The sequence below is a fragment of the Lampetra planeri genome, chromosome 36, assembly GCF_965212315.1.
Source record: "Lampetra planeri chromosome 36, kcLamPlan1.2.h2, whole genome shotgun sequence".
NCBI lineage: Eukaryota > Metazoa > Chordata > Hyperoartia > Petromyzontiformes > Petromyzontidae > Lampetra > Lampetra planeri.
In genome coordinates this window covers 6,595,280-6,717,175 of record NC_136142.1, presented here as the reverse complement: position 1 = coordinate 6,717,175, position 121,896 = coordinate 6,595,280, and the positions used below count along the sequence as shown (strand labels likewise).

General features: G+C 48.1%; 1 protein-coding gene across 2 annotated transcripts; it reads left to right on the top strand.

The window, feature by feature from the left end:
• The first annotated feature begins 1,739 nt into the window (after nucleotides 1–1,739).
• Nucleotides 1,740–62,975, top strand: LOC144730743 (tyrosine-protein phosphatase non-receptor type 11-like). Of its 2 annotated transcripts, none has more exons than XM_078611465.1 (16): nucleotides 1,740–1,995; nucleotides 23,186–23,308; nucleotides 29,838–30,032; nucleotides 38,501–38,693; nucleotides 39,449–39,565; nucleotides 40,706–40,819; nucleotides 45,128–45,224; nucleotides 49,242–49,321; nucleotides 50,285–50,443; nucleotides 52,687–52,818; nucleotides 54,122–54,276; nucleotides 55,671–55,738; nucleotides 57,425–57,576; nucleotides 58,579–58,688; nucleotides 61,121–61,220; nucleotides 62,803–62,975. In XM_078611465.1, the coding sequence occupies exons 1-15, from the start codon at nucleotides 1,982–1,984 to the stop codon at nucleotides 61,197–61,199; spliced, it is 1,788 nt and encodes a 595-aa protein (XP_078467591.1). In that variant the 5' UTR covers nucleotides 1,740–1,981; the 3' UTR covers nucleotides 61,200–61,220; nucleotides 62,803–62,975. The 2 variants fall into 2 exon arrangements, with proteins under 2 accessions (XP_078467591.1, XP_078467589.1); XM_078611463.1 differs by having other exon boundaries at nucleotides 50,282–50,443.
• Nucleotides 62,976–121,896: the final 58,921 nt, after the last annotated feature.

Sequence of the window (121,896 nt, the reverse complement as noted above, 5' to 3'; positions counted from 1 at the left end):
AACCTCTGTCTTGGAGAAGTCAATGTCATGTGAGCCCACTGAATTATAACAGTGATCTGCCACGGCTGAGGTGTTCATCCTACCGTGTTTCAGGTCTGCTTTATGTTCACGGATGCGGTCTGAGACATGTCGTTTGGTTTCTCCAATGTAACTGCTACCACAGAGGCAACTTAGTTTGTAGACGCCAGGGTACTGTATGTCTGGAACCACGTCTTTTATAGACGGGACCAGATCACGGATTTTATGTACTGTGTTGAATCGGACCTGGATCTTGTGTTTATTCAGGATTTTGGAGATCTTTTTTGTGACCTCCGCAATGTAGGGTAAGGTGATGGTTTTGAATGGCTCCTCGTGAGGATCCTTCTTGATGGTTGGAGTGATGGCTTTGCGAATTGTGTAGTCGGAGTAACCATTAGCCTTGAGAGCTTGGCGTACGTGCTTGAGTTCACTGGCAATGTGTTCCTGGTTGGAGATGCATTGGGCTCTATGGTGTAGAGTCTTGATGAGGGAATTCTTCTGGAATGGATGGTGGTGGGAATCTGGTTTTAGGTAAGCATCCGTATGGGTAGCTTTCCTGTAGACAGAGTGGCTCATTGAACCATCAGGTCTTCTTTTAATTAGGACATCCAAAAAGGGTTGCTTGCCATCTTTTTCGACTTCCTTGGTGAATCTGATGGCTGGGTGTATGGAATTGATGTGGTCGAGGAATTGGTCTAGAGCAGGCCGGCCATGTGGCCAAATGACAAAAGTGTCATCCACGTACCTCTTCCATAAGGTCGGGCGTAGAGTGGCAGTCTGGATGGCGTTAGTCTAAAATTTATCCATGAAAACATTGGCTACAACCGGAGATAGGAGGGAGCCCATTGGGGTGCCCTGAATTAGTTTGTAGAAAGTTCCATTCCAGGTGAAGCATGTATTGGTTAACTAGTGTATCACCAGGGAGGGTACCTCAGTATTCAGTCCTTGATGAACCAAGTCTTCAATGATTGCGATGGTGTCAGGTACAGAAACTTTGGTGAATAAGGAAACCACATCAAAACTGACAAGCAGGTCGTCTTGGGACAGGGAAATACCCTTGATTGTCGATACCAGGTGAGTAGAGTTTAGTACCGCAGATGTAGTATATATATTTTTTGTTTTTTTTACGTGGTGGTTTGGCTGCTGCAGCTCCTTACAATAAAAAAAAATTCCCTCCCTTTATTACTGATAATCCTACTTCCTCCCTTTATGACTGCTAATCCTACATAATAAACGAGCATAATATGACTTTGAGACCCCCCCCCCCACTACCTACACATTCTACAAGTAGTGACTAATCCCATATCTGCATTTTACATAAATATGCTAAATTCCTCTGTTGATATGTACCGAAAGAACCAAAGAATAATTCCTGCAGTCACGAAAGCTCCAAATTAAGTTTGAAAAAAAAACACAACCAAAAAAACCCCCCATCTGATCTGGCAACAACCTCGCAGTAGCTCTCAGCGTGCAGGTCCCCAAAAAAACTCTCTAACATGGTAAGCGTCGGGTGGTGGTGTTCACCGCGGTCATTATTCAAGCTTGGTGGTGGTGGGGGGTGGTTGGTGTTGGTGGGGGGTGGGGGTGGTGGTGGGGGGTGGTTGGTGTTGGTGGGGGGTGGTTGTGGGGGGTGGTTGTGGGGGGTGGGGGTGGTGGTGGTGGGTGAGGGGTGGGGGGTGGTGGAGGGGGTTGGGGGGGTGCGAGTCGAGAGAGAAGTAGAGCAGCGGTGCAAGTGGCAGTGACCACAACCAGCACCAACCACCGCCACCACTTTCCCACCACTCCTCGCGCCTCGCCACCCAACGGCGGCCACGCACATTTATCAGCAGCGGCAGAAGCGGCAAGCCGGTGGTGGTGGCGGCGGTGAAGGGGCCACGGCAGAACGAGCTGAGGGGACGTTAATAAAACAAATACACGGACGGAGAGAGAGAGAGGAGAGAAGGAGACATCTCTGCCCCGAGACATGACTTCGAGAAGGTGAGGAGGAGGAGGAGAGGGATGGAGTTGAAACTCTTAACATCCATCCAAGCCTAGTGCGTGCTCCGTCATCATCGTCATTATCATCATCAGCCATCGCCAATCCACTGCTGGATGAAGCCTTGTCCCCACGCCCGTGTCTCATCGAAATGTTCCCTCATCGGGGTCGTGGTGGTTCAAGTCCACTGCTGTAAGGGGCGGCCGAACCAATCGGTCTTTCTCAAAGCCATCATTTTCATCGTCGGTCATGTTCGATCCACTGCTGGATGAAGGCCTCTTTCCCCCATTCTCGTGTCTCACGGTAACATCGCTGTAACACTACGCTTTTTATTGCATATGCAACGTAAACGATCGAGATGGAATGGGCTGTGTGATGTTATATATTACAACAACAAAAAACTCCGTTGGCGTCGTTAATGAATGCCCGAGGTTGGGCCTAGTTGCTGTTGGGGCGCCTCGGTCTTGCCTAGATTTTGGCACGGGGCTGAGGGCTTCCTCGCCCCGTTGAGGCGGGCGGCGAAGGGTGGTCGCGCTATGCGAACAACTTTAGTCTCTTACAAACAAAAAAACATGCCATTTATACATCTTGTGTTTGTTGCAACAATATGCTGCAGTGTTTAAACCTTTAATATCTCTTACAATAGACATACCGTTAGGTGTCCGAAGTTATGCGACAGAGTGTGCCCTTTGGTTGGGATTAAAGTCACTTAAAATGTGTCGTCAAGTTTTGGGTTTTAAACAACATTTTATATTTTAGAGCGGTTAGCAAATTAACACAAGATACAATTTCACTAAATGTTAGCCCGTTGGGTCCCGTTATAGACAGCAGATGTGTTCTGTGGTGGAATTAGTCGTGTTTTTTTCAGCTGATGTACTTGTTTAAAAGTGTAGTGTGATTTGGTAAAAGATAACTGGACTTAGCACCATTTACAATTACGCAATCTATGCAACAAGGACCATTTTCAAATCCAAATGCTGCTTTTTACTATTATTATAATTAACGTCATCCTCCGTTTCCCTGGACAGCGTATACAACACGACATTAGAGAAAAAAAAATTGGTTTTCATTTGTATACGTGTGTTTTGGGTTTTGTTTTAAATATATCACACCATAATGGCATTTGCCTTCACAAATGGAAAGCATGCATGGGATATTCACAAGCAATGTTTTTTGAAAATGGTAAGATGGGCAACCTTTGCACTTCCTCTCTACATACATACTCGAGCTTAGTTAAGTTGAATTGCATGTACTAAAACATGCTTTAACCCCGATGTTGCGTGGCTGGGTGACCAACATGCACAGCTGCTCGTGATAGAATGCGTGGCAACGCGGTTAACATCAAAGGCCCGTGCCACAAAATACATTGTTGTAACGTACTTGTTAGCTCTCACGTCATTACCTTGACAAACCCGCGCCAACTAGCGTGGTGAAGTATGGTATAATAAGCTCCGCGAACCGCACGGTGGTAGTAAGGCCCTCATCCAGAAGTGGGTTTGACAGCACACATTTACATGCTTCAGAACTCCATTCATCTGCCTGGATATAGGGGGAGAGTGGCATTTCTCGGATGCTGTCATCTGCGACACCGTGTACTGTAGGTCTGTCCGCTATATATGTTTAATGTATATTCGACGCCGTATTTCGCGGTAAACAGGAGGAATTAGCTGAGCTCCGGAGGATGAGCGAACCGAGGGTAATCCGCGAATTTCAGGAATGCGCGGATTTATGGAGTTGTGCTTTACACTGCATTGAAACGCGCAATTTTTTGCACGCGTAATGTTTTATCTGGGAACGTTAGAATGCTTAATGCTGTTTTGGTCAGTTATGTTGCACTTACAACAAAATGATGACATTTAAATAAAATAGTATTACACTTTATTTCCAATGCGGTGTACTATTTTGCATGAATGCCAGTTGTATTTGTAGCGATTATACGAAGTACTCCGACCTCTGCATTCATCTCGGATCCCTTTTGCGAGCAAGATGTCACTGGACCCTCGCTTGGTTTTACTCAAGGAAAATAATGAAGCCGTTAAAATGGATCAATTCAAATGACTCTGTCTATTTGACAGACCTGTTCTCCACCTGAAGACGGCTGCTTGCGTTGTGGCCGAAACGTCGTGAGAATTATTTTATTATGTTTTATTTTTATTATTTTCCTTCTACGTGACTTTACCGAAAGAACCAAGAAGGTGGTGCAGTGGTTAGTGCGTTTCTTAGTGAACCCCTTGGGACCTGAATTTGGTTCCCCTTTTACTGACATCGCTGGTGACTAATATCCGAACTAGTCCTGGTGCCACACATCTTCACAAACTCACACTGACCAGTGTGGTCAACTGTGGTCAAACAGTCGACGTGACAAACGCAGCATGGGGAGGCCTTCATCCAGCAAAGGGCATGATTGACAAAGTGTTCACAATATGCGGAAAAGGGCTTTCAGAAATTCCTGTGCATTCTAAGTTTTCCTGTAGGGCGTGGTATAAAGGCTACACAGTAATGCACTGTAATTGTATATTTAAGTGTAAATGACTTCAAATTTCTATCTTTACTCTTTTTTCTAATTTAAGTTAATTTAAAACAGAGTAATGGGACAGGTTTCGACATTTATAAAACATGAGATGAGATTAGAATGGTGAACATTTTTGTTCAGTTTTTTTTAAAGTTAAGGTTATACGTGAGATGATCGACACCTTTTTGTAGTAGACTACAAACTAAGTGCTTTGTCTTACACTAACTCTGCTTAGATTTTGCAATCTGATGACATTGGGCGCATTAGAACATGGTGGTTATCAATTGACTAAAAATGTAGATAACTTTTGTCATATGTCGTTATGGTTCACGCAAAACAAAAAGCTGTAAAGGTATGAGCCCGAATGATGCTTGGATGGGCCACCCCCAGGTAGAACGGATTGTCATAGGCTGCTGCGAGGCTACGTGGTGAGCAGCAGAGGGCATTGCAGCAATTTCCATTGTTGCACTATACTTCTATGTTCCCACATTTTATTCTCCCCGCTTTCAGCAACCCACACATATAATCAAATAACCCCCATGACCAGAAAGGCACGCTACATGTACATTGTTTTTCCAGGTCTACTGTAGTTGTGTACGAAAGGCAAATCTCGGTATCCACCATTAGAAAAATGTGGTTCGAAATGGCACGCAATGACATCTCGCGGTGCCTCCCAAAAATGTTGATCACTGGTGCTCACAGCTCGTGAAGAAAATCGTCATTTGGAGTTGTCCATTACTTCACTTTGAAAACAGCGTGAAACAATGTGGTGGTTAAGACCGTGATTTCACGCTGCCGTCGTGGTCACACACTTAACATGCTACGCACGAGAGTATAGATCACGTGCGGTGTTTCGGTACTGAGCTATACAAATTATACAGTCGATAAAGTGTGGTACAATATTGCTAATTGGCGATGTACATACAACATTTAATATGGAGAGCAAATATCCTTCATTGCATTTTTGTGTTAAGTTTAGGTATTGTAATACCTAAACTAAGATGGCCACTGCATCTCACGATTTCAGATGCGCTTCTGCGGCCGTCTGGAATTCTCCTCCTTCCGATATTAGGAAGCCACTGGAGCTATGCACTTTTAAATTTAGATTGAAAACTCTATTCTTTAGTACTGCTTTTTTGTGTTAATTTATTGTCCTTCCCCCACACCTGTGATTAGCACGGTTGGCTACATACGGTGCGAAAGAAGTTCAACATACATACAAACAAAAGTGTCCAATTTTTTATTAGGGGTATGTATTTTACTACAGTTTTACTTGTCTAATAGAGTAGTAACACCACAGTATCGTATTTAGAGCAGTTCACTGAATCTCAAGGTTCATTGCCAGGAGGGTCCTCCTTGGGATGTTTGGCCGGAAGCATTTGTCTACATTCAAGAGTATGATTAATGCTATACTGATATCCAACATAGGAATGTGGTCTGTACAGCACTGGCTCGGAAAGATCCAGATGTGCAATGTTTGACCTTAAAAGCCACGATTGAGTTGGGACAATTATTACAATGCAGTATTTTGCAATTCATCATTGACCTCATAGCACTTCTGAAGCACGTTGCATCGGTTGAAGAGTTAGTCCCTCGTTCGAAAGATAACTTACTTGTTTACGGTATTGTTACACAGTATTTTATTAATTCTCATGATTCAGGGTGGTGTTAAATGGCCATTTATGGATTTTTTTTAAAGCAGACATTAAAGAGATCCTATGACGTATTTCCCAACCAACAGTATGCAATTGTGTACGGATGTTGTATCCACAATTATAAGTCTTAAAATGAAAACTTGTGATTTACGACACACTTGGACATGGTACAAGTGGCAATCCGCACTTTCAATCGCTTAATTTGGGTGGTTACATTGCCTCATCGCAGCGCGTTCACTACTTTTTGTATAGGTTCATGCGTCGGATTCCCATTGGCCGTCCTGGTTCATACCATGGGTGTTATTAACCACAAAATACACGCTGTCTGCTTCACATTGGACCGTTAAAGATCCCGTGACGTGATTTGCAAGGGTAGGCCATTGTGTGCCGCCGTCATTGTGCAAAGTTGTCAAATTGTAAAAATTACACCGCAAATTGTTGAATTTGAATTTATAATCCCACCATCGCTCCGTACTGGCAGGGGGTTACTATTGGCAGGAGCCTGCCGAAAAAGTCACGAGGCTTGGTGAAACTCTCACGGGTAAGAAAGCCATAAGAGTATAAAATAGGAAAACATCGGAAGGGTCAGGATGAATGGACCACACGGTGATGCGAGTCCTGTTCTTAATATGAGATGCTTAACGCTTGAAATGCAGTGAATGTGCGCCTTTGAGAGGCAGTACAGAAAGTAGATTCTAACAGACTTTCTGTACAGTGGAGATGAAGTTGTTTCCCCATGTATGGGTTTTATCAGGGCGCTCTAGTTTCCTCCCACATGCGAAAAACTAAAATTATTTAATAGTATTTGGCCAAACATAACTACAAACCAGACCCTTTAAAATATATTCTTTAAATTCAGTCAGGCTTTTCTGGGTAAATATTTGAAAGTACTGTATTGTAAGAATAATTGTCCTTTATGTAGCTTGTATTACAAACCTCCTGAGTTACACAGCAAATTGGTTTTAAAGGGGAATGGGGTCCATACAGATCGGAAACATGGACTGATACGGAACATGGAACAAAAGCTGAGACGTACACAAAGATGCGTGAAGTATGCATTTTGGAAATTACCCTGAGAGAGAAAGAGGAATACATTCGTCAGAAAACAAATGCAATTTCGAGACATCGTTTTTGACTGTTAAAAAAAAAGTGAAGTGGTGGGCATGTCTAGGACGATAACGAATGGACGAGACTGGTCATGGAATGGGAGGGGAAACGCAAAGATGGAGCAGCTGTATCAGCTCGCACGCAGGAGCGGAGATGGATTTTGGCAACGCAGGACCACGAGGGATGACTACAATGTTTGGTGAGGGGGTGGCTTAATACAGCAGTTGATAGATAATGTACACTGATGACCTAAACCAAAGCATTTAAATCGTACATAGGACAATATGTATGTGTGGGTACATAATTGACACCTGCGGCTATGTCAACCATTTATTTATAATCAAACTTTCAACATGAATTCTTCACACGCCTCAGTAACTTTGCCGGAGCAGTCAACACCTGATGACGGTTGCTTGTGTTGCTTCTGAAACGTCGTGATTTAATTTATTTTCTTTACCTACGGGACTTTACCGAAAAAACCAAAGAGTATGAATTCGTGTAGCAATGAAAATGTGTTGCATCATCAACTTGCCCTTGTGTTTTCTGTATCTATTAAGATAGATCAATTCCGATTGTGTTGTCATCAACATTAGACAGTCCCAATTCTCACTTTGAATTGCCACAGCTAATAGTGCACCACCCTGTGTCAAGAGAATGGCCCCTGAAGAGATGATATCACTTCAATAGCCCTCTCTGGACACACTCGTGGCGTATCGTTTAAATGCCCCGCAAATAGTGTTTTGCTGCATGTCAATGAAAGTTAAAACATTTGCGAGAAAAAATCTTTTGCTCAAAAATCCAGATTAAGTAGGGGGGGGGGGGGAAACCAAATTTTTTTTAGTTCAATCAATTGTCACCGGACCGAGACCATAGACTTACTGCTCTTGGAAACCCGGTTTATTCATGGGTGGCTGCCTGGTTTTGAATTCAACGAGCTCGGTGGTGATGACAGCTCGGTGCTCTGACCTGGTATTACCCCCACAGACCCACGTGTTCATTTACGTAGATTTTATTTCCCCCCCTTCTCACCACGCGTTGTAAAAGACAACACTGACGGAATTGGCCGCGTGACTGCGCAATATAAACTCGCAAACATGTCCACAGTTTGAGCACGTGATCACACGCTGTTTTGGCTCTTGCAATACCGTACATCCGTTATCAAGACCATTGTAGTGACCTTTGTTGAGTTGTAAATATAATTGCATACTTGAGTTGTAAATATAATTGCATACCATATTTTTTTTATCTTTAAGTAGACTTTTTCGCTGCGCCAGGTTGCCGTCGATGTGAGCTACCCAAGCTTGCAGTCCAGCAATGCATTTATGAATCCATCTGTGTGGAGGTGTGTGTGCATCCCCCTTTTATGCTTGGTGGGTTTTGTCCAGGTATTCAGGTTTACTCCCACAAACCCAACGGGGTTTCCCTCCAGATTTAGAGACACGCATTTAGATGATTATTTATCTGCTATCAATTTCCACGTGATAAGCCACTTGGTTGAGTTGTCATTTGTGGCCAGCTCGCGTCTGTATATTAAGTTAATGCCTCAGTGGGATTTTCCTGGTAGGATGGGAAAGGTTTAGTTTTATGTTTTTTGGGTGAGTTGTTTACCTTTCTTGTACTTTGCACTGCTGTCGTGTTTTGTTGTTATAACGTTATTACTCCGTGCCCCTACTGGACATCTGTGGCAAAAGAGCTTTATAGCTGATCGGATTCCTCCAGTATAAATATTTAGATTTTGATTCTGTTCAATGGTATTGGCCAAACACCCGATGCAGGAGGACCCTCCTGAAAAAGGATTGAGACAAAGGTCAGGCTTTCCTTGGTAATAAAGGCCATTTATGTATTGACGACGACTACGATGATGAGAACCCTGGAATTGAGCTGAGATTTTAGCTCTGCAAGTAGCTTGACTGCTGTGAGCTTTACCTGTCTTTAAGTAAAGCTTCGGCATTGCACACATTCTGTGGGCTGATCTACTTGCGCAGCCACATGCTTCTGTATATTTTTGAGCCAGAGGACTCTTCAGAAATGAGTTCCTGGGAGAGATGGCGGTTATGTAAACGTTGTGATGAAAATACATTGCACTGCGCAGTCGTAATACCTCGATATGCATATAATCGATAATCGAAAGATTTGGTATATAACGAACTTTGGATTTGTCATCATTATTTTACGCAGAAAACTAAAAATTAAGTAAAATAATGAATAAATGCACCGCCATTTATAAACAAATTAATTGCTCTACAGTGCTATATACATAAGAATAAAATAACGTTTCTTTACCGTTTCTTTTATTCGTCAGTTTTTTTATTCTAATACTGTACAGTAGAAAATATCATATTTTCAACATGAATTGTGTTTGTTTACAATATGAATAGCAAGTTATGAAGTGTTTATAGCGTGAGTTACGAAGGCTGGGAACACATCCTCCGAGTACTAATGTTATAAGTTATTCAATATACGAAGTCTCAACATACTGACGAAGCTCCAGGAACACATCTACTTCGTATATTGAGGTATCACTATTTATAAACGGTTGTGCTGCTTTTTCCAAGGTATTGGTACTAGTTTCAAGGAAACATACAACCACTAATCTTAATCGCATAGTTCTGTTTTTTTTTTATAGCAGTAAACATGCAGCGTTCGACTTGCTTTGGCATGTGGTTTGAACGTTTTGATCAAAGTTGGCCCAATGTTCCATGTTTGCTGGTAGTCGTTGTTGGCAGGAGTGGTGTAAACATTAGTCTGCTTGACATTTGAGCAATTGTAATGATCTCGGTTATCGATTTGATTCAAATAGCGATTCATTGACTTTTTACAATTGTCGTGGATGTAGTGGCCTATTGCTGCTGGAAGGAGTCGCAAAAACCCATTAAGTACAACATATACTAATGTAAAAACTTCAATAATGTGATGCAAATATTGTCAGTGAATTTTAACCGATGATGACTATTACCCGTAGTTTGTAGTCGTGTAGAAAAATGTTTGAATTCACTCTGATGGACATTGTTCCCTGTACGCTTCATGAGCGGCAACCAATCCCTCAAGCAGTCAAAGGTGGATAAGCTCAACATGTTGTGATTGCCATCAGTTACGCGTTCAACGACTCGAGCCAGCCCCCTTCGGCTGCCTAGGTTTTTTTTCAATGCGCAGTGTTTTGCTCTCAAGAATATGACAATTTTTAAGTAAGAACTTAATTTGGCGGAGTGCCGGGCGCATTGCTGCGTGCATTGTGCTCCGAATGCGATGACCCGAGTCCAGTTCCCGGCTATGACTAATGTCGGTGACTTGAATGATGTTCTGAATTTGCCTTGAGCTCTCCATCAACCCGCTGTGGCCAGTCTGCTTGGGTTAGGTCAAACAAACCCTATGGCCAAGTGGGGTATTATTTAGGGCAATAGGTTTCCATGTCTGCTGAAGAATACATTACATTATTGTACAACATGGTAATCTAGGATTTAATGTAAATCTAACTACTGTGATTGAATACCTATCCCTCTATTTAAGGAATTAAATAGGAAGGTTTATCCACAAATCTGGCTGTCCGCTGATGATGCTAGTTGTAATTACTGGCGAAACGTCATACTCGGATTGCAAATGTTGTGGATTTGCTCTCCAACACACAACCCGTGTGCTGTACTAGTAACGAATGGCATGTTCTGTTTACGTGACAAACCTTACTAGTTGGCTGTGTTGGGTGGTGGCAGGTTTAACGACATATTTATATTAACGCAATGTAACCCAAAAAACTATATTACTTTGATGTAGTTTGGAGACAAAAGTACATCTGATGAGTCTGAATTAACTTGACGAAGAATTATATTATTTGGCAGGTATTAATTAGCAAAGTGGCCACATAAAAAGTGTTGCTGGCTCCACAAACATAGAATGGTGGAGTCCAAAACCCAGTTGGATAAATATTCTCTATATATCCTGTATTAGTGATAGGATAGTGGGTTTTGCACCATTCTTAGTGACAGGCTTGTAGGTTCGATACCTTAATAGGATAATGGATTTTGCAGCCAATTTTGAGTGTTCTGTTAATGGGCTATTACACTCGGATCAAAAGTTAAAATGGTGTGTTTGACAAACATAGGGTTTGATGGTCGTTTCAGTCATGGAGATGTAACAATCTCACCTGCTCCTGTAATTCAATGAATTGTCATTGGTATGAATGTCAGGGATGGGGTTGTGAAGTAAAGTAGTCTGTGCTGGAAAAAAAACCCCAAAAAGCTCTAAGTCAGCTTCAATGCCAAGTAACAGAAACATTCAAGACATGCATACACAGGATGTTACCAAACACCTGCGCGGCTGTTAAATATTGATATGGTGTGTGTGTGCGTCACCAATGCCATCGCAGGCATCTAAAGCTTTAGAAGGATGATCCTAATACGAAAAAAAACTTCCCTCGACCATGTTTGCAAGTGTGTTAGTGTGTATAGTTTTATCGATCAAGCTCTAAACTGGTTTTTATTTTATAATTATTTAATGATGGATGATACGTTTTTATGGATACCCTGCACAATCGATTCTTGCACGCACACTTCATTTACCAGATATGTAAGAAAGATTTTAATGAATGTCTCATTTAATCGCTACGTTCCTCTTTGGCAACCGGCCCCTCTGTTGACGTCTTTGTCATCGCTCGGGCATGCCATGATAAAGTTGACAGAATACCCCATTTCCACCAAAGCACTGCAGCATTGGCAGGCAGCCTTGAAGATAGAGTAGTGCTGTAAAGTATTAGCACACTGCCCTTTCTGCCAACTGACGAAATGAGTCCCTTAAACTCCAATCATCACCAAAAAAGAAAATTCCCTTTTTTTTAAGTTGACCATTACAGTAATTGACCAAAATTATTCGCTCGAGCCTTTAGCGATGGGCGTAGTTGAAGCTGTTTGTATACAAAATTGATTAAACTCTTAACAATCCTTGCTTTTTTTTTAAGCGTGTATTTTCTTGTGACATGAAACGGCCCAAACCTTGTCATGATCGGTATTGTATGGGTCGTGGTGATTCCGCAAGACCTCTTTCTGCGTGAAAAATCCCAATTCTGCTCTTGGGCTGCCGTCGCATGTTTAGCGAAATGTTTAGCGGAAAAAAGACCCTGTCGATCGCGTGAGAGGCATGTTTATGCATAGAACACGCCATATACAATTTAATTGATTCGTGGATCTTGCAAATTGCATTCAAACATTTTTCGGCAACTTTTTTATATCAGTGGGGAATTTAATAATGATGAGAAAGAATATAAAGCTGGGAGAAATTGTTAAGATCTCGATTGGTTATTAATTGAATGCTAAGTTGCAGCCCTTCATCAATCGACTGCTGAAGCCCCCCCCCCCACACCGCTGCAGTCATGGGGTTTTGACCATACTTCACCACACCGGTCGGTGCCGAGTTAAGGTTGCGGTGGCACAGTTGTTTACGCACTGCGCTTTATGGACCTGGCGACATAATTTCAATTACTGGCCATGGCCAACAGTGACGAGTGATATCTGAACTGGTGCAGGGCCACTTCGATCGTGATAGCAATCAAGTGAAGTCCTCTGAAAATGTCTTTCTTTCTTTCTTATTTTTCTAGTCAAGGATACAGTTGGTGGTTAGAATCTTTTCGGAAACCATCGGCCACATCATACGTAGTTACGTTATTCAGTGAAGTCATTCCTGTCTCTTTAGAAAGCATTGGGATCATAGAAAGTCGGCCAACTCCATACTATCTAGAACTCTTGGCTCATTAGAGGGTGCGTGACGATCACAGAGGGTCTGGCACCTCCTTCCGATATGGAAACCTCGTCTCGTTAGGATCCTTAAGTTTGTCTTTTGTGTTACTCAATGTATCTGTTGTAGAACCCTCATGTCGTAAAAGTATTTGTGGCTCATTGAATGCTGGCTATAATGCCTGCAACAAGACATGTTTAATACCTTTAATATTTTGCTTGCGATTGTTAGCCACTGAGTTTCTGTCAACTACTTTTTAGCCTTAAAAAAAATCGACCCCTAAAATTGTTTCAATATGAATAATTCCTGTAATCTATCATCATCCAGCTTTGCCTTGGATTAAAGTTGGACTTAACTATGTTTTTTTCAGAATTTTTAGATGGGAAAGTTTTTTTTCATTCACACAGGCAGACACAGTATAGCTAAAACAATTTTGCGGGTGAAAAGGTTAATAACGGATCGCCGGGCGAGAGTTGCATTCGTATCTCCCCTGATCTCTGAAGCTTTTGCGCAACCCTCCGGAAAATACTAATTCGGGGACTATGATACCTCGATGGAACAACTTCCCACCAGCCGCTGACGTCACGAGCTATGTTTAGTTGCTTGCCATTTATTTTATTCCGCGTCTGAATTAGGCGATCGCAAGCTGTACTTAATGTGCACACGCTGTACTTAAAATAATAATGTTTAGAAGAGAAACGGCTTAAAAAGTGTATTTTTGGGCGAGGGGGGCTGGGAAATTCCAACACATTTCTGAACTAGCGCTGCCTTTTAACCAGAGGTCGCAAACGGGTTTTGATTCCTTACCCGTACCCGGCCGGGTACGGGTACCCGTTCCCTACCCGTTACTCACCAGTGACTCACGGCCTACGCGTACCCGGCCGCACCAGGGTCGCAAACGGGTACCCGTACCCATACCTGGCCGGGTACGGGAAGCCGGGTATCGGGTAGGGGTACGGGTATCAGGTACCCGGTTGCGACCTCTGCTTTTAACGGAAAAGGTAGCATTTTAATGCGTTGGGTTTGTAATTTTCTGCAGGAGTGTCGTGTGAATGCTAGTCCCATATTCTTTGACGCGAATGAGGAAGCAAGTGCTCTACACTGATCGGGTTTTCCAATTCACCTTTTTTTATTTTAATAAGTGCCCATCATAATTAAAGAGCTTCGGGTAAATCGATACGACGGTTAAAAGTGTTCTTGCAACAAAAATATTCTCATTCGCGAACATGGTCAAAATAATATACGTCCCTTATATTTATTAGCATTAATGCATTATGGAGACGTTGAATAGGTTTTGAGTCAAATCGGCTACACGTGACGGATTCCATCCCATCACAAAGTTATAATTGGGAACGCTCCTGTAAAAATAACGTGTAATTTTCAGCACGTGACGTGAGCAATAGCCATTCAAGAGAAAGTATTTAATGCTGTAAAGCGGTAAGTTACTCAACCCGTACATTTACATTCTGTTTCGAATAAAGCCGAGTTGTTTCCCAAACATCGGAGTGTGGAAACCCCACGGTGACTGGTGCTGCAGTTGATCACGTATTGTCAAGTCTCTTAATTTGACATTACGTATAACTCTTACTTTTCAGTCAACAGGAACGTACGTTAAGCATGTTGAAATTATTCGCACCGTACATAGCCAAGCGTGTTAAACTTGCGGTGTGGGGAAGAAGTAAGGACGAAACACCAAAAGCAGTTCTAAATAAATTTGTTTTCAATCCAACATTTCTGATTCGTCATGACCAATGACACACGCTTTCATTGTTTTTTTTTACTGGAGTGTGCTTCAGTGAGAATTGTTGCATTATCGTGCATCCTGTGATTCACTGGAAAATACCGACAATATGTTGGCCCAAGCTGAGACATCTATCGGAAAAAGCGGAGGGATTCTGTGTGGCGTGCATGGGGTCCATGTGGTGGATGCTACTTTTGATGCTGCTTTCACTGTGAGCTTCGCTCACGACAACTCAACATTCGGAGTCGTCGGCCCATTTTTGCCAAGTCGATCTCGGCCGTTCGGTACTCGACGGGCCGCGCCACTTATGTCGCAGCATTTGCAGTTTCGCCCTCGCTTCTGTCGGTGATCTGTTATTGATGTCCGCAACGTACTCCGCTGCATCAAGAGATTGTTCTGAGCCTTTTCGAAGCTGAATTGTGCCTTTAAAAATAGCTCCCGTTTAACATACCGCATGCGTTACTAGCCGCAGCGCTTTGCAGTGATCTTACGTGTGTAGAAAACTCGACACACACCGGTCTGTAACACTGCTGTGGCCTTAAACTGCAATATACTTGTAGGAACTTCCTGGTTACACCAGCCCACAGGGGATTATTGTGTTCGTCGTGCAGGGAGGGGCTGGGTGGGGAGGGAGGGGCTAGGTGAGGAGGGGCTGGGTGGGGAGGGTGGGGCTGGGTGGGGAGGGGAGGGTGGGGAGGGGAGGGTGGGGTGGGGAGTGGAGGGGCTGGGTGGGGAGTGGAGGGGCTGGGTGGGGAGGGGAGGGTGGAGCTGGGTGGGGCTGGGTGGGGAGGGTGGGGCTGGGTGGGGAGGGTGGGGCTGGGTGGGGAGGGTGGGGCTGGGTGGGGAGGGTGGGGCTGGGTGGGGAGGGTGGGGCTGGGTGGGGAGGGTGGGGCTGGGTGGGGAGGGTGGGGCTGGGTGGGGCTGGGTGGGGCTGGGTGGGGCTGGGTGGAGAGGGTGGGGCTGGGTGGGGCTGGGTGGGGAGGGTGGGGCTGGGTGGGGAGGGTGGGGAGGATGGGGCTGGGTGGGGAGGATGGGGCTGGGTGGGAGGGGTGGGGCTGGGTGGGGCTGGGTGGGGCTGGGTGGGGCTGGGTGGGGCTGGGTGGGAGGGGTGGGGCTGGGTGGGGAGGGGCTGGTCACCCCGTGGTGCCTTGTGCCCCCCCCCACAGTCGGGCATATTTGCGGAATACACCACGCCGCCGTTGACCCTGGCCATTGACCGAGCAACCCAACTTTCCTACCAGCTCCCTCCGCAGGAATGTGTTAGAGTGGTTGACGTTTCAGGCAACGACCCTCTTTCAGAGCACATAAATTATTCGTGTGATATGAAGTTATTATGTGCTATGGAGAAGGGTGCCTGCCCGAAACGTCGCCTATTATTTCTTTTTAATTTTAATGCGGTGTTGTTATTGACAAATGCAAGGTTTTTTGTTGTTGTTATCTGCGCACCACTGCCAACACCGCAGTATCACCAAACAATGTTTTTAAATAATTTTCGTTTCTGGAGTAAAAAAAAGTATTTGCACTTGATGTTTTTTAAATAATATTTTATTTGTTTATTTTCTTTACGAAGGGTGGAAGGGTTCACCACACAGAATTTTGACAAATTGTCACAAACCAGGATGAAGATTACACTGATTCTTCACTTAACATTGTAAGTGAACGGTAATGCTAAAACAAATACGAATTCAGAATCTTTATTTATATTGGAGGAATCTGATGAGCTATGAAGCTCTTTTTCTCACATGTCCAGGGCCGTGGTGTTATAAAGGAATGTTTAGTTTTTTTTATGACGAGATGAATTAATGTATTTACTGAATGTATGTCGAACTTTTTTGGCACTTTACAAAGCCAACCGTGCTTATTGGATGTGTGGGGGAAAGTACAATAAACTAAACACAAAACAGCTCTAAAGAAATTAGTTTTCAATTTAGATTTAAAAGTGCACAGGTCCAGAATGGCTTCCTATTAATGTGTGGCATTATCAGTAACTTAACCATAAAAAAACATGACATTAACATTCAGAAACATTGAGAAAATTACTGCAACTTAAGTGAGAACAACTCGCGTACACGAGTAAAAACGTTTAAAAAACAAGTCATCGCAGGAAAGGGGAACTTAGGAGACCTGAAAACCATGTCCTCCTTTCAATTTGCTCCACGGAGGCATCATCCATCATCTTATAGCTGCGCCTTCCTGTCTTTTCCAAAAGCTTACGGGGTCGTTTCAGCGATCTGTCCACATGGCCTTTGGTGTAAGCTTCATTTAAACCAGCTGGAACCATAATGAGAAAAGCAGTGTCTCTCTTACTTATCAATAATAATAATTTACTTATCTTGGAAAACCACACTGCGTCAAAAGGACTCTTTTTTTCAGGAGGGTCCTGCTTTCGGTTTTAATTTGAATATGTTTTCAGCCAATTAAATGACGGGTGTTTATTAAACCGGAGCCCACGGAGAAAGTCCACACATGTGCAAGTGGGGGGGAGGGGAGGGCACCACCATCCCTGTACAGATGGAAACAGATGGCAACAATGAGTCCACTTGCTGCTCTGCCTTCTCGTGGGCGAGCCGGTGCTCGACGCCCGCGGGAAAGGAGTATCGCAACATTTTTGCGTGATCCGCGAGCCCTTGGCCCCTCCACACCCGGTGGATTACAAGCAAATGTGCAAATAGCCACCAAACCAGAGGTCGCAAACGGGTTTTGATTCCTTACCCGTACCTTACCCGGCCGCACCAGGGTCGCAAATGGGTACCCGTACCCGGCCAGGTACGGGTACCCGTTCCCTACCCGTACCTGTACCCTACCCGAAATGAGTGACAAACGGTTACTCGCCAGTGACTCACGGCCTACCCGTACCCGATACCCGGCTACCCGTACCCGGCTGGGTACGGGTAGCCGGGTATCGGGTAGGGTACGGGTATCGGGTACCCGGTTGCGACCTCTGATTACAAGCAAATGTGCAAATAGCCACCAAACCCGCCTTGGCTTACGAAGAAGGAGACCCTTGTGTAGGGATGGCTAGGTGTAGAGTCATCATCATCATTATGATCAGATCTGATTAATCCACCACTAAAGGAGTTTGAAACTTCATTGATGGAAAAATAAAGCAATTATGACATCTAGATTTGTATTATTAAATTATTAAATGTCACTTTTTCTAGCACATTGCCTCTGATAATACGAAAAATGCAAGAGTACTGATAGTAAAATTAGAATAAATTTCTTAGCGTGCATGGGCATTGGAAAACACGCTTAATTTAAACACAGATGAGAGTGGTTGTGTACAGTTAAAGCTGGCAATAAGCACAGTTCTTGGATTAGCACTGTTCTTATATAAGCAACACACGTTTACACTACACTGGGAGGGGGAAGACGAAGGGCAACTTCTGATAGAAGCACACTCCAAATATAAGCACAGCTGGACTTTCTCCCAAAGGGGTTGTGCTTGTACCTGGTCTCTACTGTATATATGTGGTAGTTCAAGCAATGTGCGTATGGTCATTGCATCACGAATGTACAGTCACAAATGACTGGGTGGAGACCTTCAAAAACCAGCTGTGCACGAGAACCTGTCCAGACCAGGGAAGCGCCAGTCAGATTTCACTCTTTGCCCCGAGGGCTCTCAACCAGGATCCCAAAAAGCACTGGCTCATCAAGCTTGCAGAGGTGCATTCACGTCTGTTGGAGCAATCGGCAAGCGAAAACATGCCGGCTTCCAAAGATTCTTGGCCCAGCTGTAGCATGCGAGCACTTGGCATTGCTTGGACTCGACATCGGGAGAAGGAGGGGAGGGGGGGGAATGTCAGAACCCACCGAGTGGCCGGAGACGTCTTCACTCGCGTGGCTATCGCTTATCGAGCGAAACTGCGTTGCGTATGTTTGCTCCGAACGGCGTCAGTTGGTGCCCCCTTGGTGTCAAAGTGCGAGGATAAGAAGTGAGGCTCCTGCTGTCCTTGCGGCGTGAAGTCACCGTGCCCGTGAACAGCCCTGTAAAATGACACCGCAACCACTACCTCCCATGTCGGCTGAATAGCACCTCGCTAACCCAATGCCAGCCGGTGCTCCCCATCGTGCATGGCAGAGCGACGTGTGGACCATGTCCAGAATCCTTGTGTGTTTCAAGGAACTGTGAACTTTAGATTCGCAATAGGCAAATTAAGTTATAAACCACCATTCGCTGCACATGGTGGTTGGGTGTTTTTTGTAGTCAACAGTATCCCTGTAATTAATTCCCCTTCCCCCCGTTTAGGTGTCACATATTAATTAAATAACAGAACGGATTATTTCGTGTTGTGATGAACGTAGTGGCAGTGTAGGTTACACAAACCTATTGTATACAAGATGTTCAAATTGGAAATGATCAATTCTCACACCGCTGATTTAAATGCATATGAATCGATTTATAACTCATGCATCGTTCCACCCTGAGCCACTGCTGATCACACGCAAATTATTATCGTGCCCTTGCGAATCTTAAGAGGCCTGTTTGCATTTGAACTTTACATTCTTTGTCGATGATAGTGACCACTGGCTGGAGCGGGGGGGGGCCTGAGAGAGACCCAGCCATCTCCAACAGGATGCACGTACCAACGCAACACGCACATTCACAGCAGCGTGGGCTCCACAAAAGCATCCGTCGTCACCTTCCTAGCATCTCCGCTCGTCGGACCACAGCGGACGCAGATGCATTCCACGCCCAACCCTGCTTTTCCAGATAATGTAAAAAAAAACATGAACAAAATATAAATTTTTTTAAACTTTCTTTAATATGAAAGGGGCATCGCGTAGAAGCTGCCAGATTTTGTTTTGTAATAGGAAGCCAAGTTGTTGAGTACTGAGCTGTGTAGACTGGTGAATCGCGGTTCAGTCAACTGTCTGCACGCAATTTACTGCACGCAAGTGATAGCTAATTGAGCTTCGTTTCTAGGTCCAAGGTTAACGCGCATTTTTGTAAAGCCACCCCTACACTTGCCATCTCGCCATTCCTTGTCCTTGGTGGCTGATCTTATTCATGAACAATCGCAAGCTTTCTGCCCAGTGGCAGGGTCATCACTTAATCTCCCTCCATCCCGTCCGATCCCACTTCTCATTCTTCACCTCCCTTACTTGGGAAGGACAGTCAAGGTTGGTGTTCTTTTGGCATCCTTGACACTGTTTATGGGATACCCTTACTGACTGGGTTGGTTTGAAAATCTCCCTTGAATAATTAGCATCATAAATTCTCTCCAAATGCTGTATACATTTTTAAAAATACATTTTCTACAAGAAATATTATTCTGATGAATTCTTAGTATATGCAGTGTAAAGTCATACCCAGGATAAATTATAATAAAAAATGTAAAGCAATATCCATTTAACCGCTACAGGGGGTCCTCTGTTAATCGAGAATCGCGCTTCATTTTTTGTATAATATATTTTCTCGCTCGGGTATTCAGCGCCCAGTGGCATCCGCGACGGCGGCAACAAGCTCGCCGAACAATAACCGTGACGCGTCGGATAGGGGGCCCCCCCCCGTGCCAGGATAAGGTGAGGCTCCTTTGTGAGCGAGGCGAGTGTGAGCGCGCGCACACAGCTCGCCGCTCAGCGGGGGCCTGCCGTTTGGGTGGGTGGGGGCAGGAGGGGCCGACAATGTCGAGGAAGGAAGCACGTTGCACAACACAAAGCGGGCCGGGTTGAGCGCCCGGTTATGTCTCCGACACAAACACCGCCATTGAGTTTGGGGTTTTTTTTGTCCAACGCACATCGGCTTAATCATATCCTGCCCTCGGCGGGACAAAGCCAAGCCTTATTTTTTTTCTCTTCGGCCCCTACAATTTATCACACGTTTGTTCTGCGCGGGCGTCGGGTGCCGCGTTGTGCAATGAGCTGAATCGTAAACCCCCCATAAACGGCGAGCAAGCGGGCTGGCGGGCGAGCGAACGTGTAATTTTAACCTCTCGGTAGGGCGAGTAGAACGGAGTGAGTTGAGGATACACTTGTCAAAACATTTATCCGGAGTTCAATGAAGAGGGGAAAAAAAGAAATATCAGGCTCTGTTTGTGTTACGAGTTGAATTGCTGCAATCGCAGCATTGTTCGATAACAATTTGTAAAAGAAAAAATGTGTTCGATATTTTTCAGGCAGGGCTGCTCCGTCATGTTGAATGCATTGTTTATAAAGAAATGCCTTGTTTTTTTGGGCAGATTTGGCAATTAAACCTGTTTGTAAGTGCGAAAGCATGTTTGTTTATGGCCTTCAATTGTACGGACTTGTCCATAAAGGTAATATCCATAATGAATTATAATTGAACAGCAATTTGAATGGCAAGGTTCACATTTTGCTAACAAGTTCCTTAAATACTTGTGTTTTTAAAACCAAAAAACTTGAGTGATCTTCAACAACGCATTCATGAGAGAAACATTCTTAACGATCACAGCCTCCATGTTGGTGAACACTTAGTACTCCCAAGTCCTGGGATTCCAAAATCCCATACCTGTCGACCAAACACGGTTTGCCCACATTCTTGCACAGGGAAATTGAGTTTTCAGGTCCATACTGCGTACAGCTGCTTAAATTTGTGCACCAAAGAAAATGCGTCTATTTGTGATGGGACTTTGTGGGATGAACGTTGAGATTTATAAGGGCACGGGATGACCAAGAAGGTCTGGTGTGAAATCCCAATGTTGCGTGCGCCCCCCATGACTATGGCGCACATTCGGAGGTTTAAAGGGATGATGACACTTGTATAATACATTCTTGACATAGCCGAAGCTGCTGTACTTTTATCATCTGTAGTAATTAGATAGCTTTTGTGGTCACATTTACAATGTGCTCGTAGTTTGGTTTAGTTTCAGGAAAGTTTCCCAAACTCGACTGCCTGTGTGGCCCTCCATGGTCCACCTTTCCATGTTTTACCTGTCTTCTGATTTCAGATATTGATGCTCTCCAATGCATACTGCACACACCAGATGATTGGTAATGCAGAAAGTGCTAATGCAAAAGAAGGTACATCTTTTGTGTACGTGTGTGATCCACATGATTTCAAGACTGCTCTTTATTTGAGTGTGTGCCCTCTCGGTATCTTTATATCCAAGCGCCCTTTTATATCCCTTGCCACGATTGGTTATCGCACGTCATTCTAAAATATATATAACATGTATGTATCTACTTGGAACTTCTTTTTGCTGTGGTTGTCCCACCTGATGACGGAAGCTTGTGTTGCCTCCGAAACGTCGTGATTTAATTTAGTTGTTTTCATTTTTATTTTATTTTCACCTACGTGACTTTACCGAAAGAACCAAAGAGTATGGATTCCTGCAGTCACGAAAACTTCAAATCTAGAATTACTTTGAACTTCTTTCGCACTGCACGTAGCCAACCATGCTAATTAGAGGTGCAGGAGAAGAACAACAAACTAAATCCTCGGAGCTGTTCTATGACAAATTGATTTTGATTGTTTTACGCAGTCATTAGAAACTGGATCGTGACCATACTCTTTGGTTCTTTCGGTAAAGTCACATCAGGTGGGAAAGGTGGGAAAGCTTTCCCACCTGATGTTGCGCCCGAAACGTCGTGATTTATTTTATTTTATACCCACGTGACTTTACCTAAAGAACCAAAGAGTATGGACTCCTGCAGTCACAAAAGCTTCAAATCAAGATTGGGTCGTGACCATCATCATCACCCCGCTTCACTTGAGAACCCAGTTGAATTACCGGTGGCTAAAACCCGGATTTGAAAACCAGGATCTCAACCCAAGATCTGAATGTTGCCAGCTCGGTGTGCTCTGGACAGCCCCCCCCCCCCCCGGGCCATCTCGGCAAACTCGCTGCAACACATTTTGAGCATAAAACTACAAACGTGCATGTCGCAAGAAACCTACCCCGCATAAGCGCCAGCTCACCTGAGTCAGAACGTCGTTGGCAAGTTGTAGGAGAGATGGTCGTCCCGTACGGAGTGTTTCACCACATGTCAATTTCCTGGTATTTGTAAACTTAAACGCTCGCAGCTTGGCGAGCCTGATTTAAGTGAAAAGCCATATTTATATCCTGCAGTGGCTTTTTTTTTTCATCGCCCACTGATACTTCAACTTTGCCAGTCGGGTTCGTGGTCGAGACTAAATGACAGAGTGGCAGCCCCAAGGGAGTGGATACTCCCGAGAGGTATTTTTACTCCACGAAGGTGGATTCAGCCACGTCCAGATGCACTATGCAGTTTGGTTATTGCATCGGGTTATCAGGAGAGAATAGTGATGGCTTGGGGGGGGGAGGCATTGATCCAGCAGTGGCGAGATCAACCCCGCTGGGGTGACTTGGTTAGAGGTTCCACAGGTACCTCGATCGTAATAAACATGTGGAGAGAGTTCAGTTAGATATTTTCGTTCTTGTATTTTTTTCCCCCGCTCCAAATGCGCTGCCTGCAGAGTACTGACCTGTTCCACTTTCTTCCTCCCCGTGTGCTCTGTGCTGCCACCACAGATGGTTCCACCCCAACATTTCAGGGATCGAGGCGGAACATCTGCTAATGACGCGTGGCGTGGACGGCAGCTTCCTTGCCCGACCCAGCAAGAGCAACCCCGGGGATTTCACACTCTCCGTGAGGTGGGTTCGGGTGGTGAAGCATGCTCGATTATTCCCCCCGGCCCCATTGGACGGAGTGGGGGAGGCCTTAATCCAGCAGCGGATTGACAAGGGTTTGACATGTGTATATCACGTGGGTTCCTCCCCTCCCGCACCTCTCTGCCCTTCCCCCTCTCTTCTCGCCTCTCTCCTCTCCCTCCTGCCACCTCTCCCGTTCCCTCTCTCCGTCCCTCTATCCCACCCGCTCCTCCCCTCCCTTCGCACACTCGCACTCATTTCCTCTCCTTTCCTGAAATCTCTCCGTCCTTATTATGCTCAACACTCCACTTGTATCTCATCTCTTAATCTGCTTCCTCTCCGATCTTTCCATCTCTCCATCCTGCCTGTAGTTCTCTCTGACCTCTCACGCTCTCGTTCTCTCACTCCCTTCTCCGAGACTCTCCTCCATCTTGCCTCTGTTTTTGTTTATATCCCCACTGCTCCCTCCCTCCCTCCCCACCTTCATCCTTCTTTTGCCATCGTCCCAAACACATGGTGCTTCCCCCTCCCGCTCACGGTGGAAAAAAAAGTCCTGGATCCACACATGCCCCACGGTCCTAAAATTTAACACTCTATCCATTACACAGTCCGACTGTCAACTTTGTCTATTGACGCACGCGCGCTGTCATGACGTCCCCAAGCCCTCTTGCGCCAGAGTAATTCGGGTCGACTCCCGCTAATCTGTGACAAACCGGAGCAGCGCTCGCGCAAGCCGGGTATTTGAATGGGTGACTTTAATCCATGGATTGGCAGCGCCGTGAATTCACAAGCACGCTGGGGAAGTGGGGGGGGGGGGGGCGCGCGGCTCTGCGCCGATATTGATCTCGGCGTCTCTTAATATCAGGTTCGTAAAATCCCGCACGTGGATTTTTACGCACGGTGTCGGCATGTGACGGTTTGCGTTACGCGCGAGGCCACCGTAAAGAAGGCATATGGCGGCGAACGTTGGCTCTGTTCGTGGCGTTAATCAGAACCTATACCATTCATCGTACAGGCTATGTTGCGCTATTTCTATCTCTCCCATTTAAATCTCTCCCATTTAAATTGCGTGTAAGGATGATCCTGTGTGTATGTGTGTGCGCATTTGTTTGCATGGTGTGGAGCAGAGTGTTACGGTTACCGATCCACACTCGAACTCATTAACACTAGTTCAATTCCTGCTCATGACCGATACCAGTAACGATTATGTCAACCGGTCTTGGGCCTCACCTAGGTCAGCTTGGTCTCAAATGAGTACCTGCTGTCATGTGTAAGCATCGCCATTGGGGAGACAAATGCGGTCGGGCGTGGTGCTGGCTACCCACCCCCTCGTGTGCTGTGCCGGCCTTCATAGGTGCTGCTCACTAACAGCACTTGCCCCAACAGTCTGTTAAGGCTATACGGGGGATCTTTTCTTTGCTTGCATAAAACTGTGAACAGTGGTGGAACTGGTTTCACGCACCTCACTATGATTTGAGTGACATGTTAAATTTTTGGGTATCCGGTATCATGTATTATGTGGTAACAATATTAGTGGCATGTGATATCTAAACCTCACCTGGGTCTCTCCTCCTAGGTTCTTACCGAGCTTCATAAAGAGTGACTGGCATGTTCAAGCAAATGTTGGTGCGAGTGAAACATTGTATGTTGGACTTGACCCATGCCATACCAACCCTTCATGTCCTTTGCTGGCCATATGTACTTGCTAAAACAGCTTTCCTCTATGGTCTCTTGAGACTGCAAGTGGGCATTTGAGTTTTTACATATTTTATATTCACCAGAACTCTCAAGGCAAATGTTGTTCTCAAGAAATAATTAGTGGTGTTGCACGACCAAGTAGATGGCATGGCAACTACTATGCATATTCCCTGTGTCTTTCGGTAAAGCCACGTAGATAGAAAAATAATCATACAAAATAATAAAATATCACGAGGTTTCGATCGCAACACAAGCAATCGTCATCGGGTGAGAAAATATAGCGGGAGAGCTGCTGAGGCAGGATGTTCTAAAGGTTTGAGATGGGTGTAGCCCAAGGGTCAAAAGCGAAGTGGGCAGGGCTAGAGATGAAATTTGCATGTCAATGTAAGATCGGACGACGAAGCTGTGGAGGTGGTCATTGTATTGTGAGAGAATAGCATGTTTTCAGTTTTCCTACATTGACATGCTAATCTCTCACAATACAATGGCCACCTCCACAGGTTTGTCGTCGTGGTGGAGCTCAGCTCTCCGATCTTACATTGACATGCCTCAGTAGCTATCCCGCTCTATTTTTCACCTGATGACGATTGCTTGTGTTGCGATGGAAACGTCGTGATATTTTTTTTTTATTTTCTATCTACGTGGCTTTACCGAAAGACCCAGGGAATATGAATTCCTGCAGTCACGAAAGCTTTAAGTCAAGATTTAACTACGATGCATGTCTCACCATCTCTGTGTTCTCATTGTTCACCCATCGCTGATAATATTTATCACACAGCACCAGGTACTCTGTTTAGGCTGAATCAAGTAAACTTGAGCGAGTCGCATGCATGTACAGTACAGTGTACGGGTGGGAATCAAACCCAGGCTCCTCGGGTTCATGACGGAATATAGTAAATTCCGACCACCACTCGTATAAATGATCGGCGTTGGCTGAGTAAGTGAGCACTTGGCTCCACGATTCCAGTGATTTGCGATCACTTCCTCCCCGTGGTGTGCAACGTCGGTGGCGATTTTTTATTTGTTCTTGGCCCAGATTCTCTCGGTCAGCTCGGCGTACGGTCGTAGACTATTTAAAAGTATTTGTATTTTACCAGCTAAGGCCCACTGAGCTCTATACTGTAGCTCTTTTCCAGAAGTGACCTGGCTATCACAAATGGTAGCCCAAAGAAGTGGCTTATCATCACGAGTAAATTTATAGCAGCCAAATACTCTAAACGATAAGTTGATTCTAAATGTGGAGGGGAAAACCGGAGGACCCAGAGAAAAATCCATCTAGGCACGGGGAGAATATACAAACTCCAAATACACAGGTGTCGGGATTGAACCCACTACCTCTTGTATATTAGGCGAGGTAGTTAACATCTCGCCACCGTGGTTGCTGGTGTGGTTTTTAACGCCAGCGTTGGGGAGACGAAGGTGGCAAGGCATGCGTGGTGCTGACTGCACCACCCCCTCGTGTACACTTTTAGCCTAGTGTTCAATGCAGGCTTTCCGCGGGCTAAATTGTGATCTTTGTCTCAGTGTGGGGGTGTGAGTGTGTGTGTATTTGGTCGTGTACAGTTCCTGGAAAGCACTCATGAATTCGCTTCAAGCTTTTAATCTGCTTACAGTGGATATTGTGTAGTGTTTTTGGAAAATGAGAATTTGGGATTGCCAAGTGCTGTGTTTGCCAGCTGTCCATGGCAAGCACACAGAATTTCTTGGAAGCCGTCATTAACCTGTTTCATATGTCTCGCACCGTATAAATCACTTTCACGATATTGGCAAGTGGAGTTTTTGTGCAAGGGTCAATGTTGCACACATGGCCTGAAAATGAATTTGCTGCTTCGCTTTCAAATACAAGCGGTCTCCAGTTTACGTGGGACAGTCTGATATACACGATCCACATTTACGTTGTTTATATAACGCCACCACGAATCGATTTGCGACGCGGAAACTTGTTTGACAGTGCATCTTCCAACACAACACATTTGAACAGAGTCAATCTGGTTTCTGCTGTGACTTGGCGTGGCGAAATAGGGTCCGATTTCCGACGATCCAATTTATGACGGGGATTTACAGGAAGGCGTTGTGTCACAAAAGTGGGGGGGGGACCGCCTGTACTGTGTCTATTGGGGTGGCGGCTGGGTGGCTCAGTGGGTCAGAGGACTGAGCTGGCACGGCTGAAATTTTGGGTTCAAATCTGGGTTTCGGCCTCCTGCAATTAAACTGGGTTCTCAAGTGGAGTGGGGTGATGCTCTCAGCCCAGTCACCAATGAATGCTTGCCTCGTGAGGGAAAAAAAGCATGAACTCTTTGGTTTTAACGAAATTTAGCTGATCTCCTAGATCGCCCTGCGATGAACATTTCTGTGTTGAAGGGCATGTGTGGGAAAGTGATCTCCTCCATAGTGTGTCGATAAGAAAAGGTCGCTTGAAGGAATTTCAGAATGGTTCGGTGACATCACCTTCCGTTGGCCAAAATCAACCATGCTCGGGGAACACAGTGCCCTGCAAGAGTTCTGAATGGATTGGTCTCGTAAGATGGTGCCAAGAGCTCAATTGCGATACAATTGGTTAAATAGCAGCGTCGATCAAGTTGGTAGCTCAGAGTATATAACATTTGTTTTTTATTGTCAATAAGCCATTTTCCGTGTATTTTTATTTCTATGTTTAAGTAGCACTGTCAATGCTCTAGCTTTGCAAACGTTCCAGTTGGCCTGATTGTGATTCCCAAACTGTTCATAATAAACACACAACAACAGCAACACTTTTCATGTCTCTACTCCATGTGGTGTGGTTTTACCTTGTAGGGTTTTGTTCTTATGACCCTGAAGAGCTTTTCTTTTTCTCCACAGTTACTGAGCACAGGCCCAAAGGGCCCAAAACATCAAGCAGCCAATGACAATAATGAGCGATCGATTTAAATGATGATGATGATGATGATTATTATAAGTATCCTGGCTCTCTTGTAAATTGTGAATTGCTCATTAATTGTCTTTGTATTATTGCAGTGTAATACAGCTGTGCTTTTATGTAATTTACGAAAACATTGAGGTCGCCTTAGCCCAATCGCTAAACACTACAATCCCAAGGAACCATCATCGAATTAAAAAATAAATGTTGTTCTTAAAGGTAGATTCAAGATAACGATTGATGAGCTCCCATCGTCCCGATAACTACTTAACCCTTTCCCATTTCGATGATGTACATATACGTCGTAGGTTTTTCTTCCGATTCAGAACCGGAAGAAAAATTAAAATAACTTTATCGGTGCCGAGGCTCCCACAAGGCCACCTGGCAGGGCATGTGGCACAGTTTGGCGCCAGCTAACATGGAGTACGGTCTTGTCGCTACAGTTCTCTACCGTGAGTACAGTGTCTTTAAAAGCAATGGCATTCCGCCTCTAAATAAAATTAACGCTCAGCCTCTTGCACATTCCGAGAATCGGCAGCGAATGCGGCCTATCCTGCAACTTGCAGACGTCTCGGAACGGAAAGGGTTAAGGTGCGTATCCCAGGCTGTCCAACTACTTAACTTTGAATCATTGTTGGTGAGAAAGAACAAGACTGTAAGGGTTACTGTAAGAACCCCGGTACTTCTCTGCAATATTGATGGTTTTAGTCTTTGTTTTCTTGTTGTTGCTGATGTGCCCACGAAGCACCACGGATCTCCCTTGTTAAATGGCCGGGAAACTGCCTAAACGAGACCATGCATGTAACAAACAAGATAAACTCAAACCGTCAAATGCACTTATGGCACTCTCAATGTTGCTGCGACGTCATCCTCGTATGTTTTAATACAGCGTCAATGCATTTACGTCGTTTCTAAAGTTTGGTTTCTTTTTAACTAAAGTTAAAAATGCGCCTGACAGCCTACGATTTTTTTTGCATTGCGTATTCTTTCTCTAACTTGGTGTCACTTGGCCCGGCACTGAAGCACAAACTAAATAATTGGTCACTCATCTCGAAGCAGGGCACTCCATGTTTGAGATGTTGGGACACGTTTCGGTGTTCTAGTACACTTGTAATTTTTATTAAATAAATATGAACATTTCTAAACTTTACTTTTTATTTTACCAGGTAAGTCACCACTGAGCCCATATCGCTCTTTTTCAGAAGCAGCATGGCCACAAATGATAGTTCAACACGGTGGTTTATCACGTGGAAATAAATAAATAAATGTAGAGGGAAAATCCGGAGAACCCGGAGAAAAATGCATGCAAACACGGGGAGAACTCCAGACATAAAGCAGGCGTCAAGGTTGTGATCGAACCGACGACCTCCTGTATACCAGGTGAGGCAGTTAACATCTCGCCACCGCAGCATCCCTATGCTTTCTACTTCTGCAGTGCAGCTGTGTGAGGTTGCGGTTGCGAGTGCTGGGTGATAATATGTCGGGGGAGGTTTTGGGATGGCGGGCGGGTGGTTTGTGGTTGGTGGCGGTGGGTAGTAGTGGTGATGGGATGGTAGCGGTGATTGGGTGGTTGGCGATGGTAGGCAGTGGTCATTTGGTGGGTTTTGGCTGGTGGTAGTGGGTGATGGTACTGGTAGGGGTGAGGTATTTAGATAATGGCGGTGGGTTGTAGTTGGTGGTGGCTCTCTTACCCTACTGTTTGTGCACAAGTCCGCTGTTTGTCTCTGTATTGCTCGTCTCTTATCTACCATTGCTGTATTTGTCGTCTTTCCTTTTTTTTCTTTCCCCTCTCCTTCCCCCCCCCGGTATTTTCCTCGATGTGATTCGTATTTTCGCGCATTCGTAAAGCGTCTCGGGGCCGCTACTGCCGCCGCATTCGGGCACCAAGTAAGCGTAAACTGAAAAAAAATCCTCATCTCTTTGACGGACGGATTGCAGGCGGAACGGCGAGGTGACACACATCAAGATCCAGAACACGGGCGACTACTACGACCTGTACGGCGGTGAGAAGTTCGCAACACTCGCCGAGCTCGTGCAGTACTACACGGATTACCAGGGCCAGCTGCGCGAGAAGAACGGAGACATCATCGAGCTGCGATTCCCGCTCAACTGCGCCGACCCCACGTCCGAGCGGTACGGCAGAGGCCCACACAATGCCGACGGAAGTCGGGGCAGACGGAGGGGGGAGAGGGTGGCGGGACAAAACGTTATTTTTATATTCTGATCTTGCTGCCGACTTTGCAGTCATGAGACTAAGCGTCTGTTCGCATCTCTTGCCAAACCAGGGTATCGCCACATCTGTTAAGAGGATGGCGCTGTGGAAGGGGGGTGTACAAAGTGTTTGTGAGATTCCCCTTAAAGTGACCCTTTTTTATATCCACAAATTAGGAGTTGACACGTTTTCTCACGCCCCTGCTTGCGTAGAGATGCGTTAGTCGCGTGGCAGTCTAACCGATATTGTTTTCATTGTCAGAGCTGGAATTTAGCCAAATTAAGTGAAAACCAAACTTAATGTAAAGGTAATTTTACGCAGTCATTATTGACCAGGCTGAGGCCACGAACTCGCTATACCTGAGAACCAAATTAAATTATGGTTGGCTATTCAGATTTCAACCTGTATCTCAACAGTGGTGGTTTTGGGTCGCCCAATAAAGAGTTATAATTTTAAGTAGTTGGTGGCTCAAAACAACATATTAGCCAGTTCTTGTTGCTATTGATGATCTTGATGGAAATTTCATTCATCTGCGAGAAACGGCAGTCATGAAGTGTCTAACCAATTTTCAACACTCCAGGACACATAATCCAAGTTATTTAATTTCATCGTCATCATCATTCGCCGTGATCCATCCTCTCCTGAATGAAAGCCTCCCCATGCTGCCGCTCTCTCTCATGCTCCTAAAATGTAACGATCTTTCTAGCACCTGCACGCGAGTCGATCTCATCGCTCCATCTGTGCGGAGGACATTCTCTCTCTCTCTGGATTTTTTCTGCCTTTGGCCTGCCACTTTGTTTTTAGTCTCAACTACTGGACGTCATCCCTTCTAGTGACGTGCCCTACACAAGCCCACTTGCTTTTTGCGAACATTCAATGTGACGTTTTTAACCTGCGTGTGTTGCCGGGGGATTTATCTGCACGATAAGAGCTATTTGTTTTCCTGGGTTGCGTCGACACGGGCACGATTGTAGTTTTTTTTTCCCACAGAGACGCTACCGGTTGTTGGTTTCTTGTGTTGGTAATGCACTTTTTGCTATAAAGCCAAAAACTCTACGAGGTGTGGTGCCAAACACCAGCTGTTATTGTTTAGTTGTATTTTCAAAGAATCGGAGATGGAGCGGTGGCGCAGTGGTTAGCGCATTATGCTTTGGACCCAGTGACCTCCATTTGATTCTGGGCCACGGCTAATACCAGCCGCAAGCGATTATCCTTACCAGTCCTGTAAACCCTTTTAACGAACCTGCACTGTCCAGGGTAGTGAAGTATGGTAAAAAACGATGACCAAAAGGAGTGAGGAAGCCCTAATTTAGAAGTGGATGGATAAAATGCAAAATGTTAGTTACATCTTTTTTATTCTATAAAAGGATTCCCAGGTGCAGTATGACAGTTGAGAACACACGGTCATGCAGCCAAACTCGCAAGAGGAGAGCTCGTGCATGCGCTGGGCAGGAAAGAACAGGTCCATTGGTTTGTGTCTCGTTATGTTAAAACAACTAAGGAGAAATACACCTGTCCCATGTGTTTTGATCTGTGTGTTGCCATGAGCTGCGTTAGCCAAGCTACGACACACCAATAGTATTCACAGTGCGGCCTGTCAATAAACGATAAAAGTAATGAGTGGGGAGCCGGGGTGGTGGTGGGTGAAACATCCCGAGCCAGTCCGCATAGCTGCCTTGTTATTACATCAGAGTAATTAATAAACATGAAAACTGAAGTGCTTTTCGGACAACAGCTGCAGTAGGGTTGCAGTTGTCTTTAACGTCCACTTCACAGCATGGGACCGCACGCGTCGGGCTGCGGAAATTCCCTGCAGACCTCTTCTGTTTGACGTTGTGATTGACCGACTGACATGACAATCGGCCCTCGGCCCCTCTCCCTGGGGTCGCGACCCCTGCATCACAGCACAGGGGGGGGGGGGGAGCAAGCAGGAATTCCCATGGTTAATTCCCAGTGGCAGGAGTTTCTGCTGTTTGGAATCCGTATCAAGGGTTGGACAGCTGCTGGGTATTGGGTGTGGGGTTTTTGTTGTTTTCTTCAGCACTCTTCGACGTGCGAGGGCGATGGGTTCATTGCGTGCATGCATGCGAGTGCCTAGCAAGGCACGGGCTTGTGTACCCCCCCCCCCCCACGGTGCAGTTTATAACGCAGGCGGGCGATGATATACGGTGGAATAAAGAGCAGAATTAGACTGTCCGTCTTTTGCTGATGGCTGCGCCGGGTCATTAATCCACCGAAATAAGCCGTAAAAACCTGAAGGGAAATTACACGATGAACTGCAGTAGTCCTGTCCTGCACGCCTGCGTTTTTTGTGATGCTGTAGCTGCATGGATTTTTATATATATTTTTTTTAATATGCAAGAGCCGCACCTGATGCCGTGTCGCAGGACCATGCATAAGCTTGGCTGGAGTCGAAAGTGAATCATCGATTGTTTGCTTGTGAAAGCGAATGCGTTTATTTTTCGTCAGAATTTTATAATGTTATAAACTAGGTGTGCAATGGTTTCCGTAGTCGAATTCAGCTTGAAAAATGCGCGGGAAATTATTGAGGAACGAACAAAAAATAAGCTTGGAGAGTTTGTTCCCAAAGATAAATATGAACTGACGAAAAGTCGGACGACAAGCTTTTGGAACAAATAAAAAATGTCGATAGATTAATTGTTTGCTTATGGGTTAGGTCGTGTAAAAAGCATGTGTCGTAAAACCCTCCTCCACCTGACACAGCCCAGGAATTAAATTGTCACGTGAACCGAACGTGGCCAGATATATTGCTTGCTTCAGCAGCGCCACTGGTGATGTCGTTGGAGAGGAATCTCAGAACATTCATAAACAGTTACCGACGTTTCACTGGAGACTACACCCAGCATCATCAGGTTGTTAACGGGAGCTCGGATCTCAAATGGAAGCGCTTCCTGTTGGGAAATGCAACAGATGATGATGTGTGCGTGTGTGTACCTCGGGAGATTTTTGAAGGCACACGAGCATCCAAATAATGAAACGGACGCAAGCAAGAGGAAGGCGGGGAGTGATTTTTGAAAACGGTATAGCGTAACAATTAAACATATTTAAATTCAATTTCGCATGCCTGACTTCGTAACGTTAAACATCGCCGCACAGCGTGACGCTTCAAAACATTCAATACCGCTCGTGTTCGATAATGAAATGGGAATGTTATCGGTCAATATGTGCAAGGTTAACCTACCGAGCCAACCCACGGCATGTCAGCTCGGCTTTTTGTACTTTCTGTTTCCGAAGGTTGTCTGACCCCATTAGCACTGATTTCATGAGAAGGGATGGGCAAAGAATGAATGAAGTAATTTCAGATTCCCAATCAGTGTCAGTCACCTGTGATCGATGAACCGATGTGGTCCGTTCCAAGTGGAGCTCTTATTACGAAGACACGTACTCTATTTCATTTAATTACTTTTCTGTTAATTTCATTTGTGTTGAGTGCTTAAGTAATCTAATAGCATATACATACCATCTGTTTATTCAGGAGAAAAAAAAAACTGACTTGCTCTCTTTGAGAAGGTGGTCGTGCTTTTGAATGTTTTTTTTTTACCGGTCTACCTCTTGAATGAAACAAATGATTTGCTGATGCTATTGTGTTGGCAGTGGTGCACAAGCAGAATAAATAAACCTTCATCACAACTGTTAACAGCACTGCCTTTGAAGAATATATATAAATATAAAATCGGCGACATATCAGGCAATGGTCCTTCTTCATCGCACATATCTCTCGCGAGCGATTTGCCTTTGGAAGTAAAGCGGAGCATCCGAATGAAAGTAAGAGGGGATCGCGCTCAAAAGGTTCCCACACGGACGCGTTCACAAACTGCAGCGACCGTGCCATGGAAAGTGAGTGCGTAAATCTGTTCGGTCACAGCGTCCATCCAATCGATGAATCAAGTCAAAGTCATTTAGGGCTGCATGGGAAACCAAACCCCTTTTACGAGAGACACCGTGAGAGTAATTGACCCGAGCGTGTTTCGTTTGTATGTATGTTCAACTTCTTCTTGGTTCTTTCGGTAAAGTCACGTAGAAGGGAAATAATAAAATAATACAAATTTACCAATAAAATGATTCTCACGACGTTTCGGCATCTGAAGACGCTGTCTTTCCGACAGACCTGTTCTTCACCTGAAGACGGCTGCTTGCGTTGTGGCCGAAACGTCGTGAGAATTATTTTATTATGTTTTATTTTTATTATTTTATTATTTCTCTTCTACGTGACTTTACCGAAAGAACCAAGAAGATGAAACTTCGTATAGCTATGTCATACTGATGACAACACGATATTCTATCATAAGAAATCCAAAACATATATTTTCAAACTTTTTACACGCTTTTATTTAACTTACTGTATGTGTTGTCGTATCCAAAAATCTTGTAACTCAATTTCAACCGTATTCCCAATGTCGTATCGACTGCAAACTTGGTATAGGTATGTCATACTGAAGACAATACTATATTCTATAATTGAAAATAAAAAATAAATATTTTTAAACAATATTTTTTACGGCTCTAATTGTACCCGCTGTAAATCACCACGGTCCCTGACGTCACGGCAAGCCTTGGGGGGAGCCACGCCGAGGGGCGGGGGATGTGGAAGGAGGGGAGGGGCGATGGTGGAAGGGGGCAGGGGTAGGGGCAGCTCGGACAGTACATTTCATTAAAGCGTGTTTTTAAAAAAAGTATTTTTTTATATTTTATTCCCCCTTGGAATTTGACGAGGCTTTCATTGTGTATATATATACACACACATATAAAATTAGCCTGTTGCCCAGACTATAAGGTGAAATTTATTCCCTGAATTTTAGAGCAAAGCTGTATAGTAATCCAATAGGTATGTCTGAATCAGAATCTTTATTTATCCTGGAGAAATCCGATGAGCTCTGAAGCTTTTTTCACAGATGTCCAGTTAGGGGGGGGTGGTCAGAAAGTTAAAACAATTGTTTGTTGATTACGGCATTTTCGTATAACTTTACAATTATAATAATTTAAACTTTTAACGCGCACACAGTATTCACTCGCTCTCAAAGAGCGAGAACGACTCGCAGGCTTGAGGAACCACACACAGCCTGGAAGGCAGCTATGTGGTAGCCGGTGACACCAAGTAATTTACACTGGCTGAAACTATTAATTTTTGTACATTATTGAATGCAGACCTACGTGCCAAATGTGTTTTTAACTTGTCTTGGCAAATTCATCCATACATGTGCAGTAGAACCATGCGGAAATGAGGAATACTCGAAGGCCTGTTGCCATTTATTAAACCACTGTCACACTCGACACTCTACGCTCACACCAGTGTAGGTGCGTTCTCTCTCGGTCCTTTATCCCGGACACTGAATACTATTTGGGTCCTGCCCTCGGCTGTCCTTTGGGGCCCTCTCTCACTCGTCTGCCGGAGCGGGAGTTCAGCCAACACCGCTTCCGCGACGAGAAGAGAGAAACCCTCTCCGAGCCGACCCTTACTGAATTCTCGGGACCCTATCCTCGGCTCTCCCCTTGGCTCTCCCACTCGTCTGCCCGGAGCGGGGGTTCAGCCAACACCGCTTCCGCGACGAGGAGGGAGAGACTCCCTGCAGCCGATCCTTAACCTGTCTTCCCACAACGACCCCGCCTCCGTCACGGGGTCCCCCTTAAGAACCCCTCGGGTGGCTCCTCCCCCCAGCTCGGACCCGCCTTTGTTTCCGAAGGTGCCTCTTAAACCACCCGTGACGTTACGTCATCCTTGACTGTCAACCCGCTCACACTTTCTTCTGTTCGCCCCCTCATGGTTACTCACAATACTCCTCTACACAGAGCGAGATAATCTCTGCTGTGCATAAAATGTAGAGCTGGTTTCTAACGACCTGCCAAATTATGCCTGCCAAATGTGTATGAACATGTGTAGTTGACTTAATTTACTCATGGGTAGAATGTCATATCTGCTTTGGTCCCCTACAAATGTTTGAGATGGGATGGGATATAAGGCGCGTTGAGCCGCCAAGGCATTTAAGAGCCATAATAATGCAAAATACATGAGCATAAAATGTCTCCTTCATGCATCCATCTCTCCACATTAAAAAAATAAATTGGCAGAACGCATCGACTGCACGGCTTTGTGTGAATGCATAATTTCGGCAGCATTGATTCAAGACGAGCAAACTCTGGACCAGTTTCGAGATTCAGTATCTCATTAGCAGGGTCAGGCTTACTTGAATCAATTTCTTACCGGCAATGACCGTCACTTTACGATGCAGGTCCTCGTTTGACGTGAATTTATTTCATCTAAACACAAAGATTATTAGTGTTATTAAACATGCAAAGAGTACATGTAGCTATTTATTAAGCCCATGATAATTAAGTGTATCGTTACACACACACACACTGCCTATTAAATGTTCTCCCACATTCACGCTTATCATTTCAGAGCTGGGTATGGCCAAACAATTTTTTCCTTTAGGTTTGCCAAATGTTATCGCCAATTATAATTTTCTGGAGTAATTTCACGTCGTCGGGTTAAGAAACGTTCCTTGCAGCCGTTTTTCCCAACAGAACTTTGCATTGTTATGTCATGAGATGGCTTCAGAATTTGTGATACCACAGGACTACTTATAGAGTCAACTTCTATAGACCTCTTCTTCAACACTGGATGGTGCCGATTCACACCTCCCTTGGCGTGCAGTCTCTACGCATGCCTATCAACCAGTATTTATACATTTAAAAATTCTGAGCTGATCCCAATGAATCTCACACAACTGCTTTTTTTTGTTCAGTCATCGGTGACTGGGACGAGACAATAAAACTTGTTACGCTTGAGAACGTTTTTAATCGATTTTCATGCAACGTATGTGGTCATCACAAGAACCCATGGGCTCTGTTCGTGTGCGCTTGCTTCATGGCCTGGCCCTATCCGCTCCTTCCCTGCACTGTTCGTCTCGAGTGCCGCGCTGTAAAAACGTACTGCCGCTCATATTGACCCGTAAATCAGTCCGACTGAAAATGAGCTTTGCGGAATTCTACGGCAGTAAAGTTTATTTGCTTCCAATTGATTTTGCTCTTGCCCGTGCACCGTAACTTTACCGATGTAATATATATTACAATTCTTTGTAAAATATCGCTCGTTGGAATTTCGGTGCATGTCTTATGTATACGAACAACGTAATAGTTTGCATGTGGCTCCTGACCGTAATGTCAAATGTTGATACCCAGTAGCATTGGTTTAAGAGGCTTCGCTTTTGTTGAAGTCAGCTAGCCCAGAGGTAATAGAATTTATTCTCTACCTTAATGCAATCCAGCTGAGTGGCTCTATCATCCGAAGGTCGTAAGGGTCAATGGCCATCATCCCTCTTGGATCAATAACAACAAAGAAGAACCATGCTTATGCATAGCTTCTGTAATGCTCTCCAAAAATGCCGGTTGTCCTCGGGAGTGATTCATGAGCGATTAACCCTTTCCCGTTCTGAGACGTCTGCAAGTTGCAGGGTGGGTCCCATTCACCGCTAAATCTTGGAGCGCGCAAGCGGCTCGGCATTAATTTTATTTAGAGATGCACAGCGCCGTTGATTTTAAAGACATTGTACTCACCGCAGAGAAGTATAGCGATACGACCGCACTCTTATACCTGGCGCCAAACTGTACCACATGCCCTCCCGCATGGCCGAGTGGAAACCTCGGTACCGATAGTTATTTTATTTTAGTTTTTCTTCCTGCTTTGTTCATAATGGTAGTGATCGCTCCAAGCGGTACGTCGGTAGACCGCGATGGGGCTTGGATAGCGGTTCTGCCGGGGAGTGCATGGACAAATCCTTTGATCAATGTGGCCGGTTTTGAATAGGGTTAATCCCCAGAGTGACGCAACTTTATACAAAACTGTACATTTACATTGTGTCCCCTCCCCCAGTTAGAGACAGATGGACGGCCAATGCATTAATGCATTAAACTCCTGTATCGCTGTATTGGACGATGGCCAATAGACGAGACTGGCAAAGCAATGGTAGCCAAAGGAGAGGGGCCCAATCACCATGGAGATGGTGCGATGAGATCGATACATTTTCACGAGTGAAATAGATTGTAGCGGCGATGGCGTGAGGAGGCCTTCATCCGAAAGTGCGTAGACCATCGATGACGATGAGACGAGCTGGACATTGGGTTATGGTGAAGCTTGGGTAAGGGTGCTAGAGATGGGCTTGAGGAGGCCTTCATCAAGCAATGGATTTACCGCAGCTGATGATGACGATGATAAGAAGATACAGATTTGTAGAGGCCTTCATCCCACAGCGCATAGACAACAGCTGATGATACTGAAGATGCTAACGACGACGACGATGATGATTGATTCTAACCGTGGCCACATCCATTTTCGTGCTGCCCCCCTCACCTTCGCACTCCGCGTGAGCAGTTGGTTCCACGGTCATATCAGTGGGCGCGATGCCGAGAAGCTGCTGACGGAGAAGGGGCGTGCGGGCAGCTTCCTGGTGCGCGAGAGTCAAAGCAAGCCCGGAGACTTTGTGCTGTCTGTGCGCACGAGCGAGGACCGCCTCGACAACAACGAGATCCGGCCCAAGATCACGCACATCATGATCCGATTCCAGGTGCGACGTGGGCGGAGGACGGCGTCTTGCTGAATTCGGAGGCGCGGCGATAAACAATGTTGCGGCGGTCACGGAAAGTTGGGGGGGGGGGTGCCAGTTGGCAGATGGCAAGCAGGAATGGAGCAGCCTCTGAGTGTGTGGAGGAGCTGTACCTGATGGGACAGGATACAAGGAGGCTTCGTCGGAAATGTGTGGAGGAGCTGTAGCCGAGGGGAGAGGACTCGACGTGGCTCTGGTGAGCACGTGAAAATTAGTGATGAAACGTTGAGGGTGGGTGGCCGGGTGGCACAGGAGTAACACTCGTGTCTCACAGCAAGAAGCGCCTGGGTTCGATTCCCGACTGGCGCCTTTCTGTGTGGAGTTGTCCGTTCTCTCCACATGTTTTCCGTGGAGTTTCCTCCTTGTACTCCTGTTTCCTCCCATGGCTTAAATAAAACAATATATGTGTATGTATGTTGAACTCCTTTCGCACCATACATAGCCAACCGTGCTAATCGGAGGTGCACTCAATATAACTTATTTTGGCCAAACATCACAAATTACTCAAATTGCATATAACAACTTGGCAGGGCCCTCCTAAAAGATGTATTGAGACTCAGTGAGGCCCTCCTGGTTAAACAAGCAAAATAATAACAAGAGTAATAAAATGAAATTTCGCCAATACAAAACCGTCCTCTATTTATGCATTGCTTTCCTAAGTAAATCTGTCACCTAACCTCTATCTTGACCTTTTCTCCGCCCCCCCCTACGCTTAGGACGGCAAGTATGACGTGGGTGGTGGTGACAAGTTCGACTCCCTCACCGACCTGGTGGAGCATTACAAGAAGAACCCCATGGTGGAGACCTCTGGGACGGTGGTGCACCTCAAGCAGGTCGGTGCCGAAGCGTCATCCCGCTGGTTAAAAAAAGAAAAACAAATCAATTAAATCACGACGTTTCGGGGGCAACACAAGCTTCCGTCTTCAGGTGTAACCGTTACAGCAAAATTACTGTGATACTGTGATACAGTGATTTTGCTGTGACGGTTCCACCTGAAGACGGAAGCTTTGTGTTGCCTCCGAAACGTCGTGATTAAATTTTTTGTTTTCCTTTTTTAATCTACGTGACTTTACCGAAAAAACCAAAGAGTATGGATCCTTGCAGTGACGAAAGCTTCAAATCTAGAATGGTCATCCCGCTCTCCGTGCTCGTGCGGCTCGCATCCAGGCCAGGAAGGCCTGCTCTATCCCACGTTATGTAGTTCTGTTCATACAGGAGGCTGATGGGCCCAGTCTCTGATATAAGATCTTTAGATAATAGGTAAATAGACCTCCCCTGGTATGCATGAGGTCGTGGGTTCAATTCCGACCGTGATGATGGCCGTATGTTTGGAGTTTGCGTGTCTCGCTCCCTGTGGTCGCGTGGATTTTTCTCCGGCTCCTCCAGTTTTTCCCTCCACATTTAGAAACAATCGTGTTGAGTATTTGCCTGCTATAAATTTCCACATGACAAGCCACTTCGTTGAGCTATCATTTGTGGCGAGGTCAGTCCTGAAAAAGAGCTATACAGCTCTGTGTGGGCCTTATTTGATAAAATAAATATAATCAGGAGTTAGTTAACCAGTGTATGTTGAGATCTCTGGGCAGTGAACAAACTGGTCTTTGGGGTATGTAGATTATAGCCTCATAGACCGGTGTCTGTATATATATCTGTATGTTGAACTTCTTTCACACTGTACATAGCCAACCGTGCTATTCGGAGGTGCGGCAAATGTAGTGTCTGACTATAAACTTATAAATCGGGCTCTGATGAGATCACTGGGTAATAGACAGACTGGTCTTAGTGTGGTGTGTGCACATTGTATCTCACCAAACTTTACATTATCTATGGGGAAATCGTTTCTGCTGAATGCGTTTTTTGCTTTGTGTGGCACTTTTCAAAGATGCATCTACCTGGTGCGTTAAACGAGGACTTGCCGTACTTGGATGACGATTATTCCGATGGTATATTTCTCACCCTCTGCGCCGAGGCAGCCGTTCAACGCCACTCGAATTAGCGCTTCGAGTATCGAGCACCGTGTGAAGGAGCTGAGCAAGACCGCTGACAGCATGGACAAGTCAAAGCAGGGCTTCTGGGAAGAATTTGAGGTGAGAGTCCGCAGTCCGTGGGAAAACCCCCGTGCCGTGTTATGATACCTTGCTGATCTCGTCAAGGAGTATACATTATCACACGAACTCCGGTCATCCTCGCAGCCGCTTTTGGCTAACCATCGGACAAAGATGGTCACTGCATCGCGCGCTTTCGGATGCGCTTCTGCGGCCGTCTGGAACGCTCTTCCTTTCTGTTATTAGGAAGCCACTGGAGCCTTTGCACTTTTAAGTCTAGATTGAAAACTCGTTTTTTTCTAACTGCTTTTTATGTTTAGTTTGTCCTTCCTCTGCACCTTTGATTAACACGGTTGGCTACGGTGCAAAAAGAAGTTCAATATACATACATTCTTGTACCATTTGTATTTTTTGGCCAAAATATGAAGAGGCTCAAAATCGCCTGGACTGCACCCAATCTCATCAGATCCCGGCAAGCTAAGCAAAGATTTGTGCCTGGATATTGCTTCAATGGGTGACCAGATTGTTGTGGACTGGCATGGGGGGGCGGGGGTTGGGTGTTTAATTTTTCAGTAGGAAAATCCATCATTCTAACTGTACAATGTCTTATGGTGGCCCCACGTGGCTTTGAGTGTGGCCCCTGATGACGTGCGGCCGCCAACAATACACAAATGTGAAAACACCCCTCCATCATCGTACTGTCAAACCCCAATGGTTTCAAATGTGTGGCAGCCCTCACACACTTATGATGTCTTATCGCCAAAAGTGCCCCCCCCACCCCTCTGAAAATTAGTGAAGAACACTCGTCTATGTGCTCGTCTCTGCCGGCCAACGTGTCATGAAGTACGATAAAATAACCTCTGCGAAACTTCACGGCTCGGGGAAGCCCTCGTCCAGGAGTGAATTGACAAAGGAGCCTTTCGCGTGCACACAGCCGCCACGTTTGACGGCGACAAACAGGGTGACCGACAAGCTCCTTCAACCTGCTATTGTAAAAGGCAAAATTGACTTGTGCCTTTACAATATGGAAACAGCAACGTATGTACGTTTGGTACACTGCACGTCTTTCGCACCGTACGTAGCCAACCGCGTTAATCGGACGACGACAACAACAACAACAAGCCCTGAGTGTGGGCGGCTAGCCATCGAGCTGTCTCAGCAGTAGCCGGGTAGAGAGAGAGAGAGGGAGCCGAGCGTTTGCGTGCGCTTTTTCCCCGTCGGTCACCCCTCCACCAATGCACGCGTAGTCCCCGGGCGCCTGCGGGAAGAGTGGATAAGATCGGCGATAAGTACAGCACCGCAAGCCCAGGCTGGCAGTCGCCGGATCGCGAGGGTGCTCTCAAGCTTTACCGACAGCGACCCCGTGGGAGTTTGCAGCAGTCAACGATGGGTGGGGGGTGGGGGGCATAGGCAAACGTACAACGAGGTAGTTTTTGACTTAAAGCTTTCGTGACTGCAGGAATTAATATTCTTGGGTCTTTCGGTAAAGTCACGATGATAGGTTCAAAGAAAATAACAAAAGATTACAAAAAACTACGACGTTTCGATCGCAACATAAGCGGTCGTCATCAGGAAAAAAAACAAACGCTTGTGTTGCGATTGAAACGTCGTAGTTTTTGGTAATTTTTTTGTTATTTTCTTTGAACCTTTCTACGTCACTTTACCGAAAGACCCTAGAATATGAGGTAGCTTTTATTAAATAATAATTTGGGGAAAAAACTGTGCGTGTTAGATTTGGTTCGTGTCTCCCAAGTTTTGGACAAAACTTGAGCGAATTTGGCTGTTTTTTTAAATGGTTAATCTCGAAAAGCAACATAACTATATACTGCAGTTTGGTTCATATTGGATGATCCCTGTGGCAGTTTTTGTACCCCCCACCTCCGATGGACAGAGCAAACCCATGGATCAGAATAATTATTTATTCTGGAGGAATCCCATGAGCTATAACGTTCTTTTTCACAGATGTCCAGTCGTTAAATTCTTTTAACTCCGTTGGAAAGCGTTGACTTTCCAACTTTTCCTGGATAGCCTCGCCGAACCTTGAATATTTGCTCAGGAAGTTTCTACTGGTGATGTTTGCCAATCAGAAAAACGGTATTTAGGTTTGTTATTTACTAATTAAATGCTTTTTACTTAAGTGGCATCATTGAATGCTTCTCGTGTCTACTTTTGGTTTTAAATTCAACATCTCGAATTGAACAGTTGGGATGAAACTTGGATTTCTTCTACGTTAGTTTGCACAGTTAGTTTTTGCACGTCCTCACTTGTTTTTGTTTTCATATTCCTTCCTGGCTTCCACGTTTTGTGTGCTGCTCTCTAATGTTGCACCTGTTTTCTGTGGGCCTTTGTGTTTGCTCCTTTCCTCCTTTGCAATGAGTCACGATCCAATTCACCCGTTGAATGAAAGGCAGTTTATTCCAATCAGTAACTGGGGGGGGGGGGGTGGGGAAACGACGGATTTTTTTTCTCTCTTCCCCACAATTTCCTGCCCATTTAAGCAGGTTTCCCACCGCTTTTCAGCGATAAGCAGCAACAGCATGTGACTCACTCGTTGTCCCCGACATGTGCTTACCTGGCTACACAGAGGCAACTGCGGCTGCCAAAAAGTACAGAGATAAGCACGGCTAGACGCACGCTTGGAATGCCGTAGAGAGAGATAGAGAGTAACACATTAATTAGACGACATATTGAGGTGAAAGGTGTTACGAAAAGTAAGTGATCTATGGCGGGATGTGTCGCTAGAAGGGTTGGTGGCCCGGTGGTCGGGAATAACGATGAAGTGGCAGCTGCAGGAACGAACACGCCTGACAGGACATCTACCGCAGAGACGGAACGATGAATTCGGCTAGTGTGCAGACGCTCGATGGATTGTTCTGCCGTGAGACCGTAAAAGATTGCGATGCCTTGGGGAGAGACCCCCCCAATCGAGCAGTGGATTTATAATGGCCGACAACGATGAATGCCACTTCGTGTTGAGGCAAACAATGGGGGCATGGGAGGGCAGCGAAGGCATCACATGCTGCCATCAGCTGCCTTTTATTAGTTCTGGCCCGTGCGTTGGCTGCACCGTGGAATCCTTGGCACGGGTGTGGGGTGGTCGGGGTAGAGCGCCTCGCCGTCGGTCGCGTACGGAACGGTTCGGCACCCGCTCCAGTCGTTCCCGTCTCTTAAAGAGCACACGGCTTTTAAAGAGACAAGACAGACAATGGAGGGCACTGAGAACCCTTGGCTATAGCCACCCACCACCGATGTTTATTCCACCACCCTCCATCCCCCGCAAGAGAAGGGAGCTCTTCTCCGTCGTGAATCATTAATGAGCGACGAATCAAACTAAACCGCTGTGAATTAGCGTGCGATTGATATCCGCCGGTCACACTCCGTGTTTCCCATGGGGAGCTGTAAGGGCGTTCCCGATATTAAGACATAGTGCTCGCATTCATTCACAATTTGTCTCTTGGTCTTCCAAAATTGTAATTCACAATGTGGTGTGATTTCGGATTGTGAGGCCTCCTAAGTGGGGTTACTACGCTGTTGGCAGCAGAGAGCAGTGTAAAAAAATTAATTGTTGTACTGTACTTCTGTGCGCTCGGGTGTGTGCTACATACCTTCACCAATCCACACTGACCAGCAATCCCACAAGACCCGCAAAGGGTTGTGGAGGCCTTTATCCAGCAGTGGATTGATAACGGATTGTTATATAAACTAAACAATGAAAAACTATTTTTATTTTATCAGGTAAGGCCCACTGAGCTATATAGTTCTTTTTTAGAAGCAACCTTGCCACATATGATAACCCAACAAAGTGACTTGTTACGTGGAAATTTACAGCAGCCAATTACTCTGAACACACGTTTCTAAATGCGGAGGGAAAAAACGCTCTTGGTATCTAGACAGCCTGTCATCTGACCATGCCAACGGCGAGCTCTGTGGCATATCTCTTGAGCGCGTACAGGTGGTGCAACTAAACTGGAGGGGGCCCAGGTGTTGTGCTACAAATAAAGGGTGAAAATTGTACCAGTTAATGATGATCATTTCATTTTATACGGCATCATTCATGCCAATTGCATCTCGCAGTGCCGTACAATAATTGTATATTTAAGGGATACGTCCTATTTATAACAATTCTTGAGTAAATGAAAACCCTAAGGACATTTTTTGGAATAAACGGAACAAGGAATGCCATGAAAACAAAAGGTGTAAACGACAACAAAACTCCGTCGCAACAGCAACTAGACTGGGTGCCCCATTTCAACCCTTGCACCAGAGTTCATGCTCATCACGCCACACCAGTGCAAACCAACGTGAGGTCTCCTTATCGTCGCTTGTCTTTGCCGCCCCCCTCTCCCCCAGGCTCTGCAGCAGCAGGAATGCAAACTTCTCTACAGCCGCAAAGAGGGGCAGAGGCCGGAGAGCAAAGCCAAGAACCGCTACAAGAACATCCTGCCGTGTAAGCGTGGGCTTTAGCGAGCCCAGCGCGGAATGCCCCCCCCCCCGCCCGCTGCTCCCAACCCTCTCTCGTGTCCACCGCGTCCCAGAGGCACGCTCGAGCTGCTGAGCAATCAGCTTGATTTGCGTCGCGTTGGCACACGTTTGTCGCTGCGTCAATGCTGGTGGCAATTCCTCCAGCGGCAAGTAATGTCGTCAGCAGCAGCAAATCTGCAGGTCTTCCCCGTGACTGAGATCCGCGGGGGTGCCGTCTCTGCACATCCGTGCACTCGGGACAAAGTTCACCCTTGGCGCACTTTGCGAATATCGCCGGCTCCATCGATTGCGAGTTGATGGAGTGTCACGATTGGCGGTTGCCAATCGATTCAAGACTATATTGTTTTTGTATTTTTGTCTCTGGCCACACTCTTATGAGGTACGTCTTGTTTTTATATATATATATAAATCTACGCATTCATCAATAACACGGTGGCCTTAAAAGGAAAAAAAATTATAATAGGTGACGTTTCGGGCAATCGCACAGCTGGAACCCCCTTCTCAGTGCCCTACCATATTACAGACCAATTCAGATCTTATTGGTCACCCCGTGCCCTTATAAATCTCAGTATTCATCCTGCGAAGTCTCATCACAAGGGAGGAACACAAACAAATAGACAAAACATTTATTTTTGTCGCCTGTATTGAAACGACTGTACGCTAATATGGACCTGAAAACTCAATTTCCCTGCACAAGAATACGGGGTAAACCGTATGGGTTGACAGGTATGCAATCGCCCTTCTTCATAGCTCGTGAAATTATCTGTACGTATTTTATATTCTCTGCAAATGATGTTATTTTTTTCACTCGGTAATCAAACTGAATGTTTTAATCCTCGGAAAGAAATGCGCCAAAGTACGTTGGAACATATTTAATGGGGCGTTTTTTTTATTCAGTCGTCGGATATTTCACATCAACTCACTCGCTGCACTTGAGAACCCGGTTGATTCACAGGGGGCTGAAGCCTGCGATTGAAGCCCAGGAGCTCGGTGTTGATGACTCGTCGCAGTCACATGATGTTGGCCCACAGAAAGACCTCCCCCCCCCTCTCCTGGCCACTAATCTTTTGAAGTTTGATATTGGCTGCCCGTCTACACAGTCAAGATCCCCGTTTTAAACTTCTATGCCCACTGGTATCACTCTCACTAACCCAAGCGCACTTTTTTTTTTTACAGCCAATATGAAGGCTCTATTTTGTGTTACCGAGTCACGAGTTAGATTTTCTGAAATTCTCACCAGGCACCTCTCCACACTTGTCAGTTTTTGTCCGATGTGCCTGTGTAACCCTCTGTCTGTACGCACAGAGGGCCTCTTAGTGCTGAGACAGCTGCACATTAGCCCGAGCTGTTACATGTCCTTGCTTTGCTTATGCCGTATTGTTTGTGGAGTTAGGAGGTCAACCGGAGAGCCCAGAGAATACCCATGCACATGAGTGTTTTACATCCGACACTGCTATCTCCTGGCCACTTAGCATCCCTACCCTACGACACCTTGCAAGCCCTGGTGGTCTTCCCGTCCAAAGGACTAATCAGGCAAAACCCTGCTTCGCGTATTTCTGAGACTTGGTGAATGCGGGGTAATTTTGTCTCGGGCGAGTGAAGTCATTCGTGGCATCGCTGACAAACACAAGTCATGTGCCACTTAGCATTGGTTTAATTTTATATATATATACATATACCGAAAAGACAAAGAGACCCAGTATAGCCATAACAGATTGTTGGGACAAGTGCTGTTAGCGAGCACCTATGAAGGCTAGAACGGTACACGAGGGGGTGGGTGGCCAGCACCACGCCCGACTGCCTTTGTCTCCCCAGTTGCGATGTTTACACACCACACCAGGTGCTCATTTGGGCTGAGGCGACCTAGCGGAGGCCCATGACCGGTTCAGATAATCGTCACTTGTGTTGGCCGTGAGCGGGAATCGAACTCGGGTCGCCTGGTTCGTAGCACAGCATAGCTAACCGCTACACTATCACTCCCACGTAAATATATACACAAACACACACACAGGATAAAGCAGTGAACTGGTGCGGTGAAATGCTGATAACGCAGCATGGGGAAATGGCGCTGAGGTCACTAGATCTCCACTCATGCCCAGTCTTGCTGTTGTGTTTTTATGGAAAGTCGTGTTTTTCTTGGGAGTGAGACTCCTTCGCTGGGCAAAGGGTGGCTCGCGACACCGCGCCGATGCTGTGTAAACCTCCAGTTTTTTGTCCATCCACTGCTGGATGGAAGGGAAACTCCCCCCCCCACCGCCGCCGAGTTGTGTTTGTCTTGGCCTTTGTTTGACCGTACTACACCGCGCTACTCAGTGCGAGTTTGCGAATGGGGTGGGGGGGTAACCCAGGAACCCGTTCAGATGTCGCTCGACACCCGAGGTAGCCGTAGCCAGGAATGAAACTCAGGTTTCCCGGGTGCATGGCTTTGTGCGTGAACCACTGATGCAGCTCCACCCATTAGCAACCCGTGAATTTGTCAAGTCAACAACTAATACCAGTTGATTGTGAATGTTCCTCTGGTTTTCTTTAATAAAGTGAGGAGCCTTGTAGTATTAGAACTTATCAATTTTACCCTGGGCTGGGTGAGGACACATGTCTGTTGTTTTATTTGTCTTCTCTATCCATCTGCCATTCTGTAATTGAGTGTATGTATTTGTGTAAATATGTATTTACATCTGTAGGTATGTTAATTGTATGGATTTATGCTTGTCCATAGGGCTACCAGTCCGTATCTCCATCTGTCTGTAAATCTTTCAATTTCCATCTGTTAACATAGACATAGACCAACCTGTCAATGTTATTCCATCATTCTGTCGACACCAATAGTGCTATCTCATAAGCTAACACGGCATGTGTGACCGAGATGACAACATGTTGGGCATGAATGCAATCTGTTTCATCTGAAGGTTTAGATAAGCAATCTTTTACAACGTATGCTGCGGTAATTCTGTGCACTCTGTTCTCCTTGGTGTGTGCTTATCCGTTGTAGGAAATATCGTTTTTTTTCGTAAGTCGCGAAACAGTAATATGGAATGTGTTCTATCATGGGGGTAATGTTTACCCATGGTAGCAAATATCATTGCGTGTGCTGCAAATTTGTAATAGGAAGTGTAGCCCACGTGTAATTTTCTGGTTATCAATAGTGGAAAATTTTGCCACCTCCAACTCAAAATAAAACAATGTAAAATCACGCAAAATGCTAGTAACTGCTACGCATGGCCCTTTTGTATAATCCACTCCTGTGCAGGTTGTGGGGGTTATTTGACCATACTTCACCATGTTGGTCAGTGTGAGATTTGGAGAAGGCTGGAAGCAGACATGTGGAAGTGTAGACATCCGGTACAACATTGGTTATTGCTGAAGCATTTTACTGGCCCACTATGTAGCCCTGAATGCCCTCGTCCTAAAACAGCAATATTCAATTAACCCTTTCCCATGACGAGATGTCTGCAAAATGCAGAGTGGGTCCAGTTCATCGGGGGGGAGACTGGTGGTGCTGAATCCCGGAACGCGTTAATTGTATCTAGAGAGGCATGGCACCGTTGTTTTTTTGAAGACATTGTACTCACGGCAGAGAACTGTCGGGACACGACCACACTCTACGATAGCTGGAGCCAAACTGTGCCACACGCCCTCCGGCATGGCCTCGTGGGAGCCTCGGTACCGATAAAGTTATTTCATTTTTTCTTCTGATTCCGTTCCGATGATGTACGATCCTTTCCCATGACGTACACGTACATCATCGGAACGGAATCGGAAGAAAAACTTACGACGGACATGTACATCATTGGAATTGGGAACGGGTTAATTGCAACATAGGTTCAAAGGGCATTGTAGGTTTTTAAATCTCATCGCCATCCACTGGACTGCAATATTCTTAACATTTAGCAACCTGCCTCTGCCACGCAACGAGTGTTTTTTTTTTTTAGGTGGGTGCCACGGAGAGTCTCGTCATTGTTGTCGTTGCCGTGTTGTTTTTCAGTCGATCACAACAGGGTGATTCTGAAGGATGGTGATCAGTCCATTCCTGGCTCCGACTACATCAACGCCAACGTGATCACAGTGAGTCTCCCGGGAAAAGGTCCAGCAAAAACAAGTCTCTATAAATAACACAAACCACGCGGCACAGGCACGTCGGCCAGCCTGCCCCCACGTGTATTCCCGCGCTATTAGAATTCTCATTTGTGGGATGACCTTTTTTTTCATTTGGATGGATGTTGGAGTTTTGGGCATGTCGTTCCGATCGCGAAGATCTTTGTTAAATACCGTAGTCCTTGAGTTCAGAATCGGAGTATTTAATTTTGCTGGAGGAATCCTCCGATGAGCTTTAAAACTCTCGTTCACAGATGTCCAGTAGGGGCGGTTCAGAACGATGGAACAACAAACAATATAAAGACACGATAGCAGTCCAAGCTGCAAGGAAGGCAAACAAATCCCCCAAAAACATTAAATTTATGGCCAGGACTAATATAAGCGGTGAGTCTCTGGACCTGTCGTGGTGCCTCCTCTAGGTCCAATCCACCTTAAATGAGTCCCTAAGGCGATATGTAATTATGAGCACTGAGGAGACAATCGCGACACCCCCACCACCCCCTTTTGTGCGCAGCGTCAACCTTCGTAGGAGCTCGCCAACAACAGCCCGTGTGGGGGCCACGTGGTATCTTTGTCTTGTGTCAGCGCACGCATACCCGTGCGTGGGTATGTGCTCACGAGTGTACGTGTGTGTCTGCGTTTGCGGGGAGCGGTAGTGCAGCGCGCGCGCTGTGCTATGAACTCGGCGACCCGAGTTTGATTCCCGATGATGGCCAACACCAGTGACGATTATCTGAAGCCGTCGACTCGGCCTCAAATGAGTACCTGGCGTGGTGTGTAAAAATCGCCAATAGGGAGACAAAGACGGTCGGGCGTGGTGCTGGCCAGCCACCCCCTCGCGTGTCTTTCTGGCCTTAATAGGCACTCGCTAACATTACTTGTCCCTACAGTCTGTTAAGGCTACACGGGGGATCATTGTCTTTGTGTAAGCAGGCAGACATCGACAATGGGCGAGTGGGCAGCAAAGCGCCGAAACGGTACATAGCAACGCAGGGCTGCCTACAGAACACCATCGTGGACTTCTGGAGGATGGTGTACCAGGAGAACTCGCGTGTCATCGTCATGACGACCAAGGAGGTGGAGCGCAGCCGGGTATGTCCCCTCCCTCCTCACCGTTATCCCATTCCACCCAGCCAGTCTCCCCCCCCCTCCCGGCCAGTCTCCCCCCTCCCCTCCCCACCAGTCTCCCCCCCCCTCCTGGCCAGTCTCCCCCCCCTCCCCACCAGTCTCCCCCTCCTCCCAGCCAGTCTCCCCCCCCCCCCCTCCCGGCCAGTCTCCCCCCTCCCCTCCCCACCAGTCTCCCCCTCCTCCCAGCCAGTCTCCCCCCCCTCCCGGCCAGTCTCCCCCCCCCTCCCCACCAGTCCCCCCCCCCCCTCCCCACCAGTCTCTCCTTCCGCCCCACCAGTCTCCCCCCCCCCCCTCCCCACCAGTCTCCCCCCCCCCTCCCAGCCAGTTTTCCCCCCCCTCCCCACCAGTCCCCCCCCCCCTCCCCACCAGTCTCCCCCCCCTCTCCACCAGTCTCCCCCCCCCCCTCCCCACCAGTCTCCCCCCCCCCTCCCCACCAGTCTCCCCCCCCCCTCCCCACCAGTCCCCCCCCCCCCTCCCCACCAGTCTCCCCCCCTCCCCACCAGTCTCCCCCCCCCCTCCCCACCAGTCTCCCCTCCTCCCCACCAGTCTCCCCCCCCCCCTCCCCACCAGTCTCCCCCCCCCCTCCCCACCAGTCTCCCCCCCCCTCCCCACCAGTCCCCCCCCCCCCTCCCCACCAGTCTCCCCCCCTCCCCACCAGTCTCCCCCCCCCCTCCCCACCAGTCCCCCCCCCCCCTCCCCACCAGTCTCCCCCCCTCCCCACCAGTCTCCCCCCCCCCTCCCCACCAGTCTCCCCTCCTCCCCACCAGTCTCCCCCCCCCTCCCCACCAGTCTCCCCTCCCCACCAGTCTCCCCCCCCCCTCCCCACCGGTCTTTCCCCCCTCCCCACCAGTCTCTCCCCCCCCTCCCCACCAGTCTCTCCCCCTCCCCACCAGTCTCCCCCCCCCTCCCCACCAGTCTCCCTCCCCCTCCCCACCAGTCTCTCCCCCCTCCCCACCAGTCTCCCCCCCCCCTCCCCACCAGTCTCCCCCCCCCCTCCCCACCAGTCTCCCCCCCCCCTCCCCACCAGTCTCCCCCCCCCCTCCCCACCAGTCTCCCCACCCTCCCCACCAGTCTCCCCCCCCCCTCCCCACCAGTCTCCCCCCCCCCTCCCCACCAGTCCCCCCCCCCCCTCCCCACCAGTCTCCCCCCCTCCCCACCAGTCTCCCCCCCCCCTCCCCACCAGTCTCCCCTCCTCCCCACCCGTCTCCCCCCCCCTCCCCACCAGTCTCCCCCTCCCCACCAGTCTCCCCCCCCCTCCCCACCGGTCTTTCCCCCCTCCCCACCAGTCTCTCCCCCCCCTCCCCACCAGTCTCTCCCCCTCCCCACCAGTCTCCCTCCCCCTCCCCACCAGTCTCCCCCCCCTCCCCACCAGTCTCCCCTCCCCTCCCCACCAGTCTCCCCCCCCCCCTCCCCACCAGTCTCCCCCCCCCCTCCCCACCAGTCTCCCCCCCCCTCCCCACCGGTCTCCCCACCCTCCCCACCAGTCTCTCCCCCCCTCCCCACCAGTCTCTCCCCCTCCCCACCAGTCTCCCCCCCCCCTCCCCACCAGTCTCCCTCCCCCTCCCCACCAGTCTCCCCCCCCCCTCCCCACCAGTTTCCCCCCCCCCTCCCCACCAGTCTCCCCCCCCTCCCCACCAGTCTCCCCCCCCCCCTCCCCACCAGTCTCCCCTCCTCCCCACCAGTCTCCCCCCCCCTCCCCACCAGTCTCCCCCTCCCCACCAGTCTCCCCCCCCCCTCCCCACCGGTCTTTCCCCCCTCCCCACCGGTCTCTCCCCCCCTCCCCACCAGTCTCTCCCCCTCCCCACCAGTCTCCCTCCCCCTCCCCACCAGTCTCCCCCCCCTCCCCACCAGTCTCCCCCCCCCCCCTCCCCACCAGTCTCCCCCCCCCTCCCCACCAGTCTCCCCCCCCCTCCCCACCAGTCTCCCCCCCCCCTCCCCACCGGTCTCCCCACCCTCCCCACCAGTCTCTCCCCCCCTCCCCACCAGTCTCTCCCCCTCCCCACCAGTCTCCCTCCCCCTCCCCACCAGTCTCCCCCCCCTCCCCACCAGTCTCCCCCCCCCTCCCCACCAGTCTCCCCCCCCCCCCTCCCCACCAGTCTCCCCCCCCCCTCCCCACCAGTCTCCCTCCCCCTCCCCACCAGTCTCCCCCCCCTCCCGGCCAGTCTCCCCTCACCATGTCTCTGACACGAACACTCGCGTGGTTGCAGAACAAGTGCGTGCGCTACTGGCCGGAGGAGAGCTGCACCAAGGACTACGGCTACCTGCGCGTGTACAACGTGCGCGAGCTCTCGCTGCACGACCACGTGCTGCGCCAGCTGGAGCTCACACACGTCGAGCACGTGAGTGGGAGGGGGCCGGGGTGGCGTTGGGGGTGGGTGGGCGAGCGGACGGGTCACCGGCACGTTGCCTCGCTGATTTCAGCATTCTGCACTCGACTGTGTTTTTGCCACGCCAAGGTTTTACGTTCTGGAATTCATTTTCAGGTTTCATTAATTTTTTTATGTTATTGTTTCCCTTCTTACGGCTTCTTCGCGATTGTACTTTCTGAAGGTTCCAATCTTTGGGTTTCACCCGTACTGATGTTACGATTGTAATTGCTAATTCCGTGAGATTGTCCATAGCGTATCAATTACTCTTTGGTTCTTTCGGTAAAGTCACATAGAAAGAAATTAAATAATAATCAAATACGATGTTTCGATTGCAACACAAGCAACCATCATCAGGTACACCCCACCTGGTTGATTACGTTCTTCCAAAGATTGCTAAATTTGAGAGAGAGACAAAACATAGACACGGAGACACACAGACAGACACACAAGCAGAGAGAGACTCACACAGAGACAAACAGAGAGAGACACACACATAGGCACACAGAAAGACAACATCTCTGTTTCGAGGCCTTAAATAGAGGGAGTGGGGGGGCAGAGGGGGAGTTGTGTGGAATTCCTGCCCATAGTGGCCGGAGGAGAGAATGGACCCATAAACGGAACAGGCACGGTCCAAATCAAATTGAGTAAAATTGTAATGCAATGCAACACAGAGAGTCGGTTAGCACACAGTTAATGCATCGCCTGGTTGATTACATCCTTCCAAAGATTGCTAAATTAGAAGTTAAGTGTGAAACAAACAAGCACGGCAAACCCTCCCCATAGAGGTGGTATAAACTAGATTTGAAGCTTTCACGACCGCAGGAATTACTCTTTGGTTCTTTCAATGACTTTATCAATTACTTTCAATGCCCTATTTGCTGCGTTGTACCTCTCTGTGATACAACACACGCAGAATCGAAAATAGCGTATTTCACGCAGCCAATTCTATTCGTGTCTCATACGCCTCGCAATAAATGATCTAGATTGAAAACTCATTTCTTTATAACTGCTTTTTGTGTTTAGTTTGTCCTTCCCCGCACCTCCGATTAGCACGGTTGGCTACGTATGGTGCGAACGAAGTTCAAAATACATGCATACAAGTGATAAGTTGCAGCAGCAGCCGTACTTGAGTGATCGCGATAATTTGTCTGAGGTGTTGCGGGGCTTTTGTATCTTGCGTTGACACGTGTCCGTCCATTCCGCTCGTTTGCTGAGACTTGGTCCTCACAGTCTCTTTCCGCCGCGCGTGTGTCTGGGCCACTCCACTCCGCAGCTGGATGACACGCGCGTCGTGTGGCAGTACCACTTCAAGGCGTGGCCCGACCACGGGGTCCCCAACGAGCCAGGAGGGGTCCTCAGCTTCCTCGACGAGGTCAACCGCCGCCAGGAGGGCATCTCCGAGGAGGGGCCCATAGTCGTCCACTGCAGGTGCCTGCGCACACGCGCGCGTGTGACTTCTGTAGCAGGCCTGGTGACGGTTCGGCCGGTTTGGAGAGTCACTGTATGTTTATTATGTAAATTCCAATAATCGTCATTATGAAGGTTAACATTTTCAAAAGAAGTTGAATCATAAGTAAAAAATAATGTTAAGTTTTTCATGGATGTAGAAATGGAGCAGTGGTTAGCACACTGCACTGTGAATCGAGTAGCTTGAGATTGAATCTCAGCCATGGCTGACGTCGGTGACGAGTGTGATATCTGAACTCACCCTGGGCCTACCTCTAACCGACACACTGACCAGCATCATGAAGCAATGGTCACATTGACAGCAGTGAATTGACAAAGGGCTGACCGAGTCTCAGTATTTTGCGCCCATAAGACAATGCATATACAGGCAGTCCCCGGGTTACGGAAGGACCCGACTTACGGAAATCCGACTTTAGGGAAATTGTCCCATAAATCATATATTAAAAATATCTACATGCGGAAATGTTCGCGTTAGTTACGCAAGCGTAAATCGTGCATCGCGGATGAATACCACAGAGCGCCGCCTTCACTGAGCCCGAGCTTCACTAGGATTAAGGGAAATGGATTTTTTTTTTGCGTTACGTAATTATTTTCCTTTTGTAGCATTACTTAATTGTTTCTTTTCTATGCTTAGAACTATCTATTTTACCCATGTTTCTATTGCTAGTTTTCTTCATTTTAAGTTTGTTTCATGACTTGTTTACTGTATGTACTGTGTGTATCTGTGTGTGTGCGTGTCTATGTGTGTAAACGAGCCTAGTCCACCTTTGTGTGCGTGTGTATGTAAAGTCTAGGCCTAGCCGAATGCACGGTAAACATTTGGAAGTGACTGCTTTCTGTTAAAATGAATATTAAATCAAACAACTCGATACAGTATGTTCCATTAGTTTCATAATGGGTATTGTTAGGGTGGATATTCAATGAAATGAAAGAATCATAGGAAGTGCAGAGCGTATGTACAGCGATACGATACGGGTAGTGATAGAAAAATGTACGTCAGCGCGATACAGCACTGAGAGAAAAGGGTAGGGGAGGTACAACTATTTCCCGCTAAGGGATTTTATCATCGATTTTGGGGGGAAATTGTTCAGTTTCCGACGTACAGAAAATTCTGGTTATGGATCGTTCTTTAGAACCCCTAACCCTTCCGTAACCCGGGGAACATATTTGTTTACATGTTTTGCCACAATTCTGTATTTGGTGTTTGAACATCTTGACACTTCCTGTTTCATCGCCAGAAATGGGCAAAGCCCGTTTTGATTTGTTTCCGCGTGTGACGCACGCGCAAAACACATCTTCGAGTAAATGTTCAAATTCACGGTGCTCGCCGTTTAACTTCTGCACTTTTTTTGTAGCGCCGGGATTGGCAGAACGGGCACTTTCATCGTCATCGACATCCTCATCGACATCATCCGCCAGAAAGGTGCGCACGCCGCGACGTCGTGGCCTGCTCTGCCGGCACCCCACTCGACATCGTGCCTTCTCACGAGAGAGCCGTGTGATCTATTACACTTAAACCAGCACCACTGAACAAAAATATCTCGTTAGTTTACCTGAGCTTGGCTCGGGTGGCTTATAAGGGGTCAGTCGCGCTAGGCCGGCACTGCTAAGATCCTGGGTTCGGTCCCAGACCCCGCGGATGCCCGTTGTATATTTAAGTAATACATCTTACAACTATAATTCCTTGCAGAGGAAAAACATGCTAATTAAATGATTACTAATCTATCATATAATTACAATAACCCCCACCCCGCCTCCGATCTCTGATGGGGTTCAGTTATGACATCGTCCTGCTCTATTTGAGACCGGAAGCAGGTGGATGGCTTCACTATTCTGGCAAATTGCACGATGATGCTGGATGTAATTGCCAGCGAAATATTGTATTGTAAATGTTGTGGATTTACTCTCTAACACACCGGTGGGCTGTATACGTGACAAACCTTACTGGCTGTGACAGCGTCTGTCTTTACGACACATTTATACTTACGCGATCTAACCCAAAACAACTTTTATGATGTATATTTTGAGTCTGTGTGTTCTTTCTCTCTCCCCGTGGTGGTCAAGTGGATTGTTCTCCGGGTTCCTCTAATTCGGCCTCCGCATTTATAAACGTGATGTGTTGAGATTGTTTGGCCGCCACTGTAAATCCCCACGTGTGATGGCGATATGATCCACTACGACATGTGGCCAGCTCACCTGTGAAAAAGAGCTAATATGTTCGGTGGGCTTTACCTGATCAATACCGTTTTTATAATAAACTTAAAAAATCTGGTTTTCAAGTATGTAGTGTGTTGATTGCCTCAGCCAAATCAGTAATTACTGCAAAGTAAATATTTTTGTTTGCACAACTTTGGCTTATTTTAGCTATCACACTAAAAAAACACATTTCTGAGTGGCATGTGACGAACAATGTTTGAAGTCTGATCAAGTTGTGTGCCTTGTGTGAATAAAGAGGTCTGTTCACGACACTTTAGGATTGGTTTTGTGGCGTCAACTTCTGGGGTTAAGTTAATTTCTGTCCCTTTAATAGATCTCTATAACAGTGAAACGCATTTCGCTGTGCTAGACGTTGATGTGTTAATTGCAGTCCCGTTTAGAAGGCTGTGTGAGTTGCAGTGGAGACTGGCAAAGGTATGCATGGTATGTAATATATGGAGGTTGAACTTTTCGATTTAAAGCTTTCGTTACTGCAGGGATTCATCTTCTTGGTTCTTTCGTAAAGTCACATAGAAGGGAAATAATAAAATAATAAAAATAAAACATAATAAAATAATTCTCACAACGTTTCGACCACAACGCACAGACCTGTTCTTCACCTGAGGACGGCTGCTTGCTGTCTTTCCGACAGACCTGTTCTTCACCTGAGGACGGCTGCTTGCGTTGTGGCCGAAACGTCGTGAGAATTATTTTATTATGTTTTATTTTTATTATTTTATTATTTCCCTTCTATGTGACTTTACCGAAAGAACCAAGAAGATGAGGTTGAACTTCTTTCGCACCGTACGTAGCCAGCCGTGCTAAGCAGTACAACAACACTGATGCGATTTTGCCACACGTGCATATGGCCTCTCAACGACGTCTCATTGCTCGATTTCCCTTCCCTGCCCAGGGCTCGACTGCGACATCGACATTCCCAAAACCATCCAAATGGTGCGGGCGCAGCGGTCGGGCATGGTGCAGACGGAGGCGCAGTACAAGTTTGTCTACATGGCGGTGCAGCAGTACATCGAGACGGTGCAGAAGAGGCTAGCCGAGGAGCAGGCAAGTAACTCGTGCAGCGAAATAATCTGCGCTGTCATTTCTGTAACTTGCCACAACTCGGAGGGCCGGGGGGGGGGGGGGGGGGGCGCAGGGGGTTGATCCGGATTTTAATTGAGAATCTCTCCGGGGTTTTTCTCACCAGGCTTTTTATTTCTTTCTTGCGCAGGCTTCAGTGGGATCTTTTCTCGTTTTGTTCCGTCTCTCTTGTAGGCGTACCCACTTCGTTCGTCCGCCCGCATGTACAATTTGAATAAAAACGCGGGTGTAATTTGAACGAGCTCTAAAACAATTGACTTTCGCGCGCGCGGCTCGACGAGTGGATCACTTTTATCCAAGACAATAAAAAAAAGTGAATTTTTTATACGACGTCGCAACGTGCGACTGCATCTCAGGAGGCTGTACAGAATAAATGGTTGGCGTGTTTATAAAGGTAGGAACAACAGTGGGGCTGGGTGGGGGGTGGGAGGGGTGGGGCTGGGTGGGGAGGGGCTGGTCACCCCGTGGTGCCCTTATAAAACTCAACGTTTAACCTACACTATACACGACACGATACACTACACTTATACAGGTAGGAACAACAGGTTCCACACTGCCCACAAGGGATTATGTGTCTGTCTGTCTGTCGTGCATATCCGGAATTCCGCCCACCCATGCACCTCCCCCACCGAACACCAAGCTACGCCGCGATTGGTTGACGATGTCGGGGAGGGTGGGGGGGAAGGGTCAACATGCCCACTCATCCAACTGCCCCCCCCCCCCCCGAACGCCGCGCTGTCCAACCAAGTTCCTACCTGCCCACTCCGAAGGAACGTGTTTGTTATAGAGAGAAAGCGGCAGTCAAAGGCGGAGGGGGGGGAAAAGGAAGATCTTGAGCCGGGGCAGTGGGGGGGGGCCAGGGAGCCGTCAGCACAGACGGCTCGAGGAAGGCAGCTCCAAACCGTCATTACGCGCGCGATGATTGATTCTATGCTGCCTGGTAACCGTGTCGACCTTTCTCAGCAGAAGATCAAGAAGAAGGGAGTGGAGTACACCAATATCCAGTACTCTGCCGCCGACTTCGGGGGCGGCGAGGGGAACATGACGCCCCTCACACCGGGCCGAGTGTCCCTCTCGTAAGTCCGTCGTCGTTGTCGCCATGATCTATTCACTGCTGGATTAATCAAGGCCCAAATCACCAACCCCCCCCCCCCCCTCGTCCCCGCTGGGCTCCACATATTCTTATTGGGATGAGAAGCAGGTGTCTGCAAATTCCAAGATTTACTGCAAACTTCATTTGGGGGTTCTAGATTTGAAGCTTTCGTGACTGCATTGATTCATATTCTTAGGTTTTTTCGGCAAAGTCACGTAGGTAAAAAATTAAAATTAATAAAAGTAAAATAAAATAAAGATCACGACGTTTCGGAGGCAACACAAGCTTCCGTCTTCAGATGGAACCGTCACAGCACGATTTCTGTATCAAGTAAGTTCATTTGGGGGGTTCTGTGCAAGGATAGTTTGGTTCCCAAACTGTCCTCTTGTCTGGGGGCCATCAAATTAACACGTGGCAGGGTGGTGCTCCAGTGGGTAAGACTCGTCCATCACAACCAAAAGGACCTGGATTTGATTCCTGACTTGGACGCTTTACTGCGTGGAATGTTTATATCTCCCTCCCCCTGTTCTGCATGGGTATTCTCTGGGTTTTCCATTAACCTGCCATAGCGATAAAAAAAATATATTCCATACACTCCATCTGGTATTCTCCTAACATTCATTATGCTAAACAATTACCTGCAAAATTACTCATTTGAGGTTACACACGGCGAAATCGGTTCCTACTGCGAAAAATAATCTGGAGACTCGGTGAGACCATGCCAGGTTTAACAAGCAGAATCATGATAATTACAACAACCCAAAAACTCACGACAGAGCAATGCAGCCACATCCGCGAAAACCCTACGGAGTAACGACGCCACACGCTGATGGAGTGCCACGTGTATTTACATCGTGGCTATTAGTGGGTACACTGTCCGAATCACTGATGTGGAGGATTTGTTTTCGCGGGACGTGGTGCAATACGACAATGCAGGTGTTGTGGCGCAATTCACGACTCCGAGGCAGGTTGCTGTTAGGGGCTCACGCCAGGTTTGTTAAGGGCTTACGCCGAACCAACACCCCCTAGCCAATAACTCCCCAGGGGACAGGGTACTGGGATCCCTACACCCCGGTTAACCCGGCTCTCCACCCTGCCCCGGCCCGGGACCACCCCCAACCTCGGCCGGTCGGGAGGGAGTAGCCTCCCCTAGCCTCGTGTGAGGACCAACTACCCGAGTCCCCACTCCTACCCCTGACGAACCCCGGTTACATCCCGAATCCCCTTTTAAATACCCCCCTGGGGGCATGACGTCACCATCCCCCACGGCCCGCCTGACGTCACGTCCCGCGACGCCACTCTCTCCGAGGGCGCTCGTGACGTGATGTCACCCACTACACCTCTACATAGGGAATGCTCCGCATTCTCATCACGAGGGTCCTGCATTGGGGTGTTTGGACAAATCCTTTTTTAAAATGGTGTTTTTTCTTGATTCGTAATAGATTTTTTTTCTTTGGGTAAAATCACGGAAGTAAAATGCGTGTCGTATAGCCTCCTCCACCAGACACGACTAATTCATGAAGTCGTCATGTGAACAAGCGTGCCATTTTGTTACTGCTTCAGCAGCACTGGTAGTAATAATAATAATAGAGGTTTTTCCCCATTTTCTGGCAACAAAACTGAAACCTGTTTACGAGGATTCATGTCTGCATTAACCACAATACTTGCAGTCAAAATGCAAACAAAAAACACACTCTGATAATATATGCAAAGGAGGTCTAATGATGTAGATGCTTACCCCGAGCCCTCATTACTTTGATAGTGCATTGTCTTTGAGCTGTACGCCTTTTGGCGTCATCTGGTCGAGCACCAATTGAGACGAGGCTCAAAAGAAAGCCGTCCCTTGGTGTGGACCAATCAGTTTCAAGGACAATGCATATATTATCAGTGTGTTTTTTGTTTGCATTTTGAGTGCAAATATTGTGGTTAATGCAGACATGAATCCTTGTAAAAAGGTTTCAGTTTTCTTGCCAAAAAAAGGGGAAAAACCCTATTATTATATTTTGGTACTGGCAAAGGAGGTCTAATGATGAAGCACTGGTAGTGTTGTTGGAGAGCAACGCACGATGTTTATCAGTTCGTTACGACGTTTCGCTGGTAGTTACAACCAAAACATTAATTGTGAAAGCCTACGTGTTTAAATGTAGTGTTCTTCTTACATGTTAAAGCCAATGTAGCCAGAGAAAACCCCATAAGTGGGAGAGGACAACTCAAAAATGGCTATGCAGCGAGGTCTACAAACTGCCATCTCCTGACGGACCCGGCAGTTCGGCGAGATTTTTGTGGAGCTTCACAAATGTACGCGCTCTCCCAACGCTTTTCCTTCCAAGACGCTTCATTTCATACATGTCTTGCCGCGCCGTGTTGTAATCTGATTTCCCCCCTCCCCCCCCATTGCATTTGCAACGGCCGCAGGAGCCAAGACTCTGCGCGACTTGGCCTCTATGAAAACGTCTCGAATCTGCCGCTTAGCAAGGCCTCCGGCAAGCTGTGATGGCGGAGCGTCTCGGTGCAGGTGGGTGCCGGGTGATGAGCCGTCGCTCAGAGTCGACATCGCAAACAAGATGACAGACTCGTGGGCATTGGTTGGATCACTTCCGCTACCTGAGAATTCTCTTTCTGGTGAAGCTTATAGTTTCGGTGACCTATTCATTTGACGCTCTCATCTCATCAGAAGTGGCCAGGTGGTACAAGGGACTGATATTTACGTGGAACTATGCTGCCTACTTGTTCCGCCAGCAATAATTGTATCTTGTTTGGCAGTTATAATCAATGATCATATGTATGCTAATGCTACACAGTTTGTTAAATACCATCTGTGCATGCGATGCCAGCTACTAATCAGCGACTCACCATCGTCCAAAAGAATTCTGCAGTTTACATATTCTTCTGGTGCAGTGGAAACACGCATCAAACCGAAACTGATGGCAAACCCAAGGTTTTTTTGGGGGGTTGAAGATCATGGCATACGCACGTTGTGTCTACAGCGCAACCTTTCCACATTCAGAACGTGTACCAACAACTTTGCGTTGCCATTTGTGATGATCACCAAAATGTTATTCAAAGTGTTTCGGTTGTCTCAATCGTTTTGGTAACATGAAGATCCAGGACGGTCACGGCTATGGGCTGCTTCTCTGTAGCTGCCCCCACAGTCTGGAACGCAATCCCCTCTGCACATTAGCAGCATCCACCTCCATCGTCTCCTTCAAGAGACACTTAAAAAACTCACCTCTACAACCTGACTTTCGAGTGACTCTGAGCTTGGCTTCGCACCTCTGAGTTGCGGCCATTCCGTCCGCAAATTTGCGCGCGTTACAAATTGCATTATTATTATTAGGAAAGTCACCTATTTACATATTGTTTTCTTTTTAAGGCCACACAATGTTACGTGGTAAATGTACACGTGGGCAGCATAGGGCAGTCCTGCAACATCCATTGTTGTATTGTACTTCTATGCTGTCATGTTTATGCTCTCCCGTCTTCACCATACCACACTGAAACCACCCAGGAAATATGGTTAGATAACCCACACCGCATGGGGGAGGCCCTCATCCATTAGTGGAACGACAAAAGGGTGATGTGAAGGGTGCTATTGGAGGATCCTATTACCCAAATATTGTCAAATATGATTTGGCAACAGGAATGAAAACTTCCAATCGGGTCGCAGACAGAGGTCACGTAACTGCCAAACGTTGTGTATTCTACAGACCACTTATACCTTTGTGAAATATACTGTTTAAAACAAAAACGACATTTTCATTGGCTAAACAGAACTCTGTGATCCTTTGTCATGGTAATACAAAGTTGTCTGCGGTCATTACTATCAATGATTGCCCTCGCATTGAACCTAAAGACAAACCAGGGCAGGCTTACCATTTTTAAGGGTCATTCTCAGAGTTGTAGTAGAAACACATCAAGATTATTTGTTGTGCGGACTTTTACACATATCTGATCAAAATATAGAAACATATATAAATAATGCTGGCATATAAAGAAATTGGTGGCTTTTTCCTGTTCCAGCTAATTTTAAGATTGTGGTTCGTCGTTAACTAAACACGCATCATTTGTGTTTTTTGCGTGCGCGTGTGTTTCTAAAGATGGGTGCCGGTTCAAGGAGGAGAGAAAACATTTTTTCTTTGTAAAGGAACAGTTTTTATTCTGACATGAGCCGATAAGCGCGTGTGCCCGCAGAAGCGAGATTGACTCTCATCGCATGGCACAGCACAGACTGATGGTAGGAAACTTCTGCTTTTTTTGTGCGGGGGGGGGGGGGGGGCGGGCGTGGTTTTGCTATTTTCGACTGAATCACAGAAGAAAAAAAAGCACGGGGAAAATAAAAATATGGAAGCCGTCGCGAAAAAATATCACGAAAAAAAAGTTGGGATATTTTTTTTTCTGAAGTGCCTCCCCCTCCCTTGTCCGCCGTGGTCTACAGATTCCACCGTGAACAAAACCAACCTCTCCCTCCGGCTCCCGTGTTGTTTCTGTCGTTAATTTACACGCGAGACGTTCCTCCATGTGTCACACGGATGAGTCGACACTGCGGCAGTACACGGAAACGTTACTTTATTAATAGCGCGTTACTATTTTAGCAGTCGCTATATATATACACAAAAATAATGGGTATTTTAATGCGAAAAAAAACTTCCATCCACCCACTCGCCCACGCGGATCGTTGACAACGCTATTTGCAAACAGATTTATGGGAGGACAGGAAAACATAAAAGTGTTTTTACATATATATAGAAAACAAAAAAAGAACATGAAAATATACATTTATCCGCTTAAATGTGTTTGCACAATGTGTGGTGTTCGGGTAATTTGGGTTGTATAATTGACACGATGCTTGATTATTATATTATTTTATATTGGTATGTAATGGTCTGCTTCATATTCCAGCACGAGGCAGCAAAAAAAAACATTGCACATCTTCAAGTTGACTAAAGGTATATCATTTTATGAATGCGCTACTTAAAAACGTGTGTGGACATGAACGCTTTCAAGGAGTTCGCATTGTTTTATTCAAATGTTTTGTTGTCCTAGAGGCCTTGGCCTAATTTCGAATCTCGCATTTAAGTCGTAAAAAAATCGTCGGTTTTTTTAAAAGTTTATTTTAGTTTTAGTTTGTTCGTTTTCTTTTTTTTTTGCTTCAAACAAGTGCTTGCGTGTATAAAAAGCACCTGCCTGGTTCGTAGCAAATGCGTCATCGTCCGTCTTCAGACAGTGTTAGAAACTCGACTTTCCGTAGCCATCGAGAAAGGTTCCAGCTTTTAAAATTTATTTTTATAACTATTCTCATTGGTTACAAATGTTTTGTGTTTATTGGACTTGGGCGCGGTGGGGGGTTGGGGATATGCGACGAAGGGAGTGTCTGTTCTGGACCCGTCGTCCTGCTGGGCAGGCAGCAGGTTGATGGGTCAGATGCGGAGCAGTGAGGAACAGCAGGTGGTGACGTGGCAAGTGTGAGACTTAGTAGACACCCGTTGGAGGGACTAGATCCATTGGTCAATGGTCAGTGCAGAAGGGTAAAATGTTAAGCTTGGACGTAAGCAACAGGGGAAGGGAATCTGAAATGCGGACGCTCAAGCGGAGATAGTTGCTGACGGAGAGGTCAGTCGCAGAGGAGTGACCGCCCTCCCATTGAGTGGAGTTTTGATACCTTGACCATTAAAATGTAATGATGCGAGCACACTGCCCTGTGGTTTACGCTGAGATGTGGCCACCACTTCCGTCCGGTGTGGTGGGCTGATTTCCAGGACTGCTGGAGGACCTTCTCCTGGAAAATTGAAAACAATATCTACGTACCAATGTTTTGTAAACTTAAAGCTGAAACCTTCCTCGATGCGACGCTAAGTACAGTACAGTTTAATAGGACGGCTTTTGGTAATATATATTTTCTATTGTAGGATATCCCTTGTGTTTATTTTATTCAGACTGTTATACTACTATTATGATATTGCTCTTATTGTTATTACAATTGTTAAGCACTAAAAAAAGACCGAAAGCAGCATACATGTCCAGAGGTGTTATTAGTATTTGAACTGAAATACTCAATGTTCCAGTGTTGAGATAACAAGCTATGCGATACATTTCAAGTTAGAATTGAAAGTAGTTTTTTCTGCCACCATGCCTAACATTTCATCCCTTTGGACGTTAAGCGTCTTCCCCGCCCCCACCCCGTACAGCTCTCCGATTGTATCTTCGGTTTGTACCTCGTGTCGTTGGGCACGACGTCCGACGTTTCGTTCCGCGTGCCGTGAGATACGGTCCTTGAATTAAGCAGCAAATTTTTTTTTCGTCATACTGCATTGCCAAGTGAGCACACAAGCATAGAAGAACAAAAACAGAACACGTTCGTTCGTCAGTAACGCTGCCCTCAACGGAAAAAGATAAATGTAATAACTTGTAGGGCAATGGCCCTTCATAGCAGAAGAAGCTCCCTTGCACGTGGAGCAAAACTTCGAACGTCGCGCCAGACAACACTCGGCGCTAAAAACCCGAACACCCATCGGAGATGTGGACGAAAATCCACGGCGGGCAGGTACACACCGCTAATGCGGGAGCCTCGGGTGTTTCACAGCCAATCGGCACTAACTAGGAGCTGTTTGGAAACACGTGGCCCATTGGTCGTTAGGTGGCTTGGATTTCGTAGCATGTACCGCTTTTAATTAACGATCTCGACACCTCTGTCATCACCGGTGGGTATGGCTACGATTGGCACGGAGGTCACAGAAATCGTGAGTTTGAATGAAGTCCCAGAACGATTATAAATGGCCATAGGAAAACACATTGCAATCAGGCGCTTCCTTTATTTCCTTTCGAGACTGCCGTACGTTACGCGCTGAAAATATTTTCTGTACGGAGGACTTACGGCATTCATCGCAGGTCGGCCAACAGCGTTTGCAGTGGCGGCTTGGTGGGTGGTGCTGGTGCCACGGTGATAAATAACTACTCTATTTGATTACCTGCAGCGTTGATCAGCTTTGTTTTCTCCCGCACCTCCGCCGTTTAATTCGACTCTAAGTTACCGTGCCAAAATCGTAGCCGCCGCCGCTCTCGGGTGTCCACAATGCCAACACGCGAGGGCAGGTTTTTTTTGGTTGTTGCGGCATTGCCAAAATCGTACACCCGGAGAGAATGCCACGACCAAACTGGCTGGCTCCTGGTTACTTGAACGAACCTCGCAAGGGAATTCCAGCAGGCGCTCTTATGGAGAAACGTACGTTCTTTAGTCCGTTTCAGACTCAGAAATGTCTGGATGGCGAATACACTTTTGGTGTGTGCCTGGCCCACGAGTTGCCAAAACCTCTTGTTGGCTCTTGGTAATGAATGGTACCCCCACCCCCCCTCCCCCACATCCTGATTGAAGGGAAGTTCTGGAGATGCGTTTTGCATTGGACAGAAAAGGGCATTTGAGAAGTTTATTGAACCCCTGATTGTAAACTGATTTTATTTTGGTAATTTACCCGTTTGCATTTTTCTAGGGTGTGGTGAAGATAGGGCAGTGGCTGTTTTGCAAAAAAAAATGGAGGTAAAAAGACAAGAGGCCAGTTTATAAAAAAAAATGTTGAACATAAATGTAAGTTTTCACTGACAACACGCAGAATGTCTGACCTTGCCAATGTGTGCAATGCAGGTAGCAAGAGTGAGCACGCACGCACGCATCCACGCTCGCGTGTCCTCTTAACAGCCCGAAGCCGGCACGGCGAAACATTTTACCAAAATCCCATGGTGAATATTGTACGCTTTACACGTAACGACCGCTGTAGCCTCAACCATACCCCACCCCCACTTTTCTCCGCCCACCCACCCCGATGGTGGTGGTGCCACTGTTGGTGATAATTAACGTCGCCTAAACCCGTCTCGTCGGTCACAGTAGTCGCGTTCAGTTTTAAATACAGGGCGATTCATTTGTAGATACCCTACTGGTTTGTAATTGACCGTCTCGCCTGCTTCTCAACACGTTGACCGCATATCGTGAAAGCGACAACTCCGTATCGTAATAGCGGGAGAGCATTGACAGATTGGTGCGAGGAATGTGTACATGCTTTGAAAAAATGCGGTTGTTTTCTCCGTAATTATTGTTTTAACGGGGGTAATCTGCTGATGGATCGCCCACAAGTCTGCCAGGAAAGCCTCCACCACCGAGTCTCTGCGAGAAATGATCACCGGCGCTCAGGTTTTGCTTGAGAGAAATGCGACGGCCGAATCATTTTTTTAAGAAAATTATTGTCTGCTAGTAGGCAGAGTGTAGAGTGCCCTAGCTGGAGAGGGCCCATTATTGTGAAGGGAATGAACCCTCAAGATGAGATTGAGAACAAAACTTTCAAACCTTGTAGGGCTGTAACCGCATCATAAAGTACTACACCGTGTTACTTTTCCAGTAGTTTGGCATTTCAAACACGTCGTCGTCATAATCGTGGCCCCCGTTGCTTAAAAGTCCACCAATGCAAGGTGGCCCCTGGTGGCTCATAGGTCAAGGCCACTGAGCTGGCACCCCTGAACTTATGAATTTGAATCCAGGTGGGGTTGCCTGCGACTAAAACTGGGTTCTCAAGTGCGGCGAGTTGGTGGTCTCAGCCCGGTCACCAATAATGACACGCAACTTGCACATCGCGTTAAATGTGATTCTGCGCTTAATTGTGCCACAGCTCGCCTCGGAGAATTAAAAACGCCAGTTTGACCGGCACGTAACGAACATTACTCTCGGTGGCCAGAACGCGTGGGTAGCTCTGTGACATCCGCTTCTGGGGGCGGTTCTCTGATGGCGTTTCACTTCTTTGTCGGATATCCGAATGGCAACCGTGCCGCTAATGAAGGCACTCTGCGGCTGCAGAGCGTAACGCGTGCGCGTGGCCGGCGATGTTGGTCGCGGGATGACAGGTGGAACGTTTCACGCTCGGTGAGCTGGCACATCCCATCCTCCGTGCCGCTCCGTGCGGCTCACTTTTAGGTTGTCTCAGCGCAGCGTTTCTCAACTCCAGTCCTCTCAACAATACGCACACCCCACCACGCCTCTGCCTCTTCGCAATTACCAAATTTATTTCAATTCATATGCAAAGTAAGCCATTGCACGCTGAACGCTCCTGATGGTTGGTGATGGCCGAAAGCTGTTACTGCAGGAGTTGGGGTTGGTGGCGGTGGTTGTGGGCACGTTGATGGTGATTTTGAGAAACTCCGCTTTGGCGAATGTCAGGTCACCTTGGTGATGAATGTGCACAGATCATGTGCGTTGACCGCATTTCACTTGCGAGTAGTTCGTGGGTGATGTTTGTTTCCACTTTACGTCCAAGGAAATCAAAATCTCCTTTTAAAAAGATTATAACAGATGCGTCTTGCGAGTGAGAAATATCGAATACAACCCCCCCTGTGTGTTGGTGTAACATCGCCGTAATCCCCTCCTAAACTCTGCTCGTGATTTAAACTTCATTGTGACGACGGTGTCAGTAACAGCAACATTGTGGACGTGCAAAAGAGGCGGTTGAAATGTTTTAAGAACAAAGCGTTTTTGAAGAGCAATTATATTATCAGCCTAATAAGACAGAAGCCACAGTAGTGCGATTGTGGCCATGCAACACAAACTGTGGACCCATACTGCAAAACACTGCAGTCCCTGTGCTCCTTCAATGGAAAAGGAGGAACAGCAAAACGACCCTCTATCTGCTGAAGCCCTCTCGTCGTGGCCAACAGCAGACCTCGATATTGGTATTCGGCTCCTGGACGTATTGCCCCCATGTATGTTGAACTTCGTTCGCACCGTACGTAGCTAACCGTGGTAATCGTAGGTGCTGGGGAAAGGGGACAACAAGCTTTAACTCAAAAAGCAGTTCTAAAGGCAATTTGGAGTCTTTAATCTCGAGTGAGTTTTCAAGCCATCGTAGCGCGAGAAGAGAATTAACAGCAGATGCCAGTTCAAATTTTACATTGTGATTCGGATTGCATAGTCACAAGGTGGTCTCCGCTCTTGAACCCCCCCCCCATCACTGACGGTGGAGAACATCTGCACCCGGGGGCGACCCCATGGGATGAACCCATGGGACGACTACGGTGATGACTCCACTACAGACGGCTCGGTGTCCCCGGGAGGGACCTCCGTGGCCGCCCGGGGGGGGCACCAGACCAGACCGTATTTGATATTCGTGCCATATTTCAAGGGAGGCAATTTTTCCACCCAGGCTCTCGTCAACCAATTAATGCCGTCGGAGACTGCTTAGACCAAATGAAGGTGGAAAACTTGGCTTATTTATTTATCATGCGATTGGATAGGAGCGGGGGGGTTGTGTCGTCATGGCGACCGTGCTGATGCCACCCACCCAACTCGACGACTCCGGGTGAGGACGTGGCCAAACCCACGAGCAGCTGCTCCGAATTGGAACATGCGGCTGGGTTACTTCAGCGTTGGCTCAGCACTGCTGCTGTTTCAGCGATGATTGGTATAACCCCCCCTCCCCCCAGCCTTCCCGAGTCACCCGGCCACCCCGAGCTTGACCCCCAACTCGAATGAATCGATCATTTAACTAAGCTATTGAAGCTGTTTTTGAAGCTATTTTTAAATTTGAAGCTTTCGTGACTGCAAAGATTCAAACTCTTAGGTTTTTTTTTCCGGTAAAGTCACGTAGGTAAAAATTAAAATTAATAAAAATAATAATAGAAATGAAATAAAATAATTATTTTATTAATAATAATTTCTATTATTACTTTTATTAATTTTGATAAGGTTAAATCATTATTTTATTTATTTCTATTATTACTTTTATTAATTATATTTTTTACCTACGTGACTTTACCGAAAAAAAAACCTAAGAGTATTTTTATTTTAGCAGGTAAGGCCCATTGAGCTACCTAGCTCTTTTTCAGAAGCGACCTTGACCACAAATGATAGCTGAACGAGAAGTGGCTTATCATCGTGTGGGCATTTATAGCAGGAGCCAAATATGAAAGCGTGAAGTTGATTCTAAATGTGGAAGGAAAAATCTTAGGACCCGGAGAAAAATCAACGCAACCGCAAACTCCAAACATACAGCAAGGTGTCTGGGTTAGAATCGAACCCACGACCTCCTGTATACCAGGCAAGGTAGTTAACATCTCGCTACCGTGGCGCTAAAACAAGTGAATTCGTTGGATTTGGGGTGGAGCGGTGACGAAGTGGATCGTGGCACTGCGCGGTGAATCCGGCACCCCGAGTTCGGATTTCCCCAGCCGTGGCAAACATCGGTAAAGAGCGATATCTAAAAATGATCCTAGGTCCCACCTCCCTGCCCCCCTTCCTTCACCAACTCGCACTGAGCAGCGCGGTGAAGTATGGTCGCACAACCCCCACGACCGACCACGGCTTGGGGAGGCCATCATCTAGCAGTGGTACGACGAGAGGGCCAGATATAATTATTTTCATTAAATTGGATTTAAATACATTCGAACATTCAAAATCGTCTTCTCAAAACGTTTTGACCGACTCTTGAATTGTCGAATCTTGTTTTATTTTCCATGCCTTCAATTTGATCTTCCATGCCTTCAATTTGATCTTCATCAGCAAAGCAAGCGTCACCTTCCCGTGTGCGGTTTTGTTTATCGAACGCTGTGCGTGCCTGCAATACAGCAGACAACTGTGTTTGCGTGCACAAAGGCTAGTGTTAGGGCTCTCACAATTAATCCCGTTTGTCGCTCGAATCGTTTCCCGATTCACGTGACTTTTGTTTCCGATCGATCGACGGAACTTGCAGCTTGCTCGTCCCCACAAATCGCGGGCGACGAGTTCCAACAACCCAGCCGTTGTGACGAGCGATGCATTTTTAAACCCGGCTCGGCCCCCTTTATCCACCCTTGCCTCATTCCTGTCTCCCGTGTCTCCGCCGTCACAAACCTTGCGCCGTGTGCGGTTGGATAACACGGTCATCGTAAGACGGTGCAGTTCTGCAACAGATGTGTAGGAGCCACATTGCTCTCTCCATCGGCTGGATTATAAATGTGCGTTCGTTGATCTGTGGCGTAGGTCTCAAACTTGTTTGTGATGGCGCTAATAGATAAGAAATAGTAGAAGTAATCTGCCACTTAATTGTAGGATATGTCATCGCAGTGGCTGTGATAGTTGTTGTTGATATAGAGACACGCGCACAATGACAAGGTTATTTGTGTGTGTGTGTGTGTATAATACACACACACACACACAATTCCACGTGGCCACAAACACAATTGCATTTACATCGTCGAAAAGTGATTGAAGCCTCGGGGGTGACTGGCGCTAATGAATGTTGGGTATTTTTTTTAATGCTTTGTCACTTTAATGAGCGCGTGGGGGGCGGGTTGTGGAGCTTTCGCTCGCGCTGAGAGAGATGCCTAAATCGGGGGAGGTGTCTCCACCGTACCGGGACGCGTCTAGGTCTGTGTGGGTGTAAAAAAGAAAAGTTTTCCCATCTGTGTTTTTAAATGCCATCTTTGACTTGAAATGAATTTTGACAACAACAAAAACAATCGTTTACAGACCACTCTTTGCACGCCGATTGGAGGGTCATTTGAAGTAGTGCGATCTCATGCTAAATTACAAAACAAAACATTTATATTGCGCGTGTAAACATTTTTTTTAAAACGATGTATTCAAGATTGCGGTTTAATACGTATGACTGTGCGGTGCGCAAAAGCTGGAATCGATTACGGGGGGCTCCGTTCCAGCGTTGGTGAATGAAGTGCTCTTTTATTTATTCGTCCTGTCAATAAACAACTGCACTATTAATATGTTTCAGGGACCGCCCCCCTTCCACTGGTAAGTGGTTGGAGAAGCCCAGGCTTGAGAGCATATGGTCGTGTGTTGTGTTCGTCTACTGATGAAAACCGATCGATTACCCACCCAGCTATTGTTGCTTGCACACCGCAGCGTAGTGTTGTTACAGACCGCGTTGGGTGGATGAGGGTGCATGACACACATTGGTAGTTTACTCGTGTGATCTGACCCAACACAAAACAAATCAATGATGAATTCTACCCTTATTTTGCTTTCTGTTCTGGAACAAACAAAAAACCTAACCTTCATGGTTGTGGCGGTGTTTTTAAAATCATGATAGTAATGCTCATGAAGGTTTTTGGTGAAAGTTAATCATTCTCAGCCTGCTATTGTTCTGTTAATATTTTACTAAACTATTTGAAAATGACAAATCGGTTCTGATAGAACAACGCCGAGGTCGTGTAAGGCATTTTTACGACCCCGTGCTTCGAAACCTCCTCATCCTGATTCGATTCACGAATGCATTTTTTGTTTTACATCGCGGTGGATGGCAGCGCCTCTAGTGGCGTGAACCCGTTACCTGGAGCATTCTTAACACGAATCGGCAACAACAAAAAAATAAATTCTTACACACGTGATTGGACATTTGTTATCGTGAGCTTAGGAATCCTAATGAACCGATACATTCGATATATTCGATGTATCGTGAACACCACTAGCGAACACCTTTCACCGACGCCGGAATCGATCCCCGCCTTCGATATTTGCATTAACACCACTTTTTTCTTTTGCTGAAATAACGAATCGACTGAAAAATAACGCTATACAGGACGGGTATAAACAAACAAAAAACTTTCAAAAAATCCTAAACTTGAAAAGAAAGATATTTTATAGCTTACACGTTCGTGGAAATAGAAGAGACTTGACGATTTCATGTAAAAAAAAAATCATTGTTGGGCGATGTTTAAAAAAAAAATCTTAAGAGAGTTTAGCATGACGATCGTTCTATATGCCTGGGCTGTAACTATTGATCCTGTCTGTCTACCCTTTTCCGCATTCTCACCGCCCCCCTACCCCCCTTGCAATCCCCACACCCCCCAGTGTCCCTCGGTCCCCCATAATCCACCTCAAAGCCCACCATGATATAAACTTGACTTTATGAATTAACTTTGAATTTTAAAAAAAAAAGTACTTTGTAGATGTCGTAGCAGTATATCGTAAGCTCTAGATTAATTATATTACTTATTACAGGTTATATATTGTAATCTAAAACATACAGAGAAATGTTACTACGGTAATCGCAAGCTCTTGATTTGTGGCGTGACAACGAAACGGGGGAGAGAGAAAGAGAAACTGCCATTGATTTTGTCTTTCCCCCAACATGTTTGATTATCAGACACGCGAGTTGGATGTTACTGCTGTTCGCCGTTGTTGATTTTCTTTTGTACTTGGTGTTTGTACACGCGCGCGCGCACGTGCACGGTAGTGTTATTTTTTGTTCAACGGAAACCTACGTTGAACGACAGATTGTCACTGCTGTAGCCAACAGACTGGCGGCAGCAGTGTTTGCACGAGAGACGCGGTTGACAGATCGTTAACAATTGCCCAATTGAACACACCACCGATGAGAAACCAATTTGGTTTTAACTGCCACGGTGATGATTATTTCTAGGCTGGCCCCTCCCCACTACTTTGTTCGCACGAGGTCACCGGAAGGAATCTCGGAATTAGTTCTATAGTATCCTCTTCCGTGGTGGGCCGTTCTGCAAAAAAAAAAAACGGTGATTGCACCGCTCTGGGAGAGATCCGGAGTCTTCGTCTTGTGATGTTGGAATACATTTGGGAGATTTTCTTTTTTACCGATTGAAGCTAAACCAATTGAGAAAACGCACGTAAATGTATGTTGCGCAATCTTGTGCGGAACAAAAAGGCAAGTCCTTTGGGCGTGCCCCGTGGCCTCACCGTTCCCGTCACATTGCCCGCAGTGACGGCATAATATTTGGGGGGGCGAAGTGTAATTAAATCGGCACGTTCAAACTAAAACTATAATATTCTTGGTTCTTTCGGTAAAGTCACATAGAAGGGAAATAATAATGACTTTACCGAAAGAACCAAGAATATGAATCCCTGCAGTCACGAAAGCTTTAAATTAAAACTATAATTTAAATTTTACCAGGTAAGGCCCCACTGAGCTATGTAGCTCTTTTTCCGAAGCGACCTGGCCATCACATGGTAGCTCAACGAAGTGGCTTGTCATCATGTGGAAATTTATAGCAGCCAAATACTCTAAAACGCGTGATGTTCATTCAAAATGTGGAGGGAGGAAGCGGAGGACCCGGAGACAAATCCACGCGACCACGGGGAGAACATGCAGACTCCCAAGTAGACGGGCATCAGGGTCAGGATCGAACCCACGATCTGTTTCCCAGGCGACAACCGTCAGGGGGGTGGCACGTACGTCCCTAAAAGAAACGGCACTTAATGGAGCTTTCCTTTAGTTAATGACACATGTATGTTGAAATTATTTCGCACCGTACGTATCAAACCGCACTAATTGGAAGTGCCGGGAAAGTGCAACAAACGAAAAACAAAAATCGGTGCAAAAGAAATGAGTGCACAACCGAATAAACTTGGTCAAATCCATTACCCACATTTCTGTCACAAGTAGTTATGACATTTAAATACCGGAATCGCCGCATCACGACACGGTGCAAGATGGTGACCGCATCGAGCAGCGTGTCGTACAGCAGTGGATTGACAAAGGGCTTGACCACGTGTATGTGTGTGTGTTCCAGTTAATCAGTGGTCTCCAGTTCCGGCACCATTAATTCCCACTGGAACATACTTTGGGCTTCTAAAAATATATTGGTGAGAACACATGTTGACAACCGAGTGTGAATTGCGTTATATTATCTCAGTGTTTCTTGTTTTTGTTGTGACCAAGCTGGGTTGTGGTAATGAGTAAAAGTCTCCCGAGTGTAAATACACCATGTGACAGCTACTTTGTTTGGTGAATTCTGTCCAATTTAAAATCTAACGGAAGGAAAGCTCACAACCTTATCCTAGAATTATGACTTATTTGTTGTCATTGAATGGAATAACCCATTGATATTTCACTATAAAGTGTTAATCTAAGACTAATAACACCATTTTTGTTCCTCGGTAGTAAGTATTATTTCCTAATTGCTTATGCCTAAAAAATATATAAAATGGCTATTATTCCCCACAAACTTTGCTTTTGTGACCAGGACAGTGATATTTTGAAATGTACCTATTTTTAATGAGAAAAGAGGCAAATTTGTGTATTTTCGTTCACATAAAGTCAGAAAAAAAACCATATGAATCAAAATGTCTATGTATTTATACTAAAGTAATAGAAAAATTACTACAAAAGATTTAGAAGTGAGTCGTTTTTCGAGATTTACGCTTATACTGTAAATCACTTTCACGAATCGGCCCCCAAATGTAGTCTCCCATCATGTTCTCGTTATACTGTCCTTGGTAGCGGCGTTCAAAGTCCAGTATATCCTGGTGGAAGCGCTCGCCTTGCTCCTCCGAGTGAGCTCCCATGTTCTTCTTGAATTGATCAAGATGAGCATCAAGGATATGGACTTTTAGGGACATCCTACAGCCCATTGTGCCGTGGTTCTTCACCAGTCTCAACCAGTTCCACATAGTTTTCGACCTTGTGATTGCCCAGGAAGCCACGAACTACTGCGACAAAGCTGTTCCAAGCCGCTTTCTCCTTACTCGTGAGCTTCTTGGGGAATTAATTGCACTCCAGGATCTTCTTTATCTGTGGTCCAATGAAAACACCGGCTTTGACCTTTGCCTCAGACCGCTTAGGGAAGATATAAAGCTCTTTTTCACAGATGTCCTGTCACTCCTGTGCAATCCCCCACATCATCTTCCACTCACTCTGGGACCCCCATCCCCTGCTTGCTTTCCCACACCCTCTCTGCGCCATCACCCCACCCTGCCCCCAGCCCCCGGATTCCACGTGCACCCTTACTTGCACCTACACCTCGACGACGCCACCATCAACAAAGCGTCCTCTTCCCCCAGTCCTCCACAGTCGCTATTTGATTTTCATGGGGTTCAATTGATCGCTAAATTTGCCAGCCCGCAAAAGGATCCCTCCCTTTGCCGTGTTTTAAATCGTGAATCTCCCACATGAATGTACACTGCAGCCCCCTTTTATCAATCCACTGCTGGATGAAGGCTTTCCCCGCATTGTGTCGGTCGTGGTGGGGGGGGGGGGTGGGGGTTACCTGACCGTACTTCACCTCGCTGGTCAGTGCGGGGTTGGACGGAAGGGGTCCGATGCCCAGGAACCGGTGCGGATCTGACTCGGCCACGGACTTTATCGGCGGCTGGGAATCTTGACTCGATAGAGCAGCACGATAGCCACCACTGCTCTGCACCCACTGCATACAGTTAATTAGGGCGTGATTCTATATATTTTTTTTATACGCCTGTGATGATAAAAAGAAAACAAAACACGGAGCGGATTTCACCGCTGTTCCCCGGGCAGGATCCACGATGTATTGTCCGATGGCATTGGGCTACTGGTGATGGTGATGCGATGGTTTCCTGTGTCGTGATTATTCGCGCACGTTCACGGTGCAGCGCTGTGTGTGTGTGTATGCACGCGCCTTTAGTCACCCCGCGCTGCTGTTCCGGTTTGTGAAAGATACCACCGGTGTTGTGGAGACCCGAGAAAGTTGCATACAACATAATACTGTGAAATGTTCGGAATGTTCTGCACTCGCCTTCGTAGAGATCTCTGTTCAGGCCAGAATTCGCTGTGGGTATTTCAGAGCGATCATCAATGACAGTTTTTTTTACATGAACTATGTAAAAAAAACTTTTTCTTATTTTTACCAAACATGGACTAATCTGACCGCTGCTGTCCCTCGTGGGCCACTGTGATGGCGCCATCTAATCAGATGACAAACAAGAGGTCACGTGACTACCAGAGGTTGTTTGCTCTGTAAACGAATCTATTTTGTTCATGCATTGTTGATGGACACGTTATCTTCATTGGCTGGGCAGAACTGCGTTGCTCTGTCATAGTTGCTCATTCTAAATGTGTTGCCGCTGACAAACGATCAACAATTATCGTTTTTCCCAAGACATTCAAAGTAAAACTGCAATTCACGTCAAATTTGAGAGCCATTCTTTTTTACAGGCAATCATTAAATTAATTCACCGGCTGTCCAATTTATTTACTTAACTGTCATCCCCTGGCCACCACATCGGTCGAGGGAGTTCGAACATAAATCTTTCCGTGATCCACCAACCCTGACCACTATATAAACGCACGTGTCAAGCCGCACACGCACGCGACTTCCGCAACATTCTAGTGCGATGACGTTACCGCCTTAGCGTTGTGTTCGGTGACCCCCGGCCCGCAGAGCTGGAGATAACGCAGCAACAACAATAATACAATCCCGTCACTGCGTTTGTAATGGATCTCTATGAACACGTGAAAGGACCGTCGGTCAAAAGTCACGTCGAAATCGAGCGAGCTTTGTGAGATGTGTTCGTCCCTGCTTCTGTCACGGGCCAGGTGAATGACGCTGCTTGTCTCCGATCTACCCAAATGGTATTTCACGCAAACGCATTTCCTTCCGCGGTTGATGATCCTCATCTGTTGAGGGGGCGGGCGGAGGGAATGTGTGCAAGGCGAATACAGAATTGTCAAGTAACACTTACGAGGATTTACCAGCATCATGAGTCACAAGATCATCATGGGAGGAACATGCAATACCCACACGTGACGTTGTTGGCATGTTTACGCACGTGCACAGACGTGTTAGCTTTGAACTCCGGGTTTTTCATTTTATTTTCTATTCGGCAAACATTCAAGGGTCCATTCACGGGTTGGTGGAGAGACCACTGTCCACCAATATTTGGAATGAAAATCGGCGACATTTCCCGCTGTTAAGCTACAGAGGGGGGCGGTTTCCACGCACGTGAATCATGCCCCCGCTGATGGTTACAATTTTCGTGTCGGGTTTTTTACGGTTTGCGTTGTTTTTGCCATTATTAGGGCTCATCGGAGCAGTGTGGCCATGCTACCATCCCTGGCAGCTGCATACAAGTTCGGATTCGGTTGTACAGCATGGTCCCTGCAACTCTTAAGACGTGTATAAACGCTTGTTAATTGGCTGATAACACCCTAATATATAGAGAACCGCAGAGCTTGCGGGAGAGGGGGAGGGGGGGGAATTTGGTTCCGGTTCACTGCCTGGCTGTTTAATTCCCCACTCATCCATGGTTCCTCCCCGTGCCTCCGAATCGTTCTCTCTTTCCGAGAGCGAGCGAAATAAGTGTTCAGCGACGCGTTCAAATTCTTTAACGAGTATCCTTAATACTAATAATAGGTTGCCATTTCGGCTGTAACAGAGGACCTCATCCATCTGTGTCCTTTGGTGACCCCCTTTTAAAACCATTCTGCTGGCCAAGAATCACTCTGCTGTGCATGTGTACACACACCAGCGTCCACGGGGCTTGTGGGTTTTCTTCCTTGATGCCCTTAGGCATGTGAAAACACGCTCGTGTTTGTGTTTTGTGGCCGCAAAGGCACACACGCACGGTACCCCATTGTGCAAATAAGGACCTTTTTTATTTTAATGGAATGTCTCCGCAGTATCTCGAGTTCCCTGCCATACCAAAGTGACCCAGTACGGCGATCGGGTTTGACTCTTGGGTGATTGAAGTTGATCAGGGTTCCCACATTTTATTTTGGGGTGCTTTTGACAATGACATCTTGTAACCCAGCAGCATTTGTTCGACAAGTCTTGACTGCTTTTGAGACCCGTAAATATCAAAACCGGTCCCCATTTGCTCACTTCGACACATGCTCCATGATAAATAATCTTGATTGGTCTGGAAGCCAGTAAGTAGGCTGATGGACTAACAATGTTGTTTGTGTTAAGACGCAGAATGGAGTTGTTTGGCCTACTTAGGCTGCGCCTGCCATGTGCGTGGAAAAGTTGTTTTTTTAATGCCCCGAGTTGGCCCACTTGTTTTAAAAGGCAGTGTCTGATGCGGATGAAGTTGACCTGAAATAGGGGGGTGGAGGTGGGAGGGTGGTCTGTGTTTGCCATCTGGTTCTGGCAACTCTGACCACCGGCGCGAGTTTATCCTTGGACAAAGCATGCAATATCGGTCAACCACTGAAATCATCCGGTCGCGCGGTAGCAGAAATATCTGCGTGAGAAAAAAAACCGTGCCAAAAACGTTTGCACTTTTGAAGACCAAACAATCCTGGCATGTTCCCATCGCTATTGTCCCCCTTTTCCTCCCGTGATATTGCACTGAGTTAAGACTCTTAGGTGTTGGCAAAAAAGTGGGAAGATTGGGACGTTATGAATAAGCGGCGCGAGTGCAACTGTGCGTCTGATTTCGTGCGATGTTTTTTTTGTTGGCGCGGTCAGAAAAGACGTTGGTGTGCGCGCGTGTACGGCTTGGACTTTAGTGGGGCTATTGTGGCCTCGTGCACCCGCGTACGTACGCGCAAGCGCAGTGTTCGAACGTGTGGAACCTTTTTGTAATGGAATGGCCCAATTTTTGCCATGAGTTTTCACAGTGTCCAAGTAGTTATTTTTTTTCCCCGGAAAGTCTGTAAGAGAAAAGTTTGTTCTTGTGAAAGGGCTGTGTTGAGCCCTAACGGAGGTATACCATGTACAAAGGTGTTGCATAAATAGCTAAATAAACTAATAACTTGTTGAGCGTACGGATTGTTTCTTTATCTGTGACTGATGCAATCCCTTGTCCTTATGATGGTGTCCACGGTCTTCATCTCACTGCCTTCGTAAGCACTTTTTTTCGTTATGGAACACAAGCCGAGCCAACTTGTCGTTGTCCTGAATTAACTTGATTCCTCCCAGATACCAGAGTTAGAAGACAACTCAAGTTGGTTGCCAAATAAAAAAAAGTGGCGTTTCCATGAATTTTCGAGTTACTCCAGGCTTGCAAGTGAGATGGGCAGGTCTTTCCTCAAAGTATGTCCAAGTGAGACTTTCTCAGAAATGCTTCCTCATCAAAGGTCACAAGAACAGGGTTGCTGGCAAAAAATGTTTTGAACTTGTGAATGTTAAATTAAATGTCGCCCATCACCTGCACCATCCCACGTATTCCTCTCTGACGGGGATATCAGACCAGGGCTGTGACACACGATCAACCCAGAAAATCAACGGGTTCAGTTTGAATTTGCGACCACCAACCTGAGTTTTAAAAATATATGCATATACACTGTAACTCGAGTTAAAAATTGCGTTATGTGCCCCATGAAAACGACACATCGGTTTTAAAACTGGGGCACCAGTCTCCACACTCGCCAGGGGAGGCCAAGCGTTGCTGACCTGGATCTCAATCTCGGGACAGCTGCTTGAGCCTAAAGCTTATTGTACAAGGTGGTCCCGATGACTTGTGGCCTCTGTACGACCAAGAAGGCCTCTGTACGACCTTCACGCCAACACCCGTCCCGTGGGGGACATCCGAATAGTGAACCCGATAAGCCAGATATCCAGGTACCAGATCATTAAGCTGGTGGAGACGCCCAAAAGGATCGAGTTGCATCTTCTTCCCATCACACTTTCTGGTGTCGAGAAGTCCTGTCTCAATTCGCCACTGCTGCCGACCACTCCTTAAAGAGAAAAAAAAAGTGGCACTGCCAACCACCCGACAAAGGGGATCCCGAGAGATGGCTCGGGTAAATCGCACCGAGCTGGCACCGATGAAATCGTGCGTTCGATTCCAGCCACTTGTAATTAAACTGGGTTCCCGAGTGTAGCAAATTCATGATCTCTGAATGGCCACCACTGTCCCCACGCAAATAAACCGTCACATTCAATGTGGATGAATCCCAACTCTAAATGTGGAACATTGGTACGACTGCCGTGTGACGAACATTACTAATCATGTACAGAGCAGGCGTGATGGTGCTACCCCCGACTGCGTAGACCAGAGGTCACTTGAAGTGATCTCGGAGGCAGCTCTGGGACATCCGATTCCGTTTGGCATTCTCTAACACGACTGGATGCACTGCTCTTTGGGAGATTTGAATGGAGGCGCGTGATGGGACGCTCAAGTGATCCCATCACGCTGGCCGTACTGTCTGCTGCAGCTCTGAACTAAGCTGAAGTTTGGCTATTGAACAGGTAGGTGCATCCACGGTGTGGATGAGAACCAGATCCACATTGGGTAGAAAGCATTGCAGTCGGGGGCTGCCTTTGGTCAAACGTATCGGCATATTTTTCATAATCAAAATCTTTATTTATACTGGAGGAACCTGATGTGCTATACATCTCTCTTTCATAAAGTATAGGAGAGGTAAGCAAGTCACTTAAAATCCTTTACTTTTTTTTAATTTTGCCAGGTAAAGCCCACTGAGCAATGAGTTTTTTCAGAAGCAACCTGGCCACAAATGAAAGCTCAACGAAGTGGCTTGCCATGTGGAAATTTATAGCGGCCAAACAATCTAAACTGTGTACTCCAGACCCTGCGACACGCTACAGCGCATTGAGTGAAAAGCTGCGTGTATTTGCCCTCCACAGAATTTCAGACCTCAGAAGATTAGGAAAGTCAGCTTTGCAAACATGCAGTTTGACTTGTATTTTCACATTGTCTTGGGTTTCCACACGGCGGTTTGCATCATGGAAATATTATTTTGTAATTGGGCGTACTCGAGCGAACGCTGAGGTCACAGGCATCAGCCTGTGTTATGTTCACTTTTTTTAATGACTTTTTTTAAGCAGAACAAGGTGGTTTCGGAACTAATAATATTGCCCATGTCAGAGTAATTGGGCGAGCACTGCCAAGTTCCAAGGTTATAAATCCAGATGGCAGCTGCAATTAAACCAGTTTATTTTGGGGGAAATAATTAACCAGGAGGGGAAACGTTTCATTTTTAAAGGTATCATGTGGCAGTCAACAGAGAAAACAGCAGCCAATACACGTAAATAGACGAAGATCAAAAGTAAACCAGCCATTATAACCGCTGGGTGATGGCCTTCCCACGCTATCGCCATCTCTCAAGGTCTCGGTGGCTAGGAGATGATAACGACCTTGCCTGGTATGCAGGAGATCGTGGGTTCGATCCCAACCCTGACGCCTGCTGTATATTTGGAGTTTGCATGTTCTCCCCGTGGTCGAGTGGATTTTTCTCCGGGTCCTCCGGTCTTCTCTTCACATTGAGAAGCGTGTGTTTAGAGTATTTGGTTACTGCTATAAATTTCCACACGATGTGCCACTTCATTGCGCTACCATTTGTGGCCAGGTCGCTTCTAACGAAGAGCTGCAAAGTCCAGTGGGGCCTTACCTCGTAAAATAAAATAAAAAGTTTAACTTTTTATTCGATCTTGCGCATGGCACACGAGCGTGACCTTACCGCTCCATCTCCGTGATGGTCAGATTCTCTCACGTGGTTTCCCCATCTTCCGTCGGCCACAGTCCCATCGGTAACGAATACATTACATGGCAAGGGTTGATACGACGTTCATGAAAACGTTACATGGCGAGGGTTACAAGGGCTACATGGGATAAAAACAGGGACATTTTTTTTTCATAGGCAACCAGAACTATGTACCATGGACGTCTTAATATAGAAATCCAAAACAAACTCTAAGCACACCAGTGAGAGGAACGGGCGTGCCATTTAATGCGTCTGTGACTTGCGTCCTCTTCTTATGAATGACCCGTTCCGTATCTCCGCGTAACCATAAAAAAAGCTTTCGGGCCGCACTCTCAAGATCGCGTTTTCCAAGCGACCCTTATCTTTGCAACCCCTTTTGCTCCTTCACAAATCACCGGCCGGGGTCGTGTGTTCATCGCAAGGTATCCGTTTGCAAAAGACGTGTCTCGAGTACGCCTTCTCGCCTGAAAACAAAAGGGGGATGAATAAATAACTTCCAGGGCTTCTATATCCTTTCACGGGTGTGAAAGGCTACGCCCGTCACCGACTGTGTTGAGCTGACTAGGAACATGAAGCAGAGCTGCTGCTGCTGCTGCTTCGAGTGGAGTTTCACAACTCGTCTCAAATTTAAAGCACTCGACCTCGTGGCAAACAAGCGTCGCGACTTAACTACGGGGTTATGCTCGTTCCTAGGCATCGATTCGTCGGTTACAATATTTATATGTAACGACTCGACGACAGCGCATTTGTGGTCTGTCCTGGGCTCCTGAAATATGATAACACGCGGTTCGTCGAGCGCAAAACTGAGTTGTTGCTGCTGTTGCAGTGTCCTCTGATGACAAGCCTATAACCGTATAAATTATACAGTTTATATATAAGCAATTGGACATCTATAGAAGAAAAGAGCTTCATAGCTCATCGGATTTCTCCATGATAAAGGTTCTAAGCTTGCAGTTCATAATAAGAGGTTTTTTTTTGTGTGAGATCGAGTAAATATAAATGTGTCGTTAAACCCGCCACAGCCAATTAGTAAGGTTGTATTACGTAAACAGAAGACGCGGATTCGTTACTAGTACAGCACACCACAACATTTTATCCTTATGGCGGTACCCCGGGGTACCAAATAAGGGGCCGTCCCTAAATGACGTCACGCACCTGGGGTGGGGGGTGGGGTCAGACATTTGTGACGATGTGTGACGAGGGGGGAGTTGAGAAATGTGACGTCACATCAAAATGCGCAACTTTAAATAAATATCGACAACACGTTCCACTTAATTAAATAGACTTTTTAATAAATGTTTTCTCCTACAACATCAGAGTGCAGCGCCACATTAAATACGCACTACAATGACAATAGTTTAAAGCGATTTGAAGCATGTTTTATTTGGGGGGGGGCAGGGCTTTGTGATGTCATTTGAGGGGGGGGTCTGACTTTTTGTGACGCCGTGTGACGGGGGGGGTCAAAAATCGTCCAAAATCGGGTGACGTCATTTATGGACGCCCCCTAATACAAATTGGGACACAATTTTTTCCAGGAGTGTACTTAACTCCGCGACTGGGGTACCAATCAATCCGAAATCAGTGCTACTACGCGATGTCGAAAAGCTAAACATCAGCATACAAAAATCCGCCATCGAAAATTTCAACTCTAAATAGTGCATCGTGTACAGCTCGTCAAGATGAGTCGATTGCCGCATCGCCGACCATCAGCAGACTAAAAGTGACTGCATCACGGACATTATGCGAGAGCCGGGGTATCGCCATAAGGTTAATTTAACAATTCCAGTCCGACGTTTTGCCAGCGATTACAACCAGTGCCGGATTCAGCTAGTGCGAGGCCTGTAGCATATGTTATGAAGGGGCCCTAAATATAAAAAAACATTAATATTAAAACACACATTTTTAACTTGCATAGTAAATGATATTTTTTCATTTGCTATACAGCCAGATAATACGACTCATCTCTCACGTCAAACACCCAGTCGTTCATAAAAGTTGAAGGCGGTATAGTACTATAGTAATAGAGCAAGCGCAGATTCACTGAACCGGAATTTCAGTCACGAAAGCTTCAAATCTAGACGGAATTGATAGCTTGAAAGCATTTAGCGCGGGGCCCTTGAAAGTGCGGCGCCCGTAGCTACATATGTATCTACTAGGATTTTTTGTTTGTTTCTGCAGGCCCAAAATGTTTCTGAGTAGTAAGAACGAGTCCAGATAATTCTACTCGTAGCTAATCGGAGACAGAGGGAGGTAGGTCGCTGTTGAATTTAACAGACTGCATCCAGACCGCGCGCCAATAACACAGCGCTGTGTTAGCAAACTTGTTACAAAGTTTAGGAAAACGGGATCCTTACAATATTTTTAAAAAACACGCAATGGACCTTCGATGAGTCGTGTACCAGGAACAACGGTGAACAAATTGAGCACGTTGCTCTGTGATAAAAAAGCGTTATTATTGCCTTTTTGTGTGTGTAGTATTTCCCCTGTTACTCCAAACTGAACTGCACCCACCTCTCGAACCCACCGTGCCACTGCTGCCCACGTGCGTCTCACGCCGGGCCCCTTCCCGCTTCCGCATTGCCCCCCCCCCAACACCTCATCCCTGCATCCCCATTGGCCAGAGGGCCCGCCGCCCCCGCGGGCCAATTGGACGCGCGCGCGGTGTCACCCGCGCATAGCAACGGCAATTGTTGGTGCGCCGTTGCCAGGGAAGCCACTTTTAAAAACATTTTTTTTCCAACCAGATAGCAACTTTCGGAGCTTTTCCAAGCGGCGTTGGAGAGTCGCGGGCAAGAAAGTCGCGGCAGCCCCCCCGCCCCCGGTTACTCGTTAACCCGAGGGCAGCCCCGACGCAACCACGCGACGCGAAATCTCTCGTTCACGAACGCCTCCCCCCCCCACACCGGCTCGCGGCACTTGTTTACGCGTTGCCTAGAAATTAGCCCCGGGAGCCTGCGATAGGCCGCAGGGTGGTTGCGACGTCCGCCTGGGGTTGTGTGGGTGGGTGGATGAAGTGAATCGGGTTGGGCTGTTTCCCTACTTTGGCCCCGGGGGGCATGGCACTGGAGGTGAGCGGGGTCGGGAGGTGTGGGCAGCACGGGTCGGCTTCCACGGCGTCCACGGAGAAGTCATCGAGTTACCGAGGCCATAGCGACCGTGGTGGTGGTGGTGATGAACATGCGGAGTCCTGCTGCGGTGGACAGAATAAAGAGAACGTGGATCTGCAGAGCGCGTTCCGCCAGTTCAGGGAGAAGAGAAAGGTAGGGCGGGCACACACAGACACCTAGACACTCGTACATGCACACTCGCATAGACATAAACACACTCGCATAGACATACATACATACATAGACATAAACACTCACATAGACATGCACACACATGTACACACGGACATAAACACACATATACACATACAAAGACATAAACACGTATACATATACACACAAACATACATGTACACACGGACATAAACACAGACACATACAAAGACATAGACACGTATGCATAAACACACATACATACATGCACACACGGACATATATCCATACTTAGACATAAATACTAACATAGACACATGCATAGACGTAAACGCACACTTAGACATAAATACTCACATATACACTGACATACATAAACACAAAGAAATGACCAAAGACAGACATAAACACTCGCATAGACATAGACACACACATACATAGACATACATGCACGCACACACGTTAAACACATCTAAAGGCATATACATAAATACGCACATAAACATGCATGTACATGGACATAAACACATACATACACATATACATAAACAAACAAACCCATAGGCATACATTCACAGACAAACACATACAAATACATGAACGCACGTGCACATACATAAATACATGTAAACATAAAACGTATACATAAGCACACACGGAGACAGACATAAATACAAAGACACACAAATAAGACATTACAGTAAAAATGCTGACGCCACCTGTTCCGTCTGCACTAAATAGCGCGTTTCCCCCTCGCACGCGTGGCTCAGTTGGCTAATAACACCTTAAGGTGTAGAGGAGCGCAGAGCTTGGGCAATTGTTGGCACCGGTTCACCGCCTGGCTGTCGGTAGCTCCATCCCGCGGCCCTTGAGTCGTCATCCTCTCTCTATCTCTCTCTGAGAGTGAACGAATGCTGCACGTGTTACAGGTTTGTCTACGTACGGTGCGAATGAAGTTCAACATACATCAACTAGTATTACGACCATCTGTTGGTGTAAGAAGTTTGTAGTTTGTTTTTAAGGCAGAGCAAAGTTTACCTATTTAATTGCGTCACTTTCAGCCCGGTTAACGTTTGACAACAGTTCTCATTTTTTACTATTAAAGATTATCTTCTGGTGGTGGTGGTGTTGGTGACTTATAATCTGGTCAGCATGTCTGTCCATTTGCAATATCTTGGTCGCTTCACCGAACACTCAAAATGCGCATTTGAGCCAGGAAATCACTTTGGCTTTTGCCATGCAAGTCATTGCATGCGTTGAAAACACGTGGCATATATATTGTTCATTGCCCGACTATTTAACACACTAACTTGTTATAAATATATATTTTAAAAATGTAAGTTGTTTCATATGGGCTACCTTGATTACTTTTCAAAGGGAGTGTCAAGTTGCGTGCTATCGTACGCACACTGAAACTTGGCTATTGTTCTATGGCATATCCCTAGCCTATGGGATCTGATCTATCAAAGTGAGTTGCGGCCACCGTAACAGATCACCTGGAAAGTGAAATTGTGGTGGCTTTGATGTCCCTATGAAAGGGAAAGAAGATTGACTTTCAGAAATAAATGTGGAACTTCGACACTGGGCTTGCATTCGAGGGGTCGCCTGTTCTGTCTCCGGGAGGGGCAGTTGAAACAAAGGGACACGCCTCCCACCCACAACCCCTCCCCCCTCGAGCCCCCCACTTCCATTGCTGTCCACCCAACAGTATGAATACGTACACACAACCACAGTTATGTCAAACGTCAGGTCGCGTGTGGTAGGATCAAACGATATCTGGTCAGCGTGGAAGACTTGGCCCAAAATGCCCAGCTTGAGCCCCACCCCCAGCAGGGGCGGTAGCAAGACATTGCAGGGCTGCACCTTTAACTTTTACCTTTTCTTTTTAAAATAAATCCATGGTTTGACTTTCTTTATTTTACCAGGCAAGGCCCACTGAGCTACGTAGCTCTTTTTCATAAGCGACCTGGCCATTACAAATGATAGCCCAACGAAGTGGCTTATCATCACGTGGACATCTATAGCAGCCAAATACTCTTAAGCGCGTGATGTTGATTATAAATGTGGAGGGGAAAACCGGAGGGCCCGGAGAAAAATCCACGCGACCACATATAGAAGGACATGCAAACTCCAAATATACAACAGGTGTCAAGGTCAAGATCGAACCCACGAACACATGTATACCAGGCGAGGTAGTTAACATCTCGCCCCCGCGGCACACATATCAAATATAATCTCCACCACCCGAGCGTGGATGATAGTTCAAGTACATCTGACACCTTTGTATTTTATGAGCATTTCTCCCTTATCGAGAAAGGCAGATGTATTGTTGCTATCTGAATTACAGTCCTAACCGAAGAAGATGTGATGATTGTTGGTGAGAGTAATTCAATGTAAGGGGTGTAACAACGCGCAGTAGGTATACACGTTCATCGATTGACATCGATCATCAAGCTCACAATACATTGTTCCATCCCATTGCGCGTGAAAGACTTGCCATGTGACAGCCTACGTAATGGATTCACAAATGATCGGCTGCCCCAACATCGTGCCTCCTGAAAGCGGCAAACCCACCCCCACCGAGCCCCACCCTCCATCACCACCTGTCCAGTGGCGCACGAAGGCACCTCCGATTCGCACGGTTGGCAACGTACGGTGCGAAAGAAGTTCAAACATACACTACACAACGCCGAAGCGCGACGCTTATTTCAACCCCGGATTATTTTCGTTTTATCCGATTGGTCACGCAATCAAACCGATAATCGGTGAAGTGCAATAATCGATTGCTCGGAGGCGGTAATCGGATCTTCCACCTCTAGTTCTTGTTTCCGCTTCTAACGTGTTCGTGATCATGCTTTCGCTCGCTCGCTCGCTCACACAAAGATCCCCTGTGTAGCGTGAACAGGCTGTTGGAGAAAGTGCCGTGAGCGAGCACTTATGAAGGCCGGAACGGTTAACGAGACAATATATGGCCAGCACAAGCGCTGATGCTTAAACACCATGCACAAGGTACTCGTTTAAGGCTGAGTCTACCTAGGGGAGGCACCAAGACCGGTTCAGATATTTGCCGCCGATGTTGGCCGCCGGACGGAAATCGAACTCGTGCCGCTGGGTTCGTGGCGCGGCACCCTCACCGCTGCGCCACACGCTAAACAATCGTGAAACAGGATGCCCCAGTGTCTGATGTCTGGCAGATATTAATGAGCGAGTGAGGTCATCCGTCGATCCCAAAGGGCTCAGACTTCTTCCCCATTGTGTGCCCGAGTCTGAGAGCTGGGAAAAGCCGTCAATCGCAAGGTGCGTGCGTTCGTTCGTTGTCGGTGAACGTTATATATGGTTAAAATATATATATACTGTGTATGGTGCATTTCGGTGGTGTGTGCCTTCTGATGTTAAGTGTTTTCGAGGAAGACTGATTTGGTGAAAGATGGTCGTAGTCCACGTGACCAGACGTCTCTCACTCGTCGGTACCACTTCAGGTGGACTCAGTTTAGCATTTTAAATTTCTCATTGTGGTCAATAACGGTGAATTGTGTGATAAACGTTTGAAATGAGTTTGGTTATCAAGCCATTACCGCCTAATGGCCGTGTAAATAAGTGGGTACTATTCTGCTCTGGCCCATGGACTAATGTATAGTCTGCATTGATACTTAAAAATGTGCTGTTTCTCAAGATCACTGGTACATGAGAAATAAATTAGACAGCCCATACCCTTGCTCGCCAGGAGAAGGCGGTGCAGCAAAGTGTGGACTACTCTCCATCTGTTCCATCTCCATGGTGTATAGCGTTGCCCACTCACCCGCGTGGGTTTTCTCCGGGCGCTCCGGTTTTGCTCAACACATTAATTCAGTTTGGCCAAACTTTGCAATGTAGGGCCCGCAGAGCTTGGATAATTGTTCTGGCTCCCTTGGCGCATCTTTGAATCTACGGGAAACTGTGAGCGTTATAGAATCTTTAAAATGTAACTTTGAAGGAATAACCCGACAGGAACAGAAAATTAGGCTATTTCGATCAAAGTGTTGCCCAAAACTTGGTGACAAAATCGCAGCGAAAAACGGGATCAGCCCTATATTTCGATTTAAAGCTTTCATGACTGCAGGGATTCATCTTCTTGGTTCTTTTGGTAAAGTCACGTAGAAGGGAAGTAATAAAATAATAAAAATAAAACATAATAAAACTATTCTCACGACGTTTCGGCCACGGCTGCTTGCGTTGTGGCCGAAACGTCGTGAGAATTGTTTTATTATGTTTTATTTTTATTATTTTATTACTTCCCTTCTACGTGACTTTACCGAAAGAACCAAGAAGAGGGATCAGCCCTTTCGGCCAAGGTGATTCTGCCGTCACCTCTACTTGATGCCACGACGCGTGGCGGCGTTATCCCGCGGCATCTCACGTCGCGCGCCGTGCGGCTTCGCGTCCTTGAGCGACTCGGAGGGTTCGCGGCCGTCACTGCCCATGAAACACTTGCGAGAGCGGACGCACGTTGGAAAGCGTTTGAGAATCCACGAATAAGCCTGATTTTTCTTCCGTTTTTTTACCGTTTCATTCGTGCGCTCACTCAGAATATCTTCTTTTTTTTACGACGCAGAAGAAAGCAGTGTACAGGTGGTTTGTACGCCGCGGTGCAATGCCACTTAAACCAGTTCGATTCTTGCCCCGCGATGTGCATCGCCTGTTGGCGAGCTGGCTTATCTGAACTTGCCGCGTGCCCCGATGGTCGCATTTCCACGGCCACTTCATCCGTGTTTACAACAAAGAACAAAGATCCCCCGTATAGCCTTACCAGACTGTAGGGGCAAGTGCTGTTAGCGAGCACCTATGAAGGCCGCAACGGTACACGAGGGGGTGGGTGGCCAGCACCACGCCCGACCGCCTTTGTCTCCCTAGTGGTGATGTTTACACACCGTACCAGGTACTCATTTGAGGCTGAGTCGACCTAGGGGAGACCCAGGACCGGTTCAGATAATCGCCACTGGTGTTGGCCGTGAGCGGGAATCGAACTCGGGTCGCCGGGGTTATAGCGCAGCGTAGCGCTAACCGCTACACTACCGCTCCCCACACACTCATGTGCCCACGAGTGTCCGAAAGGACCATGGAGGCTCCACCGGACTGGAGCGTCTGCACTTGATTAGCCGTCATCTCACCAGACCCCGTGCCCGTGACTGCCCCCGCCCTCGTTGGCCCGCTCGGAGGAGTGCCGGGCTGGTGCAAGGTCTGACACGTCGCGACCACCCCCACGAGCGGACAGGCTCGTCGTGTTGGTTTTAACTCCTTGAGCCGCCGCTCTATCACCAGTCACAACCGTTGGCCATTGGCCTCCTACCAGCAACGGATGTCTGCCCAAGCCTGCCTGCTTTTCATTCGCGGTGTGAATGATTCATAATTAGTTTTTGAGATCGCATCGCCACGTGAGTACAATGCCAATGTGTGTCGTATGCCTTCCGCCACCCGACATGGCAAAATAAATAACTCTTAAACTTTTAGTTTTTGTTGTAAAGTTTGCCAAGTAACAAACTGACATTATACACTTCAGAACTGAAATGTAGTCAAATTAAGTGCAAAACGACATCTTATATACGATATTCACAGAGGAGCAGTTGCCCGGGCTGAGTCCATCACCTCGCTACGTTTGAGAACTGGATTTAAATGACGGATGTGCTGCCTGGTTTCATGTCCAGGATTTCAATGGTGCTGGGGTCAGGGCTGTGACCTCTGAGCTGCACGGCCAATTCAAGACGGGATTCTGGTATCAAAATCACGGCCCGCAATTTTGAGAAATGTGATCGAATCGCCGGCGGTGTGAATCGTTACGCGAATATATTTCTTACCTCCCCCCCACCCGTCCACGATGTTTTTTTCCAGCATCCTCGGCGCGCACCTGCGTTCAACGTGCTCGAAGCTTCTATTCAAAAATATAATTAACGATATTTGCACTGCGGCAAGCTATTGTTTTGTTTGCTATTTGGCGTGCGGATACAGCAACGCAGGCAAACAGAGTTCAGTGTTTCCTGTAGCCTGAGCTGGGAAATTTAAACACAAAGATAAATATCCCCTGTATAGCTTTAACAGGCTTGTTGGGGTAAATGCTGTTAGCGAACACTTATGAAGGCTGGAATGGTAAACGAGACAATAGGTGGGCAGCACAATGCCCAGTCGCCTTGGTCTCCCCAGTGTTGATGCTTAAACACCATGCGCTTGGTACTCGTTTAAGGCAGAGTCTACCTAGGGGAGGCCTCAAGACCGGTTCAGATATTTGCCGCCAATCGAACTCATGTAGCCGGGTTTGTGGCGCAGCACCCTAACCGCTGCGCCACCGCTCCCCATTTGCACGCACACGCAAAACAACCGCCTGAGCTGGGAAATGAAACACAAAGATAAAGATTCCCCGTGTAGCTATAACAGGCTTGTTGGGGCAAGTGCTGTGAGCGAGCATCTCTAAAGGCCGGCACGGCACACAATGTGGTGAGTGGCCAGCACCACCCCCGGCCGCCTTTATCTTCCCAGTGGCGATATTTACACATCGTACCAGGTACTAATTTGCGGCTGAGTCGACCTAGGGGAGGCCCAGGAGCGGTTCAGATAATCGTCACCGGTGTTGGTGGCTGTGAGCGGGAATCGAAAGCGGATCGCCGGGTTCGTAGACCAGTGCGCTAACCGCTGCACTACCGCTCCCACGAAATTAAACACACACACACACACGTGTGTGTGTACACACACACAAAGATCAAAGATCCCCCATGTAGCCTTAACAGACTGTAGGGGCAAGTGCTGTTAGCGAGCACCTATGAAGGCCGGAACGGTACACGAGGGGGTGGGTGGTCAGCACCACGCCAGATCGCCTTTGTCTCCCTAGTGGCAATGTTTACACACCGCACCAGGTACTCAGTTGAGGCTGAGTCGACCTAGGGGAGGCCCGGGACCGGTTCAGATAATCGTCACTGGTGTTGGCCGTGAGCGGGAATCGAACCCGTGTCGCCGGGTTCATAGCGCAGCGCGCTAACCGCTACACTATCGTACACACACATGTGTACACGTGTGTGTGTACACACACACACACACGTGTACACAAACACACAGGGGCAGCGGGCGATCGAGTTTTTTTTGTTGCTCAACAAAAGTGTGGTCATGACAGCGTCAAACAATGCCGCACCGAGGGATATCGTTTTCCCTCGCCCCCAGGTGGAGACGCCCGCGTGTCTCGCCAGCCGAACGTGATCACCTTCCCGAACGGCTTTGTCAGCGCGGGGGTGGTTGTGGGCGGGGGGTGGGGATATTGAGGACAGGTGATTAGTGCTTGACTCGGGTAACCCTGGCGATGGATGCGTGGGGAACGAGTGTGGGCGGTGAACGGGGGGGGGGGGACCCTTCGGCCCCTTCGCGATCACTTAACGAGGGTTTCTGTCACCTCGTTTCAGAGTCGGAATCTTTATTGATGCCGGAGGAATCCGATGAGCTTTGTATGAGGTTGTTTTATCACAGATTGCCGGTATTTACACCATTGGAACCTCATTTGCCAGTAAAAATATGATAATTGGTTTTTTACCCTTCTATCTGGCAACAAAACTGACACCTTTTTACAAGGAGTCATGTTTGCATAGACCACAATACCTGCAGTCATAATGCAAACAAAAAACACAACTCTGATAATGTGCACTGTCCTTGAAGTTGATTGGTCCACACCCGAGACAGCTTTCCTTAGAGCCTAGTCTCACATGGGTTGGACCAGATGACGCCAAAAGACTAGGCTCTAAGGAAAGCTGTCTCGGGTGTGGACCAATCAACTTGAAGGACAGTGCACATACATTATCAGAGTTGTGTTTTTTGTTTGCATTATGACTGTAGGTATTGTGGTCTATGCAAACATGACTCCTTGTAAAAAGGTGTCAGTTTTGTTGCCAGATAGAAGGGTAAAAAAACAATTATCAGATTGCCGGTAGTTTGTTCGTGACGACCCGACTTTTAGCTCTTCTTCTTCTTGCACACTTACCCAGGAGAGCCTCACTGAGTTGCAGGACTCATTTTCACCAGGGTCCTGAACGACGTTGTCAGCCAAGGTAACGGTGGGTTGCTTACTATGCAAGCGGGAGGAAACTGAAGAAAGCCCACGGGTGCACGAGGGGGCAACGCTCTATCCCCCCCCCCCCGTACAGATAGGGGGCCGTCCAGAAATGACGTCACGCGATTTTGGACGATTTTTGACCCCCCCCCTTCGTCACACGTCGTCACAAAAAGTCAGAACCCCCCTCAAATATGACGTCACAAATCTCTGCCCCCCCTCCCCCCAAAAAAACATGCTTCAAATCGCTTTAAATTATTGTCATTGTAATGCGTATTTAATGTGCCGCTGCACTCTGATGTAGGAGAAAACATTTATTAAAAAATAAATTTAATTAAGTAGAACGTGTTGGTTATATTATTTAAAGTTGCGCATTTTGATGTAACGTCACATTTCTCAAACCTCCCCCCCCCTCGTCACAGATCGTCACAAATGTCTGACCCCCCCCCCCCCCCCCCCCGGTGCGTGACGTCATTTATGGACGGCACCTAGAAAGAGATGGCAATGAGTCCACTGGCTGGTGAGCCTTGGGCTCATCGAGTGGCCCGCCGAGAAAGCTTAAAATCTAGAATTAAGACGTGGTTTGGTCAAGCCCTAGAGAGAGAGGTACAGATGAGTTGAGGCGAATGAGAGATAAACAAGAGAGCGACCCGCAGATTCGCGGCCACGTGCACGGGCATTATGACGTCACAACGCCGCGTGACGTCACAACGACCATAGTTGAGGAACTCGCTGTAGGGTTAAGACGTCACATGACACGTGGCAACACGTGGCCAGCAGCCCACCCGAGTTTTGTCACGCGGCCCCGACGGAAAATATAGTTGAAGATCCGTGATCTACGCGATGTGCTGCATGAGTGGCCTTTAGTTGTTCGTAGCAAATGTGTCGCCGGTGAAGATTGCCAGTGACCGTTGCTCGAATATTGCCCTGGGGGATCATGAACTTGAGAAATCTGCCAGCGAATCCCCCCCCCACGCCGCCCTATCACTGGGGGGAGGGTGAGGAGCACTGTTAACCTGATCTGAGGTTAACCGCACGCTAGGGGTCGCTGCAAGAGAAATGACCGCGTCCCCGAGGTGATTCACACCTCTGCTCCGAGTCGTGCCATTCACAAAGGGCTGCGTTGTTGCCGGGCCAACTGCTGCCAGGGCCCTCGCAAAGCGCGCTCCGAGGGACGCGACGTCCCAGCGGGTGAACTCGCAAAGGTTCACGCGAGCACGCGAGCTGCCGTGCGGGTCGTGATGTCACCACCATCATCGTCATCACCACCATCACCATCTTCAGCAGCAGCATGAGTTGTTGTTTGTTGTGTTGCCCAGCAAGCCGTTGCGGTATCCTTGCGGTCCACCACGCGGTGCGACAAGCCACCGAGCGCCTGGACACGAGTTCATCTTGCCCCCCTTTGTCCTTTTCTGTGGACGCGGTTTCCCTCCTTCGACTGCCGCTGCCCTCCGTCATCCCTTCTGGTGACGTGGTTCTGCCCGGTCACCACTCACGAATATTTTTTGTTTTCTTAAGAGTCGATGTGAACTGGATGTGATAATAGAATCAACATAGCGACACGATTCATCATTGATTTGCTGGGTCAGGTGTCGTAACACCCTCCCTCCACCCGGCAGCTGATTCACGAATGTTGTCACGTGAACAGACTGCTTGGGGCAGCACTCCGCTGGTGTGTTGGAGAGCGATCTGTAGGGTGCAAAAGAAGTTCACCATACGTAGTCTTTTGCTGGTAGTTGCAACCAGCGTCATCAGGCAGTTTGCAGAGTTGTGAAAACGTCCTCAAGCCTTGCGCCGCGACCATTAAGTCGGTGTGATCTCATCAATGTGCGCCCAAAAATAAATTCCAATATTCGGAATCATATCGGTCGCGAGAGCTCACGTATATTTTAAAAATAAAAGTACCAACGGTGCCTTGGGCATGAAGCTCTCGTTCACACCCACACATACCACGCGTGGATCGGAGAGGCACGGTCATTGCAACAACGAAAGCCGAGGAGAGCCGCACGCTTGAAATCGCACCCAGAGACTCGGAAGAGGAACGCGTGGTGATGTCATCACGTGGGCCCATTGCGACTCTGTCACGCTGTGAGAGAGTCGCCCCACAGTACAGACCCTTTCCATTGGGGGGGAAGGAAGGAGGGGGGAGTGGAGGAGGGGAGAGCTTCAAGGTGAGCAGGTAAAACGAGGTGAGAAAGAGAGACGGGCGCGAGATTGGAGGGATGACAGCGGGCGGGGTGGGGGGAGTTCTCGATTGAAGGCGAAGGCGATTTTGCAAACGACCAGCCGAAATTCACCCCGGGGACAATCCGGCCTCCGCACTGACGCAGCGTGTCACACGCTACGGACAATGATGCGAAAGCGAAAAATCTGTGAGCGAATCGCCAGCCTGTCAAGTACAGGTTTCCCCTCGCTCTATGCGATTTCGGATTGTGCGATTTCGCGCATAATTCGACTAAAAATTCGCAACATGCGGGTTGAATTCACTCCGCATGCGGCTATGCGGTTGCACGTGGGACAACATTTTGTCTGTGTGGTGTGGTCCATGCTCCGCCGTTTCGCTTTGCGCGTCTTTTTTTCTCTTTATTGGAACGCATCTACTACCGCACGAAGCGTGGACAACCTGTGCTCGAATGGGTACCCACCAGTACTTTGCCAGGTGATGTAGAGGCTGCGAATGTGCGTGGGAGATGGCATTGCAGCAGTGGATTGATTGATGTTTAACTCTGCGAACCTATTGTCATACCTCCTCGTGTGTGGGGGGGGGTCTTCTTAGGCGTGCTACGCTGGCGAGATGTTAACTACCTCGCCTTATATGCAAGAGGTCGTGGGTTCGAACCCGACCCTGCTCCCTGCTGTATATTTGGAGTTTGCGCGCGTCTCTCTCGCCGTGCTCGCGTGGATTTTACTCCGGGTCCTCTGCTGTATCCCTCCACATTTATAAACACGTGATTAGAGTATTTAACTGCTGTACATTTCCACGTGATGATAAGCCACTTCGTTGAGCTATCATTTGTGGCCAGGTCGTTTCTGAAAAAAGAGCTACGTAGTTCAGTGGGGCCTTACTCGGTAAAATAAAAAACATTTGTTTGGTTTACTTTTCTCCTCGGAGACTCGGCGAGGCTTTCATGTGGAGATGTAAGACGTGCAGATACATACACGTGTGTTGGAATCTTTCGCCTAACATCTCGGTTCTAAACGTGGCGAGCACACGTCAGCACGAGAAGAGGTAAGAGTGCTTGTTACGATGAATGAGTCACCTTTCCTACGCATTTCTTCACTTTAATACAACATTCTAAATAGAACTTTAAGTCACGATTGCCAGGGCGTGCGAAAGGGCATTGTCATAATAGTCGAAGTTGCGTCTTGCTCCGGATATTTGTTTCTCTCTTTTAAATATATTGTATCCTCACAAGCTTCATGTCGATCATTTAGTAGTTCAGTGGGGCCTTACACATATGACATGTCTATTGTCTTATGATCTCAGCAATCATCAATCATCCTCCTCCCGTTCGGCTGAGATCGCATTTGTCAACAACCACATGGCAATGTTTTATTTTGTAAAGACAAAGAGAGACGGTCAGCCATGGCGCAGAGTCAGCAAAGGCTTCGAGTCTGGACTTGACTCGGGGCAGGGAGTCAACAGCACGGGGGGCAGGGGGAAGGGAGTTCAATTTTCATTCCGCGGGGGGGGGGGGGGCGCGACGAGGTGGTGTGGGGGCAGCAGCAGAGGAGGAGGATGTGAAATTGAAGTCCTCCTACCTCCTTACCACCAAACTGAACATCTTAAGCGTGCGCGTGTTCAGTACGGCTCAGAGGCCGCAAACGGGTTTTGATTCCTTACCCGTACCCGGCCGCACCAGGGTCGCAAATGGGTACCCGTACCCGGCCCCTCCCCACCCAGCCCCTCCACAACCTCCCCACCCAGCCCCTCCCCACCCTCCCCACCCAGCCCCTCCCCTCCCCACCCAGCCCCTCCCTCCTTACCCAGCCTCTCCGTTCCACGACGGACGGACACAATAATCCCCTGTGGGCTGGTGTAACCAGGAGGTTCCTACCAGTGTAAACCGGTTGTCGTAGATGGCTGCAATGCTCCGTGATGTGCAACAGAGGCGTCTTGCAACACCCGAACACCCGGCGTTGTTCTACCATCTCGATGCCGGAAACGAAAAGGGGCCCCGTGAATGTGACTGCTTATTAACACCCCGAGCTATGAATGCTTCGGCAATTGCATCGTCCTTGTACCGGTCGTCTTTTTGGCGTTCTTTGGTCGACAGCACCCGCGAGAGACGAGGCTACGACGAGAGAGGCTGTAGCAGCGGTATCGGCCAATCAGTTTCGAGCACAATGCGCACATTAAATCAACAACAACAACAACAACAACACACACGTGAATACGGAACGATGTGGGGTTTTTGTTGTTGTATTCGTACGAATAAAACCGTCATGTGCGATAAACCGCATTTGTTTGTGCATCGCGAATTAGCATTCCCGTGCCGGTCCCGGTCACCACCGCCACCACCACCACCACCTCATCCGTATACGACTACACGCTACTCCCAGTGCGAGCTACATTCAGAGCCGTTGCTGCTGTTGAACTAATTAACCCGGGTCACCTTGCAGCAAAGGTAAGGCGGCGACGTCTCAACGCGTTCTCGCCCGGTGAAATAAACCCCACCCACCTTGCCCACGGGCTACCGCGACTGCCCTTATTGCCGCAATCGCCGTCGTCGCCTTCACAGATGTCACTGGCGTAATGTTCACACTCGAAATCGGGGGAGGTGGGAGCGGCGGGGAGGGGTAGCTCAGCAAATTTAAGTTTTTTCAGTTTTCATTTATTTGGTATAGCCCTGTGAGCCATTCGGCTCTTGAATTCGGGTGCAACCGCAACAAACAAAAAAACAAAAACATGAACAAGAAAACATCTTAAAGTGACTATGTGACTATGCGCAAACAGAAAAATCCAGGCAAAAACTGCAAAGTCTTCCAGAAAAAAGCACCGTACACCAACGCTGAGCAAAAATCACAGTGGGATGCAAGTCAAACAACAACAACCACAAGACAACTTAGATTAAATCCATCATTCTATCTCCGTACTACAACAAACAAACATAGCCAAACAAAAAAACGTTTTCGAAATCACCAAAATAAAGCCATATGCAATGTAACAACTGAAGGCCCCAGATAGCTCAAGGAGTTCCCCCCGGATGGTTGGTCAAATATGGGTGAATCAAATATCAAGCTCATATTTCAATCCTAATCTCCCATCTCGAGGGTGCCTGTATCTCTCCTCTCTCTCTCTGTCGTCTAACTCAGTTTTTATCTCTTGTCTGTCTCTCTCTTTTTACTCGATACGGTGTCTCATCCACATCTCCTCTTGTCACGAATACATCTCGATGTTTTGTCAACATCTCGCATGTCATCTCATTTAAAAGTGGAAACATAATTTCTGCTTGGGGCTCAAAAATCTGCCAGCAGCACCACCACCAGCAGCACCACCACCAGCACCACTAGAAGCACCACTACCACCAGCAGCACCACCACCAGCAGCAGCAGAATCACCACCACCAGCACCACTAGAAGCACCACTACCACCAGCAGCACCACCACCAGCAGCAGCAGAATCACCACCACCAGCACCACTAGAAGCACCACTACCACCAGCAGCACCACGAGAAGCACCACCACCAGCAGCACCACCAGCAGCATCACCACCAGCACCAGCACCACAACCAGCAGCAGCAGAATCACCACCACCAACACCACTAGAAGCACCACTACCACCAGCAGCACCACCCGCAGCATCACCACCACCAGCACCACGAGAAGCACCACCAGCACCACCACCAGCAGCACCACCAGCAGCATCACCAGCAGCACCACTAGAAGCACCACTACCACCAGCACAACCAGCAGCACCACCGCCAGCACCACTGACTGGGTCTCAACAGCACGTGGCCGGCTCGCCGCTGCGGCAGGTGTACGCGCACGGCGACTAATTGAGTGGCGAGTGAAGACCCCCAATGTAGCTCAGGTTGGGCTGCTTTTTTGTGGTGGTGGTGGTTGTTGTTAAAGCACAACAACAAAAGATCTGCCGGGTGTGTTCTTTTCTCTCTCTCTTTCACCTCGGACTCGATTACAGCCACGCCCAGCCGAATTGTTCTCGAACAAAAACGCGGAGCTAAGGTGGCCGGATGGCTCCAGGGGGTGGGGGGACGGGGTGGGGGTCCTTGTCAAAGCGCCGAGCCGCCCACCGTCTAACGAAACCTGTGGGTTCGACTCCCGAGCCGGCCTCACGCGACTGAGATGTAATCTCTGTCTCGGACGATAATGCCCCCTCCCGAGTCTCTCGTTGCTTGAGCCTATTGGGTGATAACAGCGAACGCAAACGAACACCAATGAATATATATACGTTGGGGGGGGTGGTTTGCATAGACTGCATTTAAAAAAAAGTGCCAAGACCATCTCTCAGCGGAAGACTCGGGAGGAATACTGACGAGGCTCAACGCGAGCCACGCTTCTGCACAGTCCAACAGCATCATCCGGTTGAGTTGGATATGTCCGGGTGTTGGTGGCTGCGACGCAGCACGTGGTTGCATCGACGTAATCCAGCACGGTGGAAGCGCCAGCGAGGTTTTGGCGGATCACCGCGCACGAATGTTGTTGCGAGACTCGAGGAGGTGCCATGCCCTTGGCTGTCCAGGAGGCGGCGGTAGAGCGAAACAAATGTGTACCCTCCATCTGTTCCGTCTGCATGGGGGATCGAGAGTTGCCCCCTCGCCTGCACGCGTGTGTTTTCTGCGGGTGCTCCGGTTTCCTCGCACGTGTAAAATGACCATTAATTGGCGGCCATAAACACCTGACTGTATAGAATCAGAATATTTTTTCATAGCGCAGGAATCCGATGAGTTATACAGCTCGTTTTTTCACGGTGAGTTCTTATAGAGGACCGCAGAGCTTGATCGGTGGGGGGGGGTGGGACTTGGTCTTCGTGGATGCTACTCGCTAACAGAACTTGCCCCAGATGTCTGCTTAGGCTATACGAGAGGGGGGCTTTGTGGTGGCGTGAGAGGCTGAATGGACGGGCGGGCGAGGGCGTAGGGGGAGGTTGTCCCTGCTGGTGAGCGGGGGGGAGGTAGTTGTCGACATGAGATATGACTGTACTCGCTTCACGCGTGCGACAAACCTGTTCTTCCCGTCGTCGAACTTCCGTAAAGGCGGCTTCTCCTTTAAATTATTACTTAAATTTTTCCCCTCCTCCTTTTTTGTGCGTTTCATCCGATAGCGCAGAAATCCGACACCCCTCCGGATTATGTTTTTGAGTCGCGGGCTTTGATAAAGTACCGCCTACTCTTTAAAGCACGCTACTGGGAGGTGGTTTTTGTTTAAGTCTCCTAAACCTTAAGCCACGTGAGTTTGATTCCAGACACAGGGTCAAGCACAGCCTTATTTATTTTCATCATCATCGCCATGATCTATTTTGGGGTGGATAAAATAGGAGTCTTCTCATGGTTGCTCTGCCAAAACAATTGGCGAGTGTCGTTCGAGTTTAGACGATCGATATTTAGGTGAGGAAATCCATGGCCGAGGAAGAAGTAAGCTGTTGTTGTTGTTGAATGACAACGAGGCTGCAGGGAATGAGGAATAAACGTTTCACAAACGTTGAGCGGAAAGAAAAAAAACTGGCTTCCTCCGCTGTTTGACTGTTTGCGTGGCAGCACCCCGTGGCTCTGGAATTAGTCTCTTTACCCAACGTTGGGCCCAACGTTAGCCCAACGTTGGGCCAACGTTAGCCCGACGTGAGCCCAACGTCGGGCTAACGTTCCGTGTTTACTGGGTAGCCACTCGTGACGCACTACTCCCATTCGACTGGTGAACGGATGTCCTCGGTGCTGACATAATCTTCTTGCCGAGACGGACGGATGGCACCGATCTTTCCAACCTTTTTGCACTCCAAATCCCAAACTCTCATTCTAGCTTCTAACCGTAACCCTAGTAGTACAAGCCGCTATTATAGAGCAGAATTACAATCTATTATAGAGCAGAATTACAATGTATTATAGAGCAGAATTACAATCTATTATACAGCAGAAATCCAATCTATTATAAAGCAGGACTCCAATATACTATAAAGCAAAACTCAAATCTATTATAAAGCAAAACTCCAATGGGACTCTTGGCTTTTCCAGAACAATATTATCCAGCAGGACTTGTTTATCGAGCACAATCTGGGTTGGCTTCGATCACATCGGGCCTCGTCAGCAGAGTAAGACGTGTTAAATAAATGCTGCTGGGTTGACACGTGTTGTTTAACCCTTGTAATCACTGCGCAAATCACCAATTCGATCTCTAACTTCTCGCGGGTCACCCGCGCAGAGAGAGGTACACCAAATATAAGTGCCACCTTGAGAGGCTGCGTGCCAGAAGGGTTTATTTCAAGTAACCTACAGTAATGTGGAATGTGCATACGTTTGGCTCGGCGAGACAGCCTGCGGGAATGAACATCGTCCAAAGGGCTCACGTGAGTGTGGGGACACTGACATTTTCATTCGGCGTTGTTAGGGTGTGTTTGGCAGATGTCTGACTTTTAAAACATTTCATTTTAATTTAACCAGGTAAGGCCCACTAAGCTTTATAGGTCTTTTGTAGAAGCGACCTGGCCACAAATGATAACTCAACGAAGCGGCGTATCATCACGTGGACATTTATGGCAGCCATATACTTGAAACGCGTGTCGATTCTACATGTGCATTGAACACCCGGAGAACCCGGACAAAAATCAAATCGACCACGAGGAGAGAGAGAGAGACACGCAAACTCCAAATATACAGCAGCAGGCATCAGGCTCGGGGTCGAACCCACGACCTCCTGCATACCAGGCGAGGTAGTTAACATCTACTAGCCACCGTGGCGCCCCTAGTAAGAAACCCGCCCACACACGAGGAGAGATGACAACAGAATGTTCGCAGAGTTGATCATCAATAAATCCACTGCTGCACTGCCATTTTCCCACGCACCTCGCAACCTCTGCAGCAACCTGGCTAATCACTGGTGGGTCACCCATTCGAGCACAGGCTTCTCTCGCTTTATGCGGTAGTAGATACGTTCCAACAAGAAAAAGGCGCACAAAGCGAAACGGCGTAGCATGGACCACATGCTCAACCCACACACATACACCGACCTCCTGTATACTCAGCGAGGGAGTTAACATCTCGCTACCGTGGCGCCCCATGCCCCGAGGCACGGATGACGAATGTCGCCTGTTTGTTCAGCTGCCAATATGTGTGTGTATTTAGGAAAATAATTATGGTGACTGTGCGTGGGTGTTTGCCCCGTTCCGTAAGATTACAAACATTACCCTGTTGAGCTTGAATGCACAATGTGCAGGCGAGTGCATCGCTTGTGTCACTCCATTGCTGGATTGCAAGCCTCTCTCCGTTCCGCTTGATCATACTTCCCCACGCCCGTGCGCGCGTGCTGGTGAATGATGTCGGGAGCGTCGACGTGGGAACACAGTGAAGTGCGTGACAGTACAGTACAACAATGGGGTTGACTGCACTGATCTGAACTGGTCACAACGATTCGCCACAGCAGCAGCCTATAACACCCGTTACAACGTTTCGCTGCAGCAGCCTATAACACCCATCAAAGTACCGTCCAGGCTCAAGTTTTGCTCAGCTTCCAATTTCTCACGAGATCGGACGCGTTCAGGGTAGTTTGGTTCGAGACAACAAAGGTCCCCCGTGTAGCCTTTAACAGACTGTCGGGGCAAGTGCTGTCAGCGAGCACCTACGAAGGCCGGCACGGCACACGAGGGGGTGGTGGGTGGCCAACACCACGCCCGGCCGCCTTTGTCTCCCTATTTGGCGATTTATACACACCGCACCAGGTACTCATTTGAGGCCGAGTCGGCCTAGCGGGTGCCCAGGACCGATTCAGATAATCGTCACCGGCGTTGACCGTGAGCTGGACATCGAACTCGGGTCGCCGGGTTCGTAGCGCAGCGCGCTAACCACTGCGCCACCGCTCCCCTGTAGGTCACAGACAGCATATTGCAAAGGACAGGCATGACATGACCTAAAATGTCAACGTGTTGATTTTTGTTTTTGTCAGTCTGGCATTTGAACTCCAGCACAATAAATGGCACCCGAAACGCTTCTCACACGGTATGTGTACGTTTCGGGCGGAGCGGTGGCATGGTGGTTAGCGCGCGGTGCTATGAAGTCGTGGCCCAACCTGAGTTCAATTCCCGGCCAAGGCTAACAGAAGTGACGGGCTTTGTTACCTGAACCCCCCTCCCCCCACTCCTCCACTCCCCCCACTTTCCACCGCCGTGGCCAGCATGGAGAAAGGGCGGTACAATAACCCCATCGTGGCATGGGTAGGCCTTCATGTACGAGTGCAATGACAGTGGGATGTATATTATTAAGCCATTATTTAGTAAGTGAGTAAGCGTTGTGTGCTCAGTCTTCGTGTGCCATATCAAGAGTGTTTGTTCATTGTGTTATTGCGTTGCGAAGGCATGACTCAGATGCACTCATCAGCGATTCGATGGATTGCAACAATTTGGTGTCATTCTGACCGTATCGTTAGGATTGTTTCTCAATGTTGTTTAATGTTGTCAAATGTTGTTCACTGCATTAGCCCGTACATGTATGGATTATGGGCACGTCATTTGCATGTCATTCCCATAATTCCTGAACAACCTGTTTTCATGCAAACGATGCAGTTTCATCTATCGAGAGCGCGATTATGAAAACGAATTATTAAATCGATTATGAAAACGAATCGATTATTGGCTTTACAGCTCTCGGAGGGGCTTTTCAGGCTGTGCCGCGTGTCGTTCGGCACGATGGTCCGACGTTTCGCACCACGTGCTGGCTGTGGGAGTTTTTTTTTTTGCAGGAGCTTCAGATGGAATGTACATACATGGTCCCAATGTAGGCCTCTCGTTCCACGACGTCGAGTTTAACTCGCGCACACCTCGTGAGTGGCAGATCTCCTGGACGTCGGTGTAAAACAAAGAGCTTCACCGCTCATCGGATTTCTCCAGGATAAACGCACATTCTGGAATGTCAAACCGCATAGTCGCGGCCGCGTAGCCACTGCTCGCTCGGGGTATTCGGACATCCCATTGTGAGTACAGCGCCACATCGCAATCGAACGAAATGTAGCCCATCGCAAACAACAATCGAGTCGGTGCCGAGTGTGTGGCGTCAATGGCAGGGCGGTGCGTCGTTGCCTTGAAGGGAAATGGTGGTGGGGAGGAAGGTGGGGGGGGGGGGGAAGGTGGGGGGGACGTGGTGGGGGGAAAGGTGGGGGGGGGCGTGGTGGAGAGTGGAGGGAAAGGTGGGGGGGACGTGGGTGGGGGGTGGGGGAAAAGGTGGGGGGGACGTGGTGGGGGAAAAGGTGGGGGGGGGCGTGTCGGGGGTGGGGGAAAAGGTGGGGGGGACGTGGGTGGGGGGTGGGGGGAAAGGTGGGGGGTGGGGGGAAAGGTGGGTGGGACGTGGTGGGAGGTGGGGGGAAATGTGGGTGGGACGTGGTGGGGGGTGGGAGGAAAGGTGGGGGGGACGTGTTGGATGCGGAAGGTTGGGGGAGTGGTAGGGGGGTGTGGTGGGGGGAAGGTGAGGGTAACGTGGGGGGGGACGTGGTGGTGGGGGGAAGGTAGGGGGGGAGAAGGGCGCCTGTCCTTGCGTTTATGAGCAAAGTGAAGTGACCGACATTTCTACCCGATTAACATTCCTGAGCCACTGCACTGACACCGCCAAGGTGAATGCAGCCTCTGTGCTGGGCAGGGGTGGGGGGCAGGCGGCTGTGGAGAGTGGGGGGAGGGGATGCACGGGGGGCCTCCTCTGGCCGGTGTGGTCGTGAGTACAGGCCGCAGTGAAGGGGACTGGGACTAAAAATCGGCCCAGGCATTTGTGATCGCATCGGGCCCCACATTTCCACGCGATCCTCATTTGGGCCCATTTTGGTGGCTGGGTCCAAAAAAAAAACGAAACACAAATGGGCCGGCGAGGAAGAATCTTTGGGGCTGCCGAATATCTGGGGACTCAATGCTAACTGGGAGCGTAAATAAGCCAAGAGGCGTGACGCATGAAAGGTAATAACATATTTAAATTTTTAAAAAAATTACTCTGATCAAATGTGCAATTTGCCCACGCAGACCGGCCCACCTGCCCCCAGAATGGTCCGGCCCACTGGACATTTGCCCTATGGACTGCTGCCCCCCTGGCCATAGTCGTTTGCGCTCCGCGTGAGCGTCAGCCCGGCCTGTGATCATTTGTGGAGCAAAGAGGGGAGTTGCGCCATTGATGAGATGTTAGTCATCGTAATCCCGGGCCGCAGAGAACTGGCTTATGCCTGTGTTGTTGTGTGTGTCGTTGTTGTCGTTGTGTGTGTGTGTGTGTGTTTTGTCTGCGTGTATTTAGTAAATATAGTGGGGAGCGGTGGCGAGCGCACTGCGCATGCGGACCCGACAAACCCCGAGTTCGATTCCCGCTCACGGCCGATGACAGTGGCGGCGAGTATTTTGAACCGGTTCTGGGTCGTCCCCTAGGTCGACTCAGCCTCAAGTGAGCAACCTGCCGCAGATGCGTTAAAATGGCACTGGGGAGACAAATGCGGCTGGGTGTTGGCGTTGGCCCCAACAACCCATCCCACAGGTGCTCGCTAACAACGCTTGCCCGAGGCGTCTGTCGAAGGCTACGCGGTGAGGGGGGGGGGATCTTTGCGTTTATTCTACAGCGCACGATCGCCCCGTGTTGACCGGTGGGTCAAGGGCTGTGCAGCTTTCATTTGTGTCTTACAGACGGTCTTAGTTATCGCGCTCACTTTGTTGACCCCCCCCCCCCCCCAAGGACTGCCATTGTGTCTGTCCGGTCTTGACAGAGGCCGCTGAAATCCTTCTCATCGCAGTCCTTAAATACCTGCTGTCCCTATTATCTGCACGGATAATAATACATCTGCGAGGGGTGAAAAAAAAACTCCTCTTGTTATCCACGTATCCATGCCCCCCTCCCTCCCCCCGATGTTTTTACGGATAAAACTACGGGGGTGACACATGCGTCCTATCATCCGCAATGATCCGCGGACAAGAGGAGTTTAGCCGAGTGGCGGTCTGCCTGGAATCGCTCAAATGAAACCGACGCGAGCCACGTGTTTTTCGCAAACGACACGAGCGACGACGGATAATTCATCTAATTCATTTAATTTTTCCCGCATGCATTGAGTAGGTGGGGGAGGGGAGAAGAAGGGGGAAGGGGGGACGAGTCACCCCGAAAGGACGAGGGAGACAGAGAGATTCTTAACTTCAAGCTTTCGTGACTGTAGAAATACACATTCTAGGGGTCTTTCGGTAAAGCCACGTAGATAGAAAAATAATAATACAAAATATCGCCACGTTTCGATCACGACACAAGCTATCGTCTCTCACCTGAAGACGATTGCTTGTCTTGCGATCGAAACGTCGCGATATTTTTTTTATTTTTATTTTACTATCTACGTGGCTTTACCGAAAGACCCGTAGAATATAGATTCGTCCTTGCTGTCCGGGTTAAACGCTGTGCCGCTGCCTTCATCCAAAAGAAGAAACGTGATTTGGTGGTGGTGGTGGTGGTGGTGGTGGTGATGCTGCTGTTGCGTTGGCAGTGGTACACAAGGACAAACATCAACAACAACAAAACAACAAAAAACTCAACACATTCGCCGATAGCTCTGTGTGGCCTTAAAATGAAAACAAAGTACCGCATAGGTGACGTTTCGGGCAGTAGCCCCTTCTACAGAGCATACATGAGTTTTAAAAAAATGAAAAAGAAGAGCGTAGCCAATCGCCTACAAGGAAAAAAGTACAAATCTTTGAGCCAGTGTTTCGCCAGTAAACAAAGCATGGGGGCGCGTTACACGTCGCGTATAGGGGAGTGGGGGGGTAATTGGGGAGGATGGGTGGTGGGGGGTGATGGTGGAGTGGTGGTGGGGGTTGGGTGGTGGGAGGTGATGGGGGGGGATGGGGGAGGGTGATTGGGGGGGGGGGGGTGATGGCGGGGGTGGTGGGGTGATAGGGGGTGTTGGGTGATGGCGGGGGGAGGTCGCGATATGAATCTCTCAGAGGCCACGGGAGCTTGCGGCCACGGTTCCGTGAAGGTGCGCGTAGGCGACGTCGAGCAAGCGGAGTTCAATACCCGAGTCAAGCGTCGGGCAGCAACTCGGGCATGCGCCACTGTCGGGCAGCAGTAGAAGCAGCAGCAGCAGCAGCTCACGCCCTCGGTAGTGGGGGGGGGGTCTTGTCTGGTGGCTGCTGCTGCGTATGTCCCAGTGTGTCTTGTATCGTTTTGGCTGGGCCATCGAACAAAGACGGCCACTGCATCGCGCGCTTTCAGACGCGCTTCTGCGGCCGTCTGAAAGCGCCTTTCCTTCCGATATTAGGAAGCCACTGGAGCTATGCACTTTTAAATAATCATCGAGATTGAAAACTAATTTCTTTAGAACAACCTTTTGTGTTTAGATTGTTGTCCTTCCCCGCATCTGCGGTTAACACGGTTGGCTACGTACGATGGAAAAGAAGTTCAACATTCAACATACTTACGTTGGGGGAAGCGGCAGGGCAGCGGTGTGAGCACGCCGAGCTATGAAACCCGGCCGCCCGAGTTCGACTCCCACGCACGGCCACCAACACCAGGAACGATTATCTAAACCCGGTCCTGCGTCTCCCCTCGGTCGACTTAGCCTCAAATGTGTACCTGGTGTGATGTGTAAACATCGCCACTACGTTGATAAAGGCGGCCGGGTGTGATGCTGGCTACCCACCCCCTCGTGTGCTGGCTACTCATCCGCCTTCATAGGCGCTCGCTAACAAGGGGTGACTTTGTCTTGTATGCACTGGGCAGTGAGCTTATGACCAGCTCCGGTTTGGCAGCAGAGGTCTCACTCCGAATCACTCGAGCGGAATTATCGTTTCATCAGCTGCGTAACGCTGCTCTGTGGAAGCTGCCTGGCCCGTCGCTCCGTACGGAGCTCTGGTTCTTCTCGGCCACAGCTATGCCCTCCCTTCTCTATGCTTGCGAAACTTGGACCCCTTTGAAGGAACATCTGCACCGGTTTGACACATTCAGGCTGGCCTGCCTACGATCAATCCTGGGCTGAACCGCACTGTATTATGTGAGAAGCTCACAGATCATTTAAAAGATCTGGACACAGTCACATCAGTGAGCTTCTCCGGCAGGCGAAGCTGCGTTGTCTGTGTCATGTAGCCCGCATGCCCAGCTACCGCATGCACAAGCAGCTTTTGTTTGGCCAGATAGATGGGGCTAAACGGGCGCGGCACAGGTTGGAGAAGAGATGATGTGGTGCAGAAGGATGTGGAGCTGAAAAACGGTACCGGCGATATTAAGATCGGCCTCTGTAGAGAAGACTCGTGAAGGACGCGAATGGGTCGTTAGTTAGAGGCAGTCGCCCTCCAACAAAAACACAGGGCGGAGGAGCGTTGCTCACAACAACGAACGGATGAGCGCCGGGCGTCTAAAACGCAGCAAGTTGGCACAGTGGGGGCACATGTGGTGCAATCTGCCAATTCATCTCAGTCAGTCGACCCCATGGCACCACCTGGGTCTGTTCCTTGACCTCCCAGCGAGTCTTCGACACTTCTTGTGCACCTATCCTTACGCAACTCGCCGTGGTGACGCGATGACCTCACAGCCACTTCGTGACGAACAGGGGGTTGTCATTGTGACTGTCGGTTGGAGTGTCGTGGTGAACACACTGCGCTACGAAGCAGGTAAGTTCGATTCGCGCTCACGGGGCAACACCGGTGACGATCTTCTGAACCGATCCTGGGCCTCCCCTATGTCGCTTCGGCCTCAAACGAGGTGCTGGCGCGATGTGTAGACATCGCCGCTCGGAAGACAACATTTTGGCCGGGATCGATGCCGTAGTCACCCCTCCAAGCTGCTCGTGAGCCACCTTTCCGACTGTGAACAGGTGCTGCGACTCGCCAACAACCGCACTTGTTCCATCGGTCTGTTGAGGCTCCACGGGGGATCTTTGTCTTTGTGGTTGTTGGTGGTGGCGGCGAGGGAGGTGCTGGGGTGGTGGGGGGGTGGCAGGCGGTAAGAACAGGTGTGGCGCTCAGGTTATCAGTCTGTAAAAATACGCATAATTGCAGGGTGTGGTCTTTACTTGCCGCCTTGTTTATTGATGCCCCCCCACCGACGCCGCCTGGCTCTGCTTCCTACACCACCACCCACCACTCTCCCCCACCACTCCCCCCAATACCACTCCTCCACCCACTCCCCCCCACCACTCCCCCCCCCACCACTCCCCCCCCACCACTCCTCCCACAGGTAAAGACAAAGACCCCCCCTCCCCCCGTATAGCCTGAACAGACTGTTGGGGCAAGTGCTGTTAGCGAACATCACCTATGAAGGCCGGCACGGCACACGAGGGGGCGGGTGACCAACACCACGCCCAGTCGCCTTTGTCTCCCCAGTGGCGATGTTTACACACCGCACCAGGTAGTCGTTCGAGGCCGAGTGGACCTAGGCGAGGCCCTGGACCTGCTCAGATTAATCGTCGCCGGGTGCCCTTCGTGAGCAAGGGAATCGAACCCAGGTCCCCGGGTTTCAGTAGCGCAGCGCGCTAACCGCCACACCACCGCTCCCCAGCCCTCCACAGGTGCCCCTGCACAAACACCCGTTCCACCCACTGAGCGAGGAGCCTCACCCGCTGCACGAAGTCAGCCCGAGCGAGCGAGCGAGCGCCGTCGTTGTTGACACAAGGCGAAACACACAAAAACACGCGCGCGCGCAAAAAAGCCCACGTGAAGTCTACGCCTAATGACATCGCGATTAACTGCTGAGGCCACCAGCACCGCACGTGGTATTTGCTGTGTACGTGTGTGTGTGTACGTGCGTGTGTGCACGTGCGTGTGTGCACGTGCGTGTGTGCACGTGCGTGTGTGTACGTGCGTGTGTGCGTACGTGTGTGTGTACGTGCGTGCGTACGTGCGTGCGTACGTGCGTGTGCACGTGTGTGTGCACGTGCGTGTGTAGTGCACGTGTGTGTGTATACGTGTGTGTGTGTGTACGTGTGTGTGTGTCGATGGTAGCGTTAAGGTTAGCGGTACGCTGCGCTACGAACCCGGCGATCCGGGTTCAATTCCCGCTCACGGCCAACACCGGCGACAATTGTCTGAACCGATCCTGGGCCTCCCCTAGGTCGACTCAGCCTCAAAAATTACTACCGGGTACGATGTGTGTAAACATCGCTACTGGGGAGACAAAGGCGGCCGGGAGTGGTGTTGGCCACCTACCTCCTCGTGTGCCGTGCCGGCCTTTATAGGTGGTAACTAACAGCACTTGCCCCGACAGCCAGTTAAGGCTTTGCGGGGGATCTTTGTTTATGTGATCGCGCTGCGCTCCGAGCCGAACTTCCCGAGTTGGAATCCCGCTCACGGACAACACCAGTGACGATTATCTGAACCGGTCCTGGGCCACCCCCAGGTCTGTTCAGCCTCAAATGAGTGCCTTGTGCGATGTGTAATCCTGTATATCGCCACGAGTGGAGACAAAAGTACATAATACGCTTATATAATACAGTTGACGTTTCGGGCAATGACCCTTCCCCGTCGCAGAAACATCAGGCACACCAAAAAAATATCTGGCACGGGGCGGCGTGCACCGTGAGGCTGAGTTGGCTTGGAGCGTCGCGATCGATGAGTGCGCAGGCGATGCAACTGTGCCGGGGGGCATGTGGACCGGATGGATCCAAGTGCTCCGACGTGAGAGAAGGGGGGGTCGATGGGGAATTGTACCGGGGTTGGAGGGGGGGGTGGTTGTTTAATTGGTGGCGCCAGGTCTCGTGCCAACCACCGCGACTCAATGCCCCCCCCCCCACTGCCGCGTGGACATTGCCCCCGTTCATGTGCCCCCGTTCATGTGCCCCCGTTCATGTGCCCCCGTGCATGTGCCCCCGTTCATGTGTCCCCTCCTCGTGCCCGAGACTGCCAGCCGAGTCGGTGGCAGCAGCGTCGCATCGCGGAGTTGCGAGGCGATTTCGTGGCCACGGCGTGCCAATGAATGGACAGACGCAACAATGAATGGACAGGTTGACGATCATCGTCGGCTTGTGATAATGTAACGCTGATTATAATTAGCCGTTGTCACTCCACTGCTGGTGCCCACGAGGAGTTGATTGACCATACTTCACCGCGCCGGTCAGTGACGGTTGAGCAACGCGTTTGCCCGTGGCGGTGATTGTTGAGCCGTGGCCCAGAGTCGAACTCTCGACTCGCTGGCTAATTAACGCAGTGGCAGCTAACCGCTGCGCCAACGCCTCCGTCCCCAGCATCATCATGATCATCATGATCGTGATGAGTCAGTTTATCAAAACGAAAGCGACAGCCGCGTAAGCTCGGTTTCGGTTTCATTTATTTGGTATAGCCCTGTGAGCCATTCGGCTCTTGAATCGGGTGCAACCGCAACAAACAAAACATGAACAAGAAACATTTTAGTGACTACGCACAAACAGAAAAATCCAGGAAGAAACAGCAAAGTCTTCCAGAAAAAGAACCGTATATCAATGCTGTGTGCAAAAATCCCAGTGGGATGCAAGTCAGACAATAACAACCATAAGACAATTTAGATTAAAGTTATCAGTAACTCTGTACTACAACACACAAATATGGCTAAACCAAAAGTTTTTGAAATAAAAAAATAAAGCTATAAAAGCAATGTAACAGTGATCATAGGAGCTGTGATTGAAATTTTACAATAAACGATATACATAACATGTACTACCAAACTTTGCAGCCATAGCTGGCTGCATGAGTCACTCTGTGACGTTGCGCGGAACGTAGCGAGTACCCCGAACGACGTTGACAGGGCGACCAATCTGCCTTGCGAACGGAACGTTCCCGGGGGGGAAATGGAACCGCATCCGTCCCCTGCCGCCCGTCGTCGCCCCCTGCCCGCGTGGCGCTGTGTCCGCCCTTTCGGACACGCAGCGACGTTCATGCGACGTTCACGCGACGAGGACGCGACGTTCACACGACGTTCACGCGACGAGGACGCGATGCGGGGCAACGGCGGTGGAGGCGGCGACCGCTGACGATCCTGAATCGGATTTCTAACACAGAATTGGCGCGGGTGATAATCAAACCGGTCCAGCGTGCCCCCCTCCCCCTCCCCTCCCCACCGTTCGCCAGTCTGCAATGTCGGGCATGGTAAAGTATGGTCACTGAACCCGCTGCTTCCACCCGCCCCCCCCCGCCTATTGTTGGTCGTACGCGTTGCATGCTCCTCGTGCAGGGTTGTGTTGCCGCACGCTCGTGCGGTGGGTCACGTGTCACCCCGTGTGAGACGTCGACCTCTGTCCAGAACAGCAGGGGAAGTCGGCAGGAGGCCGGCCTGTCTTTGTGTGTGTGTATATGTGTGTATGTGTGTGTATATGTGCTGGCCACCCACCCCCTCGTGTACCGTTCCGGCCTTCATAGGTGCTCGCTAACAGCACTTGCCCCTACAGTCTGTTAAGGCTATACGGGGGATCTTTATCTTTGTGTATATGTGTGTGTGTATATATATATGTGTGTATATATGTGTGTGGGGAGCGGTAGTGTAGGGGTTAGCGCGCTGCGCTATGAACCCGGCAACCCAGGTTCGATTCCCGCTCACGGCCAACACCAGTGACGATTATCTGAAGCGGTCCTGGGCCTCCCCTAGGTCGACTCAGCCTAAAATGAGTACCTGGTGCGGTGTGTAAACATCGCCACTGGGGAGACAAAGGCGGTCGGGCGTGGTGCTGGCCACCCACCCCCTCGTGTACCATTCTGGCCTTCATTGGTGCTCGCTAACAGCACTTGCCCCTACAGTCTGTTAAGGCTATACGGGGGATCTTTGTGTGTGTGTGTGTATATCTTTGTGTGTGTGTGTATATCTTTGTGTGTGTGTATATCTTTGTGTGTGTGTGTGTGTTGAACTTATTTCGCACCGCACGTAGCCAATTGTGCTAATCGGAGGTGCGGGATAAGGGGACTCCACGGTGGCGATATGTTAACTACCTCGCCTGGTATACAGGAGGTCGTGGGTTCGGTCCCCACCCTCACACCTGTAAAATTAGGAGTTTTCTTGTTCACCCCGTGATCGCGTAGATTTTTTTATCCCGGGTCCTCTGGTTTTTCCTCCACATTTAGAATCAGCAGCACGCGTTTAGAGTATCTGGCTGCTATACATTTCCACGCGATCAGCCACACTTCATTGGGCTATCATTTGCTGGCCAGATCCTTTATGAAAAAATTGCTAATAGCTCAGGTGGGCCTTACCTGGTAAAATAAAATAAAAAAAATCGTTGTTTAGTTTTAATCTTAATTTTGGAGCTTTCGTGACTGCAGGAATTATTATTTGGTTCTTTCGGTAAAGTCACGTATAAAGATCAAATAATAAATTAAATAATAGCATACGCCGTTTCGATTGCAACACAAGCACAACCAGTTTAGTTTTAAGTTGATGTCACTATGGAGTACGTGCGTTCTCCCCTCTTCTTCTCGAGGCGCCTCCGTTTTCATCGACGTGCAAAGAAATGAAGAAACGTCGCAACAGCAGCTCTCTGCCGGAACGAGACACAGAGAGAGAGAGAGATTCGGGACTCGGCGATCCTTTCGCCAGCTCATCATTCATTGGGAAGATAAACTCTCCGTTACAACAACCGGCGGCCTGAGGTTTGAGTCCCGGCCTATGGCTCACATCAGTGGAGAGTGAAATCTAAACCAGCCCTGGGCTGCCCCCCCCCTCGCCTGCTGCCCCCCCCCCCCCCTTTCACCAACTTGCACTGGTGGTGACGTGTAATCCCCCCCCCTCCCGCATGAACGATTTGACTTTGGGTGACTTTCATCCAGCAGTGGATTAAAAAAAGCCCTACCAACTATCGTCGTTATTATTATTATTAGAACTTTGACTTGTTGTAAGAGCCAGACTCTTCGCGGCCCCTTGTCCTTGGCGGCGTGTTCACGAGAGTCGTTCGTTCATTTGTTCGCTCTATTTTTTGACCGAAATTCCCCCAGGGCGGTGGGGGGGGGTGTTCCAATTCGCATCGCCGCTAACACTCCCTGCTGGCCTCACGCGCGAGCTCTTTGCCGAGCGGTTTATTTTTCTTTTTTGCTGAAGAGTAAAATTAATGACCCCCACCGAAGCACGGCAGCAAGGGAGCTGAAAGGGGCCGGTAAAAGTTATGGGATTCATCGTTACGTACGCAGATGCACTCCCACTCAGAGAGAGAGAGAGAGGGGACGACTCAGAGAGAGAGAGAAAGAGAGAGGGGACGACTCAGAGAGGGAGGGGGGCGATTCAGAGAGAGAGAGAAAGAGAGGGGATGACTCAGAGAGGGGGGGACGACGACTCAGAGAGAGAGAGAGAGAGACAGAGAATGGACGACTCAGAGAGAGAAAGAGAGGAGGGGGACGACTCAGAGAGAGAGACGGAGAGAATGGACGACTCAGAGAGAGAGAAAGAGAGGGGGGGCGATTCAGAGAGAGAGAAAGAGAGGGGACGACTCGGAGAGAGACAGAGAGAGGGGACGACTCAGAGAGAGAGAAAGAGAGGGGACGACTCAGAGAGAGAGACAGAGAGGGGACGACTCAGAAAGAGAGAGAGGACGACTCAGAGAGAGTGAGAGAGACAGAGAGAGGGGACGACTCAGAGAGAGAGAAAGAGAGGGGACGACTCAGAAAGAGAGAGAGAGAGGGGACGACTCAGAGAGAGACAGAGAGAGGGGACGACTCAGAGAGAGAGAGAGAGAGAGAGAGGGGGGGGGGACGACTCAGAGAGAGAGAGACAGAGAGGGGACGACTCAGAAAGAGAGAGAGGACGACTCAGAGAGAGTGAGAGAGACAGAGAGAGGGGACGACTCAGAGAGAGAGAGGGGACGACTCAGAGAGAGAAAGAGTCATCCCCTCGTCCTTTCTCTCTCTGAGTCGTCACTGGATCGTGCGCTTTCAGATGCGCTTGTGCGGGCGTCTGGAACACTCTTCCTTCCAATATGAGGAAGCCAGTGGAGCTATGCACTTAGAAATCATCTCGATTGAAGACTCTTTCTTCAGAACTGCTTTTTAAATCCTTTATATTAAGTTCGCTTGCTTGCTTGCTTGCGTGCTTGCGTGCTTGCTTGCTTGCTTATGACCGTGCAAATCTTTTGGTCGTTTTTTAACCCACTTCCCGTGATCCAATCGAGCTGACATTTTCCACACAGACTCGTTGTGCGAGACAATTAATGTTCGTGAAAAAAAATTCCCAACATTTTACACTTTTTAGGCAAAATTTTTTTATTTTACATATATTCAAATAGAACGCACAGTGTAAGAGCCCAGAGCGTAACCCCTCCACAGGCCGTGGTGGAGTAGCGCAGTTGGTAGCGCCCTCGCTTCCCATGCCAAAGGTCGCGGGATCGATCCCCGCGTCCTCCACAGGCGAATATATTTTTAAATCCTTTATATTAAGTTCGCTGCCACGCATATAAAGGATTTATAGTGAAACTTCGTTTTTACGGGTTATACTTATTTGTGTTTAGTTTGTTGTCCTTCCAACGCACCTCTGATAGGCACGGTTGGCTACGTACGCTGGCTGCTGCGAAAGACATTCAACGTACGCACATACGTATATTACTTATGATCATGTTTTTGTTGGGTTAGATGTGCGTCACATGAACAGAACGTGCACGTGTATTGCCACGGTGCTTGAGTACCACCGGTTGTGTGCTGGAGAGCAAACCCCACTTCTGGCAAACGCCTGATGATGCCGGTTGTAATCACCAGCGAAACTTGCCTTGTTTCAACTTCATGCGTAGATTTGCACGACCAAATATTACGATACACAACCGGTTTTCTTTGGAATTGGTTCGTTATGATGTCAGTGTATTACTATGACACCCTCCACCACCCACCAGAGCCAATTGTCAAAAACGTTGCCTGCAACATTCCTCATCCTCCTCGTCCGGACGTGCTCATCAGCCGAACCAGTTGGCACATTCGCCAATCACGTGACAACTTGATTTGCACTGTCGCTGGGTTGTGGCGGGTGTTTCGTTTAAAACGTACACTATACCCGCACGACGGTTTATCCCAAAAGGAAACCAATGGCCAATCGTGTCTATAGTATTGGCCTAGCGTTCTTCACTCATTTTCAGAGGGGGGGGGGAGGGGCACTTGTTTCCGAGAAGACACCATCGGTGTGAGGGCCGCCACACATTTGAAATCATTGGGGGGTTTGACAGCAGCACGCTGATGATGATGACGATGGGCGGTGTTGTCACTCGTTGTGCATTGTCGGGGTGCCGCACTTCAGGGGGGCCGCACTAGAGGCCACCGGGGGCCCACCAGTGACCCGCGATGGCCTTGCACTGAAGAGCGCTGATTTAAGGTGATTCACTGGCACCTTTTAAAACGGAACCTCTCAGAATGGGTCCATAGTGGAGGCAGCGGTTCGCAAAATTTGAACGGCGCGACTACGGAATAATGGCACTACGAGGTCGAATGAGAAACATGAGAATTTTCAGGTGAATTCATAGAAGATGTTTTTCCAGGATTCGAATGACAGGCCGACCTGGCTTTCTTTATTTTGTACGAATGACGGGCCGGGGAGGACAGGACATGCCGAAATTCCGCACGCGCACTTTAATCCACACGGCTAAACCTCCTTTGCTCTTTCAGGTTGAATTCGAGAGATAACCGCCACTCCGACAACAACAACAACAACGACCGTCGTTCACCGTAAGGCACGGATTTCACGGCACCGCGATATCTATGCCACGCGGTTTTGTTTTCGGTGTATTTTTTGTTCGTTTGTTTACTGCATTTTGTATTTGGTGACACGGGGCCACTCTTGGCAAAAACATGAGACTCATCCTGGGATTTTTTGAGTTCTCACCCGGTTCAACCAAACAACATAAATCGGACGAACGCGAGCCGTCTAATATTACCGTGTGTGTATGTGCCCTTTTGTGAAAAATGCACACCTTAATCGGGTAGATGATCGTTTTTATACAGCACGTTTGTTGCTGGCTGCTTGGCATTTTGGACATTTAGGCATGTGGCCCAACAACCGTGGCATTTAAAAGAAATTCCCAAAACTTGTGTAAGTAATCTGTAAATTTCGATTTAAAGCTTTCGTGACTGCAGGGATTCATCTTCTTGGTTCTTTCGGTAAAGTCACGTAGAAGGGAAATAATAAAATAATAAAAATTAAACATAATAAAATACAATTGTCACGACGTTTCGGCCACAACGCAAGCAGCCGTCCTCAGGTGAAGAACAGGTCTGTCGGAAAGACATTCAGACGCTGTCTTTCCGACAGACCTGTTCTTCACCTGAGGACGGCTGCTTGCGTTGTGGCCGAAACGTCGTGAGAATTGAATTTTATTATGTTTTATTTTTATTATTTCCCTTCTACGTGACTTTACCGAAAGAACCAAGAAGAGTAAAGTACTGCTGGATATAATTAAAATATTAATTTTATTAGTTTATTTTACCAGGTAAGGCCCCACTGAGCTGTGTAGCTCCTTTTAAAGAAGTGACCTGGCGATCACAACTCACAGCTCAACGAAGCGGCTTATTATCGCGTGGAAACGTATAGCAGCCAAATACACGGAGCGCGCGATGTCGATTCTAACCGGAGGACCCGCATTAAAAGCCACGTGACCACGGGGAGAACACGCACATTCCAAATATAGAGCAGGCGTCAAGATCGGGATCGAACCCACGACCTCCCGCATACCAGGCGAGGTAGTTAACATCTCACCACAGGGAGAGAGAGACACGCAAATTCCAAATATACAGCAGGCGTCAGGGTCGGGATCGAACCCACGACCTCCTGCATACCAGGCGAGGTAGTTAACATCTCACCACAGGGAGAGAGAGACACGCAAATTCCAAATATACAGCAGGCGTCAGAGTCGGGATCGAACAAACGACCTCCTGTATACCAGGCGAGGTAGTTAACATCTCACCATAGGGAGAGAGAAAGACCGCAAACTCCAAATATACAGCAGCAGGCGTCAGGGTCGGGATCGGGATCGAACCCACGACCTCCTGCATACCAGGCGAGGTAGTTAACATCTTTGCCACCGCGGCGTGGATAATGAGGGAACTTCCGAGGATTTCTAGAGGCACCGCCTTGTGCCCCTTGCAGGTCCTCCTGGGCACCTTCTCAGTAGGGGAGAGGGTGGGAGGGGTTCGTGCAATTAGTTGCCACGGCGACCGTCATGATCCAGGCATTAGCGGCCAGGGCCCTGTGGCTTTGTGGGGGGAGGGGGGTCTCGAGGGCCCATTCACCTGCGTCATCTCCGCTCCCTGGGCAGGGCCTCTCTTAGTGGGGGGTGTGGGAGGGTGGCCCCGTGGGGCACCAGAGCAGCAAAGCGACCCTCCCCAGTCACCGCAACTCCCGTCAGCTCCACCGCCCGCCAGCAGCAGCACCGTCGGCGCCGCTGCCACCAGCACCACCGCAATCGGCGCAGTCGCCGCCACGAAACTTTCGTCGGCCACTCGGTGCGGTTGATATCACTCGGCGTCATCAACACGACGAATGTCGAATCGACCGCCAGCATCAGCACAACCTCCACCAGCAGCACAACCACTCTCAAACACCATCAGCAGTGCAACTACTCTGAACACAGCCACCAGCACAACCACTCTGAACACCATCTGCACTACAACCACTCTCAACACAGCCACCAGCTCAACCACTCTAAACAACAGCACCATTGCCACCACCACTCAATACCACCACCAGCACAATCAGCACAACCACTTTCAACAGCACCACCAGCACTATTAGCGCAACCACACTGTCAGCACCATCACCACCAGCACAACAACTGTCAACCACGAAATATTACTTCTCGGACTATCAGCGCAGCATCTATGGCATACTCACAGCACCACAATCAGCACCATCAGAACAAACGCTTTCAACTCCACCACCATCATCATCAACATTATCAACACGTAAGAATCAACGCACGGGATGCTGATTCATGGCAATTCGCGCTGTTGCTGCTGCGGAGGAGCTAAACAATTACAGCCCCAATCATTATCAACATCTTCAGCTCTTGCTGAAATCAGAGACACCATCACCCACGCCACTGCATGCATGCCGTGAGTGGTCCACCACCACCTAACATCTCATGGTTGGTGCATTCGAAGAGCACTGGGCGCTGCCATCACGCCTGCTCGCCAGCTGTTTATCAGATGCCAGTCCACTTAAGTTTTTACAACACACAAAGGCCGTAATTATAATATATATTGCTCAAAATGCCCCCCCGCAATATATTGCTATAAAAGATTTTTTTAAAATCATAATAATGGCGATGCTTTGTAAATAAAAACAATTTGCTAAACCTTGGCCACAATATCTGGACTTGTCTTCATATAACAATGCTTAGATTTATGTTTATATGATTGTGGTTATGGTTGTACTTTATGAATCTCTAATCTCTGCCATTACATACATTGAAACAAGAAAATAGGTAAAAAATAAAAAAAACAAAGCAATGTAATACAATACACTATTAGACATTATTGTAAAAAATTAATAAAAAAGTCCTTCCCATGTGTTAGTGAATTTTTAATATTTTAGGCAGGAAATGGCAAGAAATGAGTTTTCAAATTTAGATATTTTTCTGGGGGGGGGGGGGACCCCCAGACCCCCTGAAAGATTTGGTCCCCCCCCAATGTAGACCCCATGGCTACAGCCTTGCAACACACACAGAGCCCCCCCCCCCCCCGAGTGGAGGTAGGGGGCCATACGAAGCAGTTGTCCACTAACCCCCCCGCCCCAATGATGTTTAGGCGGCCAATGTTGGAATATCATAACTGAAAATAATCACTATCGCCATTGTGGAGAAGAGAAATAAGACGATTAGTAGGCAGATAATGTGTCACCTTCACGTATCCGATGTCTCTCCACATCAAACACGAATCAAAGTCTTTTTTTTTTGCTACACAACCTATCAGCCACACGGCCTTCTGGGAGTGCGTTTTATTTATAATGTCAGCAGCATTGATTAAGTGCAAGCAAAATTCTGGGCCGGTGTCAACATCCAGTGTCTCATCGGCCGGAGTCAGGCTTGCTGCAATCAGTTTTGGTGAACTACTCTTCATTGTAGATCATAGGCAGAATAACAACAACCATGAATTTCAAACAACAACAACAGCACCACCAGCACAGACAAAACCGTGTAAACACACGCAGTCTGTGTGCATTATGCAACAAGAAAACAGATCATTGCGGTCCTCTCGTCTTGGGTCACCTTCAAATTAGGGTCAAGCGCAGTGGTAACACCACTCGAAGAAGGGGACCTGGGTTCGACTCCCGACTCGGGCACCTTTTTTTCTGCGTGGAGTTTCTATTCTCTCTCCCCCTGTTGTGCTTGGGTTTTCCTCCAGGTTCTGCGGTTTCCATCCCATAGCAAAAAAAAACGGTATTGGCGAACACATCATCGTGCCCCGATAAAATACACCCACCGTTATTCAATTGTTATTACACAGCAGCAGCATCACCGCCTACTGCAAAACAAATACTTGGCAGGACCCTGCTGAAAAAGAGTCCCGAGACTCAGTGAGGCATTACCTGGGGCAACGGCAAAGTGTGCGTGCAGTATGAAACGAATAAGTAAGTGCGGCTCGGAAAACAGGTCAGTCGAGTCTGGGCAGCGGCCAGTTGTCCAGACGGCGTGCACAGCCACGGATGGCAGAGGTCAGCACAGCGGACTTCGGCCTCGTAATATCGGGGCAGGGGGGAGGGGGGCTGGCGTGGGCTGAGCCCCCCCCCCCCCCCCCCACCGAAAGTTCATCATCATCATCATCGTGGACCTTATAGGGCCATAATGTAAACCTCTTTTTTTTTCTTCTTGGTTCTTTCGGTAAAGTCACGTATTAATGCTACCCCTTTGAAACCCCCCGCCCACCTCCTACGCATTTCACAAGTAGTGACTAATCCCATATCTGCATTTCCCATTAATATGCTAAATTCCTCTTGATATGCAAACTATTTTGTTAAGGCGCTCTTCCCCCTCAGACCCAGCTTAAATATACGCTCCAAGCCTGGGGTATTTCATTCAGACGCTGTCTTCCCGACAGACCTGTTCTTCGCCTGAGGACGGCTGCTTGCGTTGTGGCCGAAACGTCGTGAGAATTATTTTATTATGTTTTATTTTTATTATTTTATTATTTCCCTTCTACGTGACTTTACCGAAAGAACCAAGAAGATAAATCCTTGCAGTCACGAAAGCTTTAAATCGTATTATTTTTTCTTTTATTTTTATTTTCTACCTACGTGACTTTACTGAAAGAACCCAAGAGTATGGATTCCTGCAGTCACGAAAGCTTCAAATCAAGAATGGCTGCTCTTGTTATTTTGGTTGCCGACCCCTGACCATGGAAGTCCAGTTCACCATGGAAGTCCAGTTCACCATGGAAGTCCAGTTTACCATGGAAGTGAAGTTCACCATGGAATTTCAGTTCACCATGGAAGTCCAGTTTACCATGGAAGTCCAGTTTACCATGGAAGTCCAGTTCACCATGGAATTCCAGTTCACCATGGAAGTCCAGTTTACCATGAAAGTCCAGTTCACCATGTAATTCCAGTTCACCATGGAAGTCCAGTTTACCATGGAAGTCCAGTTTACCATGGAAGTCCAGTTTACCATGGAAGTCCAGTTCACCATGGAAGTCCAGTTTACCATGGAAGTGAAGTTCAC

Coding starts and splice junctions, on each gene's coding strand:
- LOC144730743 (XM_078611463.1), top strand. Junction 30,033..38,500: donor GCCGACCCCACGTCCGAGCG/GTACGGCAGAGG, acceptor CCGCGTGAGCAG/TTGGTTCCACGGTCATATCA. Junction 38,694..39,448: donor ACATCATGATCCGATTCCAG/GTGCGACGTGGG, acceptor CCCTACGCTTAG/GACGGCAAGTATGACGTGGG.